This window comes from Homarus americanus, unplaced genomic scaffold (genome assembly GCF_018991925.1).
Source record: "Homarus americanus isolate GMGI-L3 unplaced genomic scaffold, GMGI_Hamer_2.0 scaffold6317, whole genome shotgun sequence".
NCBI lineage: Eukaryota > Metazoa > Arthropoda > Malacostraca > Decapoda > Nephropidae > Homarus > Homarus americanus.
In genome coordinates, this window is record NW_024730668.1 from 3,907,530 (window position 1) to 4,034,280 (window position 126,751).

Below are 126,751 nucleotides of genomic sequence, written 5' to 3' on the forward strand. Positions count from 1 at the left end.
TAACCCATAAGCCACCCCCCTCACTGTGGCCCACAATCCACCACCCCCTTACCATAACCCACAAACTACCACAATATGAATATACCTTCCGAAAAGTTTGATAGTAGACTGAGCTGCAGGTGTTAGGGAAGAGCTACTGGAATATTGTGTGTAACAGAGACGTGACCAACCACTCAAGGGGCTAACGGCGATCAGTGGCGAAGAGGATAAAGTAGAACAAAGAATCTCTCAGAAAGTTGTTGATTTCAGAATATATAGGAATAAATCTAAAATTTCATGTCAATAATTTATTTTGGCTCTGATATAATGTAGATTTTAGTCACGAAATATATCATGTCAACAATGTATTATTCAATTGGGAAATTATATGGTAGTCATGTGTTTTTATTCATTAGGTGCTGTGTGGTGAGGTAATGATTGAATTATGAATTTCTAGGAAGGTTATTTGTTGAATTAATCAAAGTTTGATGCCATAAAAATTAGTCCATAACAAATTAAGCGATTTACTTTAGTAATCCCATAAATTTGTTCATTTCCTTTAACAGTGGTTACAATAGAAAACGTAAAAGTTGTGACTACTAACTAAATTATTTTATACTGAAGGTTTATTTTACGTTGGTATTTTTTTATTAATTGATTTTATTTGAAATTCATCGCATATACAATAAAAACAATAGGTTTATAAACAAAAATTACAAGTAAACATTTACCATACAGTACATATTACAAACTCCGAGGATGACACAAACTTTGCGGTACCTTTGCAGTTTATTTATTACAGTTCTTAAATTGTAACTATTTTTGTACTGTACATAAGCGTCCATAGCATTTGAAACTTCCCAGCGAATTCGAGTTAATGATGATTTTGGTAACTTGTTCCACTTATCCACAACTTTATTTCCACACCAGTGTTTATCTATTTCTCACAATAATCCGCCTAATTCAAAATGTGTCGTGTCCAGTCGTCATCTGTACAGTCCCAGCTCCTCTGACTGTCTTTTTGTACTTCAGTCTTCAAGTAAATTTGCTGCCATCCAGTTCCAATGAGAGGTGATGAACTCAACACTGTAAATAATGATACAGGTTCTTCCAGCAATAGCCAAAATCTATTAGTATAAGCAAAACCTTTGGATAAATAGCTACAAGCTCCTAGTAAACTGGACAGACTGTGTAACCGTAAGGAAATCACGGTGAGTAAAACTCTGTCCAGAATATGAGAATAAAAAATAACGATTAATAAATGCAAATTAAGATGGCTAATGGTGCCAAGTGGTATACAGCAGGAAATGAACTGATAAGCGGTGTAAGGGAGAAGTTAGCCATATGTGTCAATAGGGGTGAATCACTCCAAACCAGCAATTACTGTGCCAAAATAGTTAAGTCTTCTGTCAGAATTCTAGGCATCATACACCGAACGTATGTAAATGTGAGAGATAAGGTTTTCCCAGTTTTGTTTTCAAAATTGAAGAAATAATGCAGTCATAACAATTACGTTAACAGTCTAGAATAATTTTTCCTGACTTTACATAGATAATTGTTTGGTGTTATTGGTAGAAACGAAGATCAACTCAAGGGTTCGAACCCCCCAAAGACTCCTTTATTATATACTCCTCCAATAATGTAGTTAGAGATAACATCTAGTTACAGGTAGAGCAGTTATAATTTCGGCACCATTGGGGACCATATTTATAAGGTAACATAAATTAGACAGTTAATGCGCTTTCATCTTGCTGGTAAGAAAAGTTTTGTCGGTCGAGCCTTTGAGAATCAGGAAGTATCCCCTTCACCCCCTCCCCCTCCCTCCTGAAGTATAGGAATGACGGAAAGTGGCATTCCTAAAGTGTGAGGGTGGATGTGTGAGGAAGTATCGTGATTTATTTAATCTAAAGTGTATAAGATGATTCAAAGGGTAGTCTTTATGAAATAGTAATAATCATAGCTATTTATTTTTTAACCCTCCTAAGATTGTGGCTGGAGACAGCTTTGCTTATACTCGCGTTGTTGCATTACGAACTCAATATAAATCTATCTCTCTCTCTCGTCAACTAAGTCAATGTTAAGTATTGTGTATAAATGTAATAAAAAACCTACAACAATCCACTGACCAGAATTCCCTTCCCTGTTGTTACGAAAGAGTTGGTTGTGTTGAGCTCTTGAAACATTTCCTAATCGCGCCAAGAGCCTCTTCCCCATCAATCAACAGTTATCGTTTAATTAACTTTGGAGATCCACAGCCCGCGATAAAGATTAAGATATAATTAATATTTTAGTCGTATCTAAGCTTAGTTTGGATCAGTTAAGCTGTGAAAGAATTTTATCTCTTAAGGTTATATAAACATTTAATTTCATATTGGTTCAGGACTTCGTATTAGACAAGATTATTTACTTACACTTATACGTACATGAATATTCGGATTTACACACACACACACACACATAAACAAAGAAAAACACTGGCTGGTTAAAACGATGTCTTTGTTATTATGTCTGTTAAGGCCTCAGTGTTAAGTTTTAGGGAGGTCAAGATTTTCCTAAGCGACGGATGGGGGGGAATGACCTGGGGGGGAATTGTTATCTTTAAAACAGAACATTATTATTTCCTTGGTGTATTGAGGCACATGTAGCTACAACAACAATTACTGTAGCTAGATTAATCTATGATATCTCCGTAGCTAGAATATACTATTACGAGACGGGAATAACCGTGCCAATTCGTATATTCAATTTTCACGTGTTTGTTTATCTACGCGTGGAAGTTTTGTTTTCAAGATCACTTTCCTTTGTAATGTCAATAAATTTCATATATATTGAATGAATTACGCAACGTACATTTTTCTTGTGTTCTTGAATAAATCATAGTAGTTACGATGTGTTCCGAGTTTATGTTTTTCTTTGTAATTTAAAAAGTTATTGAAAGTAAAATTGCCTACTTAAATATCCTTAGGTGGTTGTTATTTTTGTTGAATGTAATCCCAAAATTCCAACATGGATCAGTTAACTTGGTGTTGAAGAAATATATGTCTCTTTATCATTCAGTACTAAAAAATTTATAAGATAAGTAATGAAAGAAAAGGCGTTTGTGAGCGTGTCCTCTATACACCGTTGCCTGACGTACGAGGTTCAGAAAAACAAACGTATTCAGATATAATAAACAATTAATTTTATCCATTTCATATTAATATAAATAAAATTTGTATATAAATTTACTGAAATAAAGTTCCACTACAGTATAATTGGGTATTAGTATAAACTGGTACAACAATTTCCAGCGCATGACAATATCTGACGTCATGGTACCGCCAACCTCAGTTCAGTTTCAAAACTACCTCCGTGCCGTGAAGTAAAAAGAGCGGAGTTTGGAAGACTTCTATTGTTGAGGATTTTTATACTGTACATGCTTCTTTAACTATAAGGTAAGAAAAGATTTGAGTACAGTTTTCTTATTTTACATGCCATAACACAAAACATTCTTCGCATACGGTAATATACTGTCAAGTAATTTTCCCAAGTGTTGGTCTTGTATAAAGAGCCTTGTTTGCTGATATCTTTGTACAGGATCCAGCCAATAGCTCTCGCTGAATATTCAACATGAATTATTGGGAAAAACAAACCAATTTAGAGTAAACATGTGAGATAGTGGAAGTTAGTTTCCGTAAGCTGGATAGTAACTTCTAACAGCAAACTTTGAATGCCGCATGATATGAATCTACTTTGTTTGAACATATTTTCCCGAATAAACAAATATTGACATTGTGAGTGATTAATAATTTGCCCAGACTTACTGAACAACAACTACAGAGGTTCCAAAGGCATCATCCATTGCTAGATGACTTAACCTGTTGATGTAAATTAAATGTCTTGTGTTTTATAGACTAAGTGGTCGTTTGTCGCTTTTACTTATGTTGAGAATACGTATCAAGGTTTGTTGAGTTGTATGAGTGATGATGACCTGGATCTGTATTCATTAGAGTTTAGACTGAGTTGACGGTGATTTTTAATTTTGTATTATGAATTAAGGTAAAATTTTAGTTTATCATCCCTGTATTTAAATATCCTAACCTAACCGATTCCCCGGATGACCGAAACTAAAATAATGCCTGAATTAATTTGCAAGTAAGAAACAATGTGTCACCATCATCGTCAATATTCCTTGATTTAACGTAACATTCAGCATTTAAACTTTGGTTATTAATTAGGCACAGGGTACAGGTACGGCAGCTTAATACGCATGCGTGGTAGGCAGACTATACATTGATAGTTACTCAGATGACCTTTATTCTGACTAACCTAACCATTAACACAGTCCGTCAATATGGCTGCCATACCTATATCCAGTGTGATTTTGGGCGTACGACTGCCGGTACCTGTATCCACTACGCATTAATTACATGGTAACTTTAGTTGAGGGATGACTAGAACCAAAGACCCTGAATCATAACATTTAATCGGTGGATCTTGGAAGATACTTTACAAAAATCTACTTTTAAGAAGTTTCAGTAACCAAGTTGAGATGTATTACTGTATTAGTGTCGTATTGAGACGTAGAGTGAGGGGCGATATGATAGAAGTGTATAAATGGAAGTCAGGGCTAAACAAAGGGGACATTACAAAGGTACTCAAACTATCCAACCAGGAGCGAACTCGTAACAATGGTTTTAAATTAGACAAATTTAGATTTAGGCGCTAAATAGGTAAACATTGGTTTGGAAATAGAGTAGTGGACGAGTGGAATAAGTTACCAAATATCATCTTTAACTCGAATACGCTGGATAGCTTCAAACATAGGTTGGATGGATATATGAGCAATAGGGGTTGGGTTTTAAATGGGACTGCCCAGTACGGGCCAATAGGCCCGTTGCAGTTTCCTCCGTTCTTATGTTTACATGCTGTATGTGTGCTCGGAAAAGTGTTTTGGTGTAATTGTAATAATGTCTTTGTGTATCGTGGTTTTTTTTCTGGGGAGGCCGGATGGTGTAGGCTGAACATCAGCTGGTGGGTGAGAGACTTAAGCTCCCTCTTCCGTCCTCCCTCTCAGCTGATATCCTGTTCGTGTACCTCCCACAGTCTCCCGCACCATGCCTGATATTATTAATATTTTTTAAATTACATATTATCTTGTTCGATAACCAACTTTTACTTGTTGGCGTCATTTGTATTGTTTTCGCTAATTTCTTACGTGTTAGAATGGCGAGGAACACTGGAGGACCTTTTGTCCAGTCAATGTACACGTGTGCTGGTACTCATACCTGCAGAGGTCCATTTGTTGATCTTCATTTTACTAACAGTATTATCTGTTCTACGGTACCTTGTTACAGTACGAGATTGATATTAGTTTTATGGCTCTTCATAATTGTACGAGATTAAATGCTAACTGACCGGTTCCTAGTCGGCGTTACATAAGAAAATAAGGAGTCTGCAATAGGCCCGTTGGCCTGTGCATGGTAGCTCCTGTCGAGTTACTACCACTCAATCATCCACGAATCTATCTAGCCTCCTTTTAAAACTTTCCAGTGTTCCAGCACTTACTACAAAGTTGCTAAGCTTGTTCCACTCGTCTACCACCCTGTTTGTGAACAGTTCCTTCCTATCTCCCTAATGTATGGGGATGGTGATAGCAGCGCGGTTCATAGTATTACATAAATCAGACTGTGTAAGCTACTTGTTAACCTGCGCAAGACCTGATGTAAGCAACGTAAACTGCCACGTTTTACCTGCAAAACCTATTTGTATTTACTAACAACATAACTGGTATTACTACCAAGACGAGCACTGGTGATTCTTGTATCGGTCACCTGAGTTATTAGCAGTGGATGTCTTGTTACCAGCAAGGGTCCAGGAGTTCCCTGAAGGGGGTAGAGATGTGGCAGGATGGGGTACAGCTGGCAGGTAAGGACACGAGGGACCACGCGGCGGAGGCGGCCAGGATGCGGGAACCAACCGTCTCTGCCACCCACATGCGACTTCCAACCTAAAGGACACAGTGTGGCCGACCTCCCAAACTATTATCCTTTCCGGTACAGTTTTACGTTCTTAATAGTTTTTTCGGTTACAAGATGTGTTCGTAACCTTTTAAATTCGCAGAAGTACTGACGGATAAGGAGCAGTGAATTTAAGATACTCTTTTTTTTTAAATTACAACAGTTGTAATATATTTTATGTTTCAGTCTTGTTTGCCAATGTTTATAAAGATAAAGTTGGTATTAGACGTAGACTTTCTTTCAGGGGAATAACGAGGAACTATACAAACGGGAACTGTTGGTAGCCGGGAAGTTGCTGTAAATGGGGTTACGGACATGAAGGAACAAATGAGGGGGAGGGGGTAATAAGTGGACCAGGACGGATAGTTAGGTGAAAAAATAAATACCGTGTTGGTGAAACAAAGCCGAGCCCACACACATTTAGGAAATCCGTTTCCTGGAAGGTTTCTAACACGCTAGGGATGAAAAGGTATAATGCGGGATGCTTGATTATTCTCACCCTTATTTTCAGTCATACTTTGATTTATTCATTATGGAGACATTGTTAAGCTTCACACTGTAGCTTTTGGTAAATTAAGCTAGTCGTATGGGGGTTACTGAGGGTAGTAATACAAGTTGTAACTAGCCATGACCTGTTTCCAGCTTGGAACATCGGTGTCTTTCTTTAAGGGGAGAGCTAGACCATGAACTAATACAAGAAGCCGAGGAAAGTGATAGTAGTAGTCGTACTAGGACCAAACTTGTAGGTCAGAGCACTGGACATGTGCAACCTTTTTTTTCTTCGCTTTTTGAGGATGAATTCGACGGAAAGGGTCATTGGTATGATAGACGCTGACTGAAGCAAGAAAACATTAATACTGTGCTTGAGGATTACCAAATAAGGTTTATGGATCTTGCTTTTTACATTAAAATTGGAGATGATAAGAGTGTGTTTTCCCTGCGTGGAGGTTGGGTGACCTGGTAGAGGGTTGGACATTGATGTTTATCAGCATAAGGGTGAGGAGTTGCTAGGTAGAGACTTGGTCTCCATAGAAGAAATTAACCTTTCACTTCGGGGACACCACTTTTAATATTTTATTTGGCTGACGCCAGGCGATTTTATTTAGCACAGGCTGGTCGGGTTAGCAAGGATTACTTGGGGGGGGGGGGGTCGCTGGGCCGGATGTACGATGCTGTCTCACGAGTCTTCCGCAGACACTGCGCATGGTGAGGGGTCGTTCCAATTTCTTGTGCCAAAAATGGCCGGGCCGGGTGACCCAAGACCCCCGCCTTTCAACTGAATGCACTCCCTCGGCCAGGCAGTATGTTCAACCATCATCATTGTTATAGAGTAGGAATAAGAGTAATGCTTTATGTTTTAATAAAAAAAAGATAGAATTTCTAAGAAGAGTTTTAAGAAGGGGATACTCATCTGGGTTGGCCTTGGGTGAGCACAGGAGGGTGTGATCGTGTGACGCATGGACCGCTGCACCAGTCCGGCAGACTCCTCCAAATATGGCAACCGCACCCCAGTGTTGGAATATAGCTACTCAGCTTGTGGGAAGACTTTGCTCGGATAAAGTCCTGTATTTTCTTTCAAGACCTGACAATTTTAATTTGGAGACCGTGGTTTGTAGAGATGAATATTGTTAACTTCACCAAGAAGGGACTGGCAGCTGGGGAGCGCTCAGGTCAGGGGTCCTACGGTGGGTGGAGTTCCGGTCTGGGACCCGCACCCTCTTGCTTCAGTCTCCCTTATACCGGTGTGTGTGTTTGTGTATGTGAGTCATGCTTAGGTTTATAATGGTTCCCCAACACCCCATGCGTCGCTAGTGTTAACCTTGTTTACCATTGTACTTTACCACCTGAGCTTTATTGTACACATTATTTCATGCCTACACCGGTGAAATTTACCTCCACCGATATTTACGTATGTCCACAGAGATATATGAACAATTTGTTATATATGAACGTAGGTCCATTATTTCGGTATGGATATTTTAGTTAATACGTTGAAACTATTTCTACAGTAGACCCTTTAAAACCTCGAGAAATACTTGCAGCATTTCCATTCACGATCGTTGTTTGGCTTCTTTTATAGGCAGCCATGTATTTATCCAGGTGGAGCCGCGGTGTTGTTGTGGTGGTGGGGTTGAAGTGACCATCGAGATGGTTAAGGGTGAGCACTGGGGCTCCATGGGTCGGACTTCAGTGATTCTCCCACTACTTGGTATACATTGTACTGTACCTAACATAATGCACATTGGGAGTAATGTATTAAATTGTTGCCTTTCATTTTAGTATCTATTCTGATTTTCTTTATTAATGTACCTGGTTCTTCCGTCGATAAGGAATAAACTTTATTTATCCTTTGGTTCTCTCACTTCCATCGTCTTATAACTTCATTGACCTACTTTACTTAGTTATTCAGTATTTAGTCGGTACCATTGTGGAAACCCGTCGGCTCAGTTACCAAATGCCCCATCCCCTCTCCACACTGTCTCTTTCTTCATTGATCTGTTTACTCTTTCGTCCTGGATGTGTATTGTACTATATACAAATGTATTACCCCTTAGCTTAGTAACCTGTCATATTGCCCAAGGTCGACTGGAACCACTCTCATGTCATTAACCGTACACCGCAACTCCTTAAACACCCGTATTACCGCAACGCCAGTCATCACCACACCACCACAACAACAGAGAGAGCCCCCACCTCCCCCAGGATAGCAGGAGCTTACAATCTGGCAAGCAGCAGCATCAGCACCACCGCCGAGGTTACCCGTTAAAGCCCTCGGGTACAACATCAAGGTCGCCGCCTCCTGACAGATGCTGCACTTATTGTTTTCAGTCCCTCATTTAAATGTATTAAATCCCTGTTGTTGTTTTTTTTTTCACTTGTTACGCCTCGGATATTTTACACGGCTTCATTCTTGTGACCATAACTACTTGACTTGATTAGCTCACTACCGTAATACGTCTCTCACAATACACGAGCTACGGTTGTTTCACTTGGTAATCTCTTTAAGCTTATTACCAGTTTATTCTGCCCGCTGCCCGCGTTACAGATGCCTTGGTACCGTTATGGTTGTAGTTTAGTGTCAGGGTAAACAAAACTTTGGTAGAGCAAATTTCAGGATGGGAGGGAGCATCATGGCTGCCCACCCTGAGGATACTCTGGTCTAGTCCTTGGATGTCGCGCTTCACTGGTTCTATTAGTTTTTTCCCCAGTGGTCCTGATGAGGCTTGGAATTAGATCCGGAGTGTGGAGAAGCCTCGTGGACCTTCTCTAGTGCCCGTGCAGTGACCGCAGGCGTATATGCAACACGAATTTAAAACCAGGTGAACAAGTGCTTTCTGACACCCGGACTTTCACACGTTTAGCCTCGGAAAAATGATAAACATGTTGAGTTTTACCGAGGGTGAAATTTAGTTGCGAAACCTGAGTGCATAATAAGCAATTGACCCTTAAACTAGAAGTGGAATTACAATATAAACACGTCAGTTGTAAGTTGTGTGTCGGGAGATGTCTGGATTGCAATGACTCGGCTTCAAGTGTCCAGAGTAGATCGATATGTTAGTCATTAGTTGTATAGTGAGTTTCCCAGTGAGTGGTCGCGTCTGTTTCTCCTAGCCTAGTAGTCCACAGACAGCATATTGTATGACGTACCACTTTTACTTAATAGATTGTAATGTAACGGGGCTTATAATATGTGTTTGAATATTTACTTTTAGGTATTTCTCGTAGAACTGTATATCGGTAGATGGATGGCTGGATAGTCTTTTGTTTTGACGAATTTTATTTTCGAGAATGTCATGCACTTAGTTTGAGAATGATTACTTTATCTTCTAGGTAATAAATGAACTGTTATCAGCCCCACGCTCCTAAGGTTTGCTAGTACGATGGACAAGAGGTAGGAACCCAACGTCACGGGTTGGGAGTACTTTTGTTCTTTATTACGGCCACTTTTTACCATGCGGAAAGGCTGTTGCATTCTTGGGTGACGGGGGGGGGGGTGCTTTGAATGTCTTCGTGAAGAATGTGTTGTAAGAGGGGTATTCGAATAGATCAATATGCTACAATGTCAAACTGTTCATGAAAATCTTCGGTTTCTCCTAAATGTTTATGTTTTCTGTTCACTATAAAGGGTCTTAACTGTCCAAATGTTTGCTTCGTAAGTTGAGCGGTTCTTATGATAGGTCAATTGATATCTGATTTTTGACATGACCTAGGCAATTTTGGCAGACCACATCTTGGGCTCCGGTTGTTATCGAGTTATTATTGATGGTAAATATCGGAATATTTTCACACCAAAATGTCTTTCATTCAGATTTGCCCCAAGCTGTGGCTAGTGTATTGTGCACCCTCTATAGCCTTTGCAACTTTTTCACCGAAATAACATTTGAACTTAGCTGAATAGCAAATTTTAGTGTACATGAACTCGCTCGTTCATATCAAGAGTGCTGTGGTCTTAACCGGATGGAAAGTTTCTCCGCAGTTGTATTATGTCATTAAACTTGGCGACGAGAATAAATGCAACACTGATGAAAAAAGCAGTCGTGCCAAGCATCAACTTTCAAGGCTGAGTCGACAGTGACCTTTGATCAGTCTCCCTGTGTACTTACCGCTGGCAGTACATTATCCCGTCAGTGACAATTTCATTAGACAGTTGTCATACAAAAGAAATCCCGGTGGAAAATATTCACCTCTGTGGCTTAATGCATAGCTAAGAGCTCTAACTCGTCAGAAATAATGGAAACGAGCCCTTAGGTGAAGCATTCTCTGTTCCTCACTTAGTGAAATTCCGTCGAAAATTATTGGAAGAGTTGATTATAAATTTATGATTACAAACTTTTCATACAGTTAGTATACACACACACTCACACTGGTTTACCCCCCACCCAGGCCAGGGGGTTGAGAATACACTTGCCGTTCTACGAGCTCAAGTTTCTTAAATCCTGAGCTTGGTTATCTTAGGTGATATTTTGTCGGACAGATGTCACTAACTGCTTATTGTAAAAAAAAAAAAGAAGGAATTAAGATCGCTGGGAAGTCTGTTTAATTTTCTGCTGTATAATAGTAGTATCAGTAATGCTGCAGTGGTTGGTATCCTTGGTCTTCCATATTAGGTCTACTCTACTTGGGTCTGTTTTGAAAAGTTACATATATTTGGAAATACATTTAACGCTGATAATCGTAAATCGTACATAGCTTTTGATTAGAGCTGTGTCTATTAGCGAACATTCGTGTGTGTGCAGGTGTCCCCATAGGCAGCAACAAGTGTCGGCCCAAAACCTCGCAAGAAATCTAAAATTTAACCAGGCAGCTTTAAAATCTAGTGAAGTAATTAAAGGATATCAATAAAGAAACCTGTAAAATTTAATTGTTCTCGTTGGACATTTGTGGAAACCGGGTAACATTTTTAGATGGGCGGTTGTACTGTGGGATGGACAGCTGCATATTGATGGCCCCTTTACACGAGCACTAGATGGAAGGGCACAAGAAAATCTGTCTCTGAAAATAATACACAAATACGAACATCAAAGTATAAACTACAATAAAAAACTTGTTGTAAATAAGATAAAGATCAATCTTAAGTTGAGCTACATACGGTAATATATAAACCCTCACGCATATATAGCCCATGAAGACTAAAGGCCCACTCCACACTGCTCACCAGACTCGAGTGCTCACTGGACAAAGGTTCATATCCTGCATAACAATTGAGCAGGGCACGTGTCCTCTTTACTACTTGTTCGTGGCAACCATGGCAATGAGGGCTGGTGATGGTGCTTTTGGCGAGTGGTGGTGATTGTGGTTTGTAAGTGGTGGTCGTGTGGAGGTGATAGTGATGACAACTGGCTCGTGGTGATAGTCTTGCATGCAGGTAGTTGTTGGTTAGGGGTGGTAGTGAGGCGGAGATGGTGGTAATCATGCACAAGTAGGGTTTATGGTTGCTTTGGTGTTTGATGGAAGGGTCTGGTTAACTGGTAGGTGGTGGTTAGACGTTGTTTAATCTCCAGTAGATCTTGGAGATTAGATATTTCTTTAATACCCGTACATAGATAATTGTGTACGGTGTAAACCTGGACAGTTTACCTCGAGGTATTACATCAGGTGATTGAAGCGGATTATCTTTGTGTTTATGACTTTTGATGCTTTCTCTTGACCTTGAGACCGAGACAGGCTTTGTTTAGGTACTCTTTAATTTAGTACTGTAACGTATATTTAACCCCGAGTTCCTTTTATACACTTCGATCATATCGCCTCTAACTCTACGTCTCTCAAGGGGAACGCAAATTCAGATTTCTTAAAAGATTAATATTTCAGTGAGGGTTGGGAATACTGAAGGTTATGGTGGCCTGTGAAGGTTTGTAAGGCAGGTCTCTAAGTCTGCGGGTCCCTTAGTAATGGCGATAGTTTACTCAGCTGATGCTCATTTATTTTATATTTGAGGGATGTTGCCTCATTGAATGAGGGTCTAAGGGAGTAAGGAGTGGATGGAGGGTAAAAAAAAGGGAAGAGGGTGTGTTGGAAGGGTGGAGATGTGGGATAGGCTTGGAAGGGGCATGTGAGCAGGGTAGGGCAGGGGTGCGTCGGGGTGGTGTGAGTCAGCCACTACCTCCTTCCTTCCCAGACTCTCCCGGCCGCCCACATAAGTTTGGACCACTGGGGTAGACGCCATGTGTGGTGGTGGTGGCGGCTGTACCTTTGTCACTGGGATTATTTACTAGCTTATTGGTGGTGATGGAAGTAGTAGTGTAGATACTGTGGAGCCATTAGTCACAGTGAATGATTAGCGATTATCCATATTTTGGTGGTGGTAGTGGACTTGGGAATGGTGGAGGTGTTTGAACCTTTGTTGGTCTTCACAGGGTAATCTCGACGCTACATTCATCCGTCTCCTTCCACTTCCCCCACTCCCCCCCGCCTCTTCCTGTGTGTGGATGTTAGTCTCTAGGAATGTATCTTGACCTCCGTGGTCGTCTCATTTAAATTGTGATAATGATGGAGATAAAAATATAAACAATAACGCGACGATCCTCAGGGGGGAGCAAATGTATTGTCTGGTCATTTGTGGGAGTTGTTAGCGTTTATCACGTGTGGTCTGTGTCACCCCGACTAATGTTGTTGTTTAGGATGATGTATCGAACACTGAACCTGGCAGTGTAGCTTTTGGAGATTCTCTCGCGTATTATAAATTGTGTTGGTAATTTGTTGGTGGGAGTATTATGTAGAGGTCGAGTCCCTAACTCTACATTTGGTGCCTTTCTTTTTTTTAAGGTGAAGGCACTATTGTTATGGTAATGGTATCACATGAAAACAATGTACCTGTACCCGTGTTCCTGCATCTGAGAACCTTGAATTTTTAGTTTCAAAAGTATTGTTCTAAAGGTCACTGGTTCGCCCCGGAGCATCCTCAGTCTATCCAGCTGTAATTAGTTAACCAATGTTTCATTTGGGAAAGTGAACGCGGTAGAGTGCTGTCGCTGCTTAGTATACGGTGTGCTGTATCCACACTGTTCCCGATGGCCGCCAGGCTTTTGGAGCTCACTCTCAACAGTATAGATTACATGGTCTTGTTTGGGTAAGCCAGAGAATAATAGTGATATTAGTAATAGACACAATGGCAATAATATTAACAGTAATAAATTATATAAGAAATAAACCCAAATATTTACACACTATGATTAGCATTAGAAATGGAGCAAATTTTATTGATAATTACAAAAATACCATTTACGACGCATTGATACCATTAGTAGTAATTGATAAAAAGGTTAAGGTGATGCTTTCAACTCTCTTAGAGACCATAATATGAAGTTCCTCAAACACCTCGGGAAGTAGAGCATCACAGTCAGAGGTCACGAGGCTGTGAGGGTAATAGAACACCTACACTTGGAGGTGGAGATAGATGGTGGGGTGACGGCGGTACACCCACAAAGGCCGCCAAGTATCACCCCTTGAGTGCCTTGAGGAGTGCGGGGTAAAGGGGAAGGAAGGAAGGACACTGACTCAGTTTATTTAGCCAGAAATTTATCAACACAAATTGTACACTTATTGATATTGACATGTCTGAACCTTAGATAAAGAGAGGGATGGAGATATAGAAATAAAGGGGATGTAAGGGGAGAGTGAAGGGGTGGGGGTGGAACGAGGTACAGGGAAATAAAGGGGATGGGAGAGAAACGGCTGAGGGAGAGCATAGCATTAGGCTAAGGGTAGGAAGAGAGAAGATAATAAAAAGAAAGGATAGGATACATGTAGATTAAAAAAACATTTGAAGAAGGAATATAAAGAATGGGGTAAGTGGGTAGGAAATAGAAGAGAGGTTGAGAAGGACAGTAGGGGAGAAATTCGACGAAGAGAAGGAGGAAACGAGGTGAAGGATATGGAGAAACGAGGTGGAGGACGACGCAGTAGGTGTGGCGGGGATAACAGGAGCCAAAAGGGCAGCTCACTTGCCTCCCTGTGAACCACGCCTCTCACTGAAGGCTCCGGCCTCTCTCTCTCTCTCTCTCTCAAGAACAACGTGCTCACCTCTTACTCCCTGCAGCAGTGTGTATGATGATAAACTTGTTATTTCTTAGCTTGTTGTAGTTGAATGGATAGTCTTACCTTATTTGTAGCTAGAAACCTGTTATAGGTGATCATAGGAGCTAACGAAATTACTATAGGCCTATTTTTTATTGTTCATGAATTCTATTACTTGTAACATGGGACACCAAACAGGTTCAGGCCATTATGTTTAGTTTATCATGTTGGCTTAATTCTTGCCAGTAAAGCACCAAGGCGACGGGAAGGTTGTGTTTGAAGTACAACAAATACACCAATGACCAATATTCAATTATTCAGATGCTATTATTTAGATTTTATCTGGACAAATGGACACACGGACTTGCCTCTTTTCAGATCACCGGCGGCTGGTAGAGACCGTGTGGTGTGTAAGAAGAGACAGTTTAAGAAGGTGGTACTAATAGTTACATGTATCTGGCGAACACAGTGGACGAAGAGGAGGAGAATCAGTCAAGCTAGAGTCGAATACTGCACTTGTACTTGTTTCTCACACAACATATACTTATTCCTTTATTTCAATATTACAATAGTCACATAGTATTTTTGTTCTCGTATTGAGTGCGTTGGGTGTAGTAAGTTCTGGATATAAAATACCCAGGTAATTTATTGACGCGGATATCATTAACGCTGACGTAAAGACATGCGTCATTGTTGGATACAATAGAAGCATTTGTTGACTCAACAATAAAATTGCTTGAATCCCACACAGCATACTTGAAGTTTCTCTATTCATGTAGCGTCAATGGAATGTTTATATTAATTTCTTGTGCACGATCCTTTTGTGTTCATACAACAAAGGACTCAAAATAAATCAAATTACTTATTGTTTGCTAACTTTTTCTATGCAGTGTTTATCTATAGGATGACACGGGCTACATAAGGGGAGCTACCCAGTCATACACTCAAACTTTAAAACATTGTCGAGGAAAACGGAGAAAGCCATAGACGGTAGAGTTAACAAGACTTGAATCATGGCTACAAAGCTTCCCTTGAAATGTGTTTAGTGTTATCATTTTTGCCCAATTGTTTATTATTATTTCTCCACACTATACCAAACACTCTTATTGAATATATTCCTCAAGGTTTTAAATTACCTCATGTATTCAGTTTTTTTTATACAGCCCTTGGCCAAGATTAATCAAGGAACTCACACCGTGGGCTATATAAATTACGAGTCAGTATTTCTTGCCTCCCAGTCTTATACTGCCTGCCCCTCTAGCCTTAACTAGCCTTCACAGAAAAACTGGGTCAAGTTGTGCCACTTTAAAGGTTATAATTGTAATCCTGTAATATAACTTGTAATTGGTTGAGTAAGAGTGGTGGTAGTGGTGGAGAGTGACGGTGGTGGTGAGGAGTGACGGCCCTTCGGTGTATACAAAAGTGAGGTTAAGCAACACGAAGTTAGCCTATACCTGGTTTCCCAATGAAGCCACTAAGGTCACGGTTTCCCTTGCGTTACCTCTACTTCACCTGTAATATAATTTAGGGTCTTTGGCTCATGGTAATTTGTCTTTTCTGCCCAGTGGATTCTTTAAATAGACAACATCCTTGAAGTTTAGGAGTCCAATTGTATTCACGTAGACTACCTTTAGGTATGCGTGGGTAGAATAATAGAATCTGTACCTTGGAATACCTTGCCGTCCATTAGTTCCTCTCGTCTAGTGCTTTGTGTGTTAGTTTTTGTTTTAGCGATTCATTCGGCGAAATTTCTGCCTTTCCTGAACTGATAGATAATTTTTTGGGCGGGGGGAGGGGGGTCAAGCGCAGCTTAACCGTCTTAACGCAACCATTGACCCGTTATTTGTAACTTGTATATAATTTTTTTATTAAAATTATTAAGATCGTATAGGTGGTGGAGGTTAAACTTAGGTGGTTTAAAGTATCTATACATGTTGTCATCTGTTCGCTAAGATTTGGGCCCCTTAGGCCTGGAACTCTGATTGTAATGGTTATTTTTGGAGTAGGGCTCGTTAAGGTTGGGGCCCAATTATAATGGTAACCTTAAATTAGATTTGGACCTTTCAGGACTGGGGCCCATTTGACCAGTTATCGCTTATCGTGATATTTCAGAGCACTGTAAGAACCGCTCTACAACTTGGACTGGTTTTGATTATTGTAACAATTTTGCACAAAGAGAAAAATATCTATGGTTACTTTCACTTGTTACTCGTATATTTTTTATTAGAAGAACAAAGTGTAATTAAGTTCTCATAATGGTAAGATGCTTGTTAAGAAAACCGTGACTGGAGCCGAGTGAATTGGATGCCCCAGGAGCGGCTTTCACTTGTTGGCTCCAGAAGGTTGTGATGCAGATCGTGCCGACGGGAGTGATTAGTGACGGTGTTTGGGCGGGGTGAAGTTACTGCTGGTCTTACCCGGCGTTGGTGTTGTCACGTGAGACGAGTTTGTTTATTTTTTTGTAGTGGACTTGTTTATTTATTACAGACGGTAGCGTAAAGTCTATAAACCCAAACGAAAATAATGTCTCGGTATTATAGTTAAACCTTAAGACATCATTGGTAGTGAAGTAGAAGGAGTGAATGTCTGTCTGTGTGTGTGTGTGTGTGTTTGCGGGAGTCTTTGTGTACAGTATGTGTGTGTTCTTTCACTAGTATCTTAAAGGCAGGTGTCTTGAGTGTGATCCCAGATATACATGGTAGATATTTCCCGGGTTCATTCAACTGTGGTCCAGTGTGTAGATTCATCCATTGCAACATTCACCTGTTTGCACCTCCCTCACCACCTTTATCGATTTTTACCGGTTTATCCACCTATCTACCTGTCTCGTCACAAATGGATACCTTAGAACTTGTGTATTACTCGGTCTCTGAAAAAGAAAGTAACGACAAAACAATGAAACGAGTGTATGTCTTGAATGTTCTCTCGTCTACGGTTCACCAGAGACCATGTGTCGTGGCGGGGTAGAAGAGGGCATGAGAGGAATGTCCTATCATGGTTCTTTTGATTGTAATGTGGAATGAAAAAAAAACATTCCCTTTGTCGGTGATCAGGTTTTACATCTCGTCTTAAGAATCTGTTCAATGTTTTCCATGTTTTTGAGGGATAAACTGCCGGCAAGTTCACCTCTCCCAAATCATTACCTGAAGTTGACAAATGCCACAAATATCGACCAAGGTAAAATTCTCTTGTTAATTAGCCTTGTGGTTAAAGTGAAGGTGGAGGGAGAGAGAGGTAGGTAGGTCACTGGAACTCAATAAGGTGTTGCACGACTTTTAATTGCCTGGGTTAAAGTTACATTGACCACGAAATTGTTTTTTCTTATACAGTTCACAACTTGATTGACTTACCGTAGTTCTATACACAAGTGGGTGTTGGTGTGGGCCGTGTGGATAAAGGCCTATTCCTCCGTTTCGTTCTTTTATGAAATTTTATGTTCCTATAGGTAGTTAACTGTTCTGTATTGTGTGATTATATTTACTGTACATTAAGTGTGTGTAAAAGGTCATTACTGTGTCGTATCAAGTGTTCTTATGAGGTGTTTACTGCGTGATATCCCGTGATCTTGTGTGGTGTGTTATAATGGTCCAAGCACAACCTGAAGTTATATGTGGGATGATGTGGAGTGTGGAGTGTGATCGTGGTGGTGGCGGCATGGATGTTATAGAGTGGCCACGACCGGGCATTACACCCACCTTACACTGAATAGTTACACGTTTCACAATAGATCTTGTTCAGTGATTGAGAAGTAATATGTTTTAGAACTATCTTTTGAACATTTCCAGCATAAATTCACAGTAGGTAGATTGTATTATGCAGTGTAGTGATAACTTTTTAATGCACATACAACAATAAATCCAGATCCTGAAAAGGTTGAGTTCACGGAAACAGATGTCAAAATATTCTTACCCTAGACCTTTAAATAGCTACTGGGTCAGGACACCAGGAGGTAAACCTTGGGTTTCTCCATAATACTTCCTTGTAAACACGACGATGAATAGAATCACCCGGGTGGTGGGTCAGAGTTCAGCTGGTGAAGGAACAGAGAGAAACGCAACGAAAAACACTGGTGTTGTGACGGTGAGTGTGGTGGTAGAAGAGCTGAATAACTGGTGAAGCAACCGTGACACAAATTGACGGGAGGCACAAAACCACATAAGGAATGGAAAGTGAAACTTGGTGGTGTCATTTAGCAAGATGGGTTGGGTGAACTTTGTTCTGGTGGCGACCCCCAGCTGGCGGAGGTCAGGGTGGGAGGTGAGGTGGTGGTGTGTTACTTATGTTTGTGTTGCCTGGCTCGTGACTGTGTTGAAGTCAGTGGTGGGGTTGGCGAGGTTGTTCTACGCTGCCAACTATCTGTGGGTGTGATTAGCGTGCCTCGTTTATATGTGGGTAATTTAGGCAGCTCATTCGTGTATGTTTACTGTACGTGCTTGGGTGATAGTGATTGATTGATGTGGGAAGGAGGTTGGGGGGAGTTTGGATATGAAGAAAAAACATCATTAGTTTCAATACACATCCAGGAAGCTGTATAGGCCTTATGACATTTTAAACTGTCCATTGTGTTAAATTATTAGCCGAGGGTCATGATAAGCTGGTCTTGCTGGGAGTAGGTGACGAGGGGAGTAATTTCACCTAGAACCCCCCTCCTCCTCACAGTCCTTGCACTTCCTGTTCTGTCACAAAAGCCTGCCACCATTATCCTATTATGATTTACTACATGAATACTACGAGTAATAAAGGCTGCTGTTTGTGCTGTTAAACGTCACAGCCATTACCACCACCAACTGCCACAACCATTAACACCAAGCCATCGTTCAGCGTCCCCCATCTTCACCACTGTCTTAAGATCGTCATCCAGCATCCACAACCATAATTATCTACCATTACTACTACTGCTTTTCACCATCTACCATTACCTTCTATTGTAACCATCTACTTCTATTATCACCGTCCACGTTCACTACTACCCACTGGCACCACTACTACTACTGCCACTGCTACCGTATACTACTACCCCCACTCCTGCGACTTCTACCATGATAATATCACCACTACCATTGTTTTCCTTTGCTATCACCATTACCACCACCGCCGCCGCCTCTCACCACACACAGCTATCAGGATACAACACTAGCAGCGTCGGCGCCTACGTCTCTAGGGTGCACCGTGTCTCCTGGGGATCGGTTCTGGTCAGTGATATCCTCTGTGTAGCTCCTGAAATTCCTGAGGCAGCCCAAACAGAGGCACCTTTGAGACGGGGCAAGTGTGTCAAATTACGCCACTCATCTCCTAAACTTGACCAAGCCTTACACTAGTGCTTCTTGTCTGCCTTAAAATACAGTGAAAGAAGGTATTTTGTCGTGAAAACATGAATGGAAGCTGGTAAAATATGGTACAAGTAGACATAATGGAACTGTGGATTAGAAATATATAGTACGTTGTGTCATTAATGTAAAAATATGCCGTAAAACCACAAGTTGAATGTGAAACGGGGAAAATAAATTCGGTTGTAAAGACAGGCATCACAATCAGTTTCAGCCTTGTTGATACAGTGTTTTGATGGATGGAGGAGGCGACCATACCTGTTGCAAGGCGGAACACATTCTGGTTTGAGGCTATCACGTCATAACCAAATGATTCTACCCAGTGCTGTAGTTGGTCCTTGTCAGAGTCGCCCAATATATGCATGGACAAGACCCTTAATGTATTCATGAAGGAGCTCGAGCAGTGTTCTTGACCAGCTACATAGGGTATTGTAGCTTGTTAGGCAGCCAACAGTAATGAATGTATGCTGTGATGGGGCGGTAAAATTTATACATTTCTTACATCACTGACTGGCGTAGGTAGAGACGGGTTATCTAAATGAGCCTTGAGGTGACTTCTAGTTAAAGGGTGAGTTTTTGATGCATGGGGCTTTAATTATGATGAGTATCCTGTTTAGCGAGAAGGATGAGAGATGGGAAGAGAGCACTACTTGGAGCCAATGCGTTAGACAGTTAGAACGCGAGCGTCATTGTTGCTGACTGGCGGACATATCAGCGGGTGGTGAAGATAACCGGTCTCCCCTCCTGCACGTTGCTATTGAAGGCTCTCAGGACTCAGCAGTATTACATAGCAGTATTTACTATTTGTTCATTATGACATAGTAGACGTTTCTCTTTGTATTCGAAACTTTCAAGGCAGGTAAGTAATTTACTATTGACTTGCTTTGTATTTTTTAGCCCGTTTTGGTACCATTGTGTTCTCTAAGCTACCACTATACTGCCGGCGTGGTGCAGACTGAATGACACATCTGTTGCTCCATCCAGGTGACTCAAGAAAATATAGGTAGTCATGTTCTGTCATATCCAAGAGAACACCTTGTAGAACATACCATCGTTTGGCATACTCGAGGCATTCTATACTCCAGTGTACCCAGAAGACGCCCTGCTCTGCCAGCCCAAGGAAGTAGTGTACATGTTTGATACACTCCGGTTCCAAGAAATCCCACTCCCCGATCAGTAGAGATAAGCAGCGTGGCACACTTATCAGCGTTGTGTGCCACGTGTAAAGGACAACTCGCCGCCAACATAAACGTTAGAAAAAATCTTTAATCAGGCGAAGTTTTTGATCAAGGTAGTGAGGGGGGCCACTATCTCCCTGGTTCCTCTGCTGTTGTGGGTTCACTGGGTAGTCTGTTCATGTATCGATGATTAATTTTTCCTTTTTAATTTGTTGCTTGATGTATTTTTTTAATATATGTGTTCTTTTTTGGCGCCGTGATATGAAAGTTTGGGTAATTTGAAAGTTCATATACTGTAATCAATTGGTTTAATTCCTTGTGTATGTGTGAGGGAGGAAGGAAGGAGTAGGTGGATGAGTCACCTCCACGTTGTCACCTGCTGACCCTCACCGCTCACACCTGTGTGCTATTTGACTCACTAAACCACGCCTGACACACATCCACCACCTGTAGCACACACCTGTTGCACAATATGATGTTTAATACTTGTAAACCCAACTTCGATCTGTTCTGTAGCTGTATATTATTTTCCTTAGCATTTTCCATCTCTCATGCAGTAGTTAAAGTTACCCAGATGTAGTCCCACGATACATGTTCCTTCCTATGTGGCAACTGTAACCCTCTCCCTGTGACGCATATACAGTACTTCTCCCCTATTGGTACAGTATTTGTATCACCTCATGAAACTGTATCCATTTATGACACACTTGCCTCACGTAGCTGTTAAAAACTTGATAATGTAACTCCCCTTGACACTGTGACACCCCTCCCCCCCTTACTCCATGACATCAACAATAATTTTCCTTGACACTTCTAATTCCCATGACATCTTCCCCGTCGTGACACATGTAACCTTTGTAACACCCACGACTTATAAAACCCAAAGTGACACTGTAATATCCCTGACAGCTGTATTTGACGTTGTGATAGTGAGGAGCTGTACTGGGCCTGGTGAAGGAGCTGGGGGTGTGTGGGGGTTGAGGATGCAAAGGGGGGGGGGGAAATTCTCAGTAGGGAAAGTGTTCCTCACCCGTAATCACCGCTGTTAAAATTCGTAGTATTTAGAGCGATTAGAAAAAAATAAAACGGGAAATGTGTGGATTTTTGTTTTCGTTTTAACTACAAGACGAGATGATAACGTGATGGTGAGCACGACGTTTGACTTCAGCGAATATTTTTTCTTGATAATATTTACACACACGTCACAATACTGTTCCAACATGTAGTCTTGTAAGCTAATACGCAGTGCTAATTATGTGTTTAATGTGTAGGGTAGAAGAACGTGTATTTATTTAGCTAACAAACAACAGAAGAGACACCAATAACAGCTCTTAAACATCTGCCAACCCTCTCTATGTCTTACACTGTATATAATAAAATAAGGTTGATTTATTTCGCTTCCACCAGTATTATATGTCAGCTCTCAGCTCTAGGGAGGAATTGTTAACTGTGCTAAGCTATTTGGTCTGGATTTACGATATGAATAAACATGGATCTTGGGATTCATGCAGGAGCCTATAGTACAACTGGATCAAACTCGAGGTCCGGATTCTCAAAATAGCGGGTCTTGTAACTAGCGGAAAGTGAATCGAGTATATCTGACTTTATCTCGTTTCCCGGTGAAAATTTTATGCTTTAGCGTTATATTTGTGCATTAAGTTCAAGCCAGGCAGTTAAAAAGTAAGAGGCGTTCTTGTACACTCAAATATAAAGGCAATTTAACTTATGAATCCAGGTCAAGAAGAAAGATTTATATATGATGTAAAAAGTTAGTTATTCATCACTTGCTGAAATACTGTGCCTTGTGTGTTGAAGGTGAATGATGCATATTATGCGGTGATGGGAGGATGATAAGCGTGATAAAGCTAGAGTTTTACCTGTAGGTGATAGCGGTCCCTCCCTGGATTGTGGATATAAATAATTCAAGTATGTGAACCGTAAACAGAAAACGGTGGTGTGATCGTCGCTTTAGTGACCGTAAGTCTTGCCTATTACATGATTTTCACTTTATATTTTCTCAGGACTTTGTTCTACATTAATTCTATTTTTTTAACATGTTTTTATAAATTATCCAATAAGTATTTCTCTATGGATTCACTACAGGAAACATTATTATTTTCTGTTTTGTGAAGGTCCGTTGTCTGCCTGTTTAGACGAGACTGGGAAGCGTTTTAAAAATGTACAGTATTGAGAGAAAAATCATGCCGCCGGCAGTGTTGGTAGAGGAGACTTGTGCACGGTGGTGACGACATTGAGCACAGGAAGAGTGACTCGTTGCATGACTGTTGAATTAGGCGTGGCTTGACCAGGTTACTAAGATTTAAGTTAGACGTGGCTGGGTTAGTAAGGGCTGAGCTGGACATGACTGGGTTAAGAACGTGAGAAGTTAAGAGTTGTTGACATGGATACAGGTGACATAATTGAACTTATAACTTGGCTGATTTGGTTATTATTACGACTTAACAGAGAATCATATAGTGTCTTAGGTCTTACGAGTCGATCTAGTTAGTATCACGATTTTACATAAATTCATATATCGACATATAGATTATACTAAGAATCTTGTCATTGATCATATGAACATAAAGGGGGGGGGGCACCTCGACCTAGTTGTTTATCACGAATCGACATGGAGAATCTCATTGATCATACTAAGAATCTCATGCCATATATCTTGCAGGCTGACATGTGCACGACTCGACCTAGTTAGTATCACGAGTCGACGTAAGATACGGGTCGACCCGACTCTGCATGCCCGCCCGCTTCACCACCACTACACACCACGCCAACAGTTTGCATGTTGCTACACACTTATGCTGTGCCATTATTAAGGCCTGGGGGAGTGTGTTGATGTGACGATAAATAACAGTCAGCGTTGGAGGCTCGAGGCTACTACACTCCTCCCAGCTGACGACATGTTTTTCCTTCATATTTTTTTTCCTTGACCTTCAACACGTGAGGAATCTGTGTCTTGGTGTTTTCTTTTACACGGGGGCTGGAACATGGTGTATTTATGTTGTCGTGTGGGCGTGAGTGTAAGTTGTGTGTGTGGGCGGGCGTTAGTGTGTGTGTGTGTGTTTTAGATATGCGGGATCACCTGAAGATAAGTTACACACTCCATCCTAACTCTACATAGCGGTGTTGGGTTAGGTTAAGTGAGGTTACGATACAATAAACAGAGAGTGTTTAGGTGTCTAATCTACCGGTGATCTGATATGTAAAACTAAAGTTGAAAAAAAAAGTTCATGAAACATTACGGAAAGTGAAATGAAAAAGTTAAGAGTTGAAGTGTGCAAGATTAAGCCTCGGAGACCCGGGGTTAATTTATGCACCTGACTTACAGTAACATAAAAGTTTTAAAAAATGGCTATTATGCAAAATGCTCATGACTGAAGGACACTGATAAATATACAGAACAAGAAGTATTAGTTGAAATTACACTACTGGGGAATTATAAGAGGGCAGTACAGTACAGGATTGAGAATATACCATCTGTACATTCTGTTACAGGAATTAAATAACAATGTAGCGTGATAAGAATTCCTCGAGAAGTTTCCTGAAAGCGCCAACTGTTTGCTTTGTTCTATGGTGGCAGTTTTATGACACACCTGAGCTCCTCTGGTATACAAGTTCTTGCTTTATTAAACCTGTAAGATAATTAGGACTGGAGTGGCTGGCTTAGGGTTACTATCGTTGGCAAATACTTTGTAGATTTCGTTTTAAGACTTGGCGGGTGATGTTGGATACCGCCGTGTGTCTTGTGGTGATAGTTGTGTGTTGTGGTGATAGCTGTGTGTTGTGGTGACAGCTGTGTGTTGTGGTGACAGCTGTGTGTTGTGGTGATAGCTGTGTGTTGTGGTGATAGCTGTGTGTTGGCTGTATGTATGTAGTGGTGATGTATGCGTGCGTGTGTGTGTAGAGGTTGAGAGGTGTGTGGTTGTGTGACAATGTTGTGTTCACGAGTTCGTTTGTGTGTTGTGGTATAGTGTGTGTGTGTGGTGTGGTGGTGTGTTGTATGAGGCAGTGGGAGGGAGGTGTTGGTGATGACATATGCAGGTGAGTGTGGTGGTGGTAGTGATGATTGCAGGTATGAATGGTGGTTTTAAGTGATTTTGGTGGTGTAAACGCCTTAGTTAAGAACGTTCAGGTTACGGGCAAGTCGAAGGGAATGATTGAAACCCGTCTTTAGACGCATTCAATATTTATTGATGTGGTCAAAACCTGCAGAGGAGAAGGCGTTCATAATATTACAAGGTGATCCATCTGATACATAATTAGTTAGTCTCACACAATTTTATCTTAATTACAATTTATTAAACATACTGACATAACACAAAGTTCATAACTATTAATCTTAACTTCGCTTCATTCTGCATTGTCTTATTACTCCAGGTTAGGCAGAAACGAGTAGGCGTAATTAGTCAACAATATTTCAGTACCGAGGGGTATGCCATCACTTAGGCTGTACTTACAAGTGCGGGTCAATGCAGATCAGTATAGTGTTCCAAGAGAAAACAGTATTGCGTAAATCGTCCCAGCACAGATTCTGGGACAGGAGAAGGCTGGTCTTCACAGCATCACTAGGGAGGGCGATCTGTCTCATGGCGGGGCGGGCAGCCACCGCCACCAGTCTAAGACAGTCCACTCAGCAGAACCAGGACTTGTCTGTAAACACTTCTACATCTGGTGAGGTCACAGGTCGAAAGATTTAATGGCATCACACGCCAGCACTGTTGCTGAAGCCAGCGGCGATAACAGGTGGGTTTAGGTGTCTGTGTGTGGTGTTTGCAGGTGTTGATGGTGAGTGCAACAGGTACCGGTAGTGTGTCTTTTTAGGTGGGGGGGAGTGTATTGTGTTTGGGGGGGGGGGTTGTTCCGCTTCCTGCCCCCCTCACTATCATGTTGACGTCAGTGATAACAAACGGTACTTCAGTGAGACAAATAACGCTCTGAGTTATTAACGTCCGTGTATGTATGTATGTATGTATGATTGAGCTGGGAAGTTAGGTTAGGTTAGCTTTAGGATGGTTACTCATGTGAAATAAGCTAATCTTGACGTGATACCAAGCTACCATATTTCATCTTATACCGTATTTGGACCCTTAACATCTTACCTAAGGAATTGATGGTAGAGTACGGTATATATATATATAAAAGTATTCCGTTATATACCTGGTAGAACTGTTCCACCCATCAGTAATATACCAGGTAGAACTGTTCTATCCACCATATGTTCTTGTACACGTCTGTCGAGTGTTTGTTATATCTGTGCTTAAGTCAGTGTTACATTATAGCGAGTTTGTGGAAATTGAGTATTTTTTTGTGTCGTGTTGGAGCGAGGGAGAGTCCAGGTTGTTTATATATAATGGTTCTCGTTATTACCCTGGCTGGTAGCGAGATAAGTCGTAAAGAGATGGATGTCTGTCATTTTCAATAATTACGATAAAAAAGTATATAAGGCTGGATGGTCATTTTCATTAATCACGGTAGAGACTGAACTATCATTTTCAGTAATTACCAGAGTGTTACGCAGGGTGACAGACGGGCAGTAGGTTAGTAGATCCGTCATTTTCTATAATGACTTGATTACTCGTGGTATAATGGCATGCTTATGGACAGGTGTTATAATGATTAGATGTTTATATTTTTGTACACAGGTTACTATCTAGGTATGTATATTTTTTATGACCTGGATTATGTAGACATATATAACGTGGGTAAGACAGGTGGGAAAATGTGTGGGCATTATCCTCTTGAGTTCTACCAATAGGGAGATGGATATAAAGAGGTATTTTTATGTAGTACTGTGGTGTGTGGGGAATTAAATTGATGGGAAATAAACAAGAAGATTTAGTTTACGAAGCAGCGGTGTTGAGTAATGTCAACGCTTTGTCCTACACTTCTGGTGTGTGTGTGCGCGCAGTGGAGGCTGGAGTTGGCTCATCTACCTCCCCGCTGTTGGTCGCCTCATTAATATTTACCAAACGGAGGTACTGCCGCCTGGGAAGATATTGGAAGCGTAATGTGTTGTCTAATTGTAGACCCTGCTGCCATATGGCATCACGAAAATTGTGACCAAGTCCCAGGTTGCTGATCTGACTTTCTGCTTCATTTACACACAATTGCAGGGTCTCAATTGTTTCTCTTACCATTGACAACACAACATACATATATTGTTTCTCACTTTTGATCTTTTTTTTCTTTTTTGTATTTATAGTTCTTTATTATTATTATTATTATTATTATTACAGTTACTGTATTATTATCATCATTATTTTATTATTATATTTTTGTTTGTTTTATCATAAATTTTATTTATTATGAATTATTATGACTATTATTATTATTATTATTATTATTAATTATTAATTATTAATTATTATTATTAATTATTATTAATTATTGATTATTATTATTATTATTATTATTTATTACATTTTCGCCCCCCAGGCCTCGATGTGGGTCAGTGACCTGTGTCCGGGTGGGCTAATCTCCGTAAAAAAAAAAACCACCTGTACTCACCTGCTCCACTCGCATATATATCTCTCTCTCACTCTCTCTCAGTGTAGTGGATACCGAGTCACAGGTGTGTGTTGTATAGTAAGCGGGTGGAGGGTAAGGAATACGGATATCGAATGAGCCAGCTGAGTGTCTCCTTACCTTGCCTCACCTGGTCATGGTGTGGGGCAATTGGTACCTATTTCCGTGGCTGGGTGGTGTGTGAAGTGATGGTGATAGTGGTGCTGTATGAGGTGATAGTGTAGTGGTGAGGTGATGGTGGAGTATGAGGTGGTGGCGTGGGTGATTGTGTGGAGGTGTGTGAGGTGGGGAGTGTGGTGGCGTTGCAAGTGACTGGTGCAATAGACATCGGTCTCGGTAAAGATCAAATTATCCTGTGTTGATTTTATAATTGGTTGGCTTAAATTCAGCTTTGGGGCTTGTCAAGACGGTGGCCCGTTTGAGCTGCAGCTTAACTTGATGCACTGATGGCCATTTAGTCTACCTACCACACCATGTACTGTATACCACAAGCCCTTGACATCCTAGTAATATAATTTAGACTAACCTGTTCTCACTAACGCTCACTACCAAAGAGCGCCACTGTAGGCAGAAGGCTGTCGAATATTCGTCTGGGGTGCTGTGTAACTTCCTTTAGCGTGTCATTGCCCCTGTGGATGGGAGCGCCAGGTGATGCTGATTGCTCGTGCTGGCGCTGTCCTCTTGCCACGAGGAGACCACTAGTCTCAAAAAAGTCGTCTCCGGTCTGGTAATACCGGCTTAAATTGGCTCAAGGCATGATGTCATGACCTGGTTCTTGATCCTGCTTAATTCCTGCCACCGTGATCCACCCTCTGTCATGATAGATCTCATTTGAGGTTTCACTTTATCGCTCATTCAATGCCTCGTTGGATGAGTCCCTTAATGCCTCAGTTGATACATTTTATGCATTAGAATTGTACTAAATGCCTTTTCGATGTTCCACTGGATGCTTGTATGCCTCCATTGAAGTTTCGTTAATGTCTCGGTGAAATGCCCCATTTGATGTCCCACATAAGCTTCTGTATAGTCTAGTCATCAAGGGGGCAGTACTGATCTCTTTAAAAATCGGGACTGGACTACATTCTCGTGCAACTCACCCGCCCCGTTGTAACAGTTTTGGGTTGACGCGACCTGCATACGATAACAGGTAGATGGACGGGTTTTGTTATACGACCTCTCGACCCTAGGATGACGAGGACTGTGGTTGTCGACTGTCCTCTGATGAAGTAGATGACGAGGGTAGGGGTTGTCGACGGTCCCCAGAGGTCGATGACGAGGGCTTGGATGATCAAATGTCCCCGAAGAAGATTGTCGGCCAAGGCACAGATTAGGTTCACTTGTGACTGAATCTTTATTATTTTGACAGAAATTAGATGTCGCGCACTCTAGCGAGTCACATTTGATTCAATCGCAGGGGTCTTTACCCCCTTCAGGGTAGTGGTGGGCGAACCGCTTTCCATTAAACTAGTTCCCTCGCTGCGTGGGGGCAAATCTGAAATCTTCACCATCAAGGTATATCCTGTGTTCCTGTTACACAACCTCACGACTCAGGGTTGAGGACAAGGGCAGGAGAGAAGGGTCAGACCGCTGGTGTGAGCTATGCCAGGGGGGGGGGGTGATTGATTCTTAATGTCAGGGTAGAAATGAGTTAGCTTAGTTAATTTGTCTTTATAAATGTATATATAGATATTATGAAATGTTATATTAAAATTTTAATTATAATTATTTTATTTGCCACTCCGTGATGTAGGCTGTGGATAGATCCAGGATAGAGTGTAGCCGGTGGTCCGGACAAGGCCAGAAGACGGATGGGGTTATATAAGCAGTTGTGCCAAAAAAATGAAACGAAAGCTTTTGTCATATAAAAACACGACCTGCTGTGGCTCCAGGCACCGGAGATAGAAAATAACATATCAAATAAAACAGCAAAATCTGGAGGAATTCGGGGCGTCGATAGTATAATACAATGTACTCTAATAGCACATTTTCCTTGGTTACCTTATTTAAGCTCGAATGTGATTGGTTCCTTACAGTGTGTGGGACGCCTCGGTGAGTAGAGTTGACTGAGCTCTCCTGCCCTTATCACCTCTGAAATATGTTTATAAAATGGCTTCCGTGTCTGATTCCTAATTTACATCAGGTACCGGCACAGCTCCAGGTATGAACACTTTCACTCTCGGCTGGCGCGTCTGGCCCGACCCCCACCACTAGTTTTTTCTCTGTCCTTTCTTGGCCAAAACCCCAGGTGTAAAAACTGGTGTGACAAGGTAGTGTTTCCCCCAGGCCACCCACCGGAAACGTTTACACAGCAGTAGTGGTAGTTAGTGGTGCAGTAGGAGGGGGAGAGAGACTTGAATAACATGTAGAAATCTCCAGTAAGTTACTTTTATGTTGAAGTGCAATGTTTAATATATCAAGTAATTTGCATATCTGTTGATGGTAACGTTATTATTTATATACTGTCAGTACTTAGGAATTATTACAAATTCGTAAATGTGTGTTTGTACTGCGTGACCCAGGATGTGGTGTATTGCGTGACCCAGGGTGTGGTGTACTGCGTGACCCAGGGTGTGGTGTATTGCGTGACCCAGGGTGTGGTGTACTGCGTGACCCAGGGTGTGGTGTACTGCGTGACCCAGGGTGTGGTGTATAGCGTGACCCAGGGTGTGGTGTACTGCGTGACCCGGGATGTGGTGTACTGCGTGACCCGGGATGTGGTGTACTGTGTGACCCAGGGTGTGGTGTACAGGGCGTGAGGGTTTGTCCAGGGTGGTGTTGGTGACCCAGGGTGTGGTGTACTGGTGACCCAGTGTGATGGTGGAGACCCAGGGTGTGGTGTAGTGAATGTGGTGTACTGTTACTGTGTTGTGGTGTACAGGGCGTGAGGGTTTGTCCAGGTGGTGTTGGCTGGGTTGGTCGTGGATGGTGGAGACGTTAGTAAATGTTACTTGTTATTCAGGAATGCCGAGTGTGAACGTCAAAGATTGATTTTTTTTAAAGGTAAACACATAATTTGGTTAGTCATGTCTCAAAGTTCATTATTAAGATAAAGAAACAAATTATAGTTATTTGATTATACCAGTAATTGAACTCTTTAAAGTGTTCCAAACAGTTGTTAATCAAACCCGTATTAAGATGGTAACCTGATATGTTTATATTAAGTATAAACTTTATCTTCACGTTATGGATCCTTCCTTGTACCTGTATAACTGAAACAGGTTTTTGTATCACGATGACAAATACAGACGACAGGAACACATGTCAGTGACGGGTGCCGCCCCAGCCACCACGGCACGTGGTTGCTGCCATCATACCTGGCACGCTGAACTACCTTGACCCTGGTCATAGCTCGAGTCTTCCTTCAGGAATTTCAGTGTTTTTGGTGATTTGGCCTGAACGTATGTGACCTTACATGATCGACTCGTGTGAGGATATTCGTGACGCACCACAAATCATGCCCTTCAAGAGGTCGTCTTTTGTAAATTTATTCTACTTCTCGTAACAGGTTCTTTAGTAGCTTGTCCTCTCAGAGCACAATCTTGCCCGATGTTGATGCCCATACGTGGGTGAATCATGGGCAAGGTACTGTATATATATAGGTCAGTGGTGCATCAGCGGGAGGCATAAGAAGGTGGTAGAGGCGGCGGGCATCAGCTGTTCCAGACGTTCCTCTAGTTTTTGTATGTGGCGGCGGCAGTGTTGTGGTGGTGTGGCTGAACCTGCACGTAGTCCATTCATCAAGGTCACCACCACCTCCTCCCTAGCCTACTCCATCCCTGTGTTTGGGTCATCTGTGTAGTAGTTACCTGGTCTTCCTGTCCCTTTCACTTGACGTTTTTATTCAACACTTAACTTACATGTTGATCCGAGAAACTGGAGCTCCTAAAATCTATGAAATCCGATGCCATCTTTTAGCAGTGATCAGGACTTGACTATGAAAAGCCACCAAATGTTCGATGTCGTAAGTGGCAATTAGCATGTGAGCGGCGTTGAAGTTACCCCAAGTTCCTCAGGTGTCGCGTCTAGATTTTGTGAACAATTTGCCGCTAATTTATCTTCCCCATAGTTTCTCCTGGGAGGTAAGTGACTAAACTGTCGTGCGAGAAGAGGTAGTGAGCGGGAAGATGGCCACATGAATAAGACTGTTAAGGGCCACATACACCAAATATTAATGAGGGCCACCTATTTAAAACTCCAAAATCTAGTGAATTTTCCACCTCCCATGACTCCACTTGATACAGTTTAACATATATTTTCTGTCACAATTTTCTTCACTTCTCACGTCTGTCAATGGAAACTAGAACACATCATACTACATATATATTTTACACTAACATACCATATCATTCAGAGAGGGCGTGGTGAGTGTTTGTACCTACACTTGTTGACGCCTGATATCTTTCTCTCTCTCTCAAAAGAAAAAAAAGGTGAATACGTGGGATGACTTGACGAGGTGTTATGGTCGGTGACGTGAGGTGTTGGCAAGGTTATCAGCTGATACATATTGTCTCATCTGACTTGAAAGTTGTTGTCACCGCCACTCAGAAGACAGGACTCACGGAGGCTAGTTCGAGGTAGTAGTAGGCTGGTAGAATGGATGAGTGAGCATGTTTGTGTAACAGTTATGATGTTTTATATATAGATACTGGGAAAGTGATGACGTGGTAGATGTTTGAAGGTTCTTGTAAATAATAGACATTGGTAGACATGTTAGTTAAGGTAGATAAATAGGCAGTTAGATAGATAAGCAGAGATAGATAAACAGGGGTACACGAACAGTATTCTCAGCTAGAATATTGAAACAAAACACACTGTTAGTATGTGAAAATGTAGCTCTTAAAGCAAGGTCTTCCGTTGTGATAAACTGTAAAATAGGCAACAGTGAAACAGAATGACGCTCTTAAAAACGGTGTAATGACAAAAAATAGTACCATTAGCTGCAGTCTGTCTCTGGTGGATTACTGTAGTGAAGGTGGTGATCGCGGCGGCTGTGTCCAAACGTGGGTGAGCGGGGAGGAGGACGACCACGTCTAAGAGTCCAGTTTTTCTATGGTCAAGCACAAGAACCGAGTCTTAGCAGAGTCAAGGTGACGCTTCTCTTTATGCTACAACTTCTTTTATCCATCCCATTAAAATACACAGCAATATATTAAGCTTAATTATCTTGTTTTAGTAAAAAATTAAATAAAAACGATATACAGACGAGTTGAGAAAGTGGTTTTGTGTAGGTCATATTTTGTAGTCGCTTGGGGGCAAGACTTCAATCACTCGGTCACAGATATAGCTGCTGGGGGGGTAGGAGGATCTTGTTGAAGGTAAACACAGGGCAATAATCCGATAACCAGATGAGCTTGTAGCAACGAAAGGCGGAAAATTTTTTGACATTTGCCGCTCAAGAATAGTCCTAATGAATCGCTGACTGAACGAACTTTTTTGTATATATATAATCGAATGCAATGGAAAACAGTGCAATTTTTTGTAAAGGTAAATTAAGCCCCCCGCGCTGGTAAAATGCCTGAATTTATGATGGAATTTTATGTTTAATGTGGAAAGGGTGTGTCTGAGGGTTTGGTAAGCTAGTCTTTTGTGTGTGTGGTGAAGTGAACAGTGTACTGTACCCGGAAGGCTATTCAGGGTGTTGGATAAAGTATTCTTGGATGGCTACATAGTCTGGATGCCACCAAGATTACGTAGTCAGAAAATTAATGAAGTGCCATATACGGATACCTATCAATCATCTGAAACGACATTAGTATATTATTTCCAACGCCATTCTCACACCAGAATCTGTAAAACATTGGTTATTACTAACCTACATCCAAGCTTTCAGTACCTCAGCTGATATGTGTCAGTTCACTTTATTTCCCAGTTTTAATAATCGTAATTTACAAACTAAAGATCACTCGGTAAATTAGAACTTCTCGTACTGATTAACGAGATGGTTTTACGCTCAGATACGCAACGTGGTTTTATTTAGTTTATTTATGCCGGTTTGTATCTTGAATAAGGACACTTCAAGCTTACCGACGTTGAGGCTAACTTGTTTTTTATTTAATTTTTTTTAGCGGAACAGGAGGAAGCGTTTCACTTTCTGTTGCTCTGAATCCTTGTGTAAGGGGGGAAAAACGTCCCTCACAGGATGTTTTTAGAGCAGGAAATCGGCTGTTTTTTGTTGTGATCGCTGTGCTAAGGGGCGTGGCAGGTGATGATCAGTGTGTATAGGAAGGTGCTGGAACTGTGTGTGTGTGTGTGTGTGTGTACAGGGCTGAAGGAGGAGGCGGCAGTATAGTGAGGGCGGTGCAGGGCGACACAGCTGATCCCTGTGACCCTTACAAGGAAGCAAAAAAAAATGGAAAGTTGTCTTATTTTTTCTTTTGCTTGTCTCTTATATATATTTATTTTATATTGTTAGTGTTCAAGTGGTTTCATATTTTCATCAATTTATCTTTGATTTGGACAGTGGGAAAACAGAGCCCTCTATTACAGGTTTGTGTTGGCTGTGGTGTAACTAGTGTGTGTGTGTGTGGGGGTGGTAAACCTTAAGTTGACTAAGGAATATATCCACATAAGGCCTAAATCTTCTTAGTTAAATTGATAAGTCATGACAATAATCAGAACTCATCCAGCTCTTATAGGGACTAATATCCATACCAAGCTTCAAGAAAATCTGTAAGCACCTTCAGGAGTTATCACGGCCACAGGGAGGATAGGCCACGGACACAGGCCCCTCGTGATAAATATTCTCCCCCAAAGAAAGAAATATGTAAAAAATATTCCTCAACTGATATTTATCGATGAAGCGTAATATCCCAGACCATCTTGGTGTCAAATGTTGAATGATAAGGAGGAGTGTTAGAACGTTTGGTGTCATGGTTTAGAGTGTCTTAATCTCAGTCACTTCGTTTTGGAATGTCTGTGTTTCATGCCGTGCACCAGGTGTTATGACTCATCACACGTATTTACCAAGATCAGCTACATCCCACGCGCTACAACTCGGACTGGTGTTAACAGTACTTGTGATAATGTCATGCTTCACGTTTAGAAAAGTGTGATACATTTAGAAATAAAAGTACAGGTTTAGATTGAAAATTCAGGTACAGTACTGTATTTCCTTATGGTTGACTGGAGTATTTTAGTTGATGCCTTCACTTAGGTTATGCAACACACACACGCACACTGTAGCTACCCGGGAAGGCTTTCATATGTCATTACCCAGAGCAAAGTTGTGTTATATTCATCATCATTAGGGATTTTGACTGAATTATAACTCATTTACATTTATCTCGGTATAGGGTTCATGTTTAGAAGTCATTGCCTGTGGGTGGGGTGACACTTGTAGCCATATTTATAATAGATTGTCAATATCAGTGTGGGAAAATAGATATAGATATTTTGTTAAGGTGTGTCACTCGCCCGTCTGTGTGTGTACAGTCGTGTGTGTGATGATGACATTGGCCTTGAGATGAAGTCTTTTGCGCAACTAAATTCTTATATTTGATCAAGTGGATATTGGTATGGAGCGATACTTAAGTGTGGATATTAAGAGTCCGCAGGTGTGGTAATCTCCCCCCACCTCCCTTCCCTCCTCTACACTCTCTCCTCCATCCGTGCCCCTTCCCACCCCCTCTCCTGTCTCCCCTACCTTAGTCTTGCTCACCTCACCATCCCCCCGACTCAGGTAAATCCACCCTCCCTACCACCACTCCTCTTCACCCTGACCCTCCTCCCTCACTTCCATCTCTCGCCCTTCTGCACTCCCCCATCCATGCCTCCTCCCCCCACCCTCTCACCCTCATTCTGGCCGCAACTGTGTCGTAAAGGGGTTATAGGGACGAGGTCAGAGGAAGAATCAGAGCCACACACAGACTAATCCTTTACTTAGGGGCTGTCGTCTCACCCAGCTCAGCTCAGTGTGGTCTATGCTATATTGACCATAGACGATACATCTATCCTTAAATCGATTTACAAGTGAAATTCTGAAACCTGTATCGATATTTTTTTGGTGATTTAAACTCGATATTTTTTCGTCATTTAAACTATCGTTATTTTTTGTGGTTTAATTTTTTTGTAGTTTGATGAGATATTTGATGGGGGGTGTAGGTGACTTTGTAGAGAAGTTAACATATACTGAGGGTAGATGTTATGGTTTAGAGAAATGGAACTATATTGTGTGTAATTGAGTAAACATAAGAACATAAGAAAATAAGGAGTCTGCAATAGGCCGGTTGGCCTGTGCATGGCAGCTCCTGTCGAGAGTTACTACCACTCTCTGTCATCCATGAATCTATCTAGCCTCCTTTTGAAACTTTCCAGCGTTCCAGCACTTACTACAAAGTTGCTAAGCTTGTTCCACTCGTCCACCAGGAGCCATAGTTGAATATCTTAACTATAGTGCTATGATTGGTAGATAACTTAAAGGGTTGTGTGTTATTGTTGTGAGTGTGTAAACTCGGGGGGGGGGGTTATATTGATAAAGGTGTTGACAATGGTTGGTTGTGAGTGGTTGTGTTTTAGGTAGACTGGTTGGTTGTAAGTTGGATGGTTGTGTTGGTTGTAAGTGTTCATAGATGTAGGTAATGAAGGTTGTATTTTGGTTGTTGTCAATTAGATAATGAGTTAATGTATTGGTTGTGAAGGAACGAAGCCACGACTAGTGACACGTGTTAACAGCTGCAGACCTTGTTCATAAATACAGGTGTTATTGCAAGTGTGCTAGAGATTACTGAAGCTCTTAACCTTTAAAATCATTAGTGGTGAAATTAACTTTGGTGAAATGTGCTACAAATTTATTTCACTGTGGTGTATTGTGGTAATGTTGATATGTTGTTATTGAAGGTAAGGATTATTTATGTGGTAATTTATTATTAGCTTACCTGGTGGTTTATATTGATGTAATATCTGGGGATTTATACTTTGCTATTAAGGTATCTCGTGATTTCTTTTGCTTACAAAGTTACCTGGTGATTTATACGTATTGTAATTTAATTAATATACCTGGTGATTTGTGCTTAACTATTAAGGTATCTGGTGATTTATTTTCTTTATGAAGTTACCTGGTGATTTATAGTGCAAATTAAATAATATACCTGATGATTTATGTAATAATTTATTAAAGTACCAGGAGTTATAAATATAGGTTAACTAGTGTATATCGAGGTACCTGGTTTATTAAGATACCAGGTGAGTTGTACAGGTATACGTTGTTTTAACCTGTTCACTAGTCGACAGGTGAGCTATATTTGTTCGAGTGACCTCTGTGTGTGGGTAGGGGGCCGCTCGTCTGTGAATTTTAAAAAAGTTTGTTTGTTTACATTCAGTCTGTGTTGGGGAGGGGGGGGGGGTGTTGTATCTGCTTTCCTATTCAGATTAGGTGGGGTTGTATGGGGCAGATTTGAAATGGGTCAGGGTGATGGGGCTGTAAAGGATTTGAAAGGGGTTGGGTGAAAGAGGCAGATTTGAGAGGGATAGGATTTAAATGGCTGATTTAAGAGAGGGAGGATGAAGATGGCAGATTTGAAAGGAATAAGGATTGAAAATATCAGATCTCCCTGTCTGGTTTATCACTTCTAAAATATATTACGCATTAACAATTACAAATTTTCATAAAGATTCAAATGACTTTAAAAATACGCAGTTAAATCTTGAAACTCATGTAGCTAGATGTGATATTAAGGTGGTGGCGTCTAACTATGTGTTATTTACCTGGTAGACCAGATGTTATTTTTTTTATTGAGGCAGGAACCTTGTTTATATAGCTGGGTAGAATAGTTTACCTGAATGGTGTGTCGAGTATACAGGAACGTATAGGAGCGAGATAGGAAGAAACTGGTTCACAAATAGGGTGGTGGACGAGTGGAACAAGCTTAGCAACTTTGTAGTAAGTGCTGGAAAGTTTCAAAAGGAGGCTAGATAGATTCATGGATGATAGAGAGTGGTAGTAACTCTCGACAGGAGCTGCCATGCACTGGCCAACCGGCCTATTGCAGACTCCTTATGTTCTTATGTAATGTGGGATGATGTGGTATAAACAGGTGTGTGTGTGTGTGTATGTAGTGTATTATGTATGTTGTGTTTTCGTATGGTATGTGTATTGAGTGATGCGTGTGCTGCTTTGTGTGTAGGTAGAACGCTGTTGATAAGGGTATGTGTACGTGTGCGTTACATTTGTGTGTAGGTAGAGTATTGGTGATAAGGGTGTGTGTATGTATGAAGACGAGTGAGTCAGCCAGGGCACACCTGTACAGGGCGCGGTCTACATCACCTGTGGCTGCGTGGAGGTGGTACACGCTCCCCACCTCCCTGCTTGTGTTGTTGTTCTCTCACTAATAAAGAACTTACACCTCACCGCTGCCACATTATCTTCTGATTACATTGATATTTATTTTTTCTGTGACTGTCGAGAGCGTTTAGACTCTTAGGTATTTAAATAAATGTGTTAAGGGGTTGTAAGAGACTGGTGGGGGCAACTGTCGTACAAGTGTTGGGTGTAGAGCAGGTGTTTTTGAACAGGTGGGATGGTGAGGTAGGAGGCTCCTCGCCCAGGTGGTCGCTTACCACCCACCAGCCGCACCCACGAAGTCTCCTGTGTTGACCTGTGAGGGCGGGGGACGGTGCTCTTCTGAGGTGTGTTAAGTTTAGTAGAGTTAGAGGTTGAATGTACCTGACGTACTGAAGTGGTGAATTAGAAGAAAAATATAGACATTATTACATCATTTACTTGTTTAGTTGTGAAGTGTAGCGTACTGCTGTATTAATTTGTATGTAGTGATATAAATACGAAGCCTTAATGTAGTGATAATGAAGGCGTCTTTAAACCCTACAAGGCCATCGTATAACTGAACATTAATCTTGTTCGACAGATTCATGATATGTATACCGTCTAAGTATCGTAAATCGTAATGTATTAACCACTTGTAAAATAACTAACCTAAATTAATCTAACCTAACATTAATCACCAGGACGATAACCTTCCGATATCATAAGGTTAACAAGATGGAGGATAACTAACCTAGCTTTAACCACGAGGCTGATAACGTTAAGATATCGAAAAGTTAACCATTGTGTCTTCAAAATATACAGTGACACCAGACTTGCATTTCTCTCTCTCTCTCTCTCTCTCTCTCTCTCTCTCTCTCTCTCTCTCTCTCTCTCTTTACGTTATCCAGATTACGAGATTTTCTTCCACTTTTATACATCGCTGTGGTCAAGTGTGGTGACTTGACCCTCCTTTGGGGTGTGGGATCCAATTTTGGTGTTATTAACTTTAATTATACGAACACGGTGTGATGTCATTGTGTGACTGGCGGTGTAGTGATATAGTGTGGTGATGGTGGTGTAAGGTGGTGCTGGGGTTTGGTTGATGTGTGGTGGATTGATGGTGGTTGTAAGGTGTGGTGGTGGTAAGGGGGGGTTGAGGTATGGTGAAGTGTGATGATGCTTGTGAATAGTGGTGTATGGTGGTGCCGGGGTTTGGTGAAATGTGATGATAGTTGTAAGGTGATGCTGGGGTGTGATGATGATGGTGGTGGTTTTAAGGTATAATAAAATGTAGCTGATATGGTGATGTGGTGGTGGTGACGCTATTGGTGAATGTACATGGTGAAGCGTGTTAGGGCAATGAGGTGTGAGGTGAGGACTATTAATAAACTAATGAGAGGTGAGAGAGACAGGTAACCAGCTTTTATGTTGACATCGTTTAGTGAGAGAGAGAGAGGAGGGGGGGGGGCGGAGAGAAAGGGAAGAGGGAGAGAAAAGAGGGAGGTTAGAGATATATAAAAGAAGGGGAGGAGAGAGAGAGATTTAAAACTAACCAAATGGATAATCACAATTTTGTCAACATCTGCGGTAGTCCCAAATATTCAGGATTTAAACAGTGTGTGTGTGTGTGAAAGTTTGTGGTCAGGTGTTTACGTCTGTCTCCCCCACGTAAATATTGTAAATAACATTCCGCAGTTGGCGAATAAATATTGTAACCCAATGTACGATTTTCAGTTCCTTAACACCACAAAACTACAGAATGTTTCATATGTTATTTCCTCGTTTATATAACTTTTGAGAACCATTGTATCTCGGTCGACATAATCTCACTAACTTTCCTCAAAATTGTAAAATTTTCCGATGACTTCAATTGATATTCTTGGTTGGTTTTGGGCCAATGACACGCTTCTCATGCCCACGTAATTATTATAGGATGCTTTCGAAAACCGGTCAGGCAGGTGCGTGGGCTGTGAAGACGTAAGGTATGGAGAGAGGGGAGGGGGGTTACGTGTTTTGTTTCCGGACGTAAATGTTGTGATGTAACCTCCTCCTCACCTACCCCAGTCGAGTGTTAGTCAATCGTTCTCAATGGGAAAGACTCTCTCTCTCTCTCTCTCTCTCTCTCTCTCTCTTCGTTTGCTGTTCGTTTATTATTTTATTTTGTTACATTGTCTTTATTCTTGTTGCTCAGGTCTCGTTGTTTTTCCTTATTATTTCGTCTATTTGTTATCTTGGCGGTTTTCGTCTGTTCTTATACACTCCTTCCTTCTCTTCCCTTTTCTCGTCTTTTCTTTCCACCCTGTTTGTCTTCTCCTATCTATGCCTTTCACCCTTTCGCTTTCCACCCGTTATAAATTTTATCTTTTCTTCGTCATGACTTCAACATCTCATCCTTCTTTCTCCTTTCTCCTCTTTCTCCTCTTCCTCCTTTCTCCTCTTCCCCCCTTCTCTTCCCCCTTTCTCCTCCTCCTCTTCCTTCCTCCTCCTCCTCTTCCTTCCTCCTCCTCTTCCTTCCTTCCTTCCTTCCAACAACTTCCTGATCTTCCTCCTCAATTTTTTCCTCCTCCTTATCTTCCTATTCTTCAGCTGGTTATTCGTCTCTTGCCCTCATTAGTACGTCTCTCTCTCTCCCTCCGTCTCCCCATGAGGTCAAAGGTTATCTTGATGCCACCATAATTTTAGTATAATTACTCGGGGTTGTAATATTTGACAGCGTGGTATATTTTTCACTGGAGGGCGTGTCTCACCCCTGGCATGCATGGTCGAAAATTTCCTTTGTATTTTTTTCTCGTGTATTTTGATATAGTTTCATTGTGTATTTAAGTGATATATTTGCTTGTATGAAGTCACTATATATTGTATGCATTTATTATATAGAATGAAGGTATTGTGTATGAGTAATAGTATTGTATGTATTTAATAATATAGAGTAAAAATTCCTGTATAGTGTGTAAATAATGTAGACTAAAAATACTTACTGTGTGTATATTAATAATGGTATCGTAGTAATAGTCATCAGGAATTTATGATACCAGTGATAATAAGTTGATCAAAATGGTCTTAACCCGATAGATATAAGAGGATAAGAACATAAGAATGGAGGAAACTGCAGCGGGCCTATTGGCCCATACTGGGCAGTCCCGTTTACACCCAACCCCTATTGCTCATATAAGCATCCAACCTATGTTTGAAGCTATTCGGCGTATTCGAGTTAATGATGATATTTGGTAACTTGTTCCATTCATCCACTACTCGGTTTCCAAACCAGTGTTTACCTATTTCACGCCTAAATCTAAATTTGTCCAATTTAAAACCATTGTTACGAGTTCGCTCCTGGTTGGATAGTTTGAGTACCTTTGTAATGTCCCCTTTGTTTAGCCCTGACTTCCACTTATACACCTCTATCAGGTCGCCCCTCGCTCTACGTCTCTCGAGGAAGTGCAAATTAAGATGGTTTAACCTGTCTCTATACTCAAGGTTCCTAATGCGTAATCCAGATGTGGTCTCACAAGAGCAAGATACAGTTTTAGGATGACCTCGCTAGTCTTGTAACTAACACTCCTTTGTATGAACCCAAGTACTTTATTAGCCTTGTTACGAGCAAAAACACATTGTTTATTTGGCTTAAGGTTCCTACTTATCATTGCTCCTAAATCTCTCTCGCAGTCGGATTTCTCTATGGCATCGTTGTTCATCTGGTATCTGGTTTCCCTGTTTACACCTCCTATACTGAGTACTTTACATTTGTCCACGTTGAATTTCATCTGCCATTTTTCAGACCATTCGAAAAATTTGTTTAGATCTTCCTGTAGTTTTGCGGAGTCCTAGTCAGATTAAATAACACGTCCTATTTTAGTGTCATCAGCAAATTTACTTATGTTGCTGTCTATGCCGATATCTATGTCGTTTATGTGTATAATAAATAATAATGGTCCAAGTACTGAGCCTTGGGGAACTCCACTTGGGACGTTGCTCCAATGGGACTTAGTGCCGTTAATGCTCACTCGCTGTTTCCTGTCCTGTAACCACGCAGTCTGGGTGTTTGTCTGTTTGTGTGGGGTGGGTGGGGTGAGGGGTATTCAATCGTGAGTAAGTGTCTGTCTGTGTGTGGGGGGGGTGTTGAGGGGTATTCAATCGTTCATGCTTTGGTGTAAGAGTTTAGTATTTTAGTTTAGGTTGTATACATGGAGAGTGAGTACGTGTTTTCCTACTCCTGGTGTGTGTGAGCAGGTGACCCCCGCAGTGAGGTGAGTGAGTGAGAGAGAGAGAGAGTGAGTGAGTAGTGTTGATTCTGGCCTTTCCTCTCTGTGCCCTGCCTGCCTGCCTGCGACCACCACCACTAACATGACTCAAACCTCCTTCCCCTTCCTCCTTCTCGCCTTCCTCTTCCTCCTTCTCGCCTTCCTCTTCCTTCCCCTTCTCCTCACCTTAATTATTCCCATCTTCTAGGGATACTTTTGCCTTGGTAAAATCATTAGTGTAGTCTTCATCGTTTCCAATCACCAACGCCGGGTATAGATTGGTCGATTCGCCAGTTTGTTTACAGTCTAGAGGGGGAGGGAACCGAAGGTGGCTGGGTTGTCGCGCTTTTGTGGTGCTCTAAGTTGTCTGGGCAAGCAAAGATCAGGGGTGATTTTTTTTGTGACTGTTTTTGTGTCCTGATTAAGTTTTTTGTCTGTCTTTATTTCTCTCTCTCTCTCTCTCTCTCTCTCTCTCTCTCAGGGAATGTTGGAATATTGACAAAGCTAAAAGTAAGGTTTGTGCTCCATGACTCTGCAGGGGTGATGCGCATTGTCATGAAATTAATCTCAAATATTCATGTAGGATTTTCACAGCATCATGATGACACAAGCAAAGGTGATGTCAGGCCACGGGATGTATTATATATATATATTATACCTTTACTGTGTCTTGGATGGATGAGTAGTGGTTGTTGTTGTAGTGGTTGTTGTAGTGGTGGTGGTGGTGGTTGTTGTAGTGGTGGTTATGGACTGGTGGTAGTATAGGGGGAGGTGGTTGTAGTGGTGGTATTGGAGATGGTAGTAGTGGTGGTGGTAAGGCAGGCGCTCTGGGCATGAACCGTTGCCATGGGTAGGTGTGTGTGTGTGTGAGTGTGTAAGAGAGTGAAAGTGAGAGTTGAGTGTGAGTGGGTGTCGACCTCCGCCACAGTGGCCGTTGGTGGTGCTCCTGTCTGACGTCACGACCGGCTAGGCTAGAAGGAGGATGGGGGGAGGAGGATGGGAGGGTAAGGGAAGGGAGAGGGGCGAAGAAAGGGAAGGGGAGGGAAGGAGGAAGATGGGAGAGGAGAGGAAGGGAAGATGAGCATGGAACCACCATTCGTCTCGTGCTATCTCCTCCCCTGTCTTTTGCCCACGTACTGCATATCTCAACCCAGGCCCTCAATGTCCATTTTACGCACACACACACACACACACACACACACACCTGGGAGTTAACAACATTTAAGTCGTGGCTTTGAGTATGATTATATTAATTTATGAGCCTCTGAAATCAGACGAAAATTGCACCGTGGACGCGCCAATTCAAAATGGCTCCCAGTGTCTCAGCTGCAGAGGAGAGAGAGAGAGAGTGGTCCGATTTATATCATACAAAGGAGGATGGAGAGATCTAGAAATCCTCAAGTAAGATATAAGATTCATAGGTTAAATTGTCATGTAAGTGGAAGATATTGGACACTTGATTTAGTAAGAATTAGGATGTTTCAAGTTATCAGGACCAAGACCAGGTGAAAATACTGTACTAGAAATGTTTATAGTGTTTACCAGATCAGTGTGAAAATGGTGTCATTGTTAAGATAGGTTACCAGAACGGTGTGAAAATGTATCGAGAGGTTACCAGGTTGGGGGTGAAAATATTAAAAATTATTAAAGCTTAGCCTTCCAAAAATAGATCAGTTGAAAAATACCGAAAAATGTTCACTTTCAGTTTCGTGATGTTGAGGTGATACGGTAATCATAACCGTGTTGCTGTGGGTCAGTTGAAGGGAAAGCCGTTTGTAACTTGACGGTGAGATGGTATATTGTATGTGCCAAAGTGGAAAATCCCGATAATTTCTCTCTGGACGAGTTTCCCAATGAACAAAAATGCCACTAGACTATTTCCCAATGAACAAAATCCAAATCAATAAATTCTCCCATCATTTTTATTATCTCCATTAACCCAACATATATAAAAAGAATTTAATGACGCAAGAATTAGGTAACATTAGTTTGAAATTTTTTAGTTCATGTCACACGCTGGTAAGTGTCATCACCATGCAGGAGAAATGTCTGTTGTCGTCTTCACTATGTAAACACAACATGGCTGCCCTGTAAACATTGACATCATCGGGAAATTACAATGTTAGTGGGAATTTGATTATTGTTGTGTATGTAATTCTTGTCTCGAATTCATTATTAGATAGAGAGATAGATAAATAAATATGTAGATAGATAGATCTAACATTAATTCAGCATGAAATTTGAACCCTCAGCAGTGTAGGTTAGCTTAGGTTGAGGGTGGTCACTGGTTAGGTTAGGTAAGAGTAAGTGTTCAAATCTCTTGGTTGGGAAATTCAATAAAGACAAGTTGAAAGAATCATAGATAAACGATGATCAATAAAGGAAAATAATATAGGCGATAAATATATAAATATGAAACAGCCAATAAAAACAAACCTCGGGAAAAATCCGTTGGCGCGTTGAACCTGACCCCGGTATAGCGACCACCAGACACCGTTTATTACGCCTTATTTGAACATCTTTTACCGGGTTGTTATTTACACTTGTCTTCTACCTGCTTACTGTGTGTGTGTGTGTGTGTGTGTACTCCAAGGAAGAGGCGTGTGGACAGTACTGGGTCAAGAGAAGGTACGTTGCTTGTGGTTTGGTGGAGGAGGGAAGAAGTGAGAGGAATGGTGAGGAAAAGAAGTTGAGAAGAAGAGGAAGAAGTGTGGAATAGAGGAGGGTGGGGGATGTGGGAGAGGTGGGAGATAGGGGGTGTGGGAGGAGGGTGGGGTACTTAGAATAGGAGGATAAAAGTTGGAAATAGGGGGGGAATGGAAATGGCAGACGGAAGAGGATGGTGGATAGAGGGTGAAGGAAGAAGTTTAGAATAACATTGGGAATAAGTTAATGTTTAGTTGGAAAGAGGGGCCGGGGATGGAGAGGGGGAAAAGTGATCAGAAGAGAAAGTTAATAAATTAGATAAGAGGAGAAGGGATGAGAGAAGAGAGATAATGGAGGATAACAGAGGGTTGTGGATTGACGGGAAGTGGTGAGGAGAAGGAGATATAAAGGAGAGAAAGAGAAGGGGAAGAGACGAGAGATGCTGGGAGGGAGTAAGGAAAGGCAGTGATTTGGAGGGAGAAAGAGAGAGAGTGGAGAAGGAAAGGAACACACACACACACACACACACACACGTCATGGTGAAGGAAGGGAAACGGTTTGGAGGGAAGGGGAGTAGAGGGGAAGGGAGGGGGGGATGCCGCACTGCTGATAGTGATGATGGTAGCTGAGAGATGGGGCCAGGAAGGCTTCTCTGTGGATGCTGTTCTTATGCCAGTACTCTGGTGTCGGGAAACAGAGGGTGATGTGTTTGTGTTGGACCTGGCAGCAGTGGTGACGAACTGTGTGTGGACGGTATATATTGTTAAATGGGTAACTACTATCTGGTGATTTAGTAGCTTCTGTCATTACTACTTTTAATACAGGATAATATGAACAGTTTCTCTAGTCTTTCCATTATTGTGTCTTGCGTTACACTTTTAGGTTAGGTTTATATTCATACTCTTAACTGATAAGAAAAAATACGAACTAAATAGAAAACGTAATTAAAAATATAGTGAATGGGTGATGTCGACCGGTAGCCCGTTTATACGCAGCAGTTTTATGGTATACAAGGAAGCAGCGTGACCGGAACTGCACTGGACCAGCTTCACTTCTCACCTGTAAAGTTAGGTAATGAACTCAGGATGCCCCGAGTGCGAACTACGAACCGGTGACACTTAGGAATGAAGGCGAGTGTTGTATCCACTCGGCCATAGCACCCCAAGAGAGATAGAGTAAGAGTAGTCGAAAAAAGAGAAAATTAGATTGAGTAAATGTAGATTGAGATTAAGTAGGCCGATAGAGAAGTGGACGAAGAAAGAGGAAATGTCGACGAAGAGAGTGGAAAAGGAGACGAAGAGAGTGGAAATGTAGACGAATAAAGTGGAAAAGGAGACGAAAAAGGTGGAACAGTAGAGACGGTCACATGAGGCACTGGTGACAGGGTGATGAAGCAAGTGGTGGTGGCAGTCACGGTGCTGAATTAATGTCCTGATCCTTACTTAAACATAGAGCTTGACAAGTACAGCCCTAGGTAAAAAATACTGTTAATTTTTGGGGGTATAACTATAAAAGAACAACCATAGATAGCTGGTAACTTTTTTTTTAATATACTTTCCAAATTACACTGGAGTTCCTAAGGGCTTTTTTTTAACCCGTAGTGTTTTGTTTATGTATATAATTAAGAGTTGTTAGCAAAAGTGTTTACGAACTCACCTTAATTTCGTCAGTGTTTCCTCACGCGCCGCCTCCAGACTGTGATAACCTCACCGTCACTTCCACCCTCTACACTCTCTTCTCTCTGCCGGTGTAAGATGGAGAAACTAACCTTGTAACATTTAATAGGTTTCATAACACGAACCTTCTCCTATCAGTACGAAAAATCTTCAACCATGTGGTAAATAGAGCTAAACGTATATTCGTACTTGTATCAAACGGATTTACACTCGTACACAGGCATACACATTATACACACACACAGGGTCAACGCACATACACATACTCGTTAAGGCATAAACGCAGTCACACGCTCAGTATAGACACACGGTCATGTGCGCAGTATGCACAGAGACTGTCACATACATACATGGTCATGCACAGAATACACACACATGGTCACGTACAGAGTATACATACATGATCACAGACACAGTACGTTCACACCCGGTCACAAGCTTACACAAACACGCTGACAAGCACAGTATACACACACACACACACACACACACATATACACACGCGGTCACCAGCGGTCACCAGCACAGTACATACACACACGGTCACAAGCACAGTATACACACACACACACACACACACACTGATGGTAGAGATTTACTGCTACAACCTACGAGGGAAGCTGCACAAGTTGAGGTAACCGAGGAGTGAGAAGCGCTCAAGTGTTTGCAGTTAAAACTTGAGTGTGAGATGATATTACCCTCGTGGAATGTCCTAAGATCTTTTGTCTGTGTCTTTGTATTTACATTTATTTAACCTTTTGATTGGGGGTGTTTTGGTGTTTATGTGTATAATTTGTTGATAGGTATACTCGTGTGTGTGTGTAGAGCAGGGATGGAAGGAGGGGGGCGGGGGGGAATGGAGGGAGGGAGGGAGGGAGGGAGGGATAACGTGTTTTCTGGAGATAATTGGTGTGGGAGGTCTATGGAAAAGGAGATGGGGATGGGAGGGAAGGAGGAAAGAATTGATGTCTGATGATAATGAGGATGATGACGATGGGGGAGGTAAGGGCAGGAGATAGACAGACAGACGAGTGGGTCCTGGTGATTACTAGTGTAAAGGAGGGAAATGTGTCTAGGTAGTGAGGCAGAGAGACCATACCAGAATTACCAGATTGTAAAAGTTTTCTGGAATTTCCAAGACAGAAAATTCTCTATCCCTCTCTGTCTGTCTGTCTCTCTTTCGCTCTGTCTGTCTGTGTGTGTGTCTCTTTCGGTCTGTCTGTGTGTCTCAATCGTATCCAGCTGGCGAATGTGACATATAGTATAGAATCATGGAGAGTGCTTGAAGACGTCTGGTGGATGTGAACTATAGCGTGAGTGGCCGGCCGGAGACGACTCTGTAATCATCATCATCTACAACAGTTAGACGAGGCACTTGAAATGCAGATCTGTGTCATGTAATGTTACTATTGTGGGGATTACATGATGAAGATTAGGACCCAACCCTAACCCCACCCCACCTCAACCCGCTTTAACCCCACCTCAACTCACCCTAACCCCACCTCAACCCACCCTAACCCCACCACAACCCACTCTAACCCCACCCTAACCCCACCACAACCCACCCTAACCCCACCTCAACCTAACATAACACTCAAGTAGCTTTAGGGTGTTATGTGAAATAAGCTAGGGTGCCTAATTTTCACGTGACAGTCTCTCTCTCTCTCTCTCTCTCTCTCTCTCTCTCTCTCTCTCTCTCTCTCTCTCATATATGTTACAACTCTACTGGCTCAGGGAGGAAGGTGTCATTCGCTACTTTACATTTCATTTCCTCTAAAACCGGTTGTTGCCATGAACCTGACCTCACACTACTGAAAAAAACTGATCGTTACGCGTATATCTGCCGGCTGGTACCATGTGAAGATTAGGCACCCCTAGCTTATTTACCTGTTGATTTACAGACCCTAACGCTAGCCTAAGATAGCTTAATTTAACCCTCCCTCCCTGAAATGACTTTATTTATGGATATTACGCCAGACGAACGATCCATTACGCCGGACGAAAGATCCTTTGCTCTGTGCCAGTATATCCTTTGTCCTTGCAATGACACACACTCTTGAGGGACAAGGATAAGGAACTATTCAAAGAGTCCTGGGCACAAGTCCTTCGTGTCTGTCAGTGGTGACTCCGCCTCCTACTCGTGTACGACCTCTTGACGCTCCTGCCAAGTATCGTAGTGGGTAGTGGTATCGTAGTGGTCAATGGTATCTTATTCCCGTGGTACAGTACAAAAAATAACATGTTAGGGTTACGTCGTGATCACAACCAGCAGTGAAAGGTGTCAAGTATTGGCTGGTGATGATGGGGTGGTTGAAGGGAAGATGACGCCCATTGGTGGTGGTCTGGTGGAGATGGCGACAGTGGAGTGTTGGGGAGGTGGTGGTACTGTTGGAGTATGGGGGAGATGGTGGTGATAGTGGAGTGTGAGGGAGGTGGTGGTGGTAACAGGGGTGGGTGGTGGTGATGACGACGACAGATGAATGTTGGGGAGGTGGTGGTGACAGTGGAGTGTGAGGGAGTTGTTGGAGATGATGGTCACAGCTGTCACGTGCAGTTTAGTCTAGATCTGCCTCAGGCGAAACTAACACCTTATGTGGACGGCAGGTTAGTCACACTATGATTTTAGGAACCCACTTTCTTGGGATCACCTGAAGTTTAGCCCTCCCCTGCTTATTTGACCTTAAGATTAGCCACCTTAATTCTAATCTCCCCCCCCCCAGGTAGATTAGGGTATTCAATAAACTGGGGTGCTAATCTTCAGGTGTTCCCTTTAAAGCAAACATTTTCAGTAATGTACATTCAACTCATCATCCTGAACCACGAACCCCCGAGATTCAGACTTGTGAATCCGAAGCTTTTATGGACAGAATAATGTATTACTGTCAACTGCTTCGGGTTCACCGTTCTGAATCTCGGGGTTCGTGGAATAGCGGGAGAGGCGACGGGACTTTTTTGGGTGATTGTACATAACCTGTCTTTAGGATCGTACCTGTGACTTCCCCCTTACATACATACATACACACACACACACACACGCACAATTATTTATACAAACAAGTGTAAGTAAAAATGTAAAATAATTTGGCATTTCTAAAACAGCATTAGAAATTTATTGTATACATAGAATAACAAACAGTTTAACTTATTATTATTTATAAACTTAAAATAAGAAAAAAAAATTCCTTTACGTTTACCATGTTCGTCCAGCGTGTACTGAATGTCACGGAGCTTAACACAGGAGACCCAGACTTTAATAAACCCGTTTTCTCTGGTTACAGGTAGCGCCCACTAGTGTAAATACCTGCCCTCTGTCTCACCTGTCAACTGCTTCTCGGTGAGTTAAGACTGGTTAGTGTAGTGTCTGTCTGTCTGTCTGTCTGTCTGTGTGTGTCTGTTTGGCTCTCACTCTCTCTCTCTCCTTCATTTTGTGTGTGTGTGTTGCTCCTTCTCTCCTTGCACCACGCCCAAACACGGTCGACTTTGAACTCTAAACTTCTAAACGTGTGTAAGTTATTTGGCATATTAATAATTACCGACCAGATTCTTGTTGATTACCTGGGATCACCTGAAGATTAGCCCCCCCTACCCAGCTTATTTCACCTGATGACTAAAGACCATAATGTTACTTGGTGGCGTTAGTTTAGGTTGTGGTAGGTGAGGTTAGGTTGTGGTAGGTGGGGTTAGGTTGTGGTAGGTGAGGTTAGGTGGGGTTAGGTTGTGGTAGGTGGGGTTAGGTTGTGGTAGGTGGGGTTAGGTTGTGGTAGGTGGGGTTAGGTTGTGGTAGGTGAGGTTGGGTTGTGGTAGGTTGGGTTGTGGTAGGTGGGGTTAGGTTGTGGTAGGTGTTGGGTTGTGGTAGGTGAGGTTAGGTTGTGGGTAGGTGAGGTTAGGTGGGGTTAGGTTGTGGTAGGTGGGGTTAGGTTGTGGTAGGTGAGGTTAGGTTGTGGTAGGTGAGGTTAGGTTGTGGTAGGTGGGGTTAGGTGGTGTTAGGTGGGGTTGGGTTGTGGGTGGGGTTAGGTTGTGGCAGGTGGGGTTAGGTGGGTGTTAGGTGGTGGTGGTAGGTTGTTAGGTTGTGGTAGGTGGGGTTAGGTTAGAGGTGAGGTTAGGTTGTGGTAGGTGAGGTTAGGTTGTGGTAGGTGGGGTTAGGTTGTGGTAGGTGGGGTTAGGTTGTGGTAGGTGGGGTTAGGTTGTGGTAGGTGGGGTTAGGTTGTGGTAGGTGGGGTTAGGTTGTGGTAGGTGAGGTTACCATAGAATGATTAGTTTTAATGTGAAATGAACTGGTGGGGCGGGGGGTGTAAGGATGGGAGTGGAGTGGGGCATCTTTATCTCCCCCAAAAAAAAAGTTAAAAAAAAAGACAAACAATGAACCTTTGTCATGAACTTTTCACTGGTACACTTGACTCCTCTGGCGGGTCACACACACATCAAGGTCTGGCCTCTCTCATTTTGTTCCTCTCCCCACTTCTCTCATTCCCCTTTCACCCTCTCACCCCACTCCAACTCCGCCTCATTAACATCTAACTCCACTCCCCACCCCACTCTATTGCCCCCTCTAACTTCTCTCCTATCTCCCTTTTCTTCATCTCTCTATCTCTCCTTTCATCGTTTTTACATCAGGGCGGATCTCTTGTGATGTGTGGGAGACTGATAGGTGTGGGTGTGTCTGTGTGTGGGTGTGTGTGTGTGTGTACATGTAAGGGCACCACAGAAACTTACAAATAACACACAAATCACAAGATTAAAACAGATCACATAAAGAAATCACGTGAAAACGCATACAATCACATGACAGTCCTACTCCTTTTTCCATCTCTCCCACAACACTCACGTCCCTCTTCCATAAATATTCCTCTCTGTTCCACCATGAATCTTCCTCTTTCATTGGATGTATTTTCTGCTCTACCTCACTAGATCCACTATCCTCTCCCATGCTAGTTCTCCCTCCTCCTCCTACATCAGCCCCCCTCCCTTCTCCTACTCCTCCTTCCTCCCACACCATCACCACCTCCTTCCTCCCACACCATCACCACCTCCTTCCTCCCACACCATCATCACCTCTTCCTCCCACATTTCTTCTCCCACATTACCCCTCCTCTTCCTCCTACCACATCACCCCTCTTCCACTCTCACTCCTCCCACGCCGCCTTGTGTTTCTCTCACCCACATTGGAGGTTTACACTAGCTAGCCTCGACCTGATTCACCTGGAAGTTGCTGAGAGAGAGAGAGAGAGAGAGAGAGAGAGAGACTGGGCATGCGGTAATGGTGGTAATTACAATGCGTGGTAGATATGAGTGTTCCCCATTTTCACTTTAATTCGGCAAACTTTTTTTTTTATTTCTCTCTTAACGTTGACGTGACATTGAGAGTGACATTGTTTTCCTATAATAGTTACAACGAGGAGAGGGATAGCTTAAAAAAGTATCTCACCAAAGTATGAAAGTAATGATAGTTTTCAATCAAAATAGTCAAAACGAGGGAGGGAGGGATAATTAAAAAAAGTATATTACTGTATCCCATAAAAGTATTGAAGTAATGACCGTAATAGTGAATACGAAGCTAGAGATAGTGTTTCATAAGCTGGGTAGACCTTTACGACCTGAAGCTTGAAGACAAGAATCCACTTTGTTGGTTGTTGGTGTTTTAACTTCATCCTTTCTGACGTTTATTAGTGTTACGTATCTCCTACCATTACCCACCACAACCGCCACTACCCGCCACAACCACCACATCCTCTAGCCACCACAACTACCTCGGCTCCCAGGTTTACCCCCAACACAGGCCGGGGAACTAGTTAGTTTATTGGTCTGTCTCGTGCCAAAGGTCGTCAACGTTCAGGGTGCTTAAACGTGACCTCTGACCTCTCCTTCCCACGTGACGCCTCCATACTACACGCCACTATGTTTTCCCACCGTGTGTGTCGCTACTGTAGTTCTCAGGGATATATGGCGCCCACGCCCTCGTTCATGCTCATGCCCACGCTTCCATAACCCTGATGCCCCAGTCAAACCCATACCCTCCGACCTGATGAATTCTGTATACCCGTACGATTGACACACCTAGATCCAGACACTTAAACCTTCCCATCGACGACTACTGACGCTACCCCTTCCCCTTCCTGGTGGTCTACAGTAGGGACACGCCCCTCCTTCCCTTCGCCCTTGATGACTCCACTGTCTACCTCCTGGCCATCCACTCCTCCATCTATCTCTCCCACTGTTTCATCACTCACCGCTCGCTCCCTGATCCACTTTTGTCTTCCCACCCTTCCATCTCACACTCCACCATCTCCTGCCTGTCTCCTTACCCCATCCCTTTCCATGAGTGAGATATAAATGATTGCTTGCTTGCTTGATTTCCCTATACCTGTTGTATTTTTTATCACTAAGAATTTGCTCTCTGAGTGTATTACTATAAAGCATTAAATTAATCTTTCTGTATTGTGGCGGTGTATATCAATGTTATTTATATCTTTAAGTTGCCACATTATCTGCCTGGTTGGTCAAGGTGGTGACGCACTGGGATTACCGCAATATTTGTGTTAATTTTTTTTTAGTCTCGTGGAAGGCGGATACATGGGGATTTTACCTTGGTGTGTGTGTGTGTGTGTGTGTGTGTGTGTTATGAGAGATATATCTTCCATACACGATAGCTAACGAGCAGTATTGTAAGATGAACTTGAAAGACGATGGTGATGAGTTCGCGATTCCTACAGTGTAATCAATCCGCTTTATAGTATTGAAGGCGTAACCATAATAGTTGAGACAAGACAATGCATCGAGCCTCTGGTATTTGTAACGCATGTAGTCTTCTATCTGGAAACGAAAAGATTGTCCCTATTATCAAGGTAACACTCTTACACTTGATCGCAAGATTAAGGAATTACGTGTTAAGAAGTTGAAGTTTAAAGGATCTGATTCTTATTAACAGGGGAATCTAATAATATCTACTCGTTCTTGTTATTCATTCCTGTGCATATTCTGAGATCTGTTGATGATAAACAGATCTGATAATGTCTTATCCTTCAGTGTTGGGAAATATCAAGGAGGGAGGGAGTGGAGATAAGTAGAGGATGAGAAAAAGAGAGAAGGAAGGTTGTGTCAAGAAAATAAGGAAGATGGCGAAAAGAGGAAGAAAAGGGAAAGAAAAAGTTGATGATGAAGTAGATTATGAGGAAAAATAACCAACCATCATCTCAACCCAGGACCTGTTCCAAAACATCCACCACAGTAGTAACCACAAGACGATAACACGACCTGGTTGTTGTGGCAAGAGGGTGTGTGGGTATAGTGTTAGTGACGGTGGTATCCTTATCGCGGGGAATGTTATCTTTCATCTATCCTCAGGTGAAACGAAGTACAGTATCTTCTCTAGTGCGGTGGACAGTTCCAACCTTAGTGGTCTTGGTGGAGGAGGTACTATAGTGGCTTATTGTACCGCCACTATTATATGTGCCGGCAAGATGGTTTACCCGTAAGTTTATCGTTTATTATTGGGGAATGTATTCATGGTCGACGGGTTCTTCCACCATATTAGCGTGTCTTTCGCTCCACTGCGGATAGTTCATTTGCTGCGGTGATTGATTAGGGATCATACTAAGGTGTCTTGATGCCTCCCCAGCAGAATGTAATAAGGTTGTGGAGTCTCGCCTCTTTAGCATGTTTGAACAACTCCAGTGTTTGTTGTTGGGTGTAAACGCTGGCTATCATAGGCATACAACCTTATCCATCCTATCAAAGTCTCTCTCTCCTTGTTTATACTTTACATATACAGTATTTATAATATAGATAATTCAGATTTTGTCTTTATAAATTATCGTCCATATAATTTCAGTATACTGTAGATACATAACTTATTCAATAATTGTGATTTGTTATACACGATATTTTTGTTATTCATGATTTCTCCCATCTATATTTTTTATTCATTCTTATTGCTTTATAAAGTCTTAGGCCGATACGAGGGATACGGTATATAATGAACTAATTTAATACCTGCGTGTCGGTAAAACATTATACTGGATGGCCTTAATAGCTCATTTTGTGATTAGGATTCGTAATTATAGTATTTATTTATTAATTTAATCAGTGTGATGGTTGGTTGGTGGTGATGTGTGCGTCCGGTGACAGATCTAAACTGACGCCATTTCGCATGACTAGATACGGGGCTACACTCCCCATTCTATCATCATAATAACCTATAATTCCACGTGTATAGAGGTACTTTTTCATTCGGTATAATTAAGAGATAAGTTAGCCTATAATTCTACGTACATGAAGTTATTTATTTTTAGCTCTTTGCTTTGTTTTTATGTATCTTGTGTATTTGTCTTGTATCTCTCGCTGTTTTGGTGACCGGAAAAAGATCAAAAGGGGAAAACTCGCAGGAAAATTTGTTTTGGTTAGATTAGCCGATTTTTTTTCGCCGTTTTGGGAAGGGGTATATCTGTGCCCTTCCTTCCTTCCTTCCTTCCTTCCTTCCTTCCTTCCTTCCTTCCTAGAATTGTGAACGAGAAAAATAGAACAACTTTTTTTAAATTAAACGATATATTCAGCCATGGTTGATGTGGGTATATCGATAACAGGTATATACAGTTAATAATTTGTGTCATTAGTATACTGATTTGTGGTCTTGTGAAATTTAATGTGGTTTTACGTGTTAGTCGTGGTTGTTACTTGTGATGTTGGTTGTATTTCGGGTTGTTGGGTGGTGGTAGCTGTAACTTGGATGGTGACAGACAGGTGGTAACTGATAATTACACCGTATACCTGTAGGTGAGAACAGCAAAGTAAAGTGTCCCAATCAGCCAGGAAAACAGGTTAGGAATATCAAGACATTATTCCTTGTCTAATCAAAGCGATAAGAATCTTTCATAGCTTCTTATCACTTTTTTATCTTTTGGGTGACGTTTTTTTTTTAATACTGTGGTGTTTTAACGTGTGGATATGACGCTGTTTAGTGTATGTAATTCTGTTTTAATAATGTTCCCCCTAATCCCATCGTAAATGTCGGATATATATTGCCTTGTACCCATGTTATCTCCTCCCTTGTTATCTATATGGGGGTTATATCTCATGATAACATCCTGGTGGTATATTTACAGATAAGTCTCTATTTAGCGGATTATGTGAGAGGTTAGTCCCTTATATCCAAGTCCGTTAAATATGAAACTTCCTTCAAGTGAATTGTCTTAGAGAGGGTAATCCGTTATATATGAAACCTCTTTTTAACGGACTATATGAAAGAGAGCAGTCCGTTATATGGGAATTTTCACTGAATTTTGATGCCCTTTGGTTATATATTATTCTGCATGAGTTTTAATTAGGGTTACTGGGGAGGGAGGTGAGGATAAATTGGTCAGATGGCCGATATGAGGTTAATTCTGTTATCTCTGGGCAGTAGTGTGGATGTGGTGGTGGACATGACTTATTATTATCACTACACACTCGCCTGCTGCTCCCACTGACCCACACCACACCACTTATACTGTGATTATGTATCCAATGTAAAAAAAATTCTGTATGTGGACTTTTTTCCTTTGTCATGTGTCTTAGGGTATTTTATTGAATCCAGGAAAAAAGTGTCACAAAAAAGGCACGGAAAAAACCTAACCTAACCTACGTGCAATGCCATCATGTATACAAGTCATGTGACCTTTTTTTCCTGTGGCTTTATTTCCGTTAGCCTTTTTATTCTTGGGGGTTCAGTTTATCAGCTGGTTTGGCTTACGTCTATGGTAGTGATTATTAGGGTGTGGTAGTAATAATGATCGTATTAGTAGTAATATGATAATAATAATAATAATAATAATAATAATAATAATAATAATAATAATAAAGTGTTTTCAGCCTTGTTCTCTGCTGAGCCATGAAGCCCTTAAAGAGATTTAAATATATTAGATAAAACACCGGAATTTCCCAAACTTGCTCCTCTGAAAGTCATGTACGACACACACACACACACACACACACGCACACACACACACACACACACACAGGGTGAAGGACCTTTTAGGGTTACTTAAGGTTTCTCGATTGAATCCTTGACAGTTAAGTAGCCTCCTCGTATGTCCTGCAGGTGTGGGTAAGGGTAGGTGAAGGTTAAGAGAGGAGGGTGAAAGGGGCGGAGGATGGTAAGCGGGGAGGAGTGGTAGAGGCGTCAAGGTCCTCAGCAGGGTGTAAATAGGCTGGTAATTCCCTGTGGTTGTAGGTCAACACGCTAAACGTCCCCTTGTTGACGGCTGAGGCTGGTGGCGGTTGATGACGTCATGGGTGTAGCGTCACGCACCAGCCTCACGCCCGCTGGGACCCTCCACCACCCACCCACCCGACCTCTCCCCGCGCCCACCAGTTACCGGTAATAACCGTCTCCATCTCGGTAGCCGGATATTTTGCTATCCTGTTTTCACGGAGCCAGTTTGCTTCTTGAATAATGCAAGTAACAGTACAGATGTTGATAGTGTCATACTATAATTAGTACACATTATATCGTACACAGAAAACTGGTATAATTGATTTCACGTGCTTCAAAATTTCTCCCCAGTCGGCCATCTCATTATCATTGTTTTTGTGAGAATGATATAATTGTAACTTAACGAAGTGTTGTGTAACACTGCTCACGTGTTAACCACACTACTCGGCGCTTAACGTGTTCACTGTTGAGATCGACTACAGGTTAAGTAGGCTTACCACATTTTTCAAGCAACCGAGTCTGGACAAAGGTCAAGGAAGCGCACGGACATACTGACCCGAGGCATTAGGACTGGGCCCATACTAGTCTTTATGGGATAAGGGTGTGTGTGTGTGTGTTAGGGTCCGGGAGTGTGCCGAGGAGAGGTTGAGGGGGACTGGGTATTGTACTTACCTTACCTACTTTACGCGTATATACCTAACCTAATCAAATCTAATCTAACCTAACCTAATCTGACTAAACCTTTCTAAAACCTAATTAAACATACTGTAACTTAACCTTATAATTGATTAGGACATATTTCAGGATTTTGGATACCTTTAGTTTGTTTCTGGGATTTTTTGTTCAAGGTGGAACTGTTCAATTTCATTATTCTCACGCGCTGTGACTCAAAAACGTCACAGCGATTTCCGTCAACATGTTATATTTATGTCGTTGACGCTGACGTGAAGAAACCTTTACAGGATATACATATATTTGTATAAGGTGTGGGTGTGGGTACAGCGCTTCACGGATATTTGTCGATATTTGCAGCTTTGGTTAGGTTATGTTTGGTTAGGGTGTGTTAAGTTAGGTTAGGTTGTATTAGGTTATCGTGTTTTTTTCATTAGGTGAAATAATCTGAGGTATCTACAGGTGACGCGGTATTGAAAACGAGAACACATCATAGCCTAGTCTCCTCCCTCTCCCTTCCCCTTCATTTCTCCTATCCTATCTTCTCCGCTCCTCCCCCTCCTCCCCTTCTCCTCATCCCCCTTCCCCCCTCCCCCACCATAGAAAACGGAGGGAGGGTTATTTGTTAGCGTGGGTGAGCTACCTGACTCGAGTGTGGTGGTGGGTCTGAGATGCCAGATTGAGTTTTCTTAATCACTACTAACTCCAGATAACCAGCCAGCGATAACAACAAGGTATTTCCTACTTATATCACATCTCGATAGTGACCGACGGACCACACCGGGAGATAAGGAATTGGAATAGGAGTGCATAGAGATAAAATATACATTATTAGGAGGATGTAGAAGGGAATGACGATGGCGATGATAAGTAGAAGTGAATAAGGGTAGAATAAGAGAAGTCGTTAGATAAGAGAAGAAAACAGTTTATAATAATGACCGAATTAACGAAATGAATCTCCACCCCAGTTTATTTCACTTACTAAAGATTAACAACCTAACCTAACTTAACCTAACTCGGGGCCCCTATTAGGACTGGGGGATTACCTGCTGTGTATACATCTCTTAGTAGTGTTAATTTACTGTAACAGGTAAACACTAGACCAGGTAAACCTCGCCTTAAGTGCTACTCTGTGTAAACTTTACCTTAAGCGCTATTCTGTGTAAATTTCAGGATCAGCTGCTAAAAGGTCACTTCCTCGTGTTGGTGTGTGTTGAAGACCAAGGGTGTTTGTCAAGGGGTAACTGTACTGGCAACCAAATCTCTGTTAACACGTGCGGTAAATCTGTACTACCTTATTTTATACTGCAACCGAAATCTGTACTTAACCTAAATTCACACTTAAACTGAAATCTGTACTATACTTTAATCTATAGTTACATAAATCTTTACTTTCTATATAACCTAAATTTGAAGCACTGACCCAGAAATTTAACCACAACAAACAAACAGGTCGAGCGATATAACCCATTACACTAAACATTTTCAATTCAATCAATTCAAAAGACAAGACGAAGAAGAATAATGATTAAATAAATAAATAAAATCCACACAGGAAGTAAACAAAATACAATAATGAAGGAAATATGATAAAGATTGGAATTATCGTTGGTAGATTACAGATAGAGACGTAAACATCCTGGGTAGGCTGGGCTAAGATACCGACTGCAGCTTATCGTGTTGTCAACAATAGTAAAATATGAAGACCTACTCTTTGAGAAAATGAAATTGAGTAATTTTACATCTAATTCTGGTTTTTCATTTATTTATTTTTTTATTAATTCGTGTTTTTATTTATAGCTATCTCTGGTTTTTATGTATTTTTTATTATTTATATCTATTGTTATTCTTATTTGGAAATGTTATAATTGAGTCTATAGAAATTTGTAGTTTTTATATAAATCTGAGACTTTTCATATGAATTATTTTACCGTAAATTTGTTATATAAATCTCTTTTACCTAATATTTGTTTTGCTAAGTTTGTTCTTTTTACGCAAATCTGCACGTGGATTAACTTCTCGTCATATTAACAGATTCTTAGTTCATCTTTAGGGAACAGGTGAGAGACCTTGATCTGTAACTGCGCCTAATGAGACTAGTTAGGTAGTTTAGGTGATCATAACTGGTCTTAGTTAATAAACAGTTAATGGTCTTGGTCTTCCTAACTATCTCCAGTTAGAAACCAGTTAGGTGGCCACGGTGTTCTTAACTGGTCCTAATTAGAGAACAGTTAGGTGGCCACGGTGTTCTTAACTGGTCCTAATTAGAGAACAGTTAGGTGGCCACGGTGTTCTTAACTGGTCCTAATTAGAGAACAGTTTGATGGCTACGGTGTTTCTAACTGACCTTTAATTGTCCCCAAAGAACAGTTAAAGTGATTCCTAACCAGCATTGTGTTACAGAAGTTACCGAGGCCAAGGTACCGGTAATTGGAAGGGTAGATGCTAGTGGTCTTAACAATAGTTCTGATGACCTTGTGTGGGTGTTAAGGGGATTGTCCAGTTACGTTCCCAAGGGGTTTGTTGTTGTTTTTTATATCGTGTGTTAATTGATGTGGGTAGACGAGACCCGATCAACTGTGGGTGTACTTGGGGCGCTGGAGTGAGGGTGTACTTGGGGCGTTGGAGTGAAGACAGAACTTGGGAGTATTTGGAGTGTTGACAGACCTTGGGGAGTTGGAGTGTAGAGGGACTTTTAGTAATGCTGTATAAAGAAATTTATCGAGTGTAGACAAGTTTATTAGACTTGTAATAGATTAAACAATAATGCAATAAACTGGTAAGTATTAAGAAAATATTAAGACATCCACTGTAAAAACAATAAAACAAACAAACATCGCCAGCACGGGCAATCAAAAGCGTCAGGCGTGTTCCCTCACCTGTACCCTATAATGACACGCTCATGGAATTTAACGCCAATTGAACGTTTGCCTCCTTTCTTCCTGCAATGGCGATGTTTGATGGTGCAGCCGTGGTGTGTTTCAGTGTTGGTAATGTTTTTAGGTAATAAATAATTCGTGGCTGGACGTAGAGCGTTGTATGAGCCACGGTCACAGTGTCTGGTGAATAGTGGTGATGAGTTTGCCTGGCCAGATGGTGTCCTGGAGGAGTTAGTGTGGCGAAAATGCACACACACACACTATATACTGAACACGCACAAACATATACTGTATTTGATTATCTCACAAAGAAAAAGAAAACACGTATTCTTCCTTTTAAGCGAAGAAAAACGCGCGTACTTTTAAAGTCACGCATGAATTTGACACCCACACACACCCTCCCCACACCCACACACACCCCCCACACACACACAAAACCACCCACCCACCCCATCCTTCATCTGACCTTGATTTATACGACACGTTCATTTTCTTCTGTCCGATTCATTCACACCAAAATACGACGCCGCTATTATTTGGTTGGGTTGATTTTCTTCTACATTGAGTGGCAGCTGAGGAATGGAGTTGTCTCGAGGGGGGGAGGGGGGTGAGATGTAGGGGGTAAAGGTGAGATATGAAGAGGGGGTTGTAGAGTGAGTTATGAGGAGGGATTGTGGGGTGAGGCCTGATATTAGCTACCTGTTGAAATTGGAATTGGTTGTTGTCCTAATGTTTTCTAAGGATCGTGTCCTATCGCTACCTACGGGGGCAAGGTTAGAATAGGTCAAATTAATGTTAGTCTTCAGGTGAGATAAGCTGGGGGGGGTGAATCTTCAGGTGATCCTTAACAGCTGGGTATGGCTTGGGTCATACTGTAATATTCCCGAGTACACGACATTGGGTCAAGGGAAGGGTCGTCATCCAGGATAAGGTCACCCTGGTTACTCACTCGTGTTGTGGGGGATGGTGTTGTTGCCTTTATACATCCTGGTTGTGTCTTCTTAGGGGGTTCTTATATTAAAATCCTCCTTTTCCTCTCTTCTTCCTCTTGCTCCCTCTTACTCCTCCTCCTCTTTCTCCTTATCCTCCTCCTCCTCCTCCTCCTCCCCCCTCTCTTCTTCCTCCCTACTCTTACCCCTCCCTTCTCTTACCCCCTCTCTTCCTCTTACCCCCCCTCTCCTCCTCTTCCTCCCCATGGTGTGTTTTGAGCTTAAAGAAGACGTGTACTGTATAGTGTGTCTGTTGGCCTAAAAGTCAGTGTGATGCCAGCTGTAAACTCGTGAACTTTAAACATGTGCAACATATACAAGAGAATTTGTTCTGTTTATGTTGGCCACACACACACAGCTTTGAACCCTTGATATAACTCCTCCTAGGTTTTCTATCTCATCTTTCCCTTCCTCCTCCTTCTCATTGTCTCTTCTATAGGGACCGGTGGTAGAAGCGGTACCGTTCTTGCCTCGCAAGCGAGATGTCACGGGTTCGATTCCCGGGCCGGTGGAAGTTGTTTGGACTTACTTCCTAGCCCCCATTAGTCCCTGTTCACCTAGCAGTAAAGTAGGTACCTAGTGTAAGTCGAAAGTTGCGAATTCGTATTCAGGGAGTTGTTGGAGCTTCCAATAACTTGATGACATAAACCACTGACTCTTCAGGCTTCTACGCCCTTGACTCTTTAGGCTTCTACGCTCTTTAACTCATGAGACATAAAGGCAAGCATGAACTTAGCATGCTTCCCTGTTGGGCGCTGTAAACGCTTCTGCGCTTCACCTTACACAAGGATGTAGGGGGGTGCCCAATAAAAAAAATAAATAAATAAAATAAAATTGTCTCTTCTCTACCACCTCCTCCTAATCCCCCCCCCCCTTCCTCAGCATCATCTCCCTCAGGCATATACCAAGTTATTTAGACCTACACATACAAGCTTTCACCACCACCTCGCCTCCATGACTAGTTTCCTAATATATAGGTCAGATTCATATATACTGTCGGTGAATATGATGTATTTCTTTGTGTACGAACCTCTGTCCTGCATGGCAGTGAACAGTGACATCACCCACATGTCTTTGTGTATGAACCTCTGTCCTGCGTGGCAGTGAGAAGTGATACCACCCTCAGTGTCAAGACCTGACTGAATTACTCAAAATAAGTAAACTGTACTCCAAGCTTTGTCAATAAATTTGTTAAACTAAAAAAAAAAAGTTTCCCAACGCTGGAGTCTTGTTTGTTGCGTCACCCCCTACCTAACCACCACCACCACTACACCATGCGCGGCCTACTTCGACCCCCCTCCTCTTCCCCTCCCCTCTCCCTCCCCCCTTCCTCTTCTCCTTCTCTCTTCCCCTCCCCTCTCACTGCATGTTATTGAAATAGTTTACTGGTAATTGGGTTGAGAGAAACTGCAGGTAATTGTGTTGGAAATAATGACTCGGGGCTTCGTTCTATACTTGTTTATTTTATTTTTTATCAAACCCAACCCCATCCCAAACCCATCCCAACCCCATCCCAAACCCATCCCAACCCATCCCAACCCCATCCCAACCCCACCCCCATCCCAACCCCACCCCATCCCAACCCCATCCCAACCCCAACCCAGATAGCGCGGTGGCGTTTAATCACCAGATGAAATAAGCTGCGGTGCGGGTAAGCTTAATAGGTAATTAGCTTATTACAATTAGTTCTATTCTTATATATGTCATTAACTATTTACCTGTGATGAAGGTCAGGAGTGATAATTGGACTATATCGTAATTGTTTAGCCTTTAAGTGCCTAATTGTATTTAATAAAGATGGTCAGTAGTGCTGTTGTTTCGGTCGTTGACGTTTGGGTTGAATTGGGTTGAGTTAGGTTGGGTTTGGTTGAATTGGGTTGAGTTAGGTTGGGTTTGGTTGAATTGGGTTGAGTTAGGTTGGGTTTGGTTGAATTGGGTTGAGTTAGGTTGGGTTTGGTTGAATTGGGTTGGGTTTGGTTGAATTGGGTTGAGTTAGGTTGGGTTTGGTTGAATTGGGTTGAGTTAGGTTGGGTTTGGTTGAATTGGGTTGAGTTAGGTTGGGTTTGGTTGAATTGGGTTGAGTTAGGTTGGGTCAGTTTAAGTTATGTTAGTTCAGGTCTGGTCTGGTCTTCAAATATAGTGATATTTTCAAATTTATTTCTGAAATCATAAGTTACTCTTGAAAGAATTAATATAAAACATTCTGAAATCTTTATATAATTAGTGAATGAAAAGGTGAATCAATTAATAAAGTTCCAGCCTCTTTTGTTGTCTTCAGAAACAAAAGAGAAACGAAAGAAGAAAAAAAAGGTGTATTCATTTGTAATTGAAAGGCTGTGATTGAAAAAAAAGTCCAATTGTCTTTTGAAGTCTTTAAGATGCTCAGTGTTGGAACAGAAGATAGAGAAATAATAGGAAAATATCTATATTCTTTCAATTGTTTTTAGAATAATGCGTTGAAATATTAGATTAATCCCCCCCAAAATAGGCTCGATGTCTTGGTATTCTGCGTTGAAACAAAACCTAAAAAAAATATAGATTATCTTAGAATTCTGCGTTGAAATAATAGACAAATAGAAAAATAGTCATAGAAAAAATAATTGTGCTATGAAATTACTTAGACTCCCTTAAGATACAGAACTGAATCCTAAGTTACAGTAGTGAAAGAAATACGTAAGTCTTTTAAAGTCATCATAATACTGGTCCTTGAAATCCGAGAAGTGGAACCAAAATGTCCTTGTGTGTGTACGTGTGTGTGTGTGTACGTGTGTGTTTTATATCAACGTGGCTGGTTTGTAGGTTGTGCGTGACTTATTATACCGAGTGTTGTGATGTGTTGTAACGACTGGTGGTGTGAGGACGTGGTGTGGTGAAGAGGGAAGTGAGTAGCTCCTCCTTAGGCAGACTGACCCCCCTCCGCCCTGACACCCATTCTGGTTGTCCCTGAGGAAATAAAAGGAACGAATACTTTGGATAATGAAGGTTGATAATTCTCTCTCTCTCTCTCTCTCTCTCTCTCTCTCTCTCTCTCTCTCCTTGCACACAGTAATGGGAGAGAGGCAGACATACAGAATTATAGACAGACAATGTGATGAACGGAGGAGAGAGAAGAGAAGTGGAGAGAAAGAGAGAGGAGAGAATAGAGGGAGAGAGAGAGAGAGAGAGAGAGAGCTCTATTATATTGTGTGGTTGTCCCCTTTTCTAGCTGAGTTGCGTCACTGCGGTAAGTGTGTGTGTGTGTGTGTGTGGTGACGTGGCCAGTGTTGTTGCCATTAATGACACCTTCTATTTAATTACTACTAATTACTCCACTCCTGTTAACTACCAGCTACCAACCGAGTGCTAGTTGAGGCTGAATTAATTCTCATTTGTCATGTAACAAGTGACAGCACGCCTGGGTTTGTTACGTCTTTCTCCAACGTTGGGTAAATGTGTTTGTGGCTGTCGTAAATATAATGTAGGTCGTGTTTATTGTTGTAATATATCTCAAATTATCTTCCTGTGTCATGTTTGTCTTGTGTTTTTTTTATTTTTGTTTTTTTTATCGTGTTGTATTTCTAAAGTATTATTCTATTTGTTTTATTAAGTATGATTGTGTTTGTGTTTTTGTAATATTTTATCATTTTTTTTACGTGTTTTTATTTATATTTAATTTATTTTTATGTAAATTATATTAAATTAGTTTTGATATACGTAGCTTGGTGTCGGGTTGTTGTTTTATCAGTTAAGGGGGGAACTTGTCTAGTGAGAATCTCTCCCTGAGCTGGCGCCAGTGGCCTCCCTCTCCTCAACTCCTCTTCTTCCTACCCCTTCCTTCCCCCTCCCTCCCTCCCTCTTGCTCTTTCTCCTCCCCCTTCTTCCTCTCCTCCCCATCCTCGTCCTCCTCATCATAACTCCCTCCCTCACCCCCTCCTCCCACCACCCCCAATGAATCACCACTCGTTTCCTCGTCTTATTATTTCTTTTATCAAATTTTTTTATACCTGGGTGTCGAGGACGAGAGAGAGAGAGGGGGTGTGTCATACTCTCATGGTAAGGGGGTTGTTGCTGCTCATTACCTGGTCATACCTGGTGGAATATATTGCAGAACGAGAGCATTTCTCTGGAACATATACCAATAACTTTTAAGTGTTATGGTATAGCCTTTGTTAGGGTTAAGTATCATAGACGATTTAATTCACGAGATGTAATAATAATAGTGGATAAAGTGTTAAGGGGAATTTGGTTACTTCCGCCAAATGATTTACACGTCCTGTTTAGAGCTCGTACGTAGCGTGGGCAAGATAGCAATAGCCTGGTTGATCAGTCGTCATACACTAGTTAGTAAACATCCCTCGTGTGTTAGGGTTAAGGTGAGATGCTGGGAAGTGTATAGGAAAAAAAAAGAGTTCTTGGGTTCACCAGTTTGTTGTGATGGGTGAGTGGATGGTGTGAGACAGGCGTGTGGATGAGGGATGGTTGGAGGATGTGAGATACTTGTGGATTTGGTCTCGGGTGTGGATGTGTGGGAGACACTTGGTTATGACCTGTGTTTTACTTATGGTCACCCCCCTCCTCCTCCCTTAATATCACGGAAATAATTACCACCATCGGCCTCTTATTACATTAGCATTAAGAGATAATTGATGGGTTATTGACCGCGGATCATTGACTGTAGTCGATCTGTGGCGAGTGGCGATAAACAGGACGGGACACACACACACACACACACACACACACACACACACACACCACACCCACCACTTTTCTGTATTTGTTTATGAAGGGTAAGCCGTTTATGTATATACTTATAACTTTACAACTGATGATAAATTTTAGGTTCTGTATCTAGACAACTCTCCGCCTTTCCTGACCTGACTGAGGGGTGTATTTCGCACTTGAAGCCACTGACTAATTCACGGTTACCCTTTAATAGATAATTGATATTGTTTTATTTTTTTGTGTTTTCGATTAAGGATTGATGATGAGATGAAATAAACTGGGGCTAATCTTCAGGTGAACAGATGTTAATATACCTGTAGCAGAAAAATGTATAATTTTTTTTTCTCTTCCTACAGGAGCAAGAAGCCGGCGCTGGAGAGGATGGAGAGCGTGCTGGATGAACGAGAGAAGTTCGGGGTGCCGGACGCCATCCTGCTGGAGGACTACCTAAACGAGCAGGTCTTCATCGAGAACCTCAAGAAACGCTACCATGAGAACCTGATTTATGTAAGTACCCTTGTGTGTGTGGGGGGGGGGTTGTGATAGGTGTTTCATATCTTGAAGACTATCACATTATATGGAAGACTTGTTCTGTGAAACCTCCATATAACGGACTTTCATCTCTATGTTCGCTAGATGGAGATTTCACATCTAACAAACCCTCGATATAACGGATTTTCCTCCCAATATAGTCCGCTAAATAGAGTTTTCACTGTATAAAGTGTACTTGTACCTTGTCTATCTTATATCAAACATTAATATCGACGGCATATGACCTAAGCTGTTGTGTCACCAGAGATGTAATTACCACAATCACTCAATCAATCATCTCAATCAATCAATCAACCAACCAATCAATCAACCAACCAACCAATTAATCAATCACTCACTCGATCAACTCATAATCAACCAATCAAACGTTAATGACTTCGCCCGGGTGTAGGCAAAGACATCAAGGCTTTTCAAATATTTAATGGTGAGTCAGCGAACTTTTTACTTTCCTTTCATCACCAAGACGCCAAAAGGTCCCCCCCCCCCCTCCCCCCTCCCTCCTCCTCATTATAACACAGTGGGGCCTTGAAACCTTTTCCCCTGTGACGCATCGACGCTTTGTGTAACCCACCTTCAGTCTGACGCAGGTGACTTGTGTGGCTGTCCCTCTCAGTCAGTCAGTCAGTCAGTCAGGAGAGCCAGGTCAGTCAGTGAGTTCAACAAGTCAGTCGGTAAGGTCATTCAGTTAGTAAGATCAACCAGTCAATCAGTTAGTCAGTAAGGTTAGCCAGTCAGTGAGTTCAGCAAGTCAGTCATTCTGTAAGGTCAGTCAGTCAGTCAGTCAGTACAGTCAGTCAGTCAGTCAGTCAATAACATATACAAAAGCGATGTAATAGTCGGGAGTGGCTAATTAGAACACAGGTGAGCAGGTGAGGTGCGTGTGTATGTGTGGAGGCAACACAGGTGAGAGGAGAGTCGGTAGTAATGGAGTGTCGTCATTAAGCCGTGGCCTCTTTTTTTAACCCACATTAGGTGAGTAACACGGGGGGGAGTCGATGCTTTTAACAACATTTAACACTGAAACAGATTACGGAATATGTTAATGTTATAATCGATGATAAAATATTTAGTGTTGATACGAGATAGCGGTTATTATATTTCGCCATATTGATTCACTGATAACGGAGATGGAATATTGGTTGATAAGTTGATATCACTCACTTAGGAAAACTCATTAGTGATATCAACAAAGAATGAAGACGGTGTTGTATCAGTGATTAGTAGTGATAAGCTGGTAACACTGTTCACATAATAATAATAATATAATAATGAAAATAACGATGATAATAATAATAAACGACGATGATAATAGAATAATAATTTCACGTTAGTATCTCGGCAAACGTGGCTGCGTCTTATCTGGCCATGGTTAAAGCAGCATTACCTTGATGATAACACCCACCTAACGGTAATGACTGTGTTGGTATTTGTATTAATATTTCTGATTAAACTTTCCAAGGATTCCGGGTAACGAGAGAGAGAGTCTTAATAAACTAACACAGATTAAGAGAGTCCTGACACCACCAGAGAAGAAGCCAGACAGCCACAGAGACAGTTTGTGGAGACAGTTCCTTCAAGGTGATGGTCGCTATCAGACCGGCTTTTATATGCTCTGATGACCACCACATCCACCACCATATCCACCACCACCACAACATCCACCACCACTACCACCACATCCACCACCACATCCACCACCACCACCATATCCACCACCACCACAACATCCACCACCACCACAACATTCACCACATCCACCCCCCACCACCACACAAACCCGCAGTCATGGTTGTGTAAGGATTTAATTATGATGATCTAATTTTAGCTTTGGTTTATTTCAAGAGTATTTGGTTTAATGTTATATTCTACGTGTGTTTTAGTGACAGTGTGAGGTATAGTCTTTAGTATTCTCGGCGGCCATACTGTAATCCTCCAGGAGTGTTGTGGTGTAAACAAGGTGGCTCATGACTGTATTAAGTGTATGTAAACACGATAACACAAACATTTAATATTCGATGATAACTGATAAATAATGTATTGATAAGAAGTAATTACCGTTTGTTATTGTCAATTAATCTACAATATGTCAACGATCATATGATTCTAGAGAGGTGTGAAATGTGGGAGAAATAAATTAATAAAAAATAAATAAAAAAATTGTCCGAAGAATTAGTTGTGTATCACCTCTTCGATTGGGTTAGGTTAGGTTAGTTTAGGTCAGGTGTTAACAAGGGTGTGCCAGCGGACAGGTGACAGCCTCTGAGAGTTCCGGTGCCGGTGACATTAGTTAAGCTGTGACGTCACATCCGATACGCGTGACGTCCTCAGCTGTAAGCCTCCTCGTCCCTGGGGATTGATAGCTGTCTACCCTGGCCCTTGACACACACACACACCTGACATACATACATACATACACACATACATACATACATACACACATACATACATACATACATACATACATAGTAATTGGCCTTCCTGACTTAACCAAACCAATACGTATTTATATCAAGGTCGCAAGATATTAAGGAGTGCTAGCTGGTTTATGGTAATTAGGAAAAACAGGTGTGAGGAATATTACATCATGCCGGACACCACTCCCATATCTCGTCACTACTGTTGATAGATAGGTAAAATTTATTGACCACAAAAAATATGCAAATTACACAGATAAAAAACATTCAATAAAACATGGAATATAAACCCAAACCACAAAATTTAAGCGAAAAAACCACCACCAATCACTACCACACCACACCTCTCTAGCATATGTTAACACCGGTTTGTATTGCCGTGGAACAAACTTAACTTGAGACCACACCCACAGTAGGTTCTTATTTAATTCTTTATTTTTATACCGATGTGCTGAACGGATCTGAGTTATCGGATACCTCACCTATGACTAGTGGACGAAATCAGACTTGAAAATTTTTAACAAAAGGCCAATATACTATTTTTTTTTTCATTTACAGTTATTTTAGGTGATAAATCGTTTCAACCCGCGACTGTGGTGCAAGTGAGGTAGTGTATGAGGGGGGGGGGACTTCCCTTGACAAGAAAACAATGTATCTTGCTCATTATACACACTGTCTTGTTTCTCCCTCATTATAAACAATCATTAAGGTAATTAGTCCATGTTTTGCCACGTTTACAGTATAAAGTTCCTTCATAAAAAAATTCCTGGGTGTTGTACCGTCAGGTGAGGTGAATATATTAAAAAAAAATTTAAAATTTGGGAAATAATTTTTTTAATAATATAAACGTGAAGATAACAGGCGATTGGTTTTAAATATTATCATAAACAAGTAACATTAACTCGGAAAGAAATTTGATGTCAAGGTGGTGGGGAGAGAGGGAGGGGGTGGTGGGGGACGAGGGAGGGTGAGGTGGTGGGGAGAGAAGGAGGGTGAGGGGTGGGAGGGAGGTGAGGTGGTGGGAGAGGGAGGGTGAGGTGGTGGGGGACGAGGGAGGTGAGGGTGGTGGGGAGAGAAGGAGGGTGAGGGTGGTGGGGGACGAGGGAGGTGAGGGTGGTGGGGGACGAGGGAGGGTGAGGGTGGAGGTGAGATGATGGAGTGTCAAGTTGTAATTGTTTCTAGGACAGCTGCCACCACCAGAAGTTCCTCACCTTGACATACCTTACCTGTGTGTGTGTTGGTTAGTTAAATGTTTTTGAGTACACACACACACACACACACACACACACACACACACACACACACACACACCACACTCATCTAAATTGTAAACTACACCATCCCCGACACCGCCCTACAACAGACCGTCCGAGAATTGCTGTTCGACACCCAACCGCATCCAGCCCATACGTGCACGAACTCGCTATAAAACAAGTCCCAACCATTGTAAAATTATCACATGTAATAAATCAGTGTATTCCTCCCAGAAACACTCCACACTGTCACTATGTTGAAATGAACTGTATTTAGCTGATCCCATCTAAGTTACTATATGTCTTATTGCATATGTCTTTATTTATTAACATTCCCAAGAACTGATATACCTAGCCTTTCAATAAACCGTTAATTATTATTATTATTATTATTACACACACACACACATTCTGACTTGTATGTATCTCAGTGTTTCATATTGTCTCTTTTATCTCTCTCTCTCTCCTCTCTCTTTATCTTTCCTCTCTTTATCTTTCCTCTCTCTCTCTCTCTCTCTCTCTCTCTTCTCTCCAATAGATCATTTCCAAGAATCAGTGTACGTCGTGTGTTGTGTAAGTGCCACTGTTAACTTGTGGTTAAGTAGGACTACGAGTGTAACAGGTCTTGGAATGCAGTCGAAGTATTACATAAGTGTGTGTGTGGTGTGTGTGTGTAGTGTGTGGGTGTGTAGCGGTGAGTATGTGGGTGTTTGAATGTGAGACTGTGGGTGTGTATCTGGTGTTGGTGCGCTATGTGGGTGTTATGTGTCGATGTTGTCATGTGGTGGTGGTCCTCATGTGATAGTCGCCCTCTTAGTAATTTCCTGAGCGTTAGAGGGGGTGTAGGCGTCGGAGGAGAAGCCGCTAAGTTAGGCAATGTTTCCTACCCACACATGTAAACATCTAGGTCACAGTTGGTCCTCTCATTTATGTTGTCAGAATACACTTTTATGTGGACTTTGCGTGTAATGATTGGTCCTTGTATATCATTACGTCTTCTGATTGGTTCTTGAGTAATTACGTATCACTCACCAACCTAGACTTAATCTGACTCGACCTAACCTAACCCCGAAAAAGATTCCTGTCAGTCCTCTCTCCCATCCATGAACCCTGAGACTCATATGAACCTATGAATCCGAGACATCACACATAGATGGCCTACTGTGTGATGTCTCGGATTCTGATTCATGAATGGGAGAGAGAACTGACGGGACTACTGATGGGCAGGGGACGGGGGGACTGTACTGTACATATCTAAAACACCCCCCCCCCCTCCCCCACCGCCGCCACTTAATGACAGATACTGTATCACTCCATCCCTGGTGTTTACTTCACGTGATAAAACCTCATCTATTTTAAAACAACTCGAGACGTCTGTGTTGATAACGTCCATGGGAGAGTTGTGGAGATATAATATTTAACTCCATAGCCTCGAATTGATTCTCTTATGGAGTATATGAATGAAGAAAAAACTGGCCATACAAGTATAATCCGAGTCGTTGGAAAAGAATGTGATAGAATTTAGTATTGGGAATTCAGCCACGTCATCAGTCCTGTAAAAAGCACTGGGATATAAGCAAAATAAACTAAGGGGGTTAATCTTCAGGTGATCTGATAATCCTAAAATGGTATAATTGATCCGAATGATTGTAATCCTAACCCAGTGCTTACCTTTCCTTACTGACAAACTGATACTTATTTTCCCTCGTGTGAGGAGTGGGTGGGTGACGTGAGAGCATCGTGTGCAGTATTCCGACACCACTGGATTGTTTGTTTACATAGGAACTCTACATGTGGCGTCCCAGCAGCGGTTGACATTGGGTGATGAATACAATATGTGAATCACCGTCGTGTACATTATGTTTTTATTTACGAATTAGTTGTATAATATTATGTTCTTATATTTGTATTAGTCTCTTGTGTATCATGCTACCATTGTCTTGTATATCATTCATACACATTATCCTTGACTATATAATTAAACAACGGATTGAGGGGGGTGCAAGTGATCCCCTCCCCCCTCTCATCTCTCCCCCCTCTGACCCCTCCCCCCTCTCATCCCTCCCCATTCTTGAAAGGTGTAAGCAGGTGTGGTGTGGAAGGTGTAGTGGATAAACCTAGATAAACAGTTGCTTGTGAATATTGGTAATTTATTAGTAAAGTACGGGCGGCCGTCCTTTGGTGGCTGGCGGTCACTGGTGATATAGTGTTACGGTGTGAAGAGCGTCTGGGTTAAAATATAGTTGCTAAGTGAAGACATGATTAGGAAATTGAGGTTTTTATTTTTTTAGATGGTAAAAATATTCAAACTAGTGGGTGTGGTGTTAGGCAGTAGTGGTGTTTTCGTTGTGTTGTTTGATTCAGTTATTTGAATCTCTTGTTTTCACTAACAACACACTTGATCCTCAGGGGTGTTGCACTGATGGGTGGGAGGGTCAGTGCCGCGTCTGTTGTGTGTGGGGGAGTGCCTCTCTGGTCATGTCGTTAGTAACTTACTGGTGCATCATATATATATATATATATATATATATATATATATATATATATATATTTATATTATGGAGTAATGATAATTATGTTCCAATCATCATAAACCCAGTGTTGGATGAGGACTCTCCCCCCATATTTCCCAGTGCTTGGCAGTAAGAGTGACTTATGGTTGTTTGTTTAATCTTCCAGAACTATTATGTATCGTACATTTTAGTGTCTCCTGTGTTGTATTACCTGTTATATTTAAATTTTCTTTATTTACCCGACTCGTCAGTTGACAGTCAATAGTTCCGGTATCCTTTATTTAACAATATCGTCATCCCTCATTAGTACCAGTGTCAAAGGTTATCGGCAATATGTTTACCAAATGTGTAATAGTATCAACATTCATGAATCATTAAAGTTTTTGACGATGTTTACTTTTCCTAATTTGTTGACAATGTTGTACTAATGTTTACTTGACCCCCGACAGACGTACATCGGGCAGGTGGTGATCTCCGTCAACCCGTACAAGGACCTGGGGCTGTACAGATGAGTACCTGGAGAAGTACAGGAACGTCAACTACAAGGTCCCGCCCCATGTGTGGTATCTCTCTCTCTCTCTCTCTCCTCTCTCTCTCTCTCTCTCTCTCTCTCTCCACTCCTCCAACCATTCAAGGTCGCCATTCACCCACCCCGGCCTCGCCATTCCCCACCCCAGCCTCGCCATTCACCCACCCCAGCCTCGCCATTCACCACCCCAGCTTCGCCATTCACCCACCCCGGCCTCATTCACCAACCCCAGCCTCGCCATTCACCCACCCCAGCTTGCCATTCACCCACCCCAGCCTCGCCATTCACCCACCATCGCCCCTCTTCTTCTCCACTCACCAAAGTGCCGTGGTGGTCTCAGGTGAAGGTTGTGTGGATCAAGTGACATCGCTCTCAGGGTGATGGGCAACAGATTGTGGACCTGTGTGTGTGTGTGTGTTCTCTCTCTTCTCTTTTTCCTCTCTCTCTCAAGTGTGCAACACCTGCCTTGCTACTCGTGCTATTGCACCTGTCGCGCATTGACCTTTAACCACAGGTGTTGATCACGCCCCAGGTGTTGTCATGACCTACCAGGTGTTGATCATGACCTACCAGGTGTGACCATGACCCCAGGTGTTGACCATGACCCACCAGGTGTTGATCGCAGGTGTTAACCATGACCCACCAGGTGTTGACCATAACCCCAGGTGTGACCATGACCCCAAGGTTGACCATACCCCAGTTTGACCATGACCACCAGGTTGACAGACCCACCAGGCGTTGACCATGACCCACCAGGCGTTGATCATGACCCCCAGGTGTTGACCATGACCCACCAGGTGTTGACCATGACCCGCAGGTTTTGACCATGACCCACCAGGCGTTGACCGACCCACCAGGCGTTGATCATGACCCACCAGGCGTTGATCATGACCCACCAGGCGTTGATCATGACCCACAGGCGTTGATCGCCCACCAGGCGTTGACCATGACCCACCAGGTGTTGACCCTGACCCACCAGGTTTGACCATGACCCACCAGGTGTTGACCATGACCCACCAGGCGTTGATCATGACCCACCAGGCGTTGACCATGACCCACCAGGTGTTGACCATGACCCACCAGGTGTTGACCATGACCGCCAGGTGTTGACCATGACCCACCAGGTGTTGATCAGACCCCAGGTGTTGATCAGACCACCAGGTGACCATGACCCACCAGGTTTTGACCATGACCCCCAGGTGTTGACCATGACCCACCAGGCGTTGATCATGACCCACCAGGCGTTGATCATGACCCACCAGGTGTTGACCATGACCCACCAGGTGTTGACCATGACCCACCAGGTGTTGACCATGACCCACCAGGCGTTGACCATGACCCACCAGGTGTTGATCAAGACCCACCAGGTGTTGACCATATAACCTGTGTACCTCTTCTCTCTCTCAGGTTCGCCATCACAGAAAATGCCTACAGGTCCATGACGGCCGAAGTCGCTGACCACTGCATCCTTATTTCAGGTCAGTGCAGCGTCATCTGGTCATCATGTCATCACCCCATCACGTCATCACCCCATCACGTCATCACCCCCATCACGTCATCACCCCCATCACGTCATCACCTCCATCACGTCATCACCCCCATCACGTCATCACCTCCATCACGTCATCACCTCCATCACGTCATCAGCTCCATCTAGTCAGCTCAACCCGGATCTTTACACCCTTTTAACGTCTTAATTATGGGTTGCTTTTTAGATACCAACAGTCGCTGTGTGTATGTGTGTGGTTCGTGCTCCGTATAGAAAGAAAAAGAGTGTGTGTGTGTGTGTGTGTGTGTGTGTGTGTGTGTGTGTGTGTAGAAAAGGTGTTTTATTGTGTATTTAAGTACAGAAATATAGGTATGATAGGAGATAGAATCCATCGATTCACCCACCTACCCATCCATCCATCCATCCATCCATCCATCCATCCATCCATCCCACCCACCCACCCCACCCACCCACCACCACCACCCACCCACCCACCCCACAACAAACCATATCTTAACACCTTCATTAGAGCTGAAAGACCCGAGCGGTGGAACATAATCTACACATTGCTTTATTCCTTCGTGATGTCCCCCACTAACTGTGTATGGGGGTGTTGACAGTGGTTACCCAGTCGCTTCCAGGCAAAATACAAGTGTGAATGTTGCGAAGGGCGTGACATTTTAACCATCAACATTCACTCATTTTATCAGTCACGATGCTTAATGAAGAACGTGTAAAGGTTACCCGGTGGAGGTAGAGTGGTTGAGATAATACAGGCTGGTCACTACAACACCAAACCTTTGTTAATAAAAAAATGGTTGAAGAAAAAAAAAGCAAATTTGAATTCCGGTGAAAAAAAAGTTGTGGTAAATGCGATTAGTCGTAAAAATTCTCTCTCTCTCTCTCTCTCTCTCTCTCTCTCTCTCTCTCACAGATGAAAGAAAGAGATGACTAACACAACGATAACTGCCATGAACAGAACCTAACTCTCCCTTGCCATGTACCGTTGTATCAGACTGCCCTTCAACACTTCTCACCGCATTACAACCAGAAAGATTCGTTGTATTTGGCGAATATTTTAACGAAGTCTTTTGTTCGTTGTTGTTTTTTTAGCGAGATTTGTTTTGGGATGCGAAGAATATTTTATGCGGTGGTTAAGTGAGTCTTTGGTATGGGTGTGGTGGAGGCAGGCGGAGGGGGAACCATTTGTGTGAACCGGTACTAGTTTATGAGGGTTGAGTGTGGTATGGTAAGAGGTACGGTGAGTGTGTGGTATTGAGGGTTGAGTATGGTATGGTAAGAGGTGCGTTGAGTGTGTGGTATTCAGGTTAAATAAAATCTGGTGTCAAATCATCGGGTGTCTAATCTTCAGGTGAACCCTAATAAACACGGGAGCTAGTTTCTTGTGCACCCCCTGACGTAACATACAAGCACGCTCTCTCTCAAAAGGAAATTTTATGCTCTTGCTTGGTGATGTAGCTATGGGTCAAGTGTCGGGTATCAGGTTGTGGGGCCGTGACCTTTAGTTCCCGAGTCAGTAGCCATTAGGTGGTCATGAGGCAATAAAATGCAACACCAAGAGGATCACCTGAAAATTAGACACCCCGGCTTATTCCACCTCAGGTTTAAACACCCAAATGTTAACCTTACCTTTCCTAACAAACTAAACTAATCTAACATAACGAATTAACTTTACGCTAACCTAAGAACTAATTTAACGCTAACCCAACCTTATCTAATCTAATCCTGCCCGGGTATCGTTTAGGGGTTTAATTAGGTGAAATAAGCTGCGGGGTTAATGACAGTGGCTCAGTGTTGACAGAGTAACGAGCGAAGCCTTGAGACAGAGGGCCCGTTGGTTAATGGGTCAGCCTGTTATCAGTTAAGTATTAGTGGAGTGTTGGCTTCTGATGATAAGTGTTATCGGGGCTGGAGACATCGGTGCTATCCTCACGCTCCTACCATAACTGGGTGTACACTACGGGCAATAAAAGACAGGCGAAAGTTCGTCTGGCGTAGCTGTAATGTAAAGGAAGGGTAAACTACAGGCGTTATGGATTGCTCATGTTGGCGCTGTTTTTATAATATTTATCCATTAATTAGCGGTAATCTATTTTCCCGATGATTACCTTTTTAAATACGTTTCATATTCATCCACAAACAACAGAATCAGTTCAGTTATATCACTTGACCTTAACTACCCTAACTTGACCTGGCATATTTCCTCATTGACTACTGACCTCAGACTGTGTTGAACAATGTCGCCAAAAGAGACAGTTAGTTCTTGGTGTAATGTGAAGCACGATTCGTCACTGGGGAGGGAAAAAGTGACGCTTATGTGACAGTTTTATACAGAGCTTCACAATTTAGTCTCTTGAGGACACGGGTTTTAGTGTGTAAACAGTATAACGAGTCTCATTCTCTGTGTGTGTAAGTGTCCCCCCCCTCCCTGAACGCTCCACATGCGTCTTCAATTATCATACATCACCACCACACTCGCCAAACTCCTATTCGTTTTGTTTCTTTTATATATACCGACAGTAGGGCTTAAATACCTATCATATACGTATACTGATTAAGTCTATATTTAGCCATTAATAAACAATATGACTTGTTCTTGCATGAGTTATGGTGTATGATAATTATTAGTATCACCCAAGATCATTTCTATTTTAACTAATCAAGAATCGTATTTTTTTTGTATTGGTTGTAATGCTGTCTGAGTTTGTGTTAAGTTACATGGAAAAAACTCGTGATATGTATGCGTGATAATTGGTAATGGAAGAATAAAGACAGACAGACAGACAGACAGACAGACTCGTGTTCGTTATGCCATTCTTATCGTATACAGACGGAGTGATGCCCAGTGTAGTGACCTGGGTGTGTGTCATCATCTATGGGCGGGGTAGTGGGTGGCCAGGATGATGGGTGATGACCATGGGTGGGTGGTGACACTGGGGTTGGTAAGCAGTTCCCCAGGCGACCCTTCACATCGCGTACATGAACCAACAAACATGGAAGTGTTTGTGTGTCATGGGAACAAGCTAACTCTCCCACACATATCCTTGATTGATTTATATAACAGTATATCTTTTAACAAACCCTTACCACTGTGAATCTGTTAATGTTAATGGTTATATATATATATATATATATATATATATATATATATATATATATATATATATATATATATATATATATAATATACACCAAAAATAATGTGTATCAGTTATATAAATAGTGTATATAGATAAATCAATATATATATATATATATATATATATATATATATATATATATATATATATATATATATATATATATATATATATATATATATTAACATTCACAGTGGTAAGGGTTTGTTAAAAGATATACTGTTATATAAATCAATATACTGTATGTCTTGGCGTGAATGTAATCAAGGTCAATGGTGTTATTCTCTTAAGTTCATCATGAAATTCTAACCTAACCTAAACTAAACTAAACTAACCTAGCCTTTATCGCCCTTTAATATTTTGTTGAAATTAGTATTATTTTATTAGATACGGTTACAGTAGGTTAGGATTACTTAAATTTAGTTAAAAAAAATGTTCTATACTGGTTGAGGTGAATAAAATTGGCTCCCGCGACCATGCTCGTACTCCCCTCCCTCACCGTCCTCCCACACATCACTCTCTCACCAGGCCGGGAGTGAGATAGCCGTAATGGTGAGGGAGAGTGTTTGGCCAGCCAACAAGACGTGTTGTTGTAAGGTCCTGGTGCACCCGACGCCATTATCTTACTATTATATGACAGGGGACGAGAGTCGAGCTTAATACCCCCCCCCCCCGTTACCTACCCTTACCCATCCCTCCTTCAGGAACTCGTCTGCGCCTTCTGCTTTGGGTGTTATTATAAGACCTTGGTTAGTTACACAGGCCGTCATCACCGTGTGTCAAAGAGGCGCTGGTTGGTCGGACGTGGTAAATACCTGGCTGTCACTCCTTCAGTAGCTCGTACACGCCTTCTGCGATAGATGGTGGTGGTGTCAGTGGCACACAGGCCCCCATTATCTGGCTATTATATGTCAAGGGGCGCGGGTGAACAGTCGCTACCACCGCCAGTATCACTATCTTTTTGTTGTAATTATGAACTTGCTTTAAGATCCTCGTTTAAGTAAGGGTGTTAAGGTGACGACTTCTGGTGTATTGTAGTTGGTTGGTCAACATCCTCGCCTCGAAAGGGTGTGGTCCTGAGTTCGATCCTTGGCAAATTGAGTTTATGGTAAAGTTTTCTTATACTGTACACCATTTACCCCTAGTTATATCTTACACACACGCTGTTGACTAAAGTTAGCAGTAGTGTTAAGATATAAATACTTTGTGTGGAAGGTCTGAGTACTTTCGTTTTATTGGACATATTTACAGTAGTTGGTAAAAATTTCCTTAATAAGACCTCGATAATAACCAGTTTTATGTTTTTTTATTTATTTTTATTAAAGATTCGACTTGGTATGTGTGTTTGTGTGTACGTTCACCGCGGCACCAGCTAACGCTCACCCCCTGCTGCCTGTGTTTATATCCGGATAGTGCTGGGGGGGTTGGTAGTAGTTTGCTCCCCGCTCAGCACCAGAGACGGCTGCTATAGTGGGGAGGAGCAGGCAGGCGAATGGAACTGAGGAGGCAGGAGTGGGGGAGGTTGGGGAGATGGTGGTTTTGAAGTATTGCCAAGTGGTGAGAAAGAAGGTTGATGGAGGAGAGTGAAGGAGGGAGAAAAGTAGGGAGGGGGTGTAGTTACGACCGAGATGGGAAAGAGGGGGAGCTTGGGTGGTTTGAAGGAGGGACGGAGTGTTTTTGGAGAGAGGTTAAATTTAAGCTTTGGGAAGGAGGGGGCGGGAAGGAGTTTTGGAGAGCGGATTTAGGTAGAGGGAGGGGTTAATTGTGGAGGGGTTTGGGGAGGAAGAAGGATAGTTGGAGGGGTGGAGTGGTTGGGGAAGGCGTAGTGAGTGATAAGTCTAAGGGCCTTGGTCGGGCCAGCAGTGTTTAGATTATGCCTAGAGTGGAAGGCGAGGAGGATGAGGAGAGATGACATACGGGATGCTGAATGATGGGGTGAAGGAAGAGAAACGGGGGAAGGGATGGGTGGGAGGGAAGGGAGGGATAAAGGAGGGAAGGAAGGAATAAACGAGGGAAGAAATAGGAACCAACCAAAGTAATCCTCACTAGATGTAAGTACAGTGTGTGTTTTATTTCATTTATTTATTCTAGAGATTGTGTATTGTTTTAACTGGTGTCTTAATCGGGGAGTTTAAACGGCCGCATTACTTAGTGGTAATCCCAATCCACTGTTGTTGACCCTGTAATGTAAATACTGTTGTGTGTGTGTGTGTCTTGTAAAACATAAAATTATACAGGCGTAAACGTTCTCTCTCATCTCTCGTATTCTTCAGAGATCTGGCGTCCGACGTTTTCAATCACTCGCTATATAACCACTAGATACTTATCATGTGCAGAAAATTTCACGAGTACAGCCAAAAAATCCTTTAAAATATGTAAAAGTCCTTCAGTGTCCCAGCGAAGGGGGGGCTCCTCTCCTCACCACACCCTCCTGCACGCCCTCATCGTCATCTCGACAGCTAAATTAATCCCACATGCTACTTAAGAAATTCCACCAACTATTCTTTAACTTCTGGAGAACACTGATCATATGAATGTTTATCAATTTCAAAACGGTCCCTAAAACTCGGTTGAGGGACACTTTATTGACACAGTATTGAATAACACTTTATATTTATGTTGGAGGTGTAGATGAACGAGGGGAGGCCACGTCTTCCAAGTGTTGAGGGAGAGGTGTGTTTCCCCTCGTGTTGTATCTCATTACGAGCTGCTATTTCAAGGCTCTTCCCCTCCCGCCCTACACGGATCGTTCCTCTTCTGTCGCCGAGCATCAGCTGGGGATCTCTTTGTGTACACTTGTCTGCACTAGGAAGTAATTTTACGCCGTAGGTTAACAGACGTCTCTTGTATGAGGAAGTTAATACAGTACATAACCACAAACCATGACATCAGTTGTTTGTCACTCACTATTTACCCTCTGATATTTCTTTCCACGTTATTTTCCTGGTGCTCGATAAATCTGCTAAATAAGAAGTACAGAAATGTGTAAATCTGGAAAAGAAAACTCGAACAATTAACCTTCGAAATTTGCCAGTGCTCGATAGTATTAACCAGGACGCTTGTCGATTATGGGTGCAATGCTTACTGTATATTTTTGTGTGCCAGATATGTTTAAAAGTTTAATTCCATGACAGTGTATTACTAATTGGGTTTAACAGATATAAGTTTCGCTAAGCAAACGTGGACACTGTGGGATGGTGAAAGAGCTTTAGGCTGCCGTCCCTCCTACCATGGCTATTTCAACCTGCCGTCCAGACCACCCCCTCCCTAGGTTATCGTTGTAAACTTGTAGCTGCACCCTCCTTCCTCCTTTCTCTTGGTGGGGGGCGGTAGAGTGTGTAAGGTAGATGTTCTTGTTATACTTTCTCTGTAAGATCATACAACTGTTTTACCTGTTTGTTCATACTGTTATAAAATCATACATTTCTCACGTGTTTGTGAATAAAATAAGTTATAAATTTATCGTGTTAAATTACTTTCTATCTCTCTCCCTCATATATATATATATATATATATATATATATATATATATATATATATATATATATATATATATATATATATATATATATATATATATATATATATATATATATATATATATATATATATATTATTGCCACAGTGAAACCTCAACTTAACGGACTATATAGAGAGGAATTCCGTTATATTTAGGGTCCGTCAGATGTGAAATCTCCCTCTTAACGAATTATAGAGATGGAAGTCCATTAGATGTGAAACCTTCTATATAATGAATTATATAGAAAGAGAAGTACGTTATATGGAGGTTTCACTGTATTATGGCCAATATCTTTATCTCGTGGCTTGGGTGAACCAGGGATTGTGGTGGTGTAACATATTGGAGAAGTTGAATCACGAATAATTGATGATCTGGGCTGACCAACAAATGAGGTGAGGTGATGCTAGGACAGAATAATAGTATGACTGATCTCTGACAGGTCCATGACTCGTTCCCTTTCCTTTCAGGTGAGTCAGGGGCCGGTAAGACGGAGGCCAGCAAGCAGGTGTTGCGGTTCCTGGCGGCGACATCTCTTCACCGGCGGGAGATGGACCGTGTTAGAGATCGCCTCCTACACAGTAACCCTCTACTGGAGGCCTTCGGCAATGCCAAAACCAACAGAAACGACAACTCCTCCCGCTTCGGCAAGTACATGGACATCGAGTTTAACTTCAAGGTAAGATAGGTGTGGGTTGTTAGACGCTTCGTTAACTAAAGGTTTTGGTTTTGAGATACAAATCCTATCCTAACGTTAGCAAGTGATTATAACATTGAGCTAATTTGCTGTGGTTTCTTGCACCACTATCTTGTTCTAACAATCATATTGTCTCCTTATCACACGAACTGTGAGGGCAATGGTCTTCAGCAGAATCATAATAACAAAGATGGCAGATATCTTATAGACCAATGGCCTTTTCTCGGGCCAAAATGCAGCACTTGCCCTTGTAATTGTAATTTTGGAGCAGAAAGAGAAAGAAAAGGCCTTCTTCTTCTTTGGGCCACACAGTTCAACAATTTGGTACATCCAGAATCAAGGAAAATTCAAAGCAGGTGCCTTACAGGTCTGTGATGTAAATAAATGAAAGTCTAATATCCACAGAACAAATCCTTTTATTTTTTTCGTGTTGATAATAATGCATGGGTTTTCAAGAAATATATCATGGTAGGTTATTTTATTGCTAAATTATTTTATTTAAAAAAGTCAAGAGATGATTGGTTCATAAGCTTTCATGGGTGTACGGATTGTCGGTGGCAAAAAACTACCGAGTCTGAAATCATAAAGACAAAGGAAAATTAGCCCAGTGTGATAGCCCCCCCCCCCCTCCCGCTAAGTGGCTTAACCATATTATCAGAACTACTGTACTGTATATGGGTATGCGACACCAGATCACCCTCATTTCCAATTTTAAGGAAATTTTGGGATTTTTGAGATAAATTCAGGTGCATCTTCCTTGCTCATCCATGTACATAATAAGTAGTGCCTCCGTTTTATTTTGATTTTGAAATTGCTACACTTAAGAAAAAGTAAGTTATGAGAGTATCTTGTGGGTATGAAAGTGTGTGTGTGTGTGTGTGTGTGTGTGTGTGTGTGTGTGTGTGTGTGTGTGTGTGTGTGTGCACCAGGTGCATATATGCATATACTGTACAGTACAGTATGTATGAATGTTTGTGCAGGAAAGATAAAGACCATCAACCTAGTGTGACTCGGCTTATTAAGTCCATATCATAATTACGTCACGCCATCTGCTGTCGCCTGCTGCTGCTAGAACCATCCTTAATATTTAAACTGTTCAGTTTATTACTAACTAATGACCATTCAAGACAGAGACATTGCCCTTTGCAATGGAAGTACTGTACAGTGGTCCCTCGGTTAACGAGCACAATCCGTTCTAGAAGGTTGCTCGTTAACCGAAAAACTCGTATACCGAAACCATTGTTTCAATGGGTTTTTGGGTAATTGGTTCCAGCTCACCGAAAATTGCCTAAATTCAACAAAAAAGGTTGAAAGGTACACTTACTTTGAGCTGTGTATGTAGAAGGCTCCTGGATGATGATGATGATGGGAATTAGAATGGGGGTGGAGGAGAAGGGAGAAGAGTAGGCATTGGGGAGGAAGAGAAGTCACCCCATGGTGCCATTTCACCCATAAAATTTTAGTTCTCTTGGTGTAATTCAAGATTATTTTCTTTAAATCAACACTGCACTGCATTATATATTGTCAATATGTAAAATAAACTTCAAAATGACCAATAATTTGCTTGTAAACACAGAAAAAATGCATTTAGTTGAAGAGTCTCAAGCAAGATGTTACCTCCACTGAAAAGACAAAAAGACTGACGCCTGTATGCTGTGTTGGCAGGCTGGATGGCGTGCCACAAACTAGTGACCCTACCTTCAATTATGTTCAATAATTGTTAAAATGACTAAAAAATTAAATATTAAACCTTTAAAATTATTGAATAGTATGAACTTCGTGATATTTACTAAAAGGGTAAGGAATTTAAGCCCTAGAACCGATTACTGTATTGGCAGACTAATACTACTGCTGGTGGACCGCCAAATGCAAGCTAAAACATGTGGAGGTCGGCTCGTAGGAAACTCGTTAATCGAGGGATTGCTCATTAACCGAAGTTAAGAATCTTATGGAAGGTAACTCGTTAACCGAGGCGCTCGTTAACCGAGGGACCACTGTACTGTAATCTTGACAAGGGTTGTAAATTTGTAATTTGTGTAAGTGTGTAAGATAAAGCTTGGTAATGCTGACTAAATCCTGTAAGTGGGAAAAATAAGATTACAGTACAGTACTGTATTATGGTATTTGCAATATTTTATGTAAATATAGATAATAAAAGTTGTACTGTATAAACTATATATTTTTATTTTTGTATTTATTTTTAATCATGTGTCTTGTTCACCAGGGTGACCCAGTTGGTGGACACATTCTGAACTACTTGCTGGAGAAATCACGTGTTATTCACCAGGAGATTGGAGAGAGGAGTTTCCACATATTTTACCAACTTCTTGCGGGTGCTCCTGATGAACTGATAGAGAAACTCCATCTTCAGAGAGATCCAGACACCTACTTCTACCTCAGACAGGTAAAAGATGATGGTTTACCCTCTTCTTAGTTTTAAACAGTTTGATGGAGTTTTAACATTGTCTACTGTGTGTCTCATATACTATACTATACTATACTATACTATACTATACTATACTATACTATACTATACTATATTATACTATATTATACTATACTATATAGCTTTTATGGCTCTTGGTAAAAATATAACTGATGAATGTGATACAGCCTCCATTGCTAGAATTTTTGTTTAAACTGACTTTTTTTTGTCACGTTCTCATTCTCGTGGATCAATTATATTGAATACTGTATTGAAAAAAAGTATACTGTAGTTTACATATCATTAAGTCCCATACTGTACAGTACTGTATATTGTGTGTAAAAAAAATTTTCAGGGCAAAAACAGTGTTGTCAATTCCATCAATGATCGAGCAGACTTTGAGGCTGTTGACCATGCACTGGACATTCTCAGCTTCACAACGGAGGAACAGGAGTCTATTTGGGGAGTGGTGGGAGCCATCTTACACTTGGGTAATGTTGCCTATGAAGCAGATGATGATGGACTCGCTAGGGTTAAAGATGAAACGCCCATTAGTGACTGCAGCAAGGTAAGAGTTTCTACTGTACAGAGTTTTAGCCACTTATCAGCAAAGGTATATAAAAAAAATTGAATTATGATATTGGGTATTCCAGGTTTTCTATCATCTTGAGGAGAAAACCTGTTATTCAAAACTAACAGTAAATAGGAAATGAAAATCTGCATTGAAGTGCTGCACAAACTTTGAAAAACTCCCCCTAAAAATATTGATCAAGGAAAAACTGAAATTTTAAGAAAATTTTGAAAAGCCTTGAAATATTTCATGGAACAGAATAAATGTTTCAAATTCATTTGATTAAGAAATATAAGTAACTCTATAATCTTTATTATTTCTGTTTTTTAATGATTATAAAAGTTCAATAAACTACACAGCAATTGCAAGTTTAGAAACTTGTTCTTTAAAATACTCATTGTCTTTTCGATTCTTAGTTACTAGGCTGTGAAAAGGACGAGATGCTTAAAGCTCTCACACATCGTACCATTGAGGCACGTGGAGATGTTGTCACTTCACCCCTCAGCCCAGACCAGGTAAAATGCAGTCAAAACTCATCTTCTGTGGAAACTATATTATTAAATTTTCAAGTATCAATATTAATCTGATACATTCTAAAGTGAAACTGTATTCATGTACAGTATATTGTTTTAAATAAAGTACAGTGTAATTCTTATAACCTATCACAAATTATTTTATCCAATAGAAAGTTCCAGGAGTGTGTTATCTTTAATATATATCCATAATTAAATTAAAAATTTGTTTTATTTGGTCAGGCTGTCTATGCCCGAGATGCCCTTGCCAAGTCAGTGTACGAGCGTCTCTTCGACTGGCTCGTGGTGAGACTAAATCACTCTCTTCAATGCCCTGAGGCGGGAAGGAAAACTCTTCTTGGTATTCTTGATATCTATGGCTTTGAGATCTTTGACAAGAATGGGTATGTACCAGATTGTTTGTGCAGTTATGATCTCTATATAGTAATTTCATCACCTACTGTACCTGTATATTTATGAAAAGGAGTACAGGTATTTAAAAAAATGAAGGGAGACTGCATTTTAAGTAAAATTCACTAGTTCTAACAAATTCATTTTAAACTGAACAACTACATTTTATAAAAGTTTTGGTTTTGTAACATTCTACAGGTTTGAACAGTTCTGTATTAACTACTGTAATGAGAAACTACAGCAAGTGTTCATTGAGCTGACCCTTAAGAGTGAGCAGGAGGAATACAGGCGAGAGGGAATAGAGTGGGAACAAGTGCAGTACTTTGACAACAAGATCATTTGTGATTTAGTGGAGGAAAAGCACAAAGGTGAGAGTGAGACATTTTCTTTGTGTGTTTCTTGGATATGTAATAAGTTTCTCACCTAACCAAGCCCTGTCCTGCTTTAATGTAGGTTGGGTAACATGAAGAGCTACACAAACTCTCCCTTATTTACTGTCATTCATGCTGCTTGACCAGCTGTGTTACGTTATGGTGTTTCTCCGCCACAAGAGAGCCCCAAATTTTCAATCGGATTTACCTGTCATATCACTGGAATGTTGGCATTTTGTACATGCAATTAAAATGTCTTTTAAAGTGAACAGCAGTAGTAATCCAGACACAGGTGTGAAAATATATAAAATTAATGTAACCTTCAGGTTATTTTGTGATTTGTACATCATGTGGGCACTGTTTACTAATTTGTACTTGTCACCTTTAAAGGTACTGGCCAAGCAAAATGGTTGCTCTCAACCATTTAGGTATTTTCGTAAATTTTTTAGTTAAATATTAACATCTTGTAAAAACACTGGATATACTTCAAATTCATTAAGCCACTATTTCACATATTAGACTTTCATATTAGTAATTGACTGTCATTTGGGTTATTAGCCTTTTTTCACATAACATTACTGTACATGAAATGTTTCAACAAGGGTTGATTTCTAATTAGTATTTTGTAAAAACATAAATATCAGACAATAATATAGGCCACTGTGAAAGCTAGAGACAACAATTAAACCATCTGATATTTACAAACTGTTTGTACATACAGAGTTTATTTCCACACCATATTTTGTTATCAGTTTTAATGCTGTATTTAAAATAAAATTACCTTTTGTACTCATCACAGATAACCTTGACTGTTAATACTATCTTTCCTTCCACCCCATGCACCATAAAAACATTCTTTAACCTTATTTAAGTAACCATGAATTTCATGTTTAAATCTCTGATGGTTTTCTTGTACTGTACATTTCTATCTTGGCATATAATGATCCTATGATTATTAAACCACCAGGTGGATTAGTTACTACTTTGCTGCAGCTGATATTTTTATTTTATTTTCTATATACAGTACAATACTGTAATGTATATAATATATATATAAATATTTTTTAGGCATCATTTCCCTCTTGGATGAAGAATGTCTTCGTCCTGGTGATGCAACAGATTTAACCTTCCTTTCCAAGATGAATTCTCACCTGGCTTCTCACGAACATTACTTTAGCTATGACACTTCTCATAACAACAAGGCAAGTACAGCGAGCCTTTGTATGTATTATTAGTAATATTTATTAATTTTACTTGAGACATTTGTCATTAAATTTTTTCTGTTGTTGTAATTTTTGTCCTTAAGTGGAAAATTATGTTGTATACAGTACTAATAATACTAGTTTATTAGTTTTTAGAAGTAGAAGAATAAATGACTGAGACCAATTTAGGAACAAAAAGTTTTCTAACGAAGATCTTTTTCATATTCATTGCTGAATTCTGGTGTAATTTTGAATATTTACCTGTTTCAACATTATTGATTTGGAATTTGTCCATGGATATTTTACATTTGTAATCATTTAATTTTGTTATATATTTCTTTTGTAGGTAAAGAAAACAATTAATAAGGATGAATTCCGCTTGCGGCACTATGCAGGTGAAGTTGCCTACCGAGTACAAGGCTTTCTGGACAAGAACAATGATTTACTCTTCCGTGACCTTAAGGAGACCATGACACATACCTCTAATTCGATAACTAACATCGTTTTTCCCAAGGTAATAAATATTTTAATATTGAAGTCAATTTTGTTCACATGTACTTAGATCTAGTAAAATCATGCATGAAGAATCTTCATTTTTAAATCACGGTCAGGAACAGTACTGGCACATCAAGTTACTTGTGATAAAGGTAAGAAGTAGTTTTTATGGTACAGTACAGTAGAAATTAAACCAGTGCCAGTTTGGTTCTGGAAAAATGTTCAGAGTTAACTGATTTGTTACTGTATATCTGTAAGAAAAGTACAGTTTCCATGACATAATTTACAGAATGCATTGGAATTACAAATTTTTGAAGAAAGGTTACATAAGATAGTACAGTATTACAGGTACGGTAAATCTGATAGAAGTTGTAACCAAAGAACATTGATCCTCCTTCCCCATAGTCTGGTCTTGCTAACCAGGGCAGTAAATCACTGTGTACTAGCTGGTTATACTCGGTGAAAGCTATCATTAAGTGTTGCCTTAACAATGAAATGTGACGATTCCTGAAGTGAACAACCTACAGTACAGTATTTAAATTTTTTTTAGTTGGATAAATAACTCTTTAGTTGTCACTCTAGTTAGTTTAGTATACTGCAACAACTGTTCAATGTGAATTACAAAACTTTTGTTTTTAGGATTAATGCCATTTCTTTTTTTAGCCAATCTGGGTAGACTATCACTAGTCAGCCATTTGGCATTGTCCATCCATCCGTCCACCCATAAACTCTGTACAGTTTTGACCACTTAAAAACTATTGGCTCAAATTTATTTTCTTTTGAGGATATTTCTTGGATGGCTCACTTCCAAAATTGTGTTAAGCATTAAGATTGCTACTGCCAATGGATGTTAAAGGTTTATTGTCCTCTTGTATTTAGATCATCTTAGTTGATGATAAAGTTATCAATGGGTGTACAGTATTCCTGTCCATCCAAAACTTTTTAAATTTTTGGCTGTCAAAACTACTGTACGTACTGGCTTAACTTGGCTGACATTTTGTGTGTTCCATGGGTCTCTGAACTCTCTCATATATTGGCAGGTGCAATCCTATATTAGTTTTAATGCTTTATGGAAATCTTGCTTTTATTTCATTGTAATACAGAGTGTAAATATTTTGCAACTTAAACCTGGTACAGGTATTAATAACTAGGGAATTGATGTAACAATATCTGTATAGGTTGTAATATTGTATTTTGTTTAAGGATGAACTGCTCAGAAAGAAGAGACCTGCTACTGCTGCCACACAATTCAAAAACAGTTTGGCTGATTTAATGACCATTCTCATGAGCAAGGAACCTTCTTACATTCGTTGCATCAAGCCTAATGATGACAAGCGATCATGTAAGTGACTGTGTTTCTTGATGTGGGATTGGGTAAGGGAGTAAGTAAGCAAGATATTTCATAGTACATAAATGTATGAAGCCATATGGTCATGACACTGTCTAAAAAAGGATGATTCTGGGGAAAAATATACAGGTACTAAATTTTGTAAAGATGAATTGATAAACTGTTTTCTGTTAAAAAAAATTTTGATACCTGTATGGCTTGTTCCCCCCACACCCCCACTTTTTTTTCTTTCTCTTTAATTGTTATATCAGATTCATAATTTTGCACCCTCTAGAAATGCCGTAAATATTATTTTGTGTCGAAGCTTTCCACTTGATTATAAGTTAAAGCTCTATCCACATACTCTTTGTGGTACCGTTTATTTTATTATTCGGTTCAAGTGTCATCTTTCTCTTTTAGTTTACTTTGATGAGGAGCGTGTGAGCCATCAGGTGAAATATCTTGGTCTAATGGAAAATTTGAGGGTGAGAAGAGCAGGTTTTGCCTACCGCCGTACGTATGAAATCTTCTTGGGCCGATACAAGTCTGTGTGTCCTGCTACATGGCCAAACTACCCAGGACCAGCCAAGGATGGCGTGAAAGCTATTGTTCAGCATCTTGGCTATCATCCAGATGATTACCGAATGGGAGCGTAAGTACTGTTTAGGTCAAATGAGCTCGTCAAGCTCTTACGAGTTTGGTGTCTGTGCATAGGTGTGTGCACATAGTTAAACAATCAATTGTATGAAAATATTTGTTTCTTACTTCCAATAATTTCAAATGTGAGTGGTATTTCATATTAAGCATAATACTGAAATAAATATTTGGAATTCACATAACTTGTGATACTTTCAGATAGAAATACCCTGTACGAATACTGAAAGTATTTATTTTTCAGAACTAAGTTGTTCATCCGGTTGCCAAAGACACTCTTCCAGACTGAAGATGCTTTCCAAAAACGAAAGAGTGAACTAGCAACTATGATCCAGGCTAAGTGGAAGGCATTCATGTACAAAAGAAGGTTCCTTAGGATGAAAGCAGCAGTGACTGCACTGGCCAAGCACTGGAGACGTGTAATCGCTCAGAGATTGCTTGTCCGCAGGAAATGGGCTGTTGGAGTTGTGCGAGCGTGAGTTTGAAACCTAAAATTATTTAGCCATGAAGATACTCTGGTAGACTGGAGTGATTGCATAACAACATTTTTGCATCTTTCTGGGTGAAATGGGAATGTAACATTTTATATACAGTATTAACAACTGATAAGAATATATGCCACCGTGTCCATAGCTTTATGATAGTTTCATTGTGATATGATAGACTTTATCTCTTAGTAAGAGTTGTATTGGTTTCAGGATCCATATAACTATCAAATTTAGTCATAGGCTGTAATGTGTATTTTGATATTAATGTGTAACAAGATAGAGTAGAAGAGATGGCCACGTTGATCATGAATACAGTACAGGGTATTAAAAAAAAATGGTGTGAAAGTTGGTACTAATTCTGTAATTCTGAATAGGTTTGTGAAGGGCTTCATCACTCGCAATGAACCTGTCAACCCTACAAATGCTCGGTTTCAACAGTTGGTCAAGTGTGAATATCTGTTTAGATTATCGAGGTCCCTCCCAACCAATGTTTTGGACAAGAGTTGGCCAAGTGCTCCAGCCCCCTGTGCTGGGACCTCAACACTCCTTCATGTAAGTTGGTTCCTGAATGATCTTGAGATGGAAAAGATTAAATTATCATGTATGTTGACAAAAGTGTATCAAGAAAAGAGTTAGAATTTTTTTAAGTTTTAGAATTTATTTATAAATTTATAGATGTTTTTGCCATCTAATTCCAACAAATTTGTCTTGTTTATATTATGTAATTGTCTGTAGTGTTAACTTCACATATTGTAGTTCTATTCACCTACACATTTTATTTTGCTTTCTCTTTTCTTTGTTTCTCCAATTGTGAATAAGAAAATCTTTTAATTTTCTACATCCTGTATTTTCATAATTTCAAGAAATGGTTCAAGCATTGTATCCAGCATAATTTCAACACCTCAATGTCTTATGCTAATTTGACAAAACTTGCTTTATTAGCCATCTGCATCCAGGATTTGTGAAAATGGGAACTCATGTTGGTATTATTGGGATTTGATCCATATTTTCACTCATTGTTATTCAAAATTATGGTTCCTTAGACTTATGCTTTAGTAAGGTAGGGGATTTCCCCCACTATTAATAAAATTCTTATTATTAATTTAGGTTTGTATTGTACTTTATCTTATAGTTGTCATAATTGGAACAGCCTAATTGAGAGTGCTAGGTTTCTCAAAGTCCACAAGCAGTTTTTTCTGGCTGACTTTCATTTGTAAACCTTTAAAATACTGTACTCAAATCACAACAGATTATTTTTTTTCAACCCTAAGTACTGTAGGTGTAACATGTTAGTTGCAATCTATTTATTCTCAATGCATTCCACAATTTCCTCGTTTTCTTTGTTTAACACAAATTCTCTTTTTGCATTTAATTTGTATTTGCCTTTTATTTTTTCAGGGTCTGCATCGTACTTACCTTGCCCGGAAATATGTGAAGGCTCTGCTACCAGAAAAGCGAGCCATGTTTGAGGAGAAGATTTTGGCTGAGCAACTGTTCAAGGGTAAGTGCATATAAAACTGACGAACTGAAAATATCAGAATAGCGATTTATGTGAGTAATATTCTATCCTTAGATCTTTTTCTTGTTTTAGAAATACATCATACTGGTGGGTAACATTTTTGTTTTGTAAGTGATTCAGGGGTGAATTCCCAGATGAGGGTGTATGTTGATATGGAGATTATTATGTGGGGGGAATTGTTAGCAAGTATTACATTTTATCGGGTATATTTCTTGATGTTGGTTACTCATCTCATCAACTAAGTGGTGTTTGTATTTTTGTAATGACAAGTAACTTCTAGATCTATAACATTTTCACTGCTGGCTAGTTTACTGTAAGGTGTAGGCCATCCATGAATCTAAGAGGGAACCACTGTGGTATCCTTTCACTTTACCTTACCGATGTACCCATAGCTCTCTTAGGTATTCATGAATATATAATTTTTTAGTATTTAAAAATGTTAATTATCTATTTGTTTTCAGAAAAGAAAATAAGTTACCCTCAAAGTTTGCCAAACTGGTTTGTAAACTCTAGGCTAGACCCAGTAACTGAGAGTTTGAGGAAAACTGCATTTGAGGACATAATCAAGACAGCGGGAGAAAAAACAAAGGTGAGTGTAGACCTAAGATTTTTGCTTCTGTGTGGTGAACTTTTATCATGTTTCATAGATGTTCTTCCCCTTCACTTAGTTTTACTTGGTTCACATCATTCTTTCTCCTCCTTTTAGTCTCTCCTTCAGTCTCCTATCATTCCCCTCTATTTCCTTCACATCATTCTGTCTCCTCCTTTATGGTTTCCCTTTTATTAGTGTAGCAGACCCTGAGAAACAGTTCTTTCATTTCCACTCATGTCCTGCTTTGTAATTCTTATTTTCTGCATACTATTAACCTTTTATATATACAGTGTTTACCTCCTGCCTAAAGGGTCAATGGATCACACCCAAGGCGCCTCCAGTTCATCTGCTGTGAAATGGGGGTGCTTAAATTTACGATTTTGTCCTCAAGGCTTTGTATTCAATTTTTTGTGTCTGCACTGCCACTAATGGGTGTGGTCAGGCCTTGGGGTCCAGTTTCATAGTCACCCCATATACAGTACTGCTCTCAAGGTACTGTACTCCATTCCTGTAACTACTAATTTACTTGTTCCTCTTTCATCCATAGTCTATGCTTCACACCTACATATGTAATAAAAATATTGGCTCAATGATCCTTCCATGCATCTATCTTTGCATGTTTTAGTATAGAGTTATTCTCCCCTTTTATTATCTCCGTGCACCTTTCTTTTCCCCACTGATAATTATCTGTGATTCAGTTCGACTCTCATCATTTCACTCACTAATATATGCCCTCCCAGATACAATACACTACCTGAAACATTTCACTTCCTTTTATTGGTCTCTATTCAAGCTAATATTTGTTTCTTCTTGTCTTCACTCTTTACTTATTAATTATAGTTTTTTCACATCGATTTTTAACTTCATCCTGGTGCACATTCTTCTTGACCCATTTAATGATACAAGTACTGTACAGTATTTTCAATGTCTCATCTGATATGCCCACCAGAGCACTGTTATCTTCAAGCTTCTGCTAACTTGTCTCCCATGTGCATCTCATATGTTTACCAAACTTGCTCCTTCTCTTTGTCACCTTAGCATTCCCATCTCTTAGTATATTATAAAAAAGAGGTCTTGTATCTGTAAGGGAAACAGATAAGTGACTGAATATTAATACTGTACTGTACAGTATACAAGGTATATAATAATTCCATTCTTAGTATTTCCAGTTATTTCTTATACTTACAGTATAGCAGGTGTACTATATTAATTCTAAAGTTACAAGGGTAATATTTCCAGTGTGCCAAAACACATAGATACAATACTTCTGTTCTTTAACAGGTTGACAGTATTGTTCATTATGTCACAATTTCAGTTCACTTGGCAGTGATACATTTAAAAATTTAGGAGTTATTTGTAGCTATCAGAGGCATTTGCTGTTCAGTAAAAATTTTTCTTCTTTACGGTAACCTAGTACTGCATACCATGCACCAAGTTTGATCGTCACGGCTACAAACCCCGGGAACGCATCTTGATCCTTACATCGGGAGCTCTGTACTTGCTAGAAGCAAAGGAGAATAAGCTGAAGCAAAAGCATCGATTCTCTCTAAAGGAAGTTCAAGGCCTACATGTGTCTCCAAATGCAGATAACCTTCTTTTGATACAGATTCCTGCAGAGAATGCCAAGAGAGATAAGGTATGGCTATTTTCAAAGCTTCCCTCTTATTACTAGTCAGTCATTGGTGTTTAAAAAAAAAGTAAGTTCTGTTGACACTATAATCTAGAGTGAGATTTAAGAGGATATATATTTTGGTTATATATTTGTTCTCATTCACTGCTGAAAAATTTTCTAGGATAAAGTCATGATACACTCTATCCATCTGTATGTGGTTAATACTAAGCATCAGCTACCCTGTTTCAAAGCAGGAAGAGGCTTTTACAAAATAAAATAAAATATTGAATTTAGTGTAGACAGGACATTACTTGTAGATTCTTTTTACATCTGAACATTATCTTACTTGCTGGTTACAGGGACTACCACAATAGTTAATACGTTCATATTTTCATGTCAAATACTGTATTACGTCATGTTCTAAAAATCCTTCATACTTTCATTGCATGCTGTAGAGTGAAGGTGCTTGTGACCCTAATCCAAAGGTAAGAATGATGATACACTTTCCAGCATGTGTAGAATATTACAGGTGTTGAGCACTCGCACAGCTTGTGGTGTATAATGTTTAAACAACCTGATGAAGATTTTTTTGACTGTACAGTATTCAGAAGTGACATGGCCTAAAGTGTGCATGAATCACTACTACAATATATGGGAAAGCTGCAGTTTTCTGGGAATTCATGAATGTGTATTTATTTTTGACAATATTTTTATGAATTTATAAGATTTAGTTTGGGAATACTGTAAAACATTTTTATGAACACAGGGAAACAGTGGTTGTTACACTTTAAGCTTGTAACATAGTGAATACACTATTGTTAACATATATATTTTGATATGGCATATTAATCTTTTTCAATTAATCTTAATTTAACTCTTTGCTTCTTAATGTCCTTGGTATTCCTTACAAGATAAGTGACTGAATGCAATAAAATAAAAACTAATGTATGAGTTCCATAACTGAATGTATTTGGAAAGCTCATAGTTCACACCATAGCTTTATATCAGAGTTGGCAATTACTCTTGAAGATCATGACAATAGTTTTTAAAGTATTGTTAAGAAGATAATCTGTGTCAAGCCTTTTTAAACTGGAATTCTGATACTGCAGTGGAATTCATGTCCTCTATTCCTGCACACTTAAATATAAACAACTGCATCATGAAATATCTTGGTTTCATGACACTGAAGTTTGGCTTTTCATCACTGTAAATGCACTATTTGGCACATTATTATTTTGCATGTTTTCTGTGTTGTCTTTTCTTTTACTCCATGCACAGTGTTGCACAAGTTTTAGTTGTAATGCATTGTCTGATTGCAGTGAAACAGACCACAAGTTTATATTTGATTTGATGCTTCTCGGTGAGTAAAGATGCACATATTAGACAGAATATTGAACATAGAAAGGTTCTTTAGATGGCTGATTAAAATATATGTTCTCTTGGTTTGTACATGCCATCCTGCATCATAGCTGGAAAGGGCTTATAGATTCTTGGTACAATAACGGCAATACATAGAAAGAGTAACTGCATCAGAAGGGCAACTTAATATTTTTGATGTTTCAGGAAAAGAGATGATTCTACCCCTAGAATAGCATAAAATTCAAATCTAAGACACTAAATTTTGCCTGTATCTGAAAACTTTTTATGACAAGTAGATTTGAATAGGTATGTTGCAAAGAGAGTACAACTAACTCTTCATGCCAAGAATATGTGCACACGTCATATTAGGGATACGAGGAAAGTTTAATTTCAGCTAATTGATATATGATAAACAATACATCTTGGAGTAATAGCATATATGAATTGGATAAAAAAAAATTCATGGTAAAGATGTTAATGTGGTTTTCTTAGCTTGGAGAAGGCATCACAGCATTTATTTGCCACTTTCTTTTAAGTTTGTTTATGGTGTTACATTGCATTACACAAATTACATAGTAGGAGGTGCATACGTCTAGAGTGGACAAAGAACCAGAAAACGATTGGAGATCTCTAGTGCGTTCCTCTGATCTGCTACCAGCCGTGTGGGTAGTTTAATTAATAGCAAAATCTACCATATTGTCACTTCCATTCTGAGTAACTGAGTTTCTCTTGGGACACAAGAGGTGGTTTCCCTACCCTTTTGTGAATTAATCTTGATTTTGACCATAGTGGCGCTTTGTCTGCTCTAGTCGTACGCATCTCAAATATAACATTATTTATTTTAATAGAAATTAGGCAGAGTTCTCCACATTTCAAAATTGGAAGTTGATGGTATGGTAAATAATATAGTGGCAACTTTAATGTGTGTGTATGTGTGTGTGGGGGGGGTAAGTTAGTGTGCACCTCTCATTGCAAGTGTGAAAGGTAAAGAAATGTAATACAGGACTGTTTTTATCAGTTGTGGTTTTAAATATAGGAGTAAAAATATTTTTTTTTCCACACACAAGCTTCAGGAGCAGTATGGTCAGACAATTAAACTTGAAAGCAACAATATTTATATTAATAAAAAAAATTGACATGATGGACTTCCACATAAAAGGTTTGTGTTAGTATTAGCAAAATCCATGAGAAATTTGTTTTGGGAAAAAAATAGTAGTAGTTTTGCATCTTTTTCTTTGTACCATTTTATACATTCTGTAATGGCAAAGCAGCAGAGCACTTCAATTGACCTGATCTTGCAGGGTGACTTAATCATCAGTGTACCAAATGTGATTGAAGCTGTAACCAAGATCATAACAGTCAGTGACAACCCTGAAGCGCTCAAAATTGCAGAATCTGAGAGGTAAGACAATTTCATAATCTTGTTTTTGACTATAATTTGTATAGAAAGATAAGCTGTCAGAGGTTTTAATAGTATATGTTCTTGTAGGTCTGATAAAGTATAATTATTGAAGTTTTTTAGACTGCATTTAGAACCAAGATCAGGTTATGAGTCAAGTCTTGGTGACAAAATTAATCATTAAATGTCTTCCATGTTGATATTTGATGTGCAAGTAAATTTGTGGTGTACTTCAAATTAAACCATAGTCAGTAATTTGCAAATTTTATTGTTACAACTATTTTAAATTAAGTTTTTGGCTATTCTAAATTAGCTTTTTAAAATATCAGTACAGTACAGTATTTGAAGCCAGCTACAAGAAAAGGAAGAGGCAGAATAATGAAACTAATTCTACTGTGACCCGAGACTCCAAAGATTTCCTATGAATATGCAATTCCATGTAATTTTACTTCAAAACATTAGAAAACAGAAATATTGTATTTATATATTTTAGGTAGAACTCTCCCCCCCCCCCCCAGAATGTACTGTACCTGTATAATTAAAATAGTTAGTTCTTTATTTGCTTTTAATACAGTAATTGCATTCTTAATGTCTTAATTTTATTCTTGATATTTGTAGTTATTAGGCTATGTAATATTTTCCTTTACAAATGTTTATTTTACAGCATTGGTCACACAATGAAGAATGGAAAGATGGGTACAATTATGCTTGACACTGGCTCATCAGTCACCACTATCAATAAAAACAAGGAGGGCAAACTATTAGTGGTATGTATTTTTCATAAATTGCTCTCCTTTTCAAGAAGTGAAATTTACGTGCATTTACTTGAACAAAGGTTGAGTTGCACTCGTTATGTAGTTATCACATAATATAAATAACAGGCAGAATATCACAGTAGTGCCAACATACACAGTACAGTATCATGTGCAGTTTTCATACACTTGATAATATGCAGAAAGCACATTCACAATTACTCTGCTAATGTACAACCAGCTTTGGAAACAAACAATTAAATACAGTACATGTACAGCACTTGTACTTACATCAGCAAAAAAAAAAAGCATTAATTTGCAAATCATATGCCATTGTTAACTCTTATTTAAATATTTATTTGAAAATACACTTCCTACCTAAACTGGATATCATATGTAAATATGTACAACTGTATAAATACAACATGTAAATACAGTATTGCAAAAATATGGTGCAAAATAACAATTCTCAGGAATGTTGTACACAATATTAAACCCCAAGCCTTAAACCATTTCATATGCTACTCCACAAAAGCCATACACTTATACTGAGTGGTACTAAAACCAAAATTGACCATTAATATAAGAGACAGTTGTATGTGTTCCCACCTCACACAGTTACACATTATCATAAATTTCCACAAACTTATGAAAACTGTTTTATAAGGAATATTGATTAACTGAGAGTTACCTGTCATGGACTCCATTAGAAAATTGGATTTCAGGATCAATCTCCATTTACTAAACTGTAAAACATAATCTAAAGTGTTACATAAGATATTTAGTATAGCCTTTTTAAAATTTTGACTTATTTCTATTTCCCAGGTGTTTAGTTATGCATGGTACCATGTATACGTATAATACCATATGGCAGTCTTCTTACATTCAGTTTTCTTGTACTTTCCAAAAGCAATATTGTATTGTTTTTCTTATTGTTTTCAGGTGGCTGGACAGTGAGGATCAAGTGATATATAGTAACATAAGAAAAACTGGCACAAGATGACTTATTGTAAACATTTAAACTGATAAGGAAAATGAAGGGAAGGAACAAGTTTATGGGGTTGAGAGTGAAATAGAATAATGACTTCAGACCTGCAAATATACTATCTAGTAATTTGGATGTTTATCAGCCTTGATCCCCATCAGTTTTGCATGACAAGCTGACTTTAAAAGGAAATGATAGTCTTTTGAGCTGATATACAAGTGACTGTATTTTGTTATATTTTAGAAACTGTGTAATAAAGTGCCTGCACTTCTTTTTGAAGCACTAGATGAACAAATATAGTTTTTTTTTTATTTTAGCCAAAGCTCCTATGTAGCTCTGAAATTGGTACAGTTCCTGTGGTTTGAAACTATTGCTAATGTACTGGAGTCCTAATAACTTGCTGATCATGAAAGAACACCGACAATGTTTAAGGTCTGTAATTTTCACATTAATTTTTGCTGTAAATAAAAGAGAAACAAATCTTCAGTAACTTCTGAATATTGTAGTGAGAGAGATAGCAGTGTTTGTAATTTATTACCTACTTATTTTTATATTTATTACTAGTCATAAAAGATTGTTTAGTCTTAATACTGTGATATATTTAGCACAGTTCATGATGGTGTTCCAAGATGCCATTTATGTCGTATGCACAGAGTGGCTTTGAAAAAAAAAACCAATGGTCATAACCCCAATTTCTTGGGCAAAAACGATCATCCTAAATAGAAGTTTGAGTACGGAACCATATGATTTTTTAGAAGGGGCATCATAGGTAGCTATAATTATTCAATGCATTAAAAAAAAAGTGGTAGGGATTTGCTTGAGAGTTTTCTCCACACACAATTACAAATTTGAATAGTTCAAATATCTTTACCTCCAGTTACAACTCCCTAATTGGCTCTTTCCCACAATAATGGAAGGCAACTGGAATAAATTTAAAAAATGGTCATGCAAATTTTAACTACAATGAAGTTTACAACCACTCTTGAGCATGTGTCTGTCTTAACTTTGTGTTAACTTGTAGTATTTCATTGAATATCTCAGTGTATTCTATACTGAAAATGCTACTTATGCTTTAACAAAAAGATTTAAACTGTATCAATGAATTTTGTTTCTGCATATTGAGTAGATCCATGCAGAATCTTACTGAAACTTTTGGCTACTGTATATACATAATTATTAGTTCTATAGAAACCACAGCAGAAATGGTCCAAACTTTGAATAATAAAGTTTGTTTGCTTGCTTAGTTAACAGTGCAGGTGAAGAATTTGGGTTATATATGCATGAGGACAACTCAAATGTAGAGAATGTTAATGTTTCTAGTATATAATGTGAGAGCATGTGGAGATTCATGGTGGCCAGTGTTGTAAAAAGAACCCATACAAGATTTTTTTATGTACAGGTAAATAGATAAAATATAAACTTAGAGAAACAAAATTGGGAACACTTGCACATTTAGAGTTACGTGCATTACCAAATAAGGGGAAGTACAAGTTATTTTCTTTGCATTGTCATTCCACATATTTAGGAGTACTGTATTATGCTACTTTTTCTGAACATATTTTATTTTGTGTATTATACCAGCATTGAACCTTTTGTTAGTATGACTAACTATTAAATGGAGGATTTTTTGTTTTAAATGTACATAGTCTGTAATAGAATATTGTTTTGGTGCTAAATTATAAGTTACTATTGCTATTATTATTGTGGTAAATGCCTCATGTGTTGCATTTATATTGTTAACCATGGTGATGTAGGTTCTTTTTTATTATAATGTGTGGAATTCATGATATTTTGGGATTTTTCTAATGTGTGGGGAGGATTGTTTTGCCTGGCAACGGTGATTTCCAGGCTCTGAACTAGTGCATTCCTTCTTGTAAGCAAAGATACCACCTCTTTCAGTGTTGCGATTAAATGTTAGTTATTTTGTGATTTAATATATAATTACCTTTGTGAAGCCTTTAACTTATTAATGCCCTAAGAGAGATTAATTGGTTGTACTTATGTTAAAATCATTTAAATAGTAAGCTCACCAACTAGACAGATGACCACATTAGTTAGTACAGCCATATATACAGTATGCATATGGTTTTCTTGGTGAGGCTGCACTGTTGGGATAAATGATACCATCAGCAATTACAGATGATTACTTTTAAAAGTCCTAAGGATATCTTAATATTAGTGAGAATTGCTGACTCGAACATTATTTTTAAATATCTGTAGGAATACACTTTCATGATTTGCTTTAGCTTTTTTGTTACTGATAAACATATTGAGTGCCTTACCCATGTAATGTAGAAGTATACGTGTTTGCTTGCAGTTTTGTCAGTGATAAACCCAATGTAACTTGTGGTTTGATTTTTTGCAATGTGCCAAGAATGTACAAGATATGAATATGAAATTATTTTTGTGTTATTTTCATCCTTTACATTTGTACATAGCCCCTGCAAGCACATGTATTGGGTGATGTGGGGAGTGTCCAAGAGTTTAGTCTTAGATGTTTCAGGAGAGCAAGAGGTTAGTCTTGGGTGTTTCAGGAGAGCAAGAGGTTAGTCTTGGGTGTTTCAGGAGAGCAAGAGGTTAGTCTTGGGTGTTTCAGGAGATCAAGAGGTTAGTTTTGGGTCTTTCAGGAGATCAAGAGGTTGGTCTTGGGTCTTTCAGGAGAGCAAGAGGTTAGTCTTGGGTGTTTCAGGAGATCAAGAGGTTAGTCTTGAGTCTTTCAGGTGACCAAGAGGTTAGTTAATCTTGGGTCTTTCAGGTGACCAAGAGGTTAGTCTTGGGTGTTTCAGGAGATCAGGAGGTTAGTCTTGGGTGTTTCAAGTGTCTAAGGGGTTACTCCGAGAATCAAGGTTATGCAGTAGTTACCATTCCATCTTCGAGAGATGCTGGTGTAGTGTGCTCAGAGGTCCCATTTTATATAATAAGCATGCGCAAAAATTTAGATTTTTTTGTCAATATGGTTAGCACCAGAAAAAATTTATGGAATTGAACCAAAATTTGTGGAGACTAATATCACGATCCTGAACACAAAAATGAAAGCAAGAATGCATAGAAACATAACAACTTGACCTAACCTTGCCAAACTGGCTCCAGAATGTATCTGTACCTGTGCCAGCGTTGGTCAAGTCTGGTTATGAATGAGCTCTCTCTCGGTACTGTCGCAACACTCAATGGCAGAGTTTTCCAAGAGTTTACAATTCTTGCACCAAAAAAGTTTGCCCTAACAATTTTCTGAACTTGTGGTTTCTTCAACCTTATCTGTAACCCCTAGTGGGGGCAGGCATCCACCAGCTCCAGGTATGAACTCTTGAAATTGTTTATAGACTTCTATTGTCACCCCTTGCACACCTATTGTATAAGCTAAACAACTGCAGACGTTTCAATCTCTGGCAACCGAGATACCGTGGTAAAGGCTCCTATTTGGTGGCCATCCTTTGGACATTTTCAATTAACTGACAGTCTCAAGCATATCGTAGGGACCAGACGGGTGACCAAACGAGGAAGCGTCTCTTTTTGAGGAGTGTTATAAGGGTTACACCATATAGGAGTGTGAATGTCCTTCATGTAAGACCTACTAGTTAGTTGCTCAATTCACCCCCTTCTCACAACGATGTAAGAACTTCTGTTCGTTGTTGACATACACATCCAGGTCCTTTTCACATCTATTGTCTCAGTTCATGATGCTTTCACGTCTCGAGAAGTGTAATATCTCTAAACCGTCCATACAACCTCGGTGCATCTTTTTGCATTTCGTGATGTTGAATCTGACGGCCATTCCTTTGATCACTCACGAAGTTGACAAATCTTCCTGTTACATTTCTCAATCCGTTTGATTCCTAATTTTCCTGAATACTTGGCATTGTCCGCAAACATTTATATGGAGGAATGTATAGCTTCTGGCATATAAGTTATGAAACAAACAACAACGGTCCCAGTACACTGCCTTGAGGTGCCCTCCTTGTTATGGGTACACATGACGATTTCATGTCATTAATCACCACATATTGCTTGCAGTCATGGGGAAAGTCTGATCCATGCTAGGACACCCCCCTGAATTCCGTACTCTTCCAGTTTAATTTTATTTGCCTTTCGTGGAGTACGTTGTTGAAAGCCTTGGCAAAATCTAGATATAGGTGTATATATATTATTGATATTGCCACCATGTTCCAGGAATTGAGTACTGTACACACATCCAGCATCTTAAGTAAATGTGTCGAGCAGGAGCATCCAGGAATACACACTTCTACTGCTGCATCAATGATTTCCTTAAATTTCCACCACTATTCCTTTATATATGATTCTTGGTTTACAGTATGGTAAACATTGCAGTATTTTATTCCTGCGCTATTTTCCTTACCCTTGGTCACTACCGTATTTATTGTTAGTTATACCGTATATATGACCTATGACTGTATGCATTGGTGATTAATGACAAATTTAAAAATCGTCACTTTCTCTCCATAGTTTACTTTTCCTCATTTAATGTTTTTATCATGGGCGGATCCAGGAATATCAAAAGGGGGGGTCAGAAGGTGTGGATGGGGGAATATAGCAAGCACAGTGGCCCCACCTATCGGGGGGGCTCTTTAAGCCCCCTGAATATTTTTTTTTAATCACCAATATCATGGGCATACCGAGGCCATTTTGAAGCCATGTGCACTTGATATTAAGAGATATTCTGAGGTCAACAGTAATTACTTTTCATTATGCAAAAAGCCTGAGTACAATACCGCATTAAAGAAAAGGTATTGGAATTTTCCGCTGAAAAGGCGGGTCCGGACCCCCTGGATCCGCCCCTGTATCAATTTGTTTTTATTCTCAGATGTTCCTTCGCCTCATTATGTTATCTCCATATAACATAACATAAAAATTAACACCGTAACTAAATCGTACATACTGTATACTTGTACTGGCTTTTGAATACGGTGTCCATGATTTTAATATACATCAAGGTGGAGTCGCCAACTTTACAATGCTATCAAAATAACTTTCCTAATCTATATGTATATTCAATTCTAAATATAATATTTTGTGTTAGCTGAAGGTAGATTGAGAGAATTTGGTCAACTCGGTGACACACGGCGCCAAGTTGGTCAAACTTAACTCTATCTACTGCCATTATGTACCACTGGGAACCAAACCCCAGATGTGGAGCATGAGTCTAGTAACACCCAACAAATCTATATAAGCTAAATGACTCGTTATTGGCATACAAAAGTTTATAATAAAATGCAAAGGATTTTTGGATATAAAGTATTTAATTCCTTCTTGAGGCAATTAGTTGTGTAATTTAATATATGCAAAATAACTAAGAAACATTAATCAGATAAATTAGTATAAAAATAGGTAATAATAATGTATCAGATAATTATTTATAATAAACTAGGCTATACTATGATAATCGTTATAGGGACCGGGTTCAGGGGTTCGGTGTCGGGTGCTGGACCTGGACCAGACTATGATATGTGGCACCGTTATAGGGACCGGGTTCAGGGGTTCGGTGTCGGGTGCTGGACCTGGACCAGACTATGATATGTGGCATCGTTATAGGGACCGGGTTCAGGGGTTCGGTGTCGGGTGCTGGACCTGGACCAGACTATGATATGTGGCACCGTTATAGGGACCGGGTTCAGGGGTTCGGTGTCGGGTACTGGACCTGGACTAGACTATGATATGTGGCACCGTTATAGGGACCGGGTTCAGGGGTTCGGTGCCGTTATAGGGACCGGGTTCAGGGGTTCGGTGTCGGGTGGTGGACCTGGACCAGACCGCTGGAGGTAAACAAAAATACTCAGTCTTCCAGGACACTCGGCCGCGACCACCGCTCTCTAATAACTCCTTTATAATCGAAACATGAGGCAAGTCCTGGCTGATTGGTGGCTCCTTATGAGTTTTGTTGTTGATGAATATTGGTTTGTGTGAAGTTATATAGAGGGAGATAATAATTAAGGCAGTTAACAAGCTGTGTGCTCTGTAATTGTTGTTGATGTGCCTGTTTGCCCATTGAATCACACTGTTCTTAACCATCCCTAACCTTTAGATCTCCTTATTTGGAGTATTTCTAACCCCATTTCAACCAGGTGGCAAAGAATAATTATGTCAGAAATAAGTTTTTTAATATTTATTTTGTTAGGGGGGGGGGGGACAATAACGGGTACTTCCCCCCAAAATAAAGGTCAAATTCGATTAAATCACACCAAGCTACACAGGATAAACTAATTTCTAAACTACTAAGGCATATTGGCCAAAACTGCAATTTTATCACTGTATCAGGTATCTTAGAAATTTATTATATTTATTTGGGTAAAGGCTTAGGGGTAATTATTGATTACTGACCCTCTGCCAATTTTCCATAGGGAACGATTTAAAAATGCTGCAATTTTATTGTGTTTTATAGTGGATGCTTTCATAGTTTGCGCAAATGTGTAAAAAAATGGTTATTTCTAAATTAAACCTAACCTTAGTTGATAAGAAAAACAAGCAGCAGAAGCATTGTTAGAAGACCTCACCAACCAAACCAAAGAAACCTACGTAACCTTACCAAACTTCCTAGCTATGGGGCTTTTCCCCCCTGGACCCCCTGGCATATTAAACAGAAAGAACTTTGATATGGTGTAATTTTATGTTTTTTGTGAACGTGAGAACAGCTGCCCAGACTGTGCAGCTCATAAACGTACACTGGCATTGATCGGAGTGCGGCAGAGAGAGTGGCGGAGTGTTTTGAAATTTGTCAATATGATTGGCTGTTTACATCAGGGGTTGCGGCATCTCTGCCATATTGCCGCAGAGAGGACAAAGTAGTGCACGCTTAGGCGTCTAATTATCTACCAAATGAATAATTTTCCAAGAAATGATTATCATATCAGAACATGAAACATAAGGCTACATTTTCACAAAACATTAGGTACCTAACTGTTAAAGTTTTTAGTGTATGGGGACTATTTAGGGTTCTCGGATAAAAATCTTCCTGTATATCCTTTAACAATAGAGTATAGTACTTATTTGATATTTAAGAATAAAGATTCTAAATTGATGTATTGCAGATGGGTGAGAAAATAAGGAGAGGTCAGTTGAGTTACTGGGTGTCAGTGAGTGATGCTAAGGAAGCTGAAGATGCAAAGACACAGAGAAACTCATCAGCAATGGAGTCACTCCCATATTTCTGTACCACAGCAAACTTGCCAAGTGCTGTTGTGTACTTGTCACAGGTAAGTGTGATGCTAGTGTTATCTTATATACATTTAAAGTTGATGGCTTCATCATGTTATAACATATTCAGTATATTTAAGTTGGCAGTGCCTTAGACAGACTCACTTTGGGTTGGAACTAATTTGTCAATTGAGGTGTAAGGAAACAGTAAACCATCAACATTTGCAGGTTTGATGTTTGCAGTTTTGAATATTTGCAGCGGCATTCTCTGTGCAGTACATTATGCAGTATTGCCACAGTTATTCGTGATTCCTCAATGATGAATTAAGTTATCTCTGATTTACTGTTTGTGACCATTGTGCTTTTATTCATTGTCATGATACTGAGTTTTCCATGATTTGATATGAGGTTTACATCTTTGACTTGTGTCCTGTCAGAATCCACTGTAATGTACCTCATTCACTGTCTGAGCTTAGAGTATTGTCCTTAATTATATATTATACTGTACTGTGATTGAAAAATATTGTGTATGGTGGTAATCAAGGTGGGAGACCAAGTGGGAGTAGTGGTGGACTGCAGCAACTGCATCACCCATGCAAAGGCAGGAGAATCCTCAGTTAACTATCAAATTGGGTTATTTTTGCCTGTGGATTGCCACTTAATCAGGGATAAATGAGAGGGATATTTACAGTATATAGTACTGTATATATACAGGGTGAGCAAGTAGTCCCCATTCCCTTGCTACAGTTCTCACAGCACCAACGTGTGGATAAATCGCAACATATTAATTTGGTGACAGTTCAACAATATATCTTGTCATCATCAAATCTAAAACACACAAAATAATGAACAATAGCATCAACATTAAAAACTCAGCATGTGAAATGAAATTAATTACAGTATAACATTGGGTGCATTACTGTAAGCACCTTACAAAAACAAGATGCTGTCACAGCACTAGAAGTATTGAAATGTTAATTGCTAAAACTTCATACATTTAACAGAGCAAAATCATAAGGCATAGCAAAAGCTCATAACCTCATACCTAAGATAAGCAAATATAATACATACCAGTTAATAACAAACAATAAAACAGTAGAGGAGTTATGTGTGCCTTGACTGGTTAGACTTGTAACTAAGAGAAGAGCAACTGCTGTGACCTGCATCTTGTTGTCAGGGCAAGTGGCAAGGGTTGAGAAGTCTGACTTACCAATATTTGTGGGGTGATCGCATTCCTGACTGTGGTCTCCGATAGCGGAATAAGGTGTTTTGGACAACAGCTTACTTGAATGATGACCGGGTCAGCGCACACCACAGTACTGGGATACCATATCATATGGAACAATTATTTTGTTAGTGGTAATTTTAATGATTGACAAACTTTCTTACAGGAGCTACAAGGAATGGGTCTTAATTGTCCACTCATTGAGACAGGCAGCCAGAGGGTTAACTTAGTAGCTCTTGTGAATGCCTGCTGGGAGATAACGCAGCTGTACCGTTCATCTGTTCGTGACAGCAACACCCTTCACGACCAGAGGAAAAGAGATGTTGCTGATCTCAACCACTTCCAGGTACTGTACTGGAAAATGCTAAACGAAATTTATACAGTAAACCCTCTCAATACTGGACTCATTCATGCCAGACTTCTCCGTTTTCTGGGAGGGATTACCTTGGTAGTCTTTTATTTGGGGCATGAAGACATAACTGAAGATATGACAAAAATATGATGATCAAAATTGTAGTGAGTCTGTAGGAGCCATGACTGGATATATATACAGGTACTCACATACAATTTGGGGATCCAGACCTGTAATGTGTGTTGTTAGCATCACTTAAAATTGCTCATTCTGTTTTAGCATAATTTTAAGATTGCTAACTACAAGTAATGACATGTCTATAAGTTTGGTGCTACAACAGAACAACATACGAGATCTACGAGGGAGCGTGGAGGAGAAAGAGAGACTGGTGTGTGATGCCCAAGAGAGAGAGAGGCAGGCCATATCCATCAGTAAAACTCTCTCCACCAAGCTGAAGACAGAAAAAGAGGAGGTACAGTACTGTAGTAACATTTAATTGTCCCTGGTTTTACTTTTGTCATATTTTTGTAAGTGTGAACACTTTGACACTTAAATTTACATGTACAGTAAAACCTCTTTAAACAAATTGTGATTATCTTTAATGAAAAGATAGTGTTAAATTGTTTATACAGTAGTATGGCTATGATTTTTTTTATACACGTAGAAGAGGATAAGTTGACCTGGGTCTTGAAACAGGCTGTAGTTATATTCAAAGATGTTGCCAAGGAGAGAAAAAATACAGTACAGTCGACCCTCGTTAATTCAGACTAATAGGGGGGTAAGGGTGTCTGTTTTAGCCGATTGTCCGAATTATCCGATTTAGGGGTTAATATTGCATTATATTTCAAAGTCATTGTTTTCGTCACGATTTTATCCCACTTTCCACTGTAATACGTACGTCATTTCAGCAAAAATATTACATTTCCGTGAATGTATTATATCAAGCACAGTATGAATAGAATATCATTGTAATATAACAGTATTTTAACTGAAAACTAGTAAAAAAACGAATAACATCTCAAGAACATCGGAAGCTTAGGTAAAGTCTTTTGTTTTCGTCATGTATTTTATCCTATTTTACATTAAAATACATCACCTTTCAGCAAAACTACTATTTATTTCCGAAAATATATTCATTCAGGTCACAGTTAAGGTAAAATATACATGTGATGTAACAGTTTTTTAACTGAAAACGATTCGAAAAACACGTGTGCCGTCTAGCTGATACTCAACAGCTGGTGGTGCGTCATGCGTCGTTGTAAACAATAGGAGGTTGAAGTAGATTACCGGGTATTATATTAAGTGTGAAATATCAAAAAGGTTTTTATTACCGGTATTTTTTGTAGATCAATGAGAACTGTGATACCGTATATGATATGATAAGTTAGCCTGTGCTAAGAACTTCAACATAGACTACTGAAAACACGTTGTAAGGTAATTTAGCCTATTGTAAGTTGGTGAGCTTCATTTGCTGAAGAAACTGCACAACTTTTCATTACTAATTGGTACATATTTTACGTTTCCATTGTTTACTGGCAGTAAATAGTAAATATTTTTCATGTCTGAAGCTAAAAGATGCATCCCCCCCCCCCACACTAGTGGTGGAGATGTTACATTTAACCAAAAAGACGCTGGTGTTTTATCCCAGCAGTGGGTGGACCAGCATTTTAGCTTAAGGTCCGCGTAGGTAATATTCCTACAAATCTAAAAAAAAAAAAAAAAAAAAAGTTCGTTCAGATTTTGTCCGAATTATCCGAAATCCGGATTAAAGGGGTCCGAATTAACGAGGGTCGACTGTAGTTGCAAATGAGAAGATGCATAGGACAGGCTCCTCACACATTAACTCCCTGCATAGAAAACTTTCCTTATACCTCATGATTGATAAGAATTGTGAATCTTGGGTATTGTTGACAAATAAGACCCTTGTGTGTTTGTCTTTGACCAAGGGCAAATGCATTGGTTATCTGATTTGATTGTGTTTTGACTGAAGTCCATGTAAATTACCTCACAACAGTGCATTAGCCTTCAGGATGTGAAATATGACCGAGGGAGGGAAGATTTATAAATGCCAAGGGAGGAAGTTCTGCCTCTGGGTGCTGAACCTGTGTAAGTTAAAGACAACAGTATTAGTTTGGCTCTGAACTGAAATGCAACATTTGGCTTTCCAACACTGGAAATTTTATTTTCAGTCTATAATTATCTAATTTTTTTTAGTTTGGGGTAACTTTTCTTTGTCAATGTTTTAATTTTAGAATTATGAAATTTTGACACTAGAACAATGTCATACAATTTTTTTTTTAATATTGTGCTTTAGCACTAATCTTTGGTAACTAGTCTTTTTGTTTAAGTTTTTCTTTTACTTGTTGATGCTTTGCCAATGGTTTGCTATCATTGATGAAAAAATACAAACCTCTACAGTACTTCTTATGATCTGTTTACCATGACTTCAGTTTTACTGAAATTTAATTATTGTTCAAGGGGTACAGTGGCCATGTGGATATAGTACTTGCCTCCTTCAAATGATCAATAGTTCTCTACCAGGACACTCAGCTGTGAATGGGTACCTTGCTTTGCAGCTGGAGAAATGTAAGTGGTCAAGCTCAGTGCTGGCCACGTTGCCTCCTTGTGTAACAAAAAGGGAAAGAGAGCGAGAGTTTTCAGTTTGCTGTATCCACAGTGCCTTTAATGGGTCATTATGTTCAAAGAACTTTTTTCACAACTAATATTTAGTTCCCCAAGTGATATCCATTCAAGCCATATTATTTAATTTTATTTCTTCATAAATTGATAAGTATAAAATGTGCATGTTTCCATTTACTGTTGCCACCATCAAAAGATTTATGCCATGTTATTTTAGTTGTACTGTACAGTACTATACTATTTAGTTTTTGGTAGTCTACACGTAGTCAGATTATCCACCTCTTGGCTCTCTGTGCAGAGTGAAACATAACTACAGTATTGTAAAGATTCTTTCTCCAGACTAACCTCCTTTGCTGTTGTGATGAAATATTTAATGCATAACTCCTTGTCTATAGTGGTTAAATCAAATTCAAAACTCACTAATGAAAAACATATTCACTGTGAATTATTTTAACACATATTAAGATACTGCACTAAAGTTAGTTTTCTTAGGTTCAAGAAGCACTGGACATTTCTCATGTACAATACCTGTACTGTAATATGTAATTTGGCAAACACTCAGTACTTATAGATAAATTTCTTTTCACAAGTGTTAATGATTTATGTTTATGAGGACAAGATAAAAACATTTAAAAGGGCATTTTTTTGTGTGTGTAAGTCATGGTGTAGCACATTTAACCACCATGGTTAAATGTGCTACACCAAGTCAGCTGATGAAATCTTCCAGTAAAATGGAAGGGACAAAATAGTTTTTTGACTTGTGTTATTCAAGAAAATATATTTTGTAAGATACTGTAGTATGAAGTGAAGCACATTACAGTAGTGTTATTTATAAAGATATAATGTTTCTTGGCCAGAGTAAATTAAAATTTTCAGTATCACCTGAGTTTTACAGTCATAGTTACCAAGATAAGCACATTGATTTGTTGACCATGAACAAATGTTCCAAGAAATCTGTTTATTGTTTTTTTTATCTGACTTTTTAATGGTAAAATTTTCCCTCATTCCGTTCTTTTATATCTATTTGTGTCTTTCAAATACTTGTAAGAAAAATATTCTATAACTGAGGCTCAAACCCAGAACTGTACTAACTGGATATTAGTCTTGTTGATAATCTTTCGAGAGTCCTGCCTTAGTCAGGGAATATTTCAATTACCTGTACCCTGAGATAATTAGATGGTGTACAGTATATAATTTTTTTTAAATTTTCATATCCTTATGAACATGTCCTTAGTCAACCCTCTATCAGTTGTTAAGATTTTAAACACATACTTTTCATTTCTTTTGCTTTATATATCCAAAGGGTCTTCTGTTATTTTCACTCTTATCATTATTGTTTTTATACTTTTGAAAAACTACAAAGGTTTAAGTATTTTAGAATCATTTAGTATACAGTACAGTACATAATTTTGTGTACACAGGTGCGGAAACTGACTAGTGTGATGCAGCAGCGAGAGGCCCATCACCACCACGAACTCCGCAAGAAAGAGGTGCTGTATGTGGTTTTAAGCCATACATATTAAAGCGAATGATTATAGAGAGAGAGAGAGAGATAGGGGAAATGATCCATATCTGTGAGTCATAAGTTGTCAATTAACCAAGATCTAGAAGCCTGTCTATCAATCTGATACCTCTTCTTTTGCTTTTGCATATAGTGAATCAAGGTATACAGAAACCCTTAAAGATGAGCAGATAATAGGGAGAGTTGTACAGGATGTAAATAGAAAGTGACTGGTAAGGGCTGAAACAGTTGGAAATATTACAGTATAACCAAAAATTGCAAAATTGAAATGAGGAATTAACAGTGCTATAATCCCTTATACAAAAGATATGGGATTTTTCTGTTTGTGGATACTTTCCCTGTCAGCCCAGAGTTTACTCACATATCGTCTGGCTTATACTGTACAGTATAGGTAGATAAATAAACAAGTAGACAAACTGATCAGTGTTTATCTATGCTGTAAAAGTCATCACTCACTACAAGAGGATAAGTGCATAAAACTATGGCATTGTAAGGAAAGCATAAACTTAAACAAGAAAAGATAAATAGATGATTATTTTGCATAGCTTAGTTAATGCAAGTTATTACTACATACTGAGTTTCAGGACCTTTTGAATAGTAAGTAATTTTGTCGAGTGTTGGGAATGTAGCACGTACTCCTTCCTTTACCGACAGACTGAGAACAACCGTCTTCGTGAACGCCTCCACCGACTGGTATCTGGTGACCGTTCATCAGATTCACGGCCTCCAGGCATGGCAGTTTCCAGTGCACTCTCAAGACCCAACCGCTCAAGAGCAAAATGGAAAACAGAAGCTTCAAATGCTCGGTTAGTGTAGGCTTTGTTGTTCTTGTATATATGTATTCTTGCATCAGCTATTGGTTGTAGATTGATAGCCCACGTCTTGATGAAGTTAACGATTGTATTATGGACTGTGACAAGTAATTCTAATGTGATTATCTGGGCTGTAACACTAGATATGAAGAGGATTTGCATCGTCGGGTACTGAGCCAGTACGAGGCTTGGGTAGGGCAGCTCAACGACGAAAATGATCAGCTCAAATCCTTCCTCTCTACAGTCTCTTCTCAACTGTTCAAACTTGTCTCCAAATATTGTAAAGTAAGTCTTTGGGTAATCTGTATGATATTTTGATGCTGTTCAAGAAATTAGAATTTATTCAGAAATGGTTTGCCATACCACAAGATGATCTCAATACAGTACACTATAATTTTCCCATATCCTGGTGTGTTAAACCTGATTTAATATTCTTCATAATTTATTTTTACTTTAAGTAATTGAGTATTCTGGATGAAGATGTCAGATAATGATCATGTATGTGAAATTGTAATTGTAAATACTGTATAGTTTTTTAATACAGTATGGGATATATCCAGTAATTTTCTTAAAAAGTAAAAACCAATGTTATTTTCAGATTGAGAATAATTTACCAACAGAAGGAGATATGAACGCTTCCACGACATCGTCCATGTTAAGTGCAGATAGTCTGGATGAGCCAGTGTTTAATCTCGAGTTCCCAGCTTTCCGTGATCAACTTCAGCAAACTTTTGATCTCCACCTCAAGACTGTTGTACAGATATGTGAAGAGAAAAGTGAGTGTACCAATACCCACAAAAAATGGCAGTTTCAGTTTCTAGTTATTTATTGTCCCACTATTGTTTTTTATTCCTAATTTGAGACTGTTTATGGAAGTACTGGACCTGTACACTCAGGTAATTTCTCAACAGCTCCTCAGTAGAAACTTTAAAATATGTCTTGATGTCTTGTCATGTTGCTGTTAAATTTACTGTCTTAGGGTAATGTTAACCCTGGCAACTACTCTTGGAACTATTGGTTTCTATACAGTATTTCACCAAAACAGACCAACTTGTATCCACTTTAACTTGCATTTGTCATGTCAGCATTTGGTTTGTTGTATTGTTTGAAGGCGATGTCGGCACTTTATGATCATTTAGAAATATGCTAGTTCTTGAAATAGTGTCTCAGAAACACTTCAACCATATTGCTTCATATCTAGGATGTATTGTTTTTGGGTATCATAGTGGTGAGGTTTGGTAAACTTTGGTCACCTTATTTAGTAGTGGCTGGATGAAAATTGGAAATAAGGTCTAATCTGCAATTTTTTCTTTGTAGGCAAAAAAGCAGATGAAGATGTCAAAGAGGAACTGAATCAAGAAATTAATAAGTTGCAAAAACAGTTAGCAAAAAGCAAAGATGAGCTGAACTACTTCCACATCTTAGTCCACAAAGGTATGGTGAGAGAGTGAGAGAAAGTGAATTACAAAGAGAAAGCTAGAGAGAGAGTGGGAGTTACAAAGAGAGAAAGTAAGAGTTAGAAAGAGAGACAGATAGTGACAGAGAAAACTAGAGAGAAAAATGACATATATTTTGCTCTGATTTATCTTTCTGCAATGATCTCAGGTGACGAAGGTGACATTAAAGAAAAGGACCTGACATTCATCAAGGATGGCGAGTGTGTGGAGGAGAGAGCAACTTTAGAGAAAGAGAAGGAAGATTTGATGAAAGAAAAAATATTACTACGGGAAGAAAGACAGTCATTCACAGAAGCAGCTATCAGACTCAACAGAGAAGTGAGTAGTAGTAGTCTCAGTAGTGTTTTGAATCATAAAGTATCATCTCACCATCATCATTTTATGGCCATTTTCAATGTTTACTTGGGTTAGCAATGATTACTTGACAGCAATTCTCCATGCTGTGCAGTCTCTTGCAGCCTCTCTTGACAGCAATTCTCCATGCTGTGCAGTCTCTTGCAGCCTCTCTTGTCAGGTTCTTAACATCGAAGTAATTTCTTATAACTTCTTCCCATGTTATTCTTGTCCTACTCCTGGCTCTCCTCTCCTCCACATTCAGACTCATGTATTTCTTGACCCAATTGGTCTTCTCCATTCTCTTTTCATGCCCAAACCATCTCTGCATACTTCCTGTATGCAAAACTTCACCTGTGGTTTCAGTGTCACATTTTACATCGACCCTTGCCATTCCCATTTCAGCTCACTTAACCTGTGTATGTCATCCTCTTTAACTACCCATTTTTCACTGACACACAGTATATCATCACAGTTTTCATGCTAGTTGCACACATCTCACACAAAGATAATATGTACAGGTATTCTTCCATTTGGATCAGTCCCATTTATAATGAAGTAAATCACCCACGCTTTCCTCTGCCAAAATTTTGTAAATGTATATGATATTGAGACACGTTTTGAAAATGACTAAACTGTTGGAAAAATTTTGTGTTCAGAGTACAGGCAGCCAGCTTGTCCTTTTACCTTTTCTCCTCTTTCCAAATAGATACTTGGAACTTGTCAAGTGTGTAAACAGAGATACAGTGTACATTATGGCCAACCAATTCCTGTATATAATAACTTTCTACATGTTTTTCTCAAATATCCAGACAGGTGTCTGGGATCATTTTGCATATTACTTGCAAGACGTTTAAAACTTTAGATTCATTCATTTTTGTGTATATTTAGAGTGTTCCATTCATTTATGTTACTTTTGTCCATAGTACAGTATACTGTATATACCATCTAGACATGTGGTATATGAAGCTTTTCTGTTGCTCTTTACGTAGAATTGTTCAGCATTTTATCTCCACCAGAAAGCAACATTTGAGGCAGAGAAGGTGGAGCTGCTGAGGCGACAGTTTCTCCAGGATCTGCCATCAACGTTGAATGACATGTGTAATGATATGGCAACAAGTGGTAATGTAAGTGTTGCACTACATGAGTCAAGCATATACTTTTATAATTACAGTAAATTCTTGGGTATATGCATTTACTTTTTGTAGGTCAATTTTGTCGTTCTCTTAGCCTTTTCAAATGTTCTATGGGATTAAAGGTCCCTTATCTGACTCGCTGAAGCAGACTTTTTTAATTTAAAAGCTAAAAACATATTAAATAAACATTACACAAATAAGGGACATGTTACCACAAAAGCCATACATTTCAGTACCCAACCCAATGAAAATCAACCCATGCAGTTTTACTAAATTTTTCATGGTGAACCAACCAATTACATAAGAGGACCATGTCTTCTCATAACTTTTAGTGAGAACATCTTGACTTTATCCAAGCAAATTCATTTCTAAAATTTGTCTTTGGGAGGAATTTACTGTACCTCAGAATTTACATAAAAGTAATTCTAATAGTAATTTTAAACATTACATTTATTTTCTTATACATTATCTATGTACTATGTAATTGTTTAGTTATATATATCAAAGACTATACATATATAATTTTTCAGGAGAGTGGTTGCAGCTTATCTAGTGGGAGTATTGGTGAGGTATTTGATTCCCCTCAGCGCATTGTGGCAATGCCAAACATTACTTCTCCACGAGGCAATGTCACTTTTGTCCAGGGTTCACCTGTTGTTTTGGGCCCCACAAGACTCCCAAAACAGCAACAGTAAGTCCTAAGTATTTGGGAAAAGTTTCTGGACTAATTTAGATTTGGTTGTGCATGTAACTCATTTTGCCAAAAATATTGTCCTTAATGTGTAGCTCCTTTGAATATTGTATTGGTTTTGATTGAGCATGTAACACATTTGAGTTATATTAATAATAGTAAGGATGGTAGGTACAGTAATAACAGCACACTGAAGTACAAGATTTGCACAGTACAGTACTTGGTTTGAGATACTAACAATACTCCAGTGATCCTGCAAGTGCAGTATTATGATCCGTATACTAATAAAAGCCTTGTTCGTTTTCTCCTTTGTTTTAGTGATTCTAAAAAGGGACAAGGATCTTCCAGAAGACTTTGAATAATGGTAAGTTGCTGTGAAGGTGGAGTAAGGGTTAGATAATTCTTTAATGTTTTAACAATGTTTTACACACTTACTGGTCTTATAGACACTCTCTCTCTGTACTGTAAGGTGACTGGAATTGAGAGCAAAGTTAGCCTTTCTGTTTACCTGTTGTCATCCATTCATTTATATGATGTAAAATCCCCAAAGCTATGCACCACCAAGCTCTCCTCTCATTCACATATTCTACTGCTTCTATCCGTCTCACTTCTAGTGGGTCCATTACCTATTGTTTCCATCTCCTTGGTCTTCTTCTCTGCCTCCTACAATCTATTTGAATTATTCAGTCTTCTTGCCAATATTTCCCTTCCCATTCTATCATTATGTCTGTACTACCTTAGCAGACATTGGTCAGGTGTTTGTCTCCTCCTCACCCCCTTCTTTTCTCTTTTCCTCAACTTGTTTTTCTTATTGTACTTATTACTCTCTGCATCCTGATCACCCCCATATTGCGATCAGACATATTTTTAAGCCAAAGTTCCTTCCTCCTGCATCCAGAATTCCAGGCTTTACTACCTTATACAGTCATAATATTAACTTTGTGATTCTCCAATACTCTACAGTACATCCCCATTTTTTGCCTCTTTTGACATGATTTTATATCTCTAAAAAAAATGTATTTACTGTAATCTGTTGTGTTTTTCCTTCCTCTACTCTGTAATTCAATTCAAACTTAATTGTTCCACTCACTAACACATCCACCTCCAGATAATGAAAATGCTTCTTGTCATCTATTATCCATTATTACCATGTATATAGAGTACTGTACTGTTAAACCTTTCTAGACCAGACTAAATGTGGAAGGGGGTAGTCTGAGTTACCTAAAATTCCAGACTATCTGAAAAAAAAAAAAACATTACACAAGTAGTAAAGAATAATAAACCTCTTAAAATGAGACTTAATGAAAATTTTTAAATGAAGCTTAATAAATTATTTTCTTTTCCCATATTACTGACTTTAGTCAAAGGCAGTCATCAACATTTGCACAGTGAACAGAGAATACCAGCCTTTCTTTCTCTTCTTTCTGCCTATACAGTGACCCCTCGTTTAACGAACGCCTCGGTTAACGAAATTTCGGTTAACGAACTGCCTTCCATAAGGATCTTCAATTCGGTTAACGAACAAAAATTCGGTTAACGAATTTCTTACGAACCGACCTCAACATGTTTTCGCTTGCACTGACCAGGCAACCAGCTTTAGTATCAGTCCGCCAATACATTAATCGGTTCTAGGGCTTAAATTCCTTACTATTTTAGTAAATATCAAGAAGTTTATACTATTTAATAATTTTAAAAGTTTAATTTTCAATTTTTTAGTCATTTTAACAATTATTGAACATAATTGAAGGTAAAGTGACTAGTTTAATGCGTGGCATCCAGCCTCTTAACACAGCAAACAGGCGTTAGTCTCTCTCTGTTTTCACTGGAGGTAACATCTTGCTTGAGACTCTCTTCAACTAAACGCTTTTTTCTGTGTTTCCAAGCAAATTATTGGTCATTTTGAAATATATTTTACGTATTGACAATATATAATGCAGTGCAGTGTTGATTTAAAGAAAATAATCTTGAATTACACCAAGAGAGCTAAAATTTTATGGGTGAAATGGCGCCATGGGGTGACTTCTCTTCCACCGAATGCCTTCTCTTCTTCCTTCTCCTCCACCCCCATTCTAAATCCATCATCATCATCATCATCATCATCATCATCCAGCCTTCTACATACACACCTCAAAGTAAGTGAACTTTTCTACCATTTTTGTTGAATTTAGGAAATTTTCGGTGAGCTGGAACCAATTACCCAAAAACCCATTGAAACAATGGTTTCGGTTAACGAACTTTTCGGTTAACGAACGACCTTCTGGAACGGATTGAGTTCGTTAACCGAGGGGTCACTGTAGTTGTCTCATCAATCTTCACAGTCTGAGTGTTTTCTGGCAAAGACCTCCAGTATTTCCCAATTTTGGCAGCATTATACACCTGGGCTAAGCACAGTTCTGTTTCATTCATTACATTGTTTAGTTTTCTCTGAATGGCTCCATACATTAAAATTATGCCTACAGCCTCACTATAGATTTTTTTCTTTACAATGCTGTGCTTTTTCTGTAAATGCCATAGCTACCCACTGCTGGCAACAAAACTAGGAATACAGTACATGAAGGTTTTGTGAGTATTTTGGCAGTAGACTGAAGCTCATCATAAACACCAACACCACTTGAATGGTGCTGCACATATCACTTACAAACAGCTTCTCTCAGTTGTATATTCTTCAGTTGTTTCAAAGTCATTCTTGCTGGTGCAGATCCTGTAGGTAGTAATATTAACACTATTTCAGTATTTCATTGCTATTTAGTCATATGGCCTTCAGTGCTGGTTAAAAATGCCTTACTTAATTTAAAAATGCTTTCAGTACTGTTTCAAGTCAGAAGGCCTCCATATATCGTCTGAAATCTGCTCCAGTAAGTAGAGCATCGTCTGTTCCACGACAAAGTGAAGTCCAGGAACATGCCACAAGTGATAGAGGCTCCAACAAACTCCGTCCTCCTCTCTCTCGTCCACGCACCTTGGAAAGAATGAAACGTAGACCGCTTTCAGGTACAGCCACTCCACTGTATAGAAGCAGAAGTCAGAGCCGTGGTGACCTGTCAAAAGATGGTGGACAAGGAAGCAGTAAAGGTGAATCCCTTTGCTTTCCATCAAGAAGAGAAGGAGAATCTTTTTTACGCACAGTAAAAGCAAATTTCCCACTCCACAGTGTCACTAAAGAAGGCCTCAGTGCATCACCTGCACATAATCAAGAAGAAGCGTTGCTCCACGGTGTATACCCAAGGTCGCCTAGATCAACCAGAAGTATAGTGACTTCTGTTTATATGAGTGATGAGAAATATTCTCAAGAAGATCAATATGATGATGAAAGTAATGTTGATAACTATGTGGAAGACCAAGATGATGGAGGAAATAGAGCGCTTATTACTCTTGAGAAAGACCTCATGAAATTAATGGCCCAAATTAATCAAAGGGATGAGCAAACTCCTGACTCTCATTGTGACACTCCTCCTTCATATGAAGAAATAACCCAACAAAAGCCACTCCTTAGAAGTGTCTTGTCATTTCATGATAGTGCCCCAGGCAGTTTATCTGGTAGTAGGAGAAGTAGTCAAGATGTCGGTGCTATGGGGGATTATATGAAAAGAATGCACAAAAAAGTGACAAAGAAATCTATTCAATCATAAGTGAAATTAAAGTTTAGGAATTAATAGTAAACAGTGATGTATAATGGTTTACAATTAATGTGGTGGATATGGAGTCAAGGTAAGTTATATTCACAGGTAATTGTAAAAATATCGGATATGTCTTACAGTATTTTTAAATCTTGAGTGATATATAATATATCAATAGCACAAACATGCATAATGCACAGTAGATTTATGGTAATATGTTGTGGTACTGTAGAAAGGTTGAATGGTAAAACATTTTATAAATACTGACATCAAAATTGTATTTTGATTTTTACTAGAATAAATAGTTTTCTTACATTATCCATTTTCAGTTAATGTGGTTTAGTGCTATCAATCAGTATTACTTATCAGTTTTAGGCTCCATTATTTCATATATGTATTTGTCTTTCAGGTTTCAGATTTTTATGGAGGTACATTGTGTACTTTTCTTTACAGTCAGGAACTGCATCTTTGGTTAATACTGTAATGCAGTACAGAATTATGGGTTCTTATTTCTTTGGTGGTGGCATGAAGCTTCTGGTATTTATGAACAAATTGTGTTGGACAAATTATGCCTTGTCATCCATCTCTCACCGTGGGAACTGAATTCTCTCATTAGTTATGCAGTCTAGTAGCTCATGTTTTACTGTATTTTTGTTTTATCCTTTTCATTGTGATTCTGGCACACTCCTGTTCACCAGAATATGTTCCATCCATCTTGGCCTTCTGTACTATCATTGACTCTAGTATTTGATGCTGCCTGGCTTTTTCCATTTTTATTTTATTTGTTACTTCTTTGGAGTCTTGCGGCCTCTTTCTGCTATATTGCAGACTGCAGGAACAAAGTGTAAACACAGATTTATTTTTTAACCATATTATCATCCATTCATTCTTACTGCTGTAACACCACCATAAGCCACTGATCGGAATCACCCTGATAATGTACTTTCCTGTAAGGTTTCATTCACTTCATACAAACTTCCATTTAGCCTTTTTATTATTACAGGGCTATTATTATTATTATTATTATTATTATTATTATTATTATTATTATTATTATTACAGGGCTATTATTATTATTATTATTATTATTATTATTATTATTATTATTATTATTATTATTATTATTATTATTATTATTATTATTATTATTTGGCAGCTGTTATAAACCTTTGAAATAATTAGCTAAATTTTCCACAGCAGTCTCATCTTACCTGCTGGCTTGCATATTTCATCCTCAGTGTTGGTCTTAACTTAATTGATGCATTTTTATCTCATTGCTGAATGGCCCTTTGTGACATCATTTCCTGCACAACTAGACCATACTACTGTAAGCTTATAGCATTTTTGGTGGCTGGTCCTCCATAAGTTTGGTGTATCATTCTGTAGTGGTCAGGGAGCCCAGTACCATTTGAGTGAAGAAGGCTGGGGTTAATGTCATCACAAGTGGTTTATTCATGGTGGACAGTGCCAGTTTTTACCCCTCAGCTGTCACAGGACCCATGGATTATTGTTTTAGTGTATGTTGTTTGTATCCTTCAAACAACCAATTAACTCCACTTAAGCATCCATGCAGTACTTCCCAAACAAAGACAAGCAATCTTAGGAAGCATAATATTTTAAAATTTTCTATAGCCCATAAATGTGCTCTGTGTTGCATATACTGTGCATGTAGAATAACCTCATAATTTTCTTTATTTATGGATATTTTTACACTAAGCAAAGGGGTCATCCATGCTTCAAGGGGGCCTACTTGTCTTTAAGTCTTGGAATAGGATTTGATATTCACATTACCACAGCAAAATATTATGTTTGCTATTCAAGGCTTCAGTCGCAATTTGCCTTCGCCATTTGTTATTGACAATCTACATGCCCCTAAGGATGGAAGCATTATAGTGTACCTATTCTGTATATTGGCATGACAATCATTCATGAATTAGGTTCCTTCTGTTTACACAAAGAATAAAAATACAGATATGGTATGTATTATATTTGTTTTTAAGGTTTCTTTATAATTCATCCACACCAGCTGTGTCAGTCTTGTCTTTCTAATTCTTCTTTTTATTCGTCCCATAAAATGATTACTTAAAAATATTTGTTTTGTGATATATGTAGGTATGTTCACAGTATCAAGTAAAGAGATTGATAATTTCTTAGTTGCACAAAGAAAGGTGAAATTAGAGTGAGATAGATAAGAGTAGAGCTTTTGACAGTAGTACAGTAGTGTATAAAAGTGTGTGTGGGAGGGGGGGGGGAGTTCGAGTGAACTGTAGAGTGTCTCTCCCCCCCAAAAAACATAAATTTTAGTGCTGCAATATCAGTGTTTAAGTAGTACACTTCTGCATTAGAAAGTAAAAGAACAAATATTTTCATGTACCCTACAGTACTTTAGTATGAAATGTGATAAATACCGTATTTCTTTTTCTTAAAAAAAACAATCTTGATTATTTAATTTTCATGTTGCTATGGCACCTTGGATCAGAGATATTTCAAAGTGAAAAAAGAACTTAGAATCTCAAAATCTATTTTTTTGTTCCATTAGGGAAAACTTAATGTGTTTTACTTAATTGTTATATTAAACATAAAGAAAGCTTTAGCAACTGTTTTCAGTTTTCTATGCAGCACTTGTGTAGCAGTTGTGTGTTGTTGGGAATGTTTGCATGAATGACACAGCAGGTGTTTTGACTTGTATGGACCCCTAAAGAGCAGCAGTAATGTGTACCACAACTATACAGTACTTATTGTTTTTGCATGTCTGGTTGTAATGCAACAGAAGCCAGTAAGCCGGATATTGTTAAAACTCACCGTATAGTTTATCTATTTGATGTTACCAACTGGTGCAAACCAATTTATACTTTGATTTTTATCCATTCTAATGGGGTTTTAGTTGAGCATGTTATAGTGCACAGAACTATCACTGTCAAAATTATATTACTTTATTCACAAGTCTTGCCTACATTTCCATACACCCATTTTGGAAAAAAAGGCAAATTATGGCTTGGATTTGTCATTAAATTGTCTAGCAACTTTTTCATAGTTGGTGCCTAACTCCTGTACCGCTGCAAATATTTTGGTAAAACTTGTGAATATGTATCCTCACTGGAAAAAAGTGTCAGAGGTCAAAAATGCCTTTTGGCACATTTGATGTAAAAGGATACAGTACTGTACATAAACAAAAAATCTTCCTTCACCTCTTGTGAGGTTAATCATGCATAGATTTTTGTGCATTTTTAATCACCAGCTAAATTTAGTTTGAACCAACAACATCCATCTCCTGGTTATTGTTTGGTAATTAGTAATCTGCCTCGGCTAGGGTAAGCTTATTCATATGTGCCACACCTTCCAGTTAGTTAGGGTATTGATGCACAGATGGTAAGCAGTGATCTAGCTTCTGGAAATACTTGAATGACAATCTTAGTATGCACAGGTGTCTGCTTATATGCAAGGAAAACATTCATCTTGGTGACTCCATAATATTGTGTCAATGTTATTTTTTTTAGCTAATCCTGTTGCTTTTATAAATACCAAACTAGACCGACTGACTTACTAACTGAGAGAACTTTCTTATCCGTCAGTACTTTGACTGTTTATGACCAGGTCTTACTCCTATTATGGCAATGATTTTTGTATCTGCTGTACAGTATAAACATTCATATTGTTGTTAATACTGAGACATGTGTCATTCTTCACTTAGCATAAATATATTATTCCAGCAAAGATGGCATAATGATAGTATGGCACTGATTATTAATAACTAATGCTTCCATTTAATTAGTACAGTACTGTATATGCCTCTTAAACAACCTGGGAAAACAAATCTTTCCAAGGGTTGTATAGTCCTTATTAAGTAACTAGTGCTTCTTGTATTTGTTAGTCTGTGCTAGTGTTAAACAGTACTCTAGTAGAAATGAATTATAAACTGTGCATGTTTAATTTCCAATTGTAAAATTCCCATGATTATATGCGTAGAAAGTAACTTTGTCATTATTAATATCAGAGCTGCTCTCTAAAAGTGGCCCACTTGTCTTTGAAAAGTGAATCATATATTTTGCTTTGCTGTTATCAATACTGTATATCTAGACCACACATGCTGGTGTATTTAGACATCAAGCTTTTAAACTAGATTTTAAAGAGTCAAAGAGTGGCTCTAGGACAGTATAGTTTGTAGGGCACTACTGTATTTTAGAATCTCCATAATGTGTTGGAGTTCATTATACAGTATACAAATATTCCATGGTGATCTATGCAAGAGATAAAACACTGCCACTTATCAAAGTCCCTCACTATGCCAGGAAGACACCATCCAATTATTGAAAGGTGGAAGATGTAAGGAATATTGTACTTAGTCAGTATTTGGAATATTGCTTCATGCAATATACGAGGTCTGATCGAAAAATACCCGACCTTTAGCAGGTGAAAAAAAAAACAAGCTTACTTACTGAGTTCAGACTTTAATCCCCTTCAAAGTAGGCCCCTTGGGACTCAACTCACTTAGCCCAGCGGTCGTTCCATTGCTGGAAACATTTTGTAAAGTCAGTTTTTGGGATCGCCAACATGATCTTTGTCGCATTTTTCTTTATCTCATTTGTGTCCTCAAATCTCGAACCCCTCAGCGGCATCTTAATTTTAGAAAACAGCCAAGAGTTGCAGGGAGCCATGTCTTGAAATAAGTAGTCCACTACACTAGTGCATTTACAGGGGCTTGTCATATAAACATTCGACAAATCATTATCTTTGAGATATTTGTTTTAATATTGTTTTACTTGGATTCCACAGTACGGTATGTTTAGTATTGTGAGTTTCCTTTTGTCGAATGTAAACAAACGCAGGACTGCCACACTGCACAAAACCTGATGAGCCCCTGTAAATGCAGTAGTGAAGGGAACGAAATAATATATACTGTAGATTTTTTATGATAGTTTTAAGCATTGTGCAAAATTTTAATTTGTTTCAATATTTTAATTACTGTATTTATATTTTGTGAATGTCACAGTCCAAGTAATTGGACACTGAATAGTTTCAATTGACAGACAGTCATTCTTCATGAGGGTCAGAATTCTTGATAACTTACAAATATAACACAAAGCAATATTGTACTGTACTGTATTGTAGTATCTAGTCACTGATAATTTTAGTCTTACATATTGTTAGTTATAAGGGTAATTATGTAGGACAGCATCATGATTAGTTTTTCTTCATTACCTGGCAGTTTTGTATAAACACTACAGAGAAAAAATTTCCTCACTGAGCTTAACCTGTAATGGTATTAAACTTGGATTTTACAGATTTAATTTTTTTTTAAATTATATGAATTTTTTGGCAAGAAAATCGACCGGTCGGATGTAACCAAACAAACTACCTAACATATCCTAACAATCTTATAATTTTGTTAGGTTATGTTAGTTCAGGTAGGTTAAGTTAGATTTGGTAGGTTATTTTTGCCTTTTTTAAAAAGAATTCATGGTACTGTACCATTATGGAAAATGGTTATGATATTGTCCTAAAGAATTACCATTTTAAGTATGGCATAAATGTATTGCAGGTACTGAGATATGTGGAGAAATACATAAAATTTGTGAACAAATGTAACCCAAGTGTAGCTTTAGACTGTCTGTGTTTTAATTCTGCACTTGAAATAGAGATTGTTGTACACTACTTATTACATAAAAAGACCTTAATGAAGACCTTGTGCTCCTTGAGTCATCATGTTTTCATAAGTCGAAGCTGAATGCCAGGTTTTCAGTTATCAGTAATGAGTTAGGGTCTATTGTATCAATAGGTCTGGTGTTGGATCCAGTAGGGTATGTTGAGTTCAGTACTGTCCAGTAGTTGACTCATTATTTATAAAGAATGTTTTCTTGTGATGTGTCCGCTTTTTTTTTCACATACAAGTACTGTACCATGTTTATTAAATACCTTCCACTAGTCAGAAATATGTATTTGCTGCAACTTGAATCTCATATCTAGTCCTGTACTGTATGTATAATGAATTGGTATCATAGACCCAAATATGTGCCTTAGCAGCAGTACTTTAGTCAACTTTGTGTTTTATGGTTAGTTTTGTCAACATTGCAGTCAGTTACATAAGGCAGTGTGACTCAGCTGATTTCATGCAAGGTTTTCAATAAGTTCCATAAAAAAATTACCCAAAATACTGTATTTAATGATGGAAAAGTTGCCCACTAAATGGTGTATTTTGAGCATTTTTTTTATTGTAAAATTTACATATTTGCACTTTGGGTGATATGATAAGGAGTTAATCTGTATTTATATGCCATAAGACCTAGATTTAAAACCAGAAGCAGCAAGATCATTATTTTTTATTTTGATTGCAGTGCACTGTCAAGTTCCTGAACTTGAATAGAGCTTCTTGCTTACAATATACCACATTACTAAATTGAGAGATGATGTAATGGAACTGTAAGCTCACTTGTATCCTTGTAATAAAAACTTAACCCTCAATGCCATTTTTCACCGGGGTCTAAGGTGGAATACCGGTACAGCGTACTACTGTAATAATGTATTCTATTTAGTTTAGCAATTACTGTAATTAAGTTCTTTTACTTTACTTTTATCCTCTTCTCCACTGATCGGCTCGTTAGCCGCTTGGGCGATCGGTCACGTCTCTGTCAAGCACTGTTGGCAAATACTGGGCATGCACCGGCTCCTGAATGTACCTGAACCCTCTCCAATGTTGGTCAAGTCTTGTCTTGAAAGAGCTCACACTTGGTGCCGTCACAACACTCTCTGGTAGATTGTTCCAAGAGTTTACAACCCTCGCTCCGAAAAAATTTACCCTCACAGTTTTCTGGACTTGGGGCTTCTTCAATCTTGAGCTGTGACCCCTTGTGGGGCGAGCGTCCGCCAGCTCCAAGCAAGGACACTCGACTGAGTAGTGCCCCCTGAGTTGCTTATACACCTCAACTAGGTCACCCCTTGCCCATCTGTAGTATAAGCTTGGCAAGTTCAAGTGCTCCAATCTCAGGGTAGCTGAGGTGCCGAAATGCAGGCACCAATCTGGTGGCCCTCCTTTGAACATTTTCAACCAACTGACAGTCCCTAGCATATCTTGGGGACCAGACGGGGTGACAGTAATCCAGATGGGGAAGCACTTCACTCTTGAAGATCGTTACGAGGGACGGACTGTCGAGATATCTGAACGACCTTCTTATAAGACCCAATAATTTATTTGCCTAGTTTACCTTCTCGCAATGGCCCGAGAACTTCAGCTCATTGTCA

At 39.7% G+C, this 126,751-nt stretch overlaps 2 protein-coding genes across 3 annotated transcripts; both read left to right on the forward strand.

Moving 5' to 3' along the window:
• Positions 1–53,721: 53,721 nt before the first annotated feature.
• On the forward strand, positions 53,722–100,985 carry LOC121867196 (unconventional myosin IC-like). The gene is given in 24 exon segments (XM_042367005.1): positions 53,722–53,826; positions 66,142–66,292; positions 72,967–73,022; positions 73,024–73,077; positions 74,454–74,524; positions 81,684–81,892; positions 84,135–84,314; positions 84,691–84,903; positions 85,323–85,421; positions 85,662–85,822; positions 86,028–86,197; positions 87,269–87,402; positions 87,749–87,916; positions 89,101–89,239; positions 89,645–89,876; positions 90,123–90,353; positions 90,741–90,918; positions 91,765–91,867; positions 92,347–92,474; positions 93,892–94,113; positions 94,545–94,574; positions 96,750–96,850; positions 97,512–97,614; positions 98,542–100,985. Coding segments are annotated over 24 exon segments (3,159 nt in total). The 5' UTR covers positions 53,722–53,815; the 3' UTR covers positions 98,557–100,985.
• A 3,359-nt stretch (positions 100,986–104,344) lies between these two features.
• LOC121867197 (afadin- and alpha-actinin-binding protein-like) lies at positions 104,345–120,573 on the forward strand. Of its 2 annotated transcripts, XM_042367007.1 has the most exons (14): positions 104,345–104,439; positions 105,625–105,789; positions 107,122–107,301; positions 107,648–107,779; positions 111,369–111,437; positions 112,124–112,275; positions 112,425–112,566; positions 112,880–113,057; positions 113,599–113,715; positions 113,887–114,056; positions 115,091–115,198; positions 115,738–115,898; positions 116,217–116,262; positions 118,705–118,842. In XM_042367007.1, exons 2-13 carry the CDS (start codon positions 105,625–105,627, stop codon positions 116,254–116,256), a joined length of 1,614 nt encoding a protein of 537 aa, XP_042222941.1. In that variant the 5' UTR covers positions 104,345–104,439; the 3' UTR covers positions 116,257–116,262; positions 118,705–118,842. The 2 variants fall into 2 exon arrangements, with proteins under 2 accessions (XP_042222941.1, XP_042222940.1); XM_042367006.1 differs by lacking the exon at positions 116,217–116,262 and having other exon boundaries at positions 118,705–120,573.
• Positions 120,574–126,751: the final 6,178 nt, after the last annotated feature.

Bases quoted from the DNA above. Each gene is read 5' to 3' on its own strand.
- LOC121867197 (XM_042367006.1), top strand. From the start codon at position 105,625: ATGGGTGAGAAAATAAGGAGAGGTCAGTTGAGTTACTGGGTGTCAGTG. The intron at 107,780-111,368 runs GTACAGTACTGT...TTGTGTACACAG, and splicing joins TGAAGACAGAAAAAGAGGAG to GTGCGGAAACTGACTAGTGT. The intron at 114,057-115,090 runs GTGAGTAGTAGT...TATCTCCACCAG, and splicing joins CTATCAGACTCAACAGAGAA to AAAGCAACATTTGAGGCAGA.